The following is a 121,896-nucleotide window of genomic DNA, read 5'->3' as shown; positions in this document are numbered from 1 at the left end:
GAGTCAGGTTTTTCTGCTAGGCTCAGGGCCGGTGCAGACCTGAGGTCGCCCTGCTTATGACGTATGTCCAAAATGGCGCCTGCTCTTTGTCTTGCTCGCCTTTGAGGGGTGAGTGGAGAGAGAGAAACTCGTGTCCGTATCGGTCACTTTTTTTTTTTTTCCCCCTCTCTCTCTTCTAGTTAGCCTGGTGAACTTTTCCCCACGGAGTTTCAAGCCTCGTTCCCTCTAGTCTCCTCTTTCCGCTTTCCTGCTGGTGTCTCGGGCTATTGAGGTTTGGCTCACCTCGCGTTCCAGCGCTGGTGCGTTGAGTCTGCCGCTGCTGTCCCGAACTTGGGCTCCCACGCTCTCCAGGCAGGTCCACTGTGAATCACTAGTTCCGGAAGAGTTTCCTCTGCTGTTTCTTCCCCTACTCTTCCTTGACCCTGCAGTATCTCCACTTTTATTAACCTGTGTGTCTTGCTGAACTATCAATGTGCTCCCTTCCTATTCCGCCATCTTGCCGCCAGCTAATTGTCTGTGTTTCGTTATCAATCCCAGGGCAATTGTTTATTAAATTCTTATAAAATACGTTATGTTTTGTGTCTCATTTTTCTCATTAGATACTGTTAGTTATCACAGTAAATTAACACAGTTCATTCAATCTAGTCATAAATAGATGGTTTCTTTTCCTTAATATCTGCCTGAACACCACTGCTGTTAGGTAATAGAGCAGTGATGGAGTTTTCTAGGAGAAGCATCAAAGAATTATAACTTCAGTTACACCTGCACGAGGTACTCTGAACAAGTGATGTTGAACTGAGTAGATTCATGAGTCAAGGCTTTTGTGGTAGCTGTCACTGTCACCAGAAGCACATGGCCACACTGTGGGACTGCGCATTGCCAGCATTTTTTATTTAGTCCTAAAGTAGATGACTTTGTGATGTTAAATGGCTAATTAAATCGAGGTTAGAAAACAAGAAATAGGAGCAGGTGTTTGGTCCAGTGGTTAAATCGCTGACTGGGACAGCTGCTTCCCATATCAAAGGGTCTAGGTTCAGGTCCTGGCTACCGTACTTCCCAGTCCAGCTTCCCGCTAATGCACACCTTGAGAGGTAGCAGGTAACGGCTCAAGTAGTTGGGTCCCTGACTGCCATCCACATGGGAGACACAGACGGAGTTGTGGGCTTCTAGCTTTAGTCTCTCACTCTGCCTTTCAAATAAATAATGAAAATAAATATATAAAAATTTTAGAATTAATGACATAGGACAGAAAAAATGAAGATAAAATTTATTTGTGGTTTAACTTTTATATTCTATTGGGTAAATTAGAACTCCTTTTAAAAATTATTTTAGAAGGAGACAGAGAGGGGGAGGGAGAGAAGGGGGGGAGAGAGAGAGAGAGAGAGAGAGAGAGAGAGAGATCTGCTATTCACTGGTTTTCTCTGCAAATGCCTGCAATCGTTGGAACTGGGCAGAGGTGAAGCCAAGAGCCAGGAGCAACTCAGTCTCCAAAGAGGGTAGCAGGAGCCCAATTACTTGAACCATCACCACTGCTTCCCAGAGTGTGTATTGGCAGGAAGCTGGGTCAGAAGCCAAAACCAATCCCAGGTATTCCTATGTGAGATGTGAGCATCATCACCATGAGACTCAACACCTACTCCACTTCTTTTCTTTCTTCCTGATCTATCACTAATTTTTAATGTAATAAACTAATCCTGTACAAAATGGAGCAAGAAACTCTTTAAGTGGTTTCTCAACTAAAACTGATTTTTCAATTCAGATATAGGATATAGCTTATAAATTAACAAATTAAGAGGAAAACCTAGGGCCAGTGCTGTGGTGTAGAGGGTTGGGCCTTCACCTGCAGGGCCAACATCCCATATGGGCACGGTTTGAGTCCTGGCTGCTCCATTTCTGATACAGTTCCCTCCTGGTGTGCCTGGGAAGGCAGGGGAGGGTAGCTCAAGTGCTTGGGCCCCTGCACCTTCATGGGAGGCCCTGATGAAGCTCCTGGATCCTGGCTTCTGTCTGGCCCAGCTCTGGCCATTGTAGCTATTTGGGGAGTGAACCAGCAGATGGAAGATTCTCTCTCTTTCTTTCTCCTTTTTCTCTGTATTTCTGCCTTTCAAATGAATAAATAAAATCTTAAAAAAGAGGAAAGTCTAAGAAAAGAGTGATATACTGATAGATTGTCTGCAAAGTACATATCACAAGATTATTATTAATGTACCATTTATTGCTTCTATTTACACAAGCAATAAATGAACTCTGAAAGTTCATGGGAAATGGAGTTAAAACATCAAGTTCAATTTGAGGAGTCTTCAAAAAGTTCATGGGAAATACACCAAAATAAACATCTTTTAATTCCATTTCCCCACAAACTTTTTGAAATGCCTTGTACTTTTTTAATGACAATGTCATTATTTACCTAGGTTCAGCACAGATTTGCTTTCATTCTTATTGGGACATGATTGGATAAAGAAAGTTCGTGACAGCAACTATACCAGAAATTTCACAAAAAAATCAAATCTAGTCCTGAACCAAGATGGCAGCTGAGTAAGTGGCTGACACACCAAGTCACCTTCCCCAGCGCTGTGGAAGCCAGGTAAGTGAGCACACTGCCTTATCTCATTGTAGTCTTAAGAAAAGTGGCAGAGCTGGCACTATGGCATAGTAGGTTAAGCCTCCTGCTGCAGCGCTGGCATCCCACATGGGCATGATTCAAGTCTTGCCTGCCCCACTTCAGATCTAGCTCTCTACTAATGCACCTGGGAAAGCAGTGGAAGATGGACCAAGTCCCTGGGTCCCTACACCCATGTGGGAGACCAGGAAGAAGCACCTGGCTCCTGGCTTCAGCCTGGCACAGGGTTAGCCATTGAGGCCATTTGGGGAGTGAACCAGTGGATGGAAGAGCTCTCTGTATCCCACCCCCCTTAACTCTACCTTTCAATTAAATAAATAAATTATTCACCGTGACCAGATAGGAGTCCTCCCCAGAACTTGGCCCATCCTCTGCTGCTATCTCAGGGGTACAAACAAATCAATGTATATGATATACCACATTGACAGAATGAAGGACAAAAATCTTATGATCACCTTAATACATGCAGAAAAGGCATCCCTTCATGATATAAACTTTGACAAAATTAGGAATAGAAGCAGCATACCTCAGCATAATCAAGACCATATATGACAGGCCAATAGCTAATATCACACTGAATGGGGAAAAAGTGAAGGCTTTCTCGACAATCTGGAACAAGACAAGGTTGCTCTCTTTCACCACTTTTATGCAACATAGTTCTAGAAGCCCCAGCTATAGTAATTGGACAAGAGAAAGTAAAGCCCATCCAAACTGAAAAGGGTGTCAAATTGTCACTATTTGCAGATGACATGATCTTATATATAAAAAATCCCAACGACTCCAAGAAAAAGCTGTTAGAACTAGTATGTGAATTCAGCAAAGTTTCAGGATACCAGGCCAATGTACAAAAATCAGTAGCATTATTATATGTCCAATCGTGAATAACCTGAAAAGGAAATCAAGAAAGCAATCCCACTTCTAACAGCTACAAAAATAGGATAAAATAACTGGGAATAAATTTACCCACAGAAGTGAAAGAGCTCTCTAATTAAAACTGTAAGTCATTGATGAAAGAAATTAAAGAGGGCGCAAAGAAATGGAAAGATATCCCATGTTCATGAATTAGAAGAATCAATATCATTAAAATGTAAATTAATACAGTTGTTGTGGAAAACGGGATGAAGTTTCCTCAAAAAACTAAAAGTGGGTCTACCATGTGAACCAGCAATCCCATTATTGAGTATATATCCAAGGGGCATGCAATCTATCTGTTGAACAGACGTCTGCACTCCCGTGGTTGTTTCAGCACTATTCACAATAGCCAAGAAATGGAAACAACCTAAATGTTTATCCACCAATGAATGGAAAAAGAAAATGTGGTACAGGCACACATTAGACTATTACTCAGTGATGAAAAGGATGAAATTTTTGTCATTTGCAATAATATGGATAGAACTGGAAGTCATATTAAGTGAGAGGAGCCAAATGCAGAAAGACAAATATCACATGATTTCACTTATATGTGGAGTCTAAAAATTAGGTGCTCTCACAGAAGTTAAAAATATAATGGTTACCAGAGGCTGGAAAGGGAGATAGGGAGGGAAGGATGGAGAAAGGTTGATTGATAGGTGTTCAGTTACAGTTGGAGAGGAGTAAGAAATTCTGAGGCTCTGTTGCATAGCTGGGTGACTATAGAGGATGTTAATGTACTGTATATTTCTCTATTTTTTTAAAAAGAAAAACCTAAAAGAATTTTTGGATGCTTTCACTAGAAAGAAATGTTAAGTGCTTGAAAGGATAAGTATAACTATCCTGATTGGATATTATGTAATGTATACTTGTAATGAAATTCAATCACATCATACCCCATAAATATGCCCAATTTTTATTAGAGATAAATACAGTAAATAAGATCAGGGCTCACTTAACTAGACAGGGACTGCATTTCATATTCAGAAAAGATGTCCACAGAATTCTCCCAGGAAACTTGCCTTGTATTGGCTCTATATTGCTTGTGAAATCTCTGTAGGAATGCCGTTTGCTGACAGTGGGAACCTGAGAGACCTGAGGATCTTTGGAGAAGGAAGGACACCCAATTGTGTAGTCACTGAATAAAAGCTTGCAGGAGGAAAACTTTATTCTTTTCCCCTCAGAGTTAGAAAGGATCAGCTGGTTGATAATAGTGATTCAAATGCCTCTGTGCTATGGGTATGATCAAAGCTTTACGCAGGCTCCAGACAGAAGTTAACTCTCCAAGCTTTAGTATTATATAGCCTTCATGCTTTAACCACACAGCAAGGAAATCATTGGGCATTAATCAACATTTGTGTCGCAGCTATGTAAATAAAACTGGCCAAATATGAGATGTAATGATAGGAATCAGACAATTTCTGAACAAATCTCTATGGTGAAATCCATACATGGGAGGGAGTACTGGCCAGAAGGAAGAGCTAGAAAAGCAGGAATGCTCCTTTGCCTTGTTGCCATTTTGATTTGCATGTTACATAGCACAGTCACAAAAAGCACAACAAATGAAAAGCCAAAACCCAAACACCTGTCATTCTTAAAAATAATAGAAGGAGCTGGCACTGTGGCATAGTGGGTAAAGCCGCTTCCTGCAGTGCTAGCATCCCTTATGGGCTGCTCCACTTCTCATCCAGCCCTCTGCTATGGTCTGGGAAAGCAGTGGAAGATGGCCCAAGTCCTTGGGCCCCAGCACCCATGTGGGAGACCTGGCTCCTGGCTTCGGATCGGCCCTGCTCCAGCAGTTGCTGCCATCTGGGGGGAGTGAACCATGGATGGAAGACACGTCTCTCTCCCCCTCTCCCTCTCTCTCTCTCTCTCTCTTCCCCTTTCCCTCTCCCTTTCTGTAACTCTGCCTTTCAAATAAAATAAACAAATCTAAAAAAAAAAATAAAAAAACCCAGCAACATCCTGTCTATCATAAGTCTGTAAATAAAGATCCTACACCCTTCTGGTAAGCTGCTAACAACCTAATGCAAACAAATTTATTCCTGATTTTAAAAATATGCTTATTTTCTCTCTCTTTTTTTTTTTTTTTGACAGGCAGAGTGGATAGTGAGAGAGAGAGATAGAGAGAAAGGTCTTCCTTTTGCCGTTGGTTCACCCTCCAATGGCCGACGCGGTAGGTGCGCTGCGGCCGGCGCACCGCGCTGATCCGATGGCAGGAGCCAGGTGCTTATCCTGGTCTCCCATGGGGTGCAGGGCCCAAGCACTTGGGCCATCCTCCACTGCACTCCCTGGCCACAGCAGAGAGCTGGCCTGGAAGAGGGGCAACCGGGAAAGGATCGGTGCCCCGACCGGGACTAGAACCCAGTGTGCCGGCGCCGCAAGGCGGAGGATTAGCCTAGTGAGCTGTGGCGCCGGCTTATTTTCTCTTTATTTGAAAGACAGAAAGAGAAAGGTCTTCTATCTACTGGTTCACTCCACAAATGCCTTCAATAGCCAGGGCTAGGCCAGACAGAAGCCAGGAGCCCAGAACTCAATGGAGGTCTCTCTCGTGGGTGGCAGGGACCCAAGTATTTGAGCCATCATCTGCTGTCTTCTAAGTTGCACATTAGCAGGAAGCTGTATCAGAAGCAGAGTAGCTGGGACTTGACCTAGGCACTCTGATATGAGATGCAAGCATCTCAAGATGTGAATTAACTGTAGCACCCACCATCTGTCTCTGTTCCTGGTTTTTAACTTTCACAGATATGCTAATCATGCAAGGGATGAAGTGACTGTAGTTTTGGTGGTGTTTCATATTTTTCTCAAAAATCCTACAGCATTCTTTGTGTGGCGAGCTCAGTTGTTCTGAAACGTAGTCTCCCTTTGCAAAATAGTGAAAATAAAAATTTTTTTTTTACTAGTTTTCTTTCTTTTTTTTTTTAACTTTTATTTAATGAATATAAATTTCCAGTGTACAGCTTATGGATTACAATGGCTTCCCCCCCCCCCATAACTTCCCTCCCACCCGCAACCCTCCCCTCTCCCGCTCCCTTTCCCCTTCCATTTGCATCAAGATTCATTTTCAATTCTCTTTATATACAGAAGATCAATTTAGTATAAAGATTTCAACAGTTTGCACCCACATACAAACACAAAGTGAAACATACTGTTTGAGTACTAGTTATAGCATTAAATCACAATGGACAGCACATTAAGGACAGAGATCCCACATGAGGAGCAAGTGCACAGTGGCTCCTGTTGTTGACCCAACAAATTGACACTCTAGTTTATGGCACCAGTAACCACCCTAGGCTGTCGTCATGAGTTGCCAAGGCTATGGAAGCCTTCCAAGTTTGCTGACTCTGATCATATTTAGACAAAGTCATAAAAGACAGAGTGAGGATAGTAACCAATGATCCTAAGAGTGGCATTTACCAGGTTTGAACAATTATACAGCATTAAGTGGGGAAGAGGACCATCAGTACACACATGTTGGGAGTAGAGCCATTGGTGGTAGAGTAGAGGTTATGATTACAAAGGAATGAGGCCCAAGTGCACTAGACAGGGCCTAGAACAAAGGACAGAGTCATTATTAGAGGAGCTAAGAAAGGTGTTGTCTAAGCTACAATGAAGTTTTCTGATTGAGAGGCAAATAGAACCTGATAGAAGGGGCTTGATAATAATCTGTTGGGCTTTAGGCCTTGTAAGTTAAGAGGCCCAGACCTATCTATCTCTTCACATGGGGTATATCCTAAGGGAGGTGTGAACCTCCTAGGGGAAGGCACTCTGTTGACTTTCATGACTTGGCTGGCCTGGGAGGAGAGCTGGCCAGGTAAAGGCAGGGGGCATCTCTAACAAGAAATTTACAGTTCTGCCTGCAATGTTGCTGACCCTACTTGACCATCCCCTCAGCTGCAGTGGTCACTTTGGAAGTTGGGCTGAGTGAAGGGCTTTTCAGCTTAGTGCCAATAAGATCTGTGGCTCTGACCTGGGCATCCTTTTCGACTCCAGGGCAGGTCCATTTCCAGTGATCCAACTCTTGGCAGAGCTGCCAGGGCTCTTCATAAGCTGACTTCTGCTGAAGCCCAGGCTTACCACATTGAAAGCCACTGCAGTGGACTGGCCTGTTGGGTCTCCTTGAGGGCAGATCACTGTACAGATCAGCCATTAATAGGCTTGCCACCCATTGCTTCTGATGCCGAGCTTTCTTTTCCTCCTGTTTTGTGTTATAGCAGACCAGAGGATGCAAGTCAAGGGAGTGCCCGTTTCCCATCTCTAATCTTCGGTGGCCTGAACTACAAGTCTATAGTCACAGGCATGTTCTGTAGTAGTTTTTCTAAGGTAGACAATGCCCATGAGGAAAATTATATTCTCACTTTAAAACTTTCTTTCCCTTTGGTCTGAAAGGGAGGTTTTTTCTACTTACTGTATACTTCGCTGATGGCGAAGTGAATCTAGCTATGAGATTATTATTTAAATTCTTATTTTGGCTATGCTATTACAGAAAATTGTTAGCCATCTCTTTTATAAGGTCTAAAGATTAAATTGTGCGTCCTACAGATTCCTTCATAATAGAATTAGTTTCCTACCTTGAAGAGAATAGAGAAATGAAAGAACAAGTTGGGCTTAGAATAGAGAAATGAGGGAGCAAGTCCTAGATCGCTTGCTGACAATAGCAATATCACATGAATACTTAGCAAACCGTTTCAACCATTAGATAACAACTTAAGAAAACATTTACCAGAAGATCCAATGCCTTCTATAAATTTTAAGAATCATGTATTTGAAAACACCTCTTAAATATCTAACATGGTGTAGTTTGTTTAGCCAGTAAACTTAAGCACAACCATCTAAAATGTTTTTAGTTTCTTTCTACCAACAAGTCTAAAACATATGATACACAGATTCAGGTCCCACAAATTAAAATGTATCTCTGATTGATTTTAGCAGCTTAAATTTATGGACAATCTTATCTATAAGCCATTTAAAATAAAACTCTTAATAAAATTTCCCCATGTGGACATACAATATGTACACACATATAATATAGCATAATAGACCAATATAGCAATTTTAATAATAGCTTTTAAAATCTTTAACTCTTTTTGTAGATTGCCAATTGATTTGAATTGCTTTTTCTTTTTAGTAACCTCAGTTAACCATACTTTCTCTCAGTTGGTACTGTTAATACATTATTGGCTTCATCTGTTTACAGAGCCATCCCAAAGTACTGAATACAATAAAAGTGGCTGGAAAAAGTCCATAGGAACCTATAGGAGGACAGCTAAACACAGAACCAACAACGCTTTAGTTTTATGAGCAGCAGATCATATATAACTGTGGATGACAAAAGACTTTAAGTCGCCATGTTTAAAATGATAAACTCATCAACCAACAAGAGGCACTTGCTTACTTCACAGTATTTTTGAAAGCACCTGTAGGATTTTACAAGTATTTAACCCTTTAAGCCTCTGGGGCTTTCTCATTAAGATAACTATCATGTCTAGTAACACAAGATCATTAGACTTTTTAATTCTCAAACATTTGTATTAATAGCATTTTCCATTATAGAAACTTAAAGTCTGGTACCACATCACATCTTGACAGTCCTTCTAATATACTCCAAATAGACTGATTAGTAGGTATCTCTATAAGATGAGAGACATAGGTCCTTCGATTTTTTCAGTTGGGCCCAAACTGGAAAAACCAAAGTCCAGGATTTACTGGAAATTTTAGAGACCAGATTGTTTGAAACTTTGATTTTTTGAATGCCTGTCAAGAATGCCAAGAAGGCTCAAAATCCAAAATATCTGGTTGAAATAAGATTTCTTAAAATCATGACATAACATAGACCAAATTTGATCATTGTTACAAGGTGATTATTCAAATCTTTGAAAAAAGCACATATTTAAATAACCCATAGCTCTTAATAAAAATTCAGCTGTTTTTGAACAATTAGAATTTAACAGACATCAAGAGAACATAATAGATTACTTTAACACATTGCTTTAACAGAACATCAGAGTTTAATTCTATGTCAAAGAGAAATTGAGCTTCCTGTGATCTTTTGCTGTGAGGTTTCCTTCCTTTACCTTCTTTCATATTGGTGACCATGTTTCTGTGTTTCTGTGTGTAAGACATCTTTAAGCATCTTTTGCAGGGCAGGATGAGTGGCAACAAATTCTTTCAGTTTCTGTTTGCTATGAAAAGTCTTAATTTCACCTTCATTCACAAATGAGAGCTTTGCAGGATATAGTATTCTGGGCTGGCAGTTTTTCTCTCTTAGTACCTGGGCTATATGTCTCGCCATTCCCTTCTAGCTTGTAGGGTTTCTGATGAGAAGTCTGCTGTGAGTCTAATTGGAGATCCTCTAAGAATGATCTGACGTTTCTCTCTTGCACCTTTTAGGATCTTTTCTTTATGTTTCACTGTGGTGAGTTTGATTACAACATGTCGTGGTGAGGATCTCTTTTGGTCATGTTTATTAGGGGTTCTATAAGCTTCCTGTACTAAGATGCCTCTGTCCTTCTCCAAACCTGGGAAATTTTCTGCTAGTATCTCACTGAAAATGCCTTCTAATCCTTTCTCCCTCTCCATGCCTTCAGGAACTCCTAGAACCCGAATGTTGGGTTTTTTAATAGTATCCTGTAGATTCCCGACAATATTTTTTAGATTTCTAATTTCTTCTTCTTTTCTTTGGTTTGCCTGTTTCCTTTCCTGTTCTCTGTCTTCTAAGTCTGATATTCTCTCTTCTGCTTCGCCCATTCTGTTTTTAAGGCTCTCTAATGTGTTTGTCATTTGATCTATTGAACTCTTCATTTCATTATGATTTCTAGTCACTATCAGAGTTTCTTGTTCCACTAGTTGTTTCATTTCATTTTGATTCCTCCTTAATATTTCACTTTCACGAGAGAGATTTTCTATCTTGTCCATGAAGGATTTCTGTAGTTCAAGAATTTGTTTTTGAGAACTTCTTAATGTTCTTATCAATTTTTTGAGATCCGCTTCTTGCATTTCTTCGATCTCATCATCTTCATAATCTTGAATTGGGGTGTCTTTTTCATTTGGGGGTGTCATAGTGTCTTCCTTGTTCTTGTTAGCTTGGTTTTTGCGTTTGTTGTTTGGCATGTTGGAGATATTTGGTTTCTTCACTGTGGTGTTTTTTCTTGTTACACTATGGCTCTATATTAAGTGGACTGTCTGCTTTCAGTGGAGCCTTAGAGGCTTGAGATGAGTGTGGACTGAGAGCTGTGTTTGGTTCCTCAGGGTTGAGGGTGTGTCAAAGATGACACTCCCAGGTTAGGTGTGGTAAATCTCTCTTTCTTTTTTTGATTTAAAAGGGAAGTAATTCCGCACAGCTGAACGTAATTGGAGGTAGTTAGCAGGCAAATGATATACCCACAGGAGCCAGAGATCGGAAGCTCTTTCCCAAGGACCACACAGGGAATCTCTGCTGCCCTCAGTGTGGGCTCCAATTCTCCTGCAGTCTCCCACTGGGTTGCCAAGTTAGATGCTAATCTCCTGTTATTTCACCCCTCCCCACAGAGTCAGGTTTTTCTGCTAGGCTCAGGGCCGGTGCAGACCTGAGGTCGCCCTGCTTATGACGTATGTCCAAAATGGCGCCTGCTCTTTGTCTTGCTCGCCTTTGAGAGGTGAGCGGAGAGAGAGAAACTTGTGTCCGTATCAGTCACTTTTTTTATTTTTTTTCTCTCTCTTCTAGTTAGCCTGGTGAACTTTTCCCCACGGAGTTTCAAGCCTCGTTCCCTCTAGCCTCCTCTTTCCGGTTGCCTGCTGGTATCTCGGGCTATGGAGGTTCAGCTCACCTCGCGTTCCAGCGCTGGTGCGTTGAGTCTGCCGCTGGTGTCCCGAACTTGGGCTCCCACGCTCTCCACGCAGGTCCACTGTGAATCACTAGTTCCGGAAGAGTTTCCTCTGCTGTTTCATCCCCTACTCTTCCTTGACCCTGCAGTATCTCCACTTATATTAAACTTTCTCTCTCCCCGGACTAAGTGTGCTCCCTGCCTATTCCGCCATCTTGCCGCCTCTCGAAAATAAAAATTAAAAAAAAATTTTTTTTTATTTTTTGACAGGCCGAGTGGATAGTGAGAGAGAGAGGGAGACAGAGAGAAAGGTCTTCCTTTTTGCCATTGGTTCTCCCTCTAATGGCCTCCGCAGCCAGCGTGCTGCGGCCGGCGCATCGAGCTGATACAAAGCCAGGAGCCAAGTGCTTCTCCTGGTCTCCCATGCGGGTGCAGGGCCCAAGTCCTTGGGCCATCCTCCACTGCCTTCCCGGGCCATAGCAGAGAGCTGGCCTGGAAGTGGGGCAACCGGGACAGAATCTGGCGCCCCCACCGGGACTAGAACCCGGGGTGCCGGTGCCGCAGGCGGAGGATTAGCCTATTGAGCTGCAGCGCTGGCTGAAAATAAAAATTCCTAATTTTTTTTTCATGTTTGATCTCTACCTTTCACATCTGATAATTGTTGAAGCTGAGCGAAAGGTACTTTGGGTCCTTTTAATCTTTCTGTAATTTTGTGTGTGTTCTTAAATTCCATACTAAAAAACTAAAATCATATATGAGAGCTTCCTGAATCATCAAGGAGATATGGTCAGTACTTTGCTACAAAGACACAGAACATAGGCTAGGTTTAACAAGGAGTATCAAGGCTGTCCTGAGGCTGACTGATTTGAAAGCTCGTGCATCTCGTAGAAATGAGAAGCCATCACCAAGACAGTATTGCAGCTGGCAGCGTAGGTCTGAGGAGTTACCTTTTGTGATGATGAGGCTGGTCTTTTCTGACTTCACCAGTGAACTCAGAATCTTCAGTGTCACACAGCACTGAAGGGAGCCAGAGTTTCCATCTTACTTGCTACATTCAGTGTGATGTCAAAAATAGATACAAAAGCTATGGCAACTGAAAAATATTTGTTTTAATCAGTGTTTGGGAAACAAATGCTGGTGTTTGGCTTCAGCACTGGATTCTTCAGGATTGATATTGGCAGATCCACTTCACGATGAAGTTCTACAGCAGTCGTGTTGTTTTTAAAATCTCATATGGACTTACTCTGTAAAACTTCTTGGCACATTTGCACGTTTTTGTTTTCTGGGAGATCCCTTTGAGTTTCTTTGGCTTTGGCATCTTATTGGCTTATTTCATCTTATAAAATAATACAACTTGTTACATTTTATCATTTATATATTTTTAAAATATTTCTTGATCTGTGTGCAAAGGTATTATGTTAGGCATTTTGGAAACAAAATGAGTAAGACTTTTTAAATTAAATTTTAAATTGACACATAATAATTTTACATAGTTATAGGCTACAGTGTGACATTTCAATACATGCATACAGCATGTATAATCAGCTAGGTATTGTGATCTTAGTTTACTGTACTTTCAATCCAGTAAGGAAGATAAGCTGTGGGCTTAGCATTGAGCTGGGCATGCTGAGGTCAACAAAGGTGACTTCACATTGCCCCACTTAATTAAGACAGATAAACACAGGGATTAGAGAAGGCCTTACAGAGAGAATAAACTGGAAGCTGAATTATAAAGGGTAAAATGGAATTAGCCAGACAAAGTGGAATGAGGTAGAAGGTATACTTTAACAGAGCGAACAGCACATATGTCTAGAGGTCCTGGGATGGCAAAGATCTCCTATTCAGTGTCTTTGCAGATTCAGAAACCTGATCCTTCCGGGATTTCAGAGTGGACTGTACTCTGCAGATCAATTTACTGGAACCAAATTCATGGTAGTGCTCTATATAAACCAGACTAACAGTTTGTTAATCTATAATGAAATAAAGGGCATGCAAACCAGAGCACCTGTGATCTGAGAAGTTCCTTCCTTGTTTGATCCATGTGAGACACTTGTTTATGCTCATGAGATTACTTTGCAATACTGGCATCAAGGGAGGATTGCATGATTCAGAGGTTCCAGTCTATGATTGCTGATGCATGCATTGCCACAATACAGAGGGATCTACCATTGGTATTGGATGAGTGAACTTTGAAGGCCTTGTACCTTAAGTGCTCTTGGAGATACGCATTGATCATCTTTCTTTCTTTTTTCTTTCCTATGACTCTTCTATTAAAAAAAGTTTCTTTTGTTTGTTTGTTGGAATCTACTTTTAATATATCCAATCTATTTTCAATCTTTTTAATTAACATCTCTTGAATCTATCTACTTTTAATTTCACTGTCCCCATAATCTCTTGTTTGTACTGAAACAACCTCCTCACTGGTCATTTTCTCCCACAATTTTGCCCTCCTCCAATCTCCTCTCCATACTGTGGACATAGTGAGCTTTCTAAATCACAGATGTGATTATGTGATGCCTCTCTTCAAAGCCTTCAATGTGTTCTTATGTTAGGATCTTGACAGGAAACAATTTATTGCAGGTGGTTCAAAGGAAGAGATATTAATGAAAGTACTAGTGCAGATACATGGATAGGGTAAATGAAGCATATTATGAATGGGAAGGAGCCTAGAGATCACCAGCAACTGGAAACTGTTACTACCCCAGAGCTGAGGGGACAAGGAGAAGAAACAGTTACTAGATCACAGTGAGAACAGAAAGAGTGGCCAGTTGAGGGAGTTGAATTGCAAAGGGTGTAACTACTGCTATTTCATATGAAGGGAGTGGGAAAGAAATACCAAGACCGTTCCTTCTTCCTGCTCAGAAGTGACCTGCTGGAGCTTCTTATTACCTATATCCCATGGAGAAACCAGCTGGAAAGGGCACTGGGAGATGTGGTCTATGGGGGGCATCCTGCTGGGGCCCCGTGCTGGGCAGAATAGGGTAGAAAATAAATCTGGGTGGAGACTTGGTAAGATATTATCAATAAGAAATAATCAGCATGGGCTTAAAGTCCCAATTATTTGGCAAAGTTTATGATTTCATTTATGATCTCTTTCTAGCCCATTCAATCTTGTACCACAAACCTCTACCAAGTATCTTGAGCTCAGTCACACTAAACTATTTGAAATCCTGTATTTGCACCACGTTCTCTCCTGCTTCCTCTAAGAAGTATTATTTGCATTCTGGTCTCACCCATAGCTCTATCATAAGAGTTTTCATAGCACCAGTGTATCAATCTGTCAGTCTGTCCTTTTATTGTACTGTGACTGCCCAGGAGTAGAAATTGTATCTTATTCACCATTGCACATCCTAGTGTCAAGCACAGTAACTGTCACATAGCTGGTGCTCAATATATATTTGTTGATCCACTGAAAAAAACCTACTGGTGCCATTCACAGCACCTGCAGACCTATAGCCAGACTTCACCTGGAGGTCATACCCTTCTGTCTTGGGGAAACTTTTCACTTACAAGTCATTGCCTTTGTATTGGTTGGCTTGAATAGTTAAATTCTCAAATGGCCCTTTGATTTCTAGGCCCTAGGGGAACACTCTGCTGCTGTATCATGAACAGCATTATAGGCAAAAAGACTGAGACCTGTGAGAAAGGCAGATACTGGTAAAGATCTGAAGGACTTTGGAAGAAGAGCCGGACGTGGCACTTGATTTGAGTCTTGATGGATGAGGAGCATTTGTCACTGAAAATGTAGGGAAAGGACATTCCTGGCTGAGGGAAGAGGTCCAGGTGGGTTTTCAGGGGAGCAAGAAGTCTTAGCAAGTGTTGGGGGAGTTCAGGAGTAAGGACAGGGAGTTGGGCCAGATCATGGAGTCCACTGGATGCTGGTGTAAGGAATTTGGACTGGATTCTGTGGGTAGCAAGGAGTCATTGATGATTCTAGATCAGAAGGGAGATTCCGGGACACCTGTCCATGTAGAAGATGCACTGTGACCTTACAGATGTCCCCCTTGTGCCCATTACTAAAGTGATTGGCCTACAAATCCGCAGGGAGGCCGGACTGGCTTCATATCTCATGCTGTCTCCTCCCTCCACTTTCCCTGCTCATATCCTGGGACAGCACCTAACTGATGACACATCTCCCTGTCCAGGAGCACAGCCTTAAAACTTGTTAGGTAATGGAGACTTGTTGTTTTTGTGGGCATATATCCATGGAAGAAACATTCACCATTATATTCAGAAGAATGGCAGAAAAGTGTGATGCTAGCTGAAAAAACATACTGGTGCCATTCACAGCATCTGCAGACCTACAGACAGACTTCATCTGGAGGTCCTACCCTTCTGTCTTGGGGAGGACACAGAGGGAAGGACAAAGTAGTAGAAGAAAATAAATAGCTGATCCCAGAATGTTAGGAGCATATCAGTTGTTAAAAGGCTCGAAGACCTTAAAAAGGCCATTTCTAGAAAAAGGGAGAAAGAAAAAGTGATGTCTTCCAAAAGGAAGGAGACTAGTTCCCTTCTTGAAGCAAAATAATCTTTCAAAAACATAAGCTGGTCTGTTGTTTTTCTTGAGCAGAGCAGCTTCTTAGAATGTCTCTGTTTAGACTGGATGTCTTTGTCAGAGAAATACTGCTTCATAGAAAAGGTCTCAGCCTTTGTGTTTTTCTTTACTTCTGATCATTTGTGGATATTCAAAAATCACTGATGTATGTTAAGACATGCTAGATTGAATAGTCTGGTAGCAAAATAAGGAGAAGAAACATCAGAAGGGGTGTTGGAAGCGTGGAAAAATTGTGCTGGTTGCACTTGCCAGGGAAAGGTTTTTATTTCATGTGACTCATTGATTGATGGCCAGTGAAGTGGACAGCACTGCTCTAACAGTTGGTGGTCTTGGGATGGATTCTGCAGTCTGGTGGCCCATAGGAATGACAGTGAATTCTAGGGGAGTAAATCTGTGAAGCACGTTGTGGTAAGATGCATGTCGAGGGCTTCTTTCTTTGCTGCATCTTCTGCAAGATTGAAGACCATTGTTAGCAATCAGACTGTTGACATTCCAGAAAATGGCAACATCGACCTGAAGGGGCACAGAGATACTGTGAAGGGTCCCAGAGGAATCCTGTGGAGGGACTTTAGTCACATCAGTGTAGACCTCAGCATCCTTGGAAAGAAAAACAAAAAGGCCTCCAGGTTGACAAACAGTGGGGAAACAGAGAGGAACTGGCAACTGTTTGCACTGTCTGTACTCATGGGCAGACTATGCTCAAGTGGGTTACGCTGGCCTTCTGTGACAAGATGAGATCTGTGTATGCCCACTCCCCATCAACGTGGTTATTCAGGAGAATTCCAAAATGTCTTGGGTGAAAAGTATATTCCAAGGGTTTGTATGAGACCAGGTATTGCTTGTTCAGTATCTCAGATCCAGAAAGATCAATTAATCCTTGAAGGAAATGACATTGAACTTGTTTCTTTTTTTTTTTTAAGATTTTTATTTATTTATTTGACAGGTAGAGTTATAGACAGCAAGAGAGCGACAGAGAGAAAGGTCTTTCCTCCACTGGTCCACTCTCCAAATGGTGGCAATGACCAGAGCTGCGCCGATCTGAAGCCAGGAGCTAGGAGCTTCTTCCTGGTCTCCCATGTGGATGCAGGGGCCCAAGGACTTGGGCCATCTTCTACTGCTTTCCCAGGCCATAGCAGAGAGCTGGGTCGGAAGAGGAGCAGCCAGGACTATAACTGACGCCCATATGGGATGCCAGTGTTTCAGGCCAGGGCTTTAACCCGCTGTGCCACAGTGCCGGCCCCTGAAATTGTTTCAGATTCAGCCACTTTGATTCCTCAGGCAACAACACTTAAAAAGAAGGATATCACAAAAATTTTGGATGGTATCTGTGTCTGAAAAAGGAACAGCTCAGCAGGCTGATGAATAAGATCTAAAAGTTGTCTGGCCACAGAAACAAGAACCAGGACTACAAGTCTAATCTGTGGTATTTTAGTAATGCAATAAAAGATAGATTGATTTGAGGGAAAAAAAAATGTGTGTTGAGGGCTGTTAGAAAATGAGAGTGGGTTAGTTTGCCCAGGGGCTTGGGGAAGCTTCCATGAGCAGGTGGGACTTTGGAAAGACTCTTGGGGAGGCACAGAAGAGGAAGTAGGATGTATCAGCTTCCTCCTCTGTAGGCTACAGTTACCTCTATGGTAGCATGTGTCACAGGGTTCCAGGTGTGCTTCCCCAGTGGGACTGTGAGCAACTTGAGGGTGGGACCTTGTTTATCTTTGTGTGCAATGTTGAAAACACAGAAGGGACTTAAGAAAGCTACATCAGTGAAAAAATGACAGGATCCTTTTGGGAATTTCCACATATGCTTATATAAATATAAAAACAAAATGATAGAGAGCTAAAGAGGCAATTTCATCTCAGTTGCATCCACTTTGGGATCCATAGCTTGGCTGTTTGTGGAATAATTTGTGCAATGTGCAACAAGGCCAAAAGTCTCTCCACTCCTCCCCTTACTGGTTGGGTGATCTTGTTGTCTCCTACATAAAAGTGATCTCTACTTTGCTGGGCAACATTATAATGAGGATTAAAACATAGGATATGTTTGTGAAAGTGCTTGACACAGGTGGATGTGCAGTGAATGTAGAACTTTTCTTGTTTATCGGTCGTATCCCAGCACCTGGCAGAAAGTAGGTATTAGGTGAAGTTTGATAAACTAGTTCTGGCGTTCTGTCCATGGCACATTATTGTCATTTCTTGAGAGGAGAAACTACAGGCCCTTCTCTCTTACTCCTCAACAGAACTCCCTTCCTCAGCAGGAGGACGACCTGCGATGCTTTCCCTCTTCTTATTGTTTTTATTTCTTATTTCTAATGAAACTTTCAAACATACATAAAAATACGAGGAATAATACAATGAACCTCTATGTGTCTTTCACTCATTTTAAGATATTGTAGCTAGTTTGCTGGGCTTGTTTCATTTGCCCTCCCTACCCTTTCCTTGTTAGTATATTTTAAAACAAAGTCTAGAAATTAGGTCATTTTACTGTATACATCGTTAGCCAGTAAGGCCTTGTATCTTTTACAAAACCATTATGTCATTATCACTCCTAATAAAAGCAATGAGAAATCTTTAATTTTATCTAGCAGTCCATGTTTAAATTTCCCAGTTGTCTCAAGATACCTTTAATCTAATCGGTTTGTTCAATTCAGGATCCAAACAAGGCCCCTGCATATATAATTCTCTTTAGTTAAAATTGCAACCCAACGTAAAGCTGTGTCTGCCTTGGAGGTAGCTTATGGCATCAACCTAGGGGTGGGGCATTGGGGCCACTCTGGCAAGTAACATTCCCTCCCGATTTATTTCAAACATATACACAAACGAGGCAGCTTCGAATCCTGTACTTGTTGACAGCATCCAGTTACCCAACAGGGTTGACTCTCTTTCTGAGACCACAGAGGGGAAGATTGGGGGTAGGTTGTCTGCCATGTGTGGCAGCTTGCAGTGTTGCTTGTGCCAGCTCAGCTTATTCAACTCTTATTCACTGCCTTGTGGATTATGGCTGAGAGTGAGATGGTGAGAAGGTATGTGGCACAGGTTAGGGGACTTAGGGATAGCTCGTCAGCCTTAATCCTACCTACCACATCTCTTTAATGGAACTAGCTGTTTGAACTTTTAGACCTTGGCAAAGAAAGAGACTGCTACCTACCTGCTCTGTTCCCTTTCTGTTTCCAGCTTCTGTATATTCAAAGGAAAAATGGCTGAAATGTGGGAACTGAGATGAGACGGGAGAGTCTTACAGTTTATCACATCCAGTCTTCCAACCAGCAGATGGAATAAGAGCCCTCTGGTACTAAGAAGTAAGAGCTGTATTGCTCCTTACAGCGTGTGGTTGAGTGGTTCCAAGTCCTACCCACCTCCAAAGAGCCATGTGGTCTCTTCAGGAGCCTTTGGAAGGTTGAGAACTTATAGTGTTCCTTGTTTTGTGGCTCCTTGCTGTGTTTCATGGAAATCCTCTCTGTAATTTTCATATCTATCTCCTACTTTTGCCCTCTGGTCCTATTTATTTATTTATTTATTTTTGGAGACTGGAGCAGAGTGTGAGGGGCTGGAGGTATAAATCCATGATATCTGGAAAATGAGCTTTAATTCACACCAAAAACTGTTGGCTTAATGCAATTTAAGTGTATAGGGCTAATGCCAGCTAATATTTAGTGAAAATTGATTTATTTTATTTATTTGAAAGACAGAGTTGCAGGGAGAAGTACAGACAGAGGCAGAGAGAGAGTCTTCCATCCCCTGGTTCACTCCCCAGATGGCCTCAATGGCCGGAGCTGAGCCAATCTGAAGCCAGGAGCCAGGAGCTTCTTCCGGGTCTCCCATGTGGGTGCAGGGGCCCAAGGGCTTGGGCCATCTTCTGCTGCTTTCCCAGGTACATTAGCAGGGACAGGATAGGAAGTAGAGCAGCTGGGACTCAAGCCAGTACCCATATGGGATGCTGGTGCTGCAGGTCAGGGCTTTAACCTGCTGTGCCACAGCACTGGCCCCATGTGTTGTGTTAGTTCTTATGGCTGCCATAACAAAGTGTCACAGACAGGGCTTCTTAAACAACAGAAATCTATTTTTGCACAATTCTGGAGGCTAGAAGTCCAAGCTCATGGAGCTGGCAGAGTTGGCTGCTTCTGAGGGCTGTGTGAGAGAATCTCTTCCACACCTCTTGCCTAGTTTCTGGTGGTTTGCCAGCACTCTTTGGTGTTCCTTGACTTACATAAGCATCTGTTTGATCTCTACCTTCATCTTCATGTGTGCACATCTGTGTCCAAACTTTGACTTTTTATAGGGACGCCAGTCACTGGAGCAGATTACCCTCATGACCTCTTATCTGATTATATCTAAAGGGACTCCATTTCCAAAAAAGGTCACATTTTGAGATATTGACAATTAGGACCTTAACATGAACTTTTAGGGGGATAGAGGTGGATGCAATCCAATCCATAACATATACCAAGTGCTTTACATGTATTTTGTTGTTTTTATTCTCACTTCTAGGTAGGTAATGTTATTCTCATTTTAGAAATGAGAATGCTGAAGTAGTTCCAGACTGCACAGCATAAAGGGCAGAAACAGCATTTAGAACCTAGACACCCTGATTCTGGAACCTCAGATTCTAACTACTTCATTGTATTGTCTTATTTCTTTATCTCCCCTTCTCTTTGTAGTTTCAGGAAATTGCTTGCCAGAAACTGATGGACATTAGAATTAGAAAAATTTCTATAGCAGCTTAACACTGCCACCTGGTGGTAAGAACAATTGCACAGCTTCCAATTTAGTGGCAAAGTTGTGTTACGTGAGATGAACATAGGCCTTGTCCCCTAATACAACAACAGCATCTAGCAATTCTGCTTGATCTTGCTGTAAACCAAGCACAGGGTACATGAGAACAGAGCAGAACAAAGCACAACCTTTGAGTCCCTGAAGGCTTATATATTTTGCTGATGAAAATATGTAACATCAAGCGCTTATTCCATGATACTTTTAACAGATTTATATTTTTAAAATCTTACACCTCGTCTTATTGTATTTTGAAAAAGCAGTTTCTCCTAGTGCCTTTATACTGATGACTCCATCTAGTCACTATTTCTGTTGTTCAACTTCAGAATTCAGAAATAACTTAAGATTACTTAGCAATTAGTAACCATTTAGTGTGCTTTGAAAGGAAGAAAGAAGGGGCTATGTGGAATAACTGGATTTGTTGCTTCTGCATTTCTGGGTGTTCAGTTTCCTAGGCTTTTATTTGGAACCTCTGTCTTGAGTTTGCTATTTAACATTAGTTATGTTTTACTATAAGTTTGGAAATAATGTGGACATAACATACTCAGAAATTAGCTAGTGGAATGGGCATTTGGCACAGTGGTTAAGATGCCATTTGGGATGCCTGCATTCCATGTCAGAGTACCTGGGTTCAAGTCCCAGCTCTGCTTTTGAGTCTTCTTGCTAACACACACTCTGGGAAGCAGGAGGTGATGGCTCAGGTACTTGGGTCCCTGCCACCCACGTGGGACATCCAGATTGAGTTTCAGCTTCCTGGCCACAGTCTGGCCCAACCCTGGCTGTTGTGGATGTTTGGGGAGTGAACCAGCAGATGGAACATCTCTCCCTGTCTGTCTCTGGCTCTTTACCTTTCAAATGGATAAGAAATAAAATCAGATAAGAAAAACAAGCGAGAAAAAAAATCATATTGAAATAAAATAATTTTAGAGCTGGAAGATACCTTAAAACTTAGGATAGATCACACAGTGTATTTACATTTTCACAGGGGATAGATGGGAAATCTTGGGCAAGAGGAGTCTGTGAATTCACTTTGTATGGGAGGCTCATTACGTCTTCCTGTAGCCTGCAAGTGCATGGCAAAGGGGGCTTGGGGTCACACCTGAACCTCGGGTGAGGGTGCTGATTGATAGCTTTATCGATGACTCATTTTAATCTTGCATCAGAGATTCTCGGACACCCTAAGCCACAACATCCTGGCCAACTGGTATGTTGAGCTTAGTTGCAATGTATAGCGCAAGTATTGTGTTATCAGTAATTATAATGCCAGTGTTTGAATGTGTTTCCTTAAAGAATTTCCAGCTACAGGAAAAGTTGCAAGCACAGACTTTTTTCCCACCCAGAGGTATCTGAGAATGACGTCCTAAATGGATATTCCATCACTTCTTAATACTCTAATGTTTATTTCCTGCAAGCAAGGATGTTCTCTTAGGTCACCTCAACACAGCCATCAAAATCAGGAACTCAACACTGCTGCATTACTACATGTAATGCTCAGCCCCACTCAGGTTTTGGCAAATGTTCCAACAGTTTCCTTTATAGAAAAAGTATGTGGTGCAGAATCAAGCTGCACCTTTAATTGTCATCTCTCTGCACTCTCCTTTACGCTAGGGGGGGTCCTCCATCTTCTGTGACTTTGAGTATTTTGAGACTTAACATTTGGGGGCAGTTATTTTGCAGAAGGTCTGTCAATTTGTTTTTGTATGGTGCTTCCTCATGATTAGATTCAGGTTATGCACTTAGGCAGAAATGTCACGACGTGATGCTGTGTTCCTGCTGCTGCACCCCACTGCTTGGTTATAATTCGTCTGCTCCGTTGCTGATCAGCACATTAATCATTCGATTAAGGTGGTATCTGCCTGCAGTGTTGTCTTTGTAATGAGTGAGCATTTTGTGCAGGGAGATACTTTGAAATTCTGTAAATAATCCCATCCCCATGGAAATTTCACTTCATTCTTTTTTTTTAAGATTTTATTTTTTTATCTGAAGCAAAGTTATAGAGAGGAAGAGGCAGAGAGAAAGGTCTTCTATCTGATGGTTCACTCCCCAAATGGCTGCAACAGTCAGAGCGTTGCCTATCCAAAGCCAGGAGCTTCTTCCGAGTCTCCCACGTGGGTGCAGGGACCCAAGGACTTGGGCCATCTTCTACTGCTTTCCCAGGCCATAGCAGAGAGCTGGATCAGAAGAAGAGCAGCTGGGATATGAACCAGCGCCCATATGGGATGCCAGTGCTGCAGGGAGAGGCTTAGCCTATTATGCCACAGCATCCGCCCCTCCTTAATCGCTTTATATCAGTAGGATTTTTGGTTTCCTTCATTATAACCTAGTAGTTGTAACCCATCACCATAATTATTTATTTTTATGCTCAAATCACCTCACATTGATCAATGTGGGCCACTCAAAGATAGTTTTTGTGCTTCATTGACGTAGCCCCATCATGCTTGCATACTTTCTTGCTTTCTGGCATGAAAATATCTTCCAAGCTAATCTTGTATTTTCTCCGCTCCAGCCTTGGAATCAACTGTTTTCAAGGAGCCCAGGTTAATTTTAGTGGAGAGTAGCATTTAGCAGCCAAGGACTGAGTACCAGCAACAGGATAAATGTATGCATACAGGTGCATGTGGTATGTGTATAGACACTCATTGGAAACCAGGAGGTGACACTGATGTTTCTAATTTCAGTCTAACTCCACAGGGTCCATTCCAATGTTCTCCCTTTCCATGTCGGTCACTGCCTTCCCTGACAGTGAGATGCCTGGCTCTCCCAGGTTTAGCATGCTCATTTATTTCACCCATCCCCCTGTATGCAGCCAGTCTCTCACTGCTGCTGCTGCTCCATCCTCTGAGCTGATGCCCTCCTCACTCACCCCAGCCACACCTGCCCCAGCTCTCCCCTTCACAGACATCTCCTCCCCCTGCTAAGGCCTGACACCCCTCTCTGAGCGAACACGTCCCACCTTCCCCAACCCCTGCACGAAGCTGCCTTCCTTCCTCCGACTTTAGGACCCCAGTGTTAGGAACAGAAGGGAAGGAAGAGGGGAGAGAGAATAGGAAGAGCTGCATCTAATTTTAAAAAGAAGCCGGCGCCTTGGCTCAACAGGCTAATCCTCCGCCTTGCGGTGCCGGCACACCGGGTTCTAGTCCCGGTCGGGGCACCTGATTCTGTCCCGGTTGCTCCTCTTCCACGCCAGCTCTCTGCTATGGCCCGGGAGTGAAGTGGAGGATGGCCCAAGTGCTTGGGCCCTGCACCCCATGGGAGACCAGGAGAAGCACCTGGCTCCTGCCTTCGGACCAGCGCGGTGTGCCGGCCGCAGCGCGGCGGCCATTGGAGGGTGAACCAATGGCAAAGGAAGACCTTTCTCTCTGTCTCTCTCTCTCACTGTCCACTCTGCCTGTCAAAAAACAAAAAAACAAACAAAAACACAAAAAACAAAAACAAAAAAACAGCATATTAAAGTTCTCTTCTACTCTCTCATGCTGTGATCAGTCTTTTCCCTACTGGGATCTTAGTTCTGTGATATGGAGCCTGTGTCTGTCTTATCTACCATTATATGCCTGACACTAGTGTAGTTCCTGACATAAAGTAGGTGTGCTTAAAACTTTTTGAGTAAGTGAGTGAATGAATAGCAATGAGCAAACAAAGAGACTTGCAGCTATAAGTCAGCAAATACACAAAACCTGCAATCCAGCTTATCCAGGCCTCCGCCTAAAATCTGCCTGTGGGCCACATCTAGCATGGTGTGTAGTACCAGGTATTTTAGAAATGCCTGGTGATTAGACCCAAACATTTATCACATACTTACATGTCATCTGTCATGTGTGTCACAGTGGGAAAAAGGCTTGGGAACTAAGTTTTCAAATGATGAACAACCTTACTAAATTTCTAAAGGATACCAGCTCAATGAATATGCTCAGTGTTCATTTTGGCCATAGCACACACTATTTGCAGATTTGTTTAATATGTGAAGTGCAATTATTAGAGAGAGGAATGGAGTTGGGTAAACTCAGGATAGTATAGCTAAGGAACAAAAAAGAAATTGAGTTACTAAAATATGGGTTAAGACTGGCTGTGTACAGACATATATGAATAGGATCTGTGGGTTGTGGAGTACATAACACATTCTTGACAAAGGTAAGAGACTGAAAATCGAAGAGTCCACTATGCTTATAATCTTACTCTCCTATGGATTAAGAGTGGCTCCTCACTTTGTTTAGTAATGTAGCCCAAGTAAATTGCTAACACAATGCATCAGTTTCTGTTGACTTGTCACTATGCAATCCTTTCTAAGCAGTAGGAGTGCTTTTCAAACTCAGATTACTCAACTGCTTCCTCCACCCAGGGGAGTGTGTGAAACAGGTCCTGCAGACCTTTCAGCTGGAACATTTAGGCTGTTTTCCATCAATCTGAAAGCTGCATTGTTCACCCATTCCACAAATACTGATTACTATGCTGTCATGGGTTGCAGGAGGTACAGTGCCAAGGGGCAGATAGGATTCCTACCCATGGAGCTTGCAAGGGAGGCCAGAGTTGTGGGATAGAAGGACAGAGTACAGAGCCAGGATGTCTGAAACAAAATGGGAACCAGTCCTTGCAACTAAGTGTTCACTATTTTTGCTGGAAACGTTTTCATGCCACAGAACACACTCTCTGAGCCAGCAGAAATGATGTTTCTGTTACTCACCCCGTTGTCTGTCCCAGGAGGGCAGAGAATTGGGCAGTGATTACATTCCACTGCATTCAGTACTGCACTGACCCAGCCTAGTTAACTCTGACTAGTTTGTGTTCCATAAGTGAAGCCAAGTTGCTAAGTTATTGAAGAATGAGATGCATGAGCAAAAGTTAATAAGATTAAAAAATAATAAAATAATAAGATTATTTAGATGAGAGAGAGGTTGCTGGTGATTTAAGTAATGGCTTTCAGACCTTCTAAATGTACATAATTGATGCAAGGCTAAGAAACTTTTCTCTGGGTCTGACACTAAAGGTATTTTAAAAGTCTGTTTCTTCAGACAAGACATAGGATTATTATCATTACTAGGAATATTGTCATTGCTGCTGTAAAACACGAACAGAGCAATGCATAGTATCAGGGCTGGGAGAACAAGTAAGCCTAGAATATTTCTAGTTTCTAAAGTATTTCCAAGTTGTATATTTCCAAGTTTGGATGTCAGGAATAAAGGTCCCTCGAGGCCACATGCAGAGGACAGGCTGCAGACAGAGACCGAGCAACATTCTGCTTTCTGCTTTTTTTTTTTTTTTAAACTTTATTCTTTGAAAAAGAAAAAAAGAAAAAAAAAAAACGGATATGAGAATCAGTGTTGTGCAGGCCAGCCTGGGGCTACCATACATGGGCTTTGAAAAGATGCTGTAGTTTCGTCTCTTTGGTATAAAGTGTGTGCTGCAGATCAGGGCAAGGAAAATGCATCTTTAAGACGCGATTTCCAAACCCCAAAGTCACACACTTATCCCTGCCAGTTAAGGGACAATGATGATCAGCTGCCACTCACCGAGACTCTCCTAGGTGCCGGGCTTTGGGCAGGTGCTTCCTCACAAGATTGAGCGAGGTGAGAGGCTGGGGTAAAGGATTCAGCCCGAACTTGGGCTACTGGGGATCACATGCTGATCTGAGCATTTTCATAGACCTTCTGAATATTTTCCTCATAGAAAATAGGAGAAAAAGCCGGCGCCGTGGCTCAACAGGCTAATCCTCCGCCTTGTGGCGCCGGCACACCGGGTTCTAGTCCCGGTCGGGGCACCGATCCTGTCCCGGTCGCCCCTCTTCCAGGCCAGCTCTCTGCTGTGGCCAGGGAGTACAGTGGAGGATGGCCCAAGTGTTTGGGCTCTGCACCCCATGGGAGACCAGGAGAAGCACCTGGCTCCTGCCATCGGATCAGCGCGGTGCGCCGGCCGCAACGCGCTACCGCGGCGGCCATTGGAGGGTGAACCAATGGCAAAAAGGAAGACCTTTCTCTCTGTCTCTCTCTCACTGTCCACTCTGCCTGTCAAAAAAAAAAAAAAAAAAAGGAGAATTTTGTTTCTTATTTCTTTCTCATTCTTGAAAGTTCTTTTCTTTTTTTTCCCCATGCATCCTAATATCCGTATATGTCATTTTCCACCCATCCAGACTCCTTGCTCCTCCCCATTCTGTCCGGGGAGAACTCATAAATGTCGTTAGTCACAAATCCACTCTCCACGCTCGCCAGAGTCATGAACCCGCTTTCTGATGGGTTCACAGCCATGTTGTCATAGTCACAAGACACATCGTCAGGAGTGGCTTCTCCGGAACATACCCGGAATGAAATATTCTTCAGGTCTGGCCGGGTCTCAGCTAAGTCGGCTTCACTTTGTTTTCTGATGACGTTGTAGACCTCTAGGTCTGGGCTGTTCTCCTGGTGAGGAGCGGGCCACATGGTGCGGTGTTCCTTGGTGCTAGGTTCTGGCTGCTCCCGTTTTCTAGGAGGAAAGAAAATCATGGCTGAACATTTGAGACCAGGCCACTGTGAGTATCCCTGTGCTTTCTGTGCAGGCAGGAGGAAGTGACCCTGGCAGTCATACGTACAGGTATAATATACAGGCCAGGGCATTGGGGACGGGAACAAAACAGGGAAGTATTATGTTCTAATGCATTGTGTATCTCTCACTCACTGCTGCCAGACTGTAGGACAGGAGTTATTAACTTGGGGCTCCTGAAATTTTCAGAGGATCCGCGGATAGAGCTAAATGCCTGGGGTGGACTTCAGGTGCAGCAGTTAAGCAACCACTTGGGATGCGTGCATCCCATATCAGAGTGCCTGGGATTGATTCCCAACTCTGTTCTTCTTCCAAGCTTCCTGCTAATGCACATCCTGGGAAGCAGCAGCGATGGCTCAAGTACTTGGGTCCCTGCAATCCACATGGGAGACCCCGGTTGAGTTCTAGGATCCTGGCTTTGGCCTGGCCCAGCTGGGGCTATTTGCAGGCATGTGGGGAGTCATTCAGCAGATAGGAGATCTCTTTGTCTTTCTGCCTTTCAAACAAACAAGCAAACACAAAGGAACTAGATGCACAAACAATCACATCTTAAAAACTCATCTCTAGGCCAGCGCCACAGCTCACTAGGCTAATCTTCTGCCTGCGGCACCGGCACACTGGGTTCTAGTCCCTGTTGGGGCGCCGGATCCTGTCCCGGTTGCTCCTCTTCCAGTCCAGCTCTCTGCTGTGGCCCAGGAGTGCAGTGGAGGATGGCCCAAGTGCTTGGGCCCTGCACCCTTGTGGGAGACCAAGAGGAAGCACCTTGTTCCTGGCTTCGGATCGGAGCAGCGCACCAGCCGTAGCAGCCATTTGGGGGTGAACCAACGGAAAAAGGAAGACCTTTCTTTCTGTCTCTCTCTCACTGTCTAACTCTGCCTGTCAAAAAAAAAATTAATTGAAAAAACCTCATCTCTAAGTGAAATTTATTGCAGCCTTCCATTATGAACAGAGGTAATAAACCAGAGTAAATGAATAATATCTTGATCACCAACAGAAATCATAGATGTTTTAATTTTGCTTCACAGCTATAGATGTCTTAAAATATTGTATGAATATTGTATGCTTGTCTCCATTTCTTTTTTTTTTTTAAGATTTTATTTATTTATTTGAGAGGTAGAGTTATAGACAGTGAGAGGGAGAGACAGAGAGAAAGGTCTTCCGTCCATTAGTTCACTTCCCAGATGGCCGCAACAGCCAGAGCTGTGCCGATCTGAAGCCAGGAGCCAGGGCTTCCTCCCGGTCTCCCATGTGGGTGCAGTAGCCCAAGGACTTGGGCCATCTTCTACTGCTTTCCCAGGCCACGGCAGAGAGCTGGATCGGAAGAGGAGCAGCTGGGACTAGAACCAGTGCCCATATGGGATGCTGGCGCCACAGGCGGAGGATTAACCTACTGTGCCATAGTGCTGGCCCCTCTATTTTAAAATCATAATTATACCTACCATTAAATGAAGAAGCATTAATAGAAAATATGTATTACTGTATTGCATTCTCATTTTTGTAAATATTTTTCTCAACTATTACAATAGAATTATGTCCTTTGCAACCAAATGTATGCTATTTTATGCATTAAAAAATATTGGAGGACTGGGACTTTGGAAGGCAGGTTAAGCCTCTGCCTGTTGTGCCGGCATCCCATAAAGGGGCTGGTTCAAGTCCCAGATGCTTCACTTCTGATCCAGCTCCCTTCTAATGGCCTGGGAAAGCAGTAGAAGATGGCCCAAGTGCATGGGCCCCTACACCCATATGGGAGACCTGGAAGAAGATCCTGGCTCCTGGTTTCAGATCGGCCCAGCTCCAGCTGCTGCAGCCATTTGGGGAGTGAACCAGTGGATAGAAGACCTCTCTCTCTGTAACTCTGCCTCTCAAATAAATCAATATATTGAGTTTTGGAAGGAGTCTATAGGCTTCACCAGACTGCTATAGCAGACTGTGGCACAAAAGCAGGTTAAAAATACTTGGGATGGACAAATCTTTACTTTAGAATCACAATTCTCAAATTGCAGTAAGGAGCTAGAGTAAGGAAGGGAAATCAAGAGCCAACTGCAGAATAAGCAGCTGGAAAATGTATTTGAAATTTTTACAACTATACAGTGAGTAACCTGGTTTCACCCTTCTAGTAACTGTAATTTTAGATTCAAAGGAAATAACTAATAAAAATTATCATAATAGCCAACATTTTTGAGTGCTTAGCTCATTTTTTCAGCGCTTACAACATTTTTGAGTGCCTGCACTGCATGTATTCACTGATTGAATCCTTATAATAATTCTATAAAAAGGTTTATTATTAAATGAAATAGATTATACATTGGAATCTTACTAATTCATCTCTACTGGTCATCAAAAAGAGGCAATTCTTAAATAGGGCCTTAGTTTTCCTGCTGTAAAATGGGAATTCTAGCTTTCTTCCATGCATGCTATGATGATGAGGAACGAAAAGAAACGGAGAAGAGCTCTGAGAACCTAGAGGTTGTCTAGGCTGCACAGTATAGCTGTTTTGTAGCAACCTACAGCCATGTATTCAGCTAAAAGAAAAGTCAATGAAAAGGAGCTTGGCTCTCTAATTTGAATTAAGTGGTTTAGTGTCAAATGTTTCTAGAATGATTTGGAATGGTCCTTTTTCGATATGACTCCCTGTTTACTCCTTCATTCACTCAATGTTTGCAGAGGGTCTACCCATGGGTACTGAAAGGGTGAATAACACGGTTTCACCCTTCAAGTTGTTTAAGGCCTTCCACACATCCACGGAATAAATACAAGATTACTGTATAATCATCGCTAAGTACAAATGCTTGGTCTTTCTGAATACCCTGAGCCCATCAGAGGATTTGTGTCTGCAACAGTGATTGTCCTAACGCTGCCTGTGCTTTTAATGCAGTGAACAGGGCAATGTCCAAATCTCAGCTTGCAGAAGACATAAAAGGTTACGTAAGGAAAGTTTTACTTGCCTCCTTCTACAGATCCAAACCCAACATACAACTGTGGTGACCACAAGGAGAAGGAGGAGGGGAACGCTGGGGATTAGGACATAGGCAAGATTCAAGGCAGCTTCTGGAAATAAAAAAGCGCATTGTCAGAATGGATGATTTCTCTGTGTGTGTGTGATGTACATATATTTCAAAACAGGCTTTAGAAGGCATAATCAACAGAGTATTCCAAAGAGCACATTCCTAGCGGGAAACAGACACACAGTAATGAGTTAGCAAGAGTCCACTGACCCAAAGATTCTCTACCATCCAGATATTGCTTTTTTTTTTTTTTTTAATTCTGTGAGGCTGCAAACCTGGCAACCATCAAAAACCAACTACAAACATCACCATAATAACAATGAGCAGCAGAAATGCCAGCCACATTCACCCAGCACTTTTTACGTTGCTCAAGGCATTTTCATACATTGTATGTGCTGTACAGTAAATAATTTTACTAGCCTTTGTCCCTGATTCCTGGGAGGCAGGCTCTAAGTTTTTGGAACTTACTTGGGGGGAAGTAGGGGTGACTTATGAGTTTCTCAGTCCATATCAGTCTTTATTGTAAGATGTCTCAGGATGAGGGCTGGTCATATCTAAATGTGTGATGATGTAATTATAGGAGAAGAGGAGCTTGGAGCCAGGTGACAGCAGCCTGCCTTTGGAGATTGAATTCCATCACATGGCCAATGAGCAATTAGTCCTCCAAAGGAAATGAAACCTCTGGACATTGAAGCTCAGTAGGGCTTCCTGGCTGATAAACACATTGGTGTGCCAGGAGGATGATGATGCCTCTGGATTCCATTGGGACAGGACACAGAAGCTCCCCATTTGGAGACCTAGCCCTGTGTGTCTCTTCATCTGGCTGTTCCTGATTTGTATCGTGCATAATGTAGATACAACTATAATGTTTTCCTGGGATCTGTGAGTTGTTCTAGTGAATGATCAAAACCGAGGGGGGGAGGGGGTAGTGGGCACCCTTGGATTTGTAGCCAGTTGATCAGAAGTGTGAGTTGACTGACACTCCCACCCCAACTTGTGTCTGATGCCTGAAGTGGGGCATTCTTGTTATGAACTGTGCCCGTAAGCTATGGACTTTCTGCTAACTCCACTGGCTCATGTCACAATTCAATGTGGTATTCTAACACTCTATTACACTTCACAGTCACAGTAATGCTCTCAGCTAGTAAAGAAAATATTTCTTCCATTATGCAAATGGTGAACTTGGAGCATAGAGAAGTTAAGTGGTTTTAAAAAGTTACCCAATGACCAGAATCCAGATTCCCTTTTGGAAGTCAGGGCAAGAGTGAGTTTAAGATCCATTAGCACCTGGTTTATCATTGCATTTTCTTTGATCTTTTGTGATCTTCACTTTTAAATGTTTCTGTCCATTTCCTCTGTTTCACAGAAGAATATTAATCATGGATGTTACGTATTATGGCTTGGGTCCTTCTGGTCTTGTTTCTCTTTACATCTACTCTCTCAGCCCCACTCCTCTCCACCCCACCTTTTGACTCCCTGGTTCTGTCTTCATTTTCTGTCCCGTGTAATCTCAGCTGTCTTGGGATAATTCCCTTTGCCTATTTCACTGGTGAAACCTAACTTTTCAGATGATTTTTGCAAAGTCGCAGTTGCCCTATATAGTTCCAATTGCAAATAGCCATGGGAGAGAACAAAGTAGGGAATGTAACCATGGGTTATTTGTGATCAAGGGAGTCTCATTATCTGTTTCTCCCAGGTGTGTGTGCTGTACATACCTTTACTTTCTTTAAATGTTTCTTTGGTATCTTCTTTTTGTGCTTCTTCTGGAAGTATGGGCGTAGCTGGCTCTGTTGCTGCACCTGGAGAGACACATGAACTTAAGAACTTATAGAAGGGCATCATAATCCAGGTGTTCTCCAAGGTCCCATCATGTTCAAATTGGGATGCCACTAAGCAGTAGCAATTCAACCAGTGCCATTTATATATATATATAAAAAAAAAAGCAAAGGGTGGAATTCGCTGCCCTAGAGGTTTAGTTGCTTACCTGCTGAGGATCAGGGCCAAAGTAATTAATAAACAGATGGCATTGATGAACATAAAGCACTGAAGTGCCAAGAAGAACAGCCAATGGCTCACTTCTGGAATCATCAATAATCAGTTTGGCTCATTTCTTGTCTCATTAGATTAAATCATTCCCTTCATGTTGTCAGTAGTAACAAGTAACATCCCAAACTAAACTTTCAACAGTTGCTTTTCAGTTTTGAGAGAAATAGACAATACCAGAGATTGAGACTAGTGAACTGGTTGCCATGGCTAGGTGTGGCGTATGCTGGTCCAAACTGTCTGGCCTAACACTAGCGGCCTTTCTGTTGAATAATATGGTCTAAAGGACATGTAGTTCTAACCTATTAAGAAAAGCTATGGAAAAGCCCAAAATAACCCATAATTCAAATGACAGGCTTACCTCCTGGCCTTGTAGAAGGAGCTGTTGGTTTCTCTATAGTAGAAGAAAACAAAAATGAAAATAATAACTATATAATTTTCATGCCATCTGAATGAAATGAGCTACAGCATGGCGTCCTCTAATTTGCTTGTTCAGTCATCCAATAAACTTTATTTATTGTTACTAGATACCAGGAACTAGGTTAGTATGTCAAAAGAATGACTTTCACACAAAGGCTAGCTTTCCCCCAACTTTACTTTCATATTTTTTAAAAAAGTATTTTAAAACTTTTAAGCATGAGAATGTTCATATATGCACAAAAGTAGAAAGACTGGCATAATAAACCCCATTGTGCCATCATACAGCTTCAACTCCTATCAAAGTAAAGCTAACCTAGTTTTAACAAAAATCTCTATTCCTTCCCCACTACACTGCCAGCCTGCATTCTTTTTTTAAAGCAACCCCAGGCATTTTATTAGTTCATGCAGGGGATGTTTTAGCCGGAAACTAATCTCCAAGTAGTAGAAGTGGTTGAGGGGCTGAGTAGATTACTGGCCAGCCCTGAGACTATCTCAGGAAAGTCAAGGTGAAATGTTTTTGCTTTTGACTGAAAGTGCATCCACCTCTTATATTGGCAGTGAGTCTGTTATGCTAACCAGATGCTCTGGGGTTCATAGGGACAGGCTTTTTAAGGGCAAGATTTTAGAAATCTAAGGCGAGGTTTATCCTATTCAAAGTTTCCTTTAGAAAAGACAGAAACTTTTAATCATCTTCTCATAAGTCTATGTGTCTCAAATACAAAGCCATTCATTTATTAAAATAAAACAGCACACTGCACTTACATGGAAACTATTTTAAGAGTTTTACATAAATGAAATCAATCCTAATAGCAGTCTCATGAGGTAGTCTTATTATTATTTTTTTTAATATGAGGAAATCACAATATAGGGTGATTCAGTAATTTGCACAAATCTCACAGGTAATAAGTAAATGAACTAGGATTTCAACCAAATAAATTCAAATGAAAATTAAAATAGAAAGGAGACATAACTGCATGAGGTAGTGGAGATACAATAGCAAACTAAATAATCTCTGCCCTCTAAGGAGTTTATATTCTACAGGATGGCCATAAAATCTGGAAGTACAGGAGAATATTAGATAACATTAATGTTGTGATATTTCATTGGAATACACAGTATATTCAGTGATAACTGCATAATCTACTCATATTATCATCCCCCTGTAGTTCAGTCCATGGTGCAAAACTGCAGTCAACATGGCCCATCAGTGCAGCATTTCTTTGATCCCTTACACGTATCTGTGAGACGTCTGATTTCTCTGAATATGCCTATGCCTTTTGCATACTACAGAAGTAATCAAGGGTTTAGTCTGGCCAGCATGTGACTAACTCTGTGTGGTCATGTTCTCACATCTAGCTATAGAAACTCCCATTCACCAATCTCTTGATGGGATGTTGTGCTATCTTGTGGAAACCACATGAGTGATCATCTCGTAGCCCATGAAGTGGTTAAACATATGTTTCCAGGCTTTATGTCAACCAGGTAGTGAAGTGGACAAACTCATCACAAGGCAGTTAAGGTACACTGTGTGTGAGGTGATCTGATCTTCCAAGCAGGAATGCCTAACCTAGTTTTGAAGGGTCCTGGAAGACTTTTCAGAGGAAGTTTTTTTTTTTTTAACTTCTTATTTTGAAATTATTTCAGATTTATGAAAATTTGCAAAAATGATTCAAATAATTCTCTTTATACTTTACCTTATCATTTCACCACATTGCATTTACTTAATTATTTTGTCTCTGTATCAATTTATCCTATGCCTTAAAAATTTCTTAACGTTGAATTGTCAACTTATTTGAAAGGCAGAGACAGACTGACAGATACACACAGATTCCATTCACTGGTTTGCTCCCCAGATATCCACAACAGCTAGGAGCCCTGTATGCCAGGCCAAAGCCTGGAGCCCAGAACTCAGTCTGGGTTTCTCCTGTGGATGGCAGGGGCCTAACTACTTGAGCCATCACCTGCTGCCTCCTTGGGTGTGCATTAGCAGGAAGCTGGAATTGGAAGCAGAGTGAGGACTTGAACTCAGATACTCTGATGTGGGATGGGAGCATTCCAAGCAGTGTCTTAAAATGCTGTGCCAGGTGCCTCGCCCATCTCTGTGTCTTTCTGTGTACGCACACACACACACAGAAGCACATGTGTGTGTATACACATGTCTGTATATACACACATACACAATTTTTTCCCGGAGAATAATTTGAAGATATAGTATCCCTTTACTCCTAAAGACTTCATTCTGTGTTTAAAGGTGGGGTGGGATGGGGGAGCTGGTGTTATGGCACAGCAAGTTAAGCTGATGCTCATGATGCCAGAATCCCATACCAGAGTGCTGGTTTGAGTCTATGCTGCTTTGCTTCAAATACAGCTCCCTGCTAATGGCCTGGGAAGGCAGCAGAAGGTGGCTCAAGTACGTGGAGGACCAAGGATATGGGAGAACTGGATGGATTTCCAGGCTCCTGACTCCGACCTGACCCAGGCCTAGCTTTTGCTGCCATTTGAGAAATCACCCAGCAAAAGGAAGATTGTCTTTCTGTGTCACTCGCTGTCTCTCTCTTGCTCTGCCTTTAAAATGAATAAATGAATGAATGAATGAATCTTGAAAAGGAAGGGGACTATTCTCTTACAAAACCACAGTACAATGGCAAAAATCAAGAAATTGACATTGAAGAAATATTATGTAATCCACAAACCTTACTCAAGTTCTGACAATTGTCCTAATAATGTCCTTCATAGAAAATCATCATCATTGTCACTGTCACCACCACCACTACCATCATCATCAACATGGTCCAGGAGCCAATCCAGGGTCACCTGTTGCAGTTGGGTGTTAGGAGAGAAGGTGATGTTTAACCTGAACCTGAAGGATGAGAATAAGTTGGCTGGGAAAGGGTGAGGGTGTTCCAAGCACAGGAATTTAAGAGCTCTTGGGGAACTGCATTAAGTGCAATGGTATTGGAATATGTGGGAGAGGAGGAGTTAAAAGTGGTGAGAATTGAGGCCGGAGATGCAGGTAAGGTCTGGTCATGCTGAGCCTTTGTTGGCATGCTAAGGTGGATTTTTCCTGAGGATGGCTGGCCACATGGAGGCAAGACATTAGCTTTTTTCCCCTCCATGTGCACACTTTCCTCTGTTGGATCCATTCTCTTTCCTCTGTGCCGTAGGAAGCCAATCTTTATGGCCTGTTTCATTGGAACTCACTGGTCCTTTGTTTCTGATTAGACTTGACCAATGAGAAGTAAAGGCAGGAGATCAGAGGGTAGGAGGAGAGAGAGATTACAATATCTATTCCCCAGGCCCCCTTCCTACGTCAGCAGGGTTTGAGAGGTGCATTCTGTGGTTACAGCTCTCGTTGGATGGGTTCTCCTCCAAGACCCTTAGCCTTCCCTGGGTTCTTCTGAAACCACTCCCCACTTTGTTCCTTTAGGTCAAGGGGTGCTAACAGCTTCCCACTGTGATTGGTCCCTGGGTACTTGACCATCTCTTGCCCTTTGTCTACACCTCTGCAAATATCTTTTAAGATAGTTGCCGTAATGAATCTTTTGGTTATGCCATCATCTTTTTCCTGCCAGGACTTAGTCTAATATAGGCAATGGCAAAATTACTGAACAATGTCATTTCTGCTTTGAAAGGCACCAAAGGTTAAAAAATAAAAAGGATGTTAAGGCAAATTTCAAAACCTTACATTTAGAAATGTTAAATAAGTGGAAAAACTTGAATCATGGTGCTGTAACAATGAATAAAAGTGATAGAAAGCCAGTTTGTGACAAGTACTTTGCTTTCATTGCTCTAAGAAAAGTACCTGATAAGCAGTCTAGATTTTTGCAGTCTCCCTGCCTGTGGCATATGGCAGGGAGAGCCAGGTCATTGGAGAGAAGAATTCATCAGAGGAAAAACATCTTTTAACAACAAAAATTTCCTACAGTACATAGTCCAATTCAAACAGCATTAAACTGGCAGAGTTATTTAGCCCCAACTAGATATAACTAACAAGTCACTCTATTCCTAACAGGAAAGAATGCAGAATTTGGGCCAAACAGTTGTCTTTTGGGGAGGTGAGAAACTTCAGAGACAGATCAAAAACCAGTTCAAGTTTAAATCTAAGTCAGTTCCAATGGAAGAATCTGGGAAACATCAGCAGAGGGAGGACCATGGGCTTGCAGCCAATACAAAAGTCTTATAGATCTGGCAGCAAATACAACTGGAATTGGTAAGGCATACACAAGGGTGGTCTGGGGAGTTTAAACCTGATCATCAAAGTGCCTGCTGTCTTGCCCAATGCCAGTGAAACTGGTGTACTTTATCATCTACTTCTGCGGGTCATTGTTGTGTCTCCTTCATGCCACAGTAAACAATCTCACACGATCGTTGGCCTTGTAGGAGCAACGGCTAGCTTATTCCAAGCTCCTACAGCCAACCTCACATGTGGAAAGAATAAGACTTTGGAGAGGGCTTTAAGCCTGGAGAGGGCTTTTTATTTCTTGGAGTTTTCAGAAGTCTTGCTTTATCACACGTAAATCAGACTTTTTTTTTTCTAGCCCTTTTCTTAGCATCTGATAATCTTTCCTTTGCTAGATAATCCTAGATGGGGAAATGTCATGACATCTTCCCCTTTCAGGAATTCCCAAAGTTTAACACTGTTGGCACTTGCAAGAAGCTTTCTCAGAGATCACATAACAAATTCTTGGTACTAGTAACTGCTTGTGAAATGAGAGAGGAGGTTGAGAATGTAGCCACGTCACTTGGGAGAGGATTCATTACCATCAGAATATTTGCAAATGAAATTGTTCTTCATGTTGCACCGGTCATCATTCCACTGGAACATGTAGGGACCCCCGATGCCAGCAGGTGCCGATGGCTGATGGTACATGACCACACAGACCTCGCTGCCACAGGAAGGCTCGTCCACGTACCAGTTCCTGTAGGAAATGAATCAACAACAGGGGCAACCTGGGGACCAAGATTCTAACACATGAAACTTTAAGGACACACTTAAATCATATGCAAGCCATGTCCAAACTTTGGGGTAGCGGATATCCCAAGACTTCAAAGCCTTTGTTTTCTCCTCAAATTCCACTGAGCCTTAAACATACAATTCTGCTGCAGAACACAGTACAGAGAGGGAGGGAATAAACAGAACCATATGCTTTGTTATATGGCCATCACAGTCCATCATCTGACATGTGCCACAACCTCGTAGCAAGGATGGAATTCCGCATGATGGCTGCAAAGTAATGAGAAGAACAAGCAGCTAGCAGGGCTAGTCTGGGAGATCTTATTTCTTTTTTACTTTTGGCCAATTGGATTTTGTTTCTTATTTAGATGTCAGATGCACTGAGAAGAGGCATGGCTGATCGCATCCAGAGCCTGGCCTGCTCCCATCTCCCCAGCTTTTCTACAGCCACAACTGCCTTTCCTAGTCCAGGGAAGTAGGTGGGAAGAGCAAGCATCTGAGCAAGACTTTCCAAAGTATAGAAGCCGGCAAAGCAGGTGAGGGATGGGAATAAGAGTAGGAGGACCTTTGGTCTTTTTCAGTTTTTAAGTTGTTTCCACTTGATAAAGCTGATGATGAAGCCCTCAGCCTCCACTGTCAGATGTGTGGTCTTTGTCTCCCTACCTCTGAAGGGATGCATTAGCAGCCTTAGCTCTACTACATGGTGGCTCTTAGAATTAAATGGTGCTGCTATCCAGTTAGATATGTAGGTGTCAAATTAAAGCCTTGGATCCTATGGAGAATTTTAATCTGCAAGCACCCATCCCATGTGTTGATACTGGGTTGGGCTTTGTAGTCTGTCTGGTTACCTAAGTTGTTTCCTTCTGGGGTCAGATCTTACCCTGAAGCTCAGATCTTTGAGCTGTGCACTGCTGCTCAGAGGCCCGCCTCCAGAAAGAAACAGTCAAGAGACAGGTCTCCTGGTGGCAACACAATATGGCTCTGCTTGGGTCTTATGTTGCTATCCACCAAAAAGAAGATTCTTTGTTGCACCCAATGAGTGTTTTCCTGGAAAACAGCTGAGCTTGCAGTACACACTCCTTGGACACTACCTAGACAGCTGGGAACCCAGATGGGTGCTGGGTTCTACACCACATGACTACCTCCAGTCCATTTTCCAACCCCATTGGGCCCACTACCCTGATGTGCCTTGTTCCCCTCCCTAGCAGCCTTATAGCTTTATGCTAGTTCTTCTCATAGCCAGGTGGAATATTATGCCTGGTGCATGATTTCTGGACCTGAGCCAGTATTACTCCAGAACTTGCTGGTGGAGGGGTGAGCCAGGTTCCCAGGAATAAGGACCGGCAACACCACGACAAGTGCATGTGGTAATAACTTCCTGTTCTCCCAAGGAGACCTATGGGCATTTACTCAAGTAATAACACACTGAGGAAGGGAAGAATATCCAAATATTATAAGGACTGTCAAACACAGGGTGCAAGTTGACATTGATATTCAAGCTTGAAGTATCAAAGCCACCCATTAGAATGGGAACATACTGGGGCCAGGTGTTAAGTAGAAGTCTGGCTAAGGACCAGCTCACAGTGAAACCGAGGCAGTGCTCATTCCCAAGTCCCCAAATATTTGAGCTGAATAAACACTTTTGGTGGTTAGTGTAGTTCCACATGGTTCCTTAGTCAATGGGGCAGAGCTATAGACATGGAGAAGGCAAGAAGAAGGCTCTGGAACCACACTCTCCCCATCCCTACCAAGACAGTAAATCAGAAACAGTGTTTTATCCCAGGGAAAATGGCAGAAAGTTGAGATATCCTTAAAGACCTAGGGAATACAGGGGTGGTCTTTCCCATTAGTGCTGTCAGACATACCTGATCTCAGAAGAGTGAACCTAGAATCTATTTATTATAATACAGAAGAAGTATACCCAAGACTAAAGGGCACTGTATGAGCAGGTAGAGCAGACTTCTATCACTGTTGTACCAGAGCCTCTCCCATAGCTCATAGCTATTTTTGTCTGACAGAATCCCTTATAGATGGCCAATAGAGGCAGCCTGAGCCTGGCTTGTGGATAGGTCAGCTAAGTGTGGGAACACAAACCAAAATGGACAGCAGCTGCATTGCAGCTGCACTGAGGTCCCACTCAGAAGTAGCCTTGAAAGATAGTGGTAAGGTCAGAGCTTTGGTTGTTGCATCACTACAGCTAGTTCATCTGGTTAACTTCTCTGTATGGGAAGAGAAGTCATCAGAGATTAGAATATATAAGCACTCAGGGGTAGGGCAAACAGCATGGCAACCGATGAGCATCCTAAACAGAGAAAGACTAAAAGATTGGGGACTGGGAGGTCTTGGATAAATGGGAACAGATGTATGGGAGTGGTCATAAAGTAGGACAATCTTTTTATCATGGATTAAAACCCACCACGAAGCATTTACTCTGGAAGAGACACTAACCATCAGGTGATGCTGGTGAGCCCATTGGCAGCCACCACAGTCCTGGCAGCCAAGATGGAGGCTATGTACAGACACAACAGATTGGCTCCCACTGATCTAACTACCACTGACCTAACCAGGCTGATCTCACTACTGCTGAAGCTGATGTCCAGCCTCCCAGCAGCAGAGACCACTGCTGAGTCTCTTGGGCAGCACCACACTTGAGACCAACCTGGCACCCACTGGGCCCCTGAAAGGGACAGTGATTCATTTCGACAGGAATGGCATACAACCTGAGTGTGGATTTTCCTGTCCAGGATCAGGGGCTTAGTCAGCAGCTCTCCTAAAGGTGTACCCGCTATTTAATCTACCAGAACAGGAGCCAAAATAACATCTCATAAAACAGTGGGAACTACTTTATAGCAAAGAAGGGGTGAGAGTAGGCACCTGGTCATGGGATGGACTAGTCATATCATGTACTGCATCATCCTGAAGCTGCCAGCAGACAGAGTGATAGAACAGCTTGTTGAAAACAGTGGAAGCATCATCTTAGAGGCATTGCTTTTCAGGACCAGGGCATTAGCCTGCATGATGCGCTATGCACATCAATGATGTATACAGTCCCATGTCTCCAAGCGTAGAATACATGATTCTGGGGGCCAAGAAGAGGAAAAAGGAGTAGACCTGTTTGGCACCACTACTAAGGAATTTGTGCTTATTATTCTTGCAATGCTGGGCTCTAGAAAATTCGAGGCTTTGGTTTGCAAAGGGAAATACTTCTACCAGAAGATACAGCAAGAGTTTTATGTAACTATGAGTTAGGGGTATATTTGGATATGTTGGGATCCTTGTGGACAGAGGCCAGCCTCCAAGAAGAGAAGTCACTGTCTTGGCAGGAGATGACTGGCACTAATCCTCAAGGGAGGGAGGTCTGCTGTTCTAAATTATGAGCCCAAGTAGGTAACCTGGGTACCTCTTGCTGTACTCACTTGTCCAACTTAATGGTCAACAGAAAAGTACATTAACTCTAGCCTGAGACGTACAGGTGACTAGGGCCTTAGACTCTTCAGAAATGAGGGTATGGGCCATGTCACAAGGCTGATGTCACCAGCAGAGGGTTAGGGAACCTGGGCTGAATAGAGAGCAGGGAGGTCAGCTGCACAGGTGGGAAGTAGTCATCGTACTAAGCTTCCTTTGTTTTCCCCAGGCATAGAGGCCCATGAGGGTCCTGGAGGAGCTGCTCCCAGGACTTATTTGAAGAGATGGATTTGGTCAGCACGATGGGTAGATTGTAATAGATACAACATGCTGCCTTAAACACAACAGGTAAAAAAGGTTTTAATCTGAATTCTTTTGATTGAAGTGAGTTTAGACTTTTTTCCCCATATGATTGTTAGATATTCTTACGTGAACTGTGCTCAGATCTTTTGTCTTTATATTTTGGGGTCTCAGTGTCTTGTTGTCTTATATAAATACTTTATTACAAGAAGATATTATTAACTCTGTGTTAGAATTGTTACAAGCATTTTCTCAGTCTTATGTCCATCTCACGATTTAACTTTTGTCCATGTCACTGCATTTTTTACGGACGGATGATGGCAGCGTCATGATGCCAGGCTGGGACGTGAGTTAGTCTTGATGCTGTGGGTTTAGGAGGGTTGACAGACACTTTCTGAAGTCCCCACACTTGGCCAATCTATAGACTTAGATCTTGCGTGGGTTCCTTGCTCATTTTCCTAATTCCCTATGTCTGGAGTCCTATCTTAAGTCTCACCCTCAAGGACCCAATGAGGTTCTAGTCCAAAAGACCAGACTGCCAGAACCGCCGAATTCAAGCACAGTGGGCTGTTGAAACAGTGCCACGCGAACAGAGCTCTGGGACCTCTGCTGGACCCGGAGCAGGGCTGAGTTCACTGCTCCACCACTGCTGTGGTTCGAGCCTGCTCTGCTGCTGCCACCTTCACAGGGCTCTGCCTGGCTGAGGCTTCTCCTCCTCACTGATCGAGCACCTGGATCCGGCCTGCTGCTTTTTTCAGTGGTGTCAGGGTCCCACACACTTACCTAAATTTTGATGAGCTGCCATCAGTCCAAGAATAAAGGTCTTGGCAGGCTGTGCTGTTGTTTTGTTTCTCTTCATGCCTCCTGAGTCCAATCCAGAAATCACCATCAGATGCCAAGAGGTTTTCAATGAACTTTTCTATCAGTCTCTGTTCATCTTCAGACTCGATGCTGACCAGCTGGCCGCTGTCCCTCCTGCAGGCTTCTTTAGCTTCCTCAAAGTTCAGTCTTCGAGAAGCATCATGGAAGTAAATGACTTTATAACAAGGCCTCTGTGTCCCTCCCCGGCACACCAACTGTCCTAGAGAAAAAAAGAAACCAACTTGTTTCTGTGTATACAAAGTATACCAGGGCAGGGGTGCCTGCACACATCTGATTGAGGCTATACCTAGGCAGGAATTCTGATTACTCATCAGTAGACTGCTATCATGTCAGTTAGGGCTCCCAGAGCAAATTAGCACCTCTTCCAGCATGAAGAGGCAGTCATTTAAACTCTGAGGCCCACATCATGTAGGGACACCATGTTTTGTTGTTCCATTACAGATTCTTGAGAAAGCAGACATTTTTGACTGTCCCTTAAAAGAGAAGTAGATAAAGATTTATGGATGCACTTCAAAGCACACGAATAGCGTGCCATCAGCGAGTCTCAGGGACAGTGTGGCTTAAAGTGAGTATCCGTTCAGTGGTTCCTTCGGGTAAGAGAGGCGTTCTGAAGTCTGGCTCTATCTTGGAACCCCATGTCTACACAGGAGGACTGAGAATTCAGTCAGTCTCTGGAGCAAGCAGAAGCAAAGAGCATCAGATGCACGGGGGTTTCTGCTCGAGAAGTCTCTTGACAACAGCTCTGTTTGTGGAACACTTACTATGTGCCATGAACTAGGGTAAGGATTTTATATTTACATATGTACTTTATCTTGTTTAACCTTCATAACAATCCCAGGATGTAGCTGATTATGCTCCATGTTACAGATGAGAAAACTGAGGTTTAGAGCAATTAAGGAATTTGGATCAGCAGCATCACCTGAGCCAGAACCCATACTAAAGGCATGTTAGTATCACTAAATTATACACCTGAATCCCCACTCAACCCCAGGCTTACATTGCACTGGGAGCCCATGTAATGTGTCTCATTTAACTGACACTCCAAGAACCAAAGTCCGTCCCAGACAAATGGTTGGGATTCCACTGCAGAGTGATTAAGAAGTCATCCAGTACATGCTGCCCCAGCTTGTGTCTGGGTGATTGAAGCCCTTTTTGTAACTGTAATATGAGTGTCATTACTCTTGGGCTTAATATTTCCTGAGTGCCCACTCTGTGCCTGTTGCTGTGCTAGGTGCTGGGATTACAGAAACAAATGCCCATTTCTATCCCACAGGAACTCACAGCCTATGCCTCTGAGTCCAAATGTACAAAGCAAAAACCACCTTTCAACAGGGGAGTTGTCCCGTGCAAGGAGAGAACCAAAATGTGGGCTGTGGGTGCGGACTGATGCCACAGGGGAAGGGGAAAGGATTTTGATGTGGGAACCTCTTCGCACACCTTCTGGAATATTCCAACTTTCCTAATTTGGTTTGTACCTTTGTAGGGAGCCAGACAGCTTTTATTATTCCCAGTATTGTCCAGAATACAGGGCAAAAGGCCAGACAGCTAAGTGCATTGTTGACACTACATGGGGAAGAGGACTTACAGATGACCTAGAGAGCTCTTTATTTTCTATTTCTCTCATCACTTTTATAACAGTTTTCTCCAGGAGCAACAAGTGATAGGAGTTTTGCATCTTCTCCCTTTTCCTTTCATTCTCTGGCTGTTGCTGCCAAACAGAGCAACTCTAACTGGACTGGTCCAGCAGCAAATCAGGAGAGCTCAAAGAGGGGACATTTTCACCAGGGAGGTGTTCCAGAGAGGCTGCGGCTGAATGTTGCCTGGGGAGGAGGCTGGGCCAGCCAAGCTCCTGTGATTCCTTAAAGTTGGCGCCAAATCAGACAGCAAAGGAGAGGCAAATGAGCCCCCAAGCCCAGCAGCAACCAAGCAGCCAGGGCAACATCAGCTGGAGCTGAATTTACGGATGCCTCCACTTTTCTAAGCCTAACACCTTGTAAGAGTTTCCAGCGTGGCCACACATCCCAGGTCTGTGGCTGAGTGACAAACCAGAGCTGGAAACAGGCCCGAGGGCCCATCTGGTTCCTCTGCCTTCAGGAAGCGTCTGTCTTCTGACTCGCAGGAAGGGGAAAGGCGGAAAGACCTCTGTCAGCCACCATCCCCGCCCCCCACCCCACCCCGACCCACTGCGGAGCCCATGCAGCCCAAGCAATTTCATTTCCCTTCGCTTTTGCTGCCCTGTTCCCCATCCCCGTCCCGAAACAACTTCAGCTCCGCTAGCGGGGATACCCGAGTGGAGGAGGCTCTTCCTCTCCTCTCTCCATCTGTCGGAGCCCGCAAAGCAGAGAGGTTATGGCGATGCTCCCTCTGACATGCAGAACAACTGGAAAAGGCAAGAAACCAGAGCACTGTACCTCCTCTGGGGTCCAAGTCCGAGGCTGCAGTGACACGACAGAAGGAAGGAAGCACACAGAGTCATTCCCTGGCGTCAGCGGGGCTCGGGCCGCGCTAACTCCGCTGCTTTCCGGATCTCTAAGCGCTCTCGTGTCAGGCGCTGGTTCCAGCTGCGCCTCCCTCGCCCCACCCCAGAAGAGAACCGGGGTAGCAGAGGGTTCCCATCGCACCCAGAGTCCCTACCTTGCCTCTGTGGCTTCGTCCCCGAGAAGGCGGTAGATGTGGGGGCCAGATGGTGAGCCTGCTCCGCGTGGGGGTCCCCAGGCGACCGTGCCCCGCTTAGTGGAGTGGACCCCGGGGCACCCACGGATGCAGGTTTGCCCATGCCCCACCCAGCCTGTGTCCTCCGACCCACCTGGGTAACCCTGGTCGAGGGACGGATTTTTAGGGTTCCAGGATACGCAGGGAACTGAGCGGCCGCGGGAAACCGTCTGCTTCCAGACGGGGGCCGATTGTTCCCTGGACCCGGGGACTCCGCGAAATGCAGGAGTGGGGCTGGGGGCGCCCGCTCCCACCCCTACCGCACAGGGCCAGGGAAGAAGCTTGGCGGCTTCGAAGCTGGTCGACAGCAGCGCCCGGCAGGCACCAGCCCCCTCCGCCGCGCGCGCACTCACCGCTCAGCAGGCGCCCAGGGGCGCCTCGCGGACCCGCCAGCAGCACGGTTAGCAGCACGGCCTGCAACGCCGCCTCAGGCTGCATGGCCCGTTTCGGGTGCGCCCTCCGACAGCCGGGCGCTAAGACTGTGCAGCGGCCGGACCCGCGGAGGCGTGCGCAACTGCAGCGGCATCTCCCGAGGACCGACGGACAGGGCACCCGCAGGAGGCGGGGAGAACCGCAGAGTCCGGCGGGCGCCCCTCCGCCCCCTGGGACGTCACTGCGGCGAGGGCAGCCCCGCCGGCTGGCCCGCCCCCGACGTCCTCCTCCAGCACTGGGCTGGTCGGAGGAGGGGAGCGAGCCTTGTTTGGACCGGCTCCCCGCCCCTCCCCGCCCTTCCCAGAGAGATCCAGCGCCAGCCTTCAGTGAAAACCCAAACCTTCCCTGAAATCGGCTGGAGAGCGCTAACTACAAAACAGCACCACGTCACGCCTGTATTCCCCGGGCTGTAGCCAGGTTCACCCAGCTTTGCGGGTGTGGGCTAAAGAGAGAGGCTGGGCGTGCGGACCTACCTACGCTTCCAGTGCTCAGGGCTACCCCTGGGAAGCAACGGTGGGCTCAAAGAACAGATGCTCAGGCGGGTGCCCACCGGCCAGGAAGACTATGGGGCACAGCGTGGATAGCGTCAAGAGAAAGTGGCTGAGTACGCGTTCCCCTGGCTGCCAGGAGAGCAGCTAACACTGGCTTTCCAGAAGCTAAACATGTGCAGAATGTCAGCAGGGAAATGATTAGTTTTGCAGGGCATGTGTTGGGGCTGGGATTGAAGATCAGGAAGTTCAGCTTTGGACTTGTGGTAGAAGGGAGGCGACCTCCTCCCCATCACCGGGAAAGAATGACCCTGCTTTCCTAAACCAATCCAGCCTTCGGTGTGTGTGCTCACTCTTCCAAACTCCCACAGCCATTGTGTGGGTTTCTTATGGTACACTTGATGTATTCAAATAATGAAGTGAGTCTCCTGAAAACCAAGGCGGGGGCTGGCGCCGTGGCACAGTAGGTTAATCCTCCGCCTGCAGTACCGGTTGGAGTCCCAGCTGCTTTACTTCCGATCCAGCTCTCTGCTATGGCCTGAGAAAGCAGTAGAAGGTGGCCCAAGTCCTTGGGCCCCTGCACCGAGTGGGAGACCTGGAAGACACCCCTGGTTCTTGGCTTCTGATCGGCACAGCTCCGGTCATTGCGGCCAATTGGGGAGTGAACCAGTGGATGGAAGAACTCTCTCTCTCTCTCTCTCTCTCTCTCTCTCTCTCTCTGCCTCTCCCTCTCTTTCTGTGTAACTCTGACTTTCAAATAAATAAATACTGGGGCTAGCGCTGTGGCGCAGTGGGTTAAAGCCCTGGCCTGAAGTGCTGGCATCCCAAATGGGCGTCGGTTCTAGTGCTGGTTGCTCCTCTTCTGATCCAGCTCTCTGCTATGGCCTAGGATAGCAGTAGAAGATGGCCCAAGTCCTTGGGTCCCTGCACCCTCGTGGGAGACCTGGAAGAAGCTTCTGGCTCCTGGCTTCGGATCTGCGCAGCTCCAGCCATTGTGGCCATCTGGGGAGTGAACCAACAAATGGAAGACCCCTCTCTCTGCCTCTCTCTGCCTCTCCTCCCTCTGTGTAACTCTGACTTTCAAATAAATAAAATAAATCTTTAATAAATAAATAAATACTTAAAAAACCCAGGGCACCAGGCGGGAACTGGTATGGCTTAAGGGAGCATTTGATATTTTCCTTCAAATCCTGCTTTTCTTCATTTAGTGTCTGTATGGCCTTTAGCAAGTCCTTTTGCATCTCTATGGTTAGTGTAACTCTTGTTTAACAGTAGTTGCTTAAGCGTTTTCATGAGGGTTTGATAAAGCAAATATACATGTAAGTACACAGATGGACACTTACTGTTCTGTAAAAAGGATTTATTTCTAATATTGCAGTTTAAAGAAGCTGTTGTTTTGGTCCAAATAATTAAATTTTATCCCAAGTTCTTTTAATATCCTGGATCCGGATCAACTTAGGGTATTCAGTCAACCAAGTGTGGTGTCTTGGGATACTGACCCCAGTTCTTCATAGCTCCCTTCACACCCTTTGCGAGTGACTTTGTACTTCTCCGTACTGAAGAGACAGACCATATGTCCCATCCTTTGTCTTTCTGTTTGACCATGTGACGGGCTGACCAACAGAATGAACCACAAGTTTCTGAGCCTAGACCAGAAAAGACCTCACCTATTTTCTTTGTTCTTTTGCTTCTCTGCCATTCTCTGAGTGGAACATACCTCAGACATCCCACTGGCACACGCATCTCCCCAAGAGGACAATACAGAGCAAAGGTGCCTTAGTCAGTGGACAGGCTAGCAGCAAGAACACAGCTGCCCTAGCTGCTGTAGCCTGAAGTAGAGCGGCTAGCCAAGCCTAGATCAGCCAGACCCTCAGCTGACCGTCAGATGTCTGGGCAAAATGAAAAATTATTTTAGAGCCCTTGGTAATGCAGTATTTGCATCAGCCTGTAGAGCCCTTCCCTCCCAAGGGCAAGAAAAGATTTCTCTGTGAGCATGGAACAGAACAAAGGGAAGTAGTTATACGACCTAGAAGTTTAGACTAGCTACTGTGTTGGTATTCACAATAGAGAGATCTATCTGTCTCACAGATACATCAACCTGGCAGGGTACCTTTTATTCTTGATGGTGCTGGGATGAGATTCTGAATTTATATTTCAAAATTTCCCTTTTCTAGGCTTGATTACTTTCCTTTGGTTCCAAACATTTTTCTTTGTGGTAGAAACTTGTAGTTGTCACATAACATACATTCTATATTTTTAGTGATAGATTTTTGAATTTTTAACTAGGCAGATATCTCCTCAAATTCCCCCATCTAGAAACTATTTCCAGCCTCCTTTGCAGCTTTGTATGTCCCTGTGATTAAGTGCTGGCCAACAGGTCACCCACTCCTCTGCTAGCTCTGTAGACGAGAGCAGCATCTGGGGGAGGTCGTGTCCAGGAGTCCTTGGTGGAGGCCCATATTGGAGTGAACGGTAGTCCAAAGTAGCACTGCAAACACTGGAGAAGAGTATATAACCCTAAGAGGATTGCCATTTGGATAATGCAGAAGGGAAAAATCCTTACCCTTCTGTTTTCCTACAAATACCAAAGGGAATGATCCTTGAAAGTGAAGTAGGTTGGTTGGGATTTTGTTGGTGTAAAACTCAGACATGCTTAGCTAGTTATTCACAGAATTAGAATAAATTAATTTCTGACTTTAGACATGTTCCAGACACAGAATAAACCAAATTTTGAAAAATGCTTTTTTTTTTTTTTTTAAAGCAAGAGCAATTTACTTTTTCAGAATTGCTCTTTCATCTCTATTTTCTTACCATCTTTAACAATGCCCTACAAGGTTGGCCGGCACCGCGGCTCAATAGGCTAATCCTCCGCCTGCGGCGCTGGCACCCTGGGTTCTAGTCCCAGTCAGGGCGCCAGATTCTGTCCCGGTTGCTCCTCTTCCAGGCCTGCTCTCTGCTATGGCCCGGGAGTGCAGTGGAGGATGTCCCAGGTGCTTGGGCCCTGCACCCGCATGGGAGACCAGGAGAAGCACCTGGCTCCTGGCTTCGGATCAGCGTGGTGCGCTGGCTGGCCGCGGTGCATCAGCTGTGGTGGCCATTGAGGGGTGAACCAACGGCAAAGGAAGACCTTTCTCTCTGTCTCTCTCACAGTCCACTCTGCCTGTCAAAAAAAAAAAAAAAAAAGTGAGGCATGCAAAGCCTCTCTTTCTTGTTTATCTGATATTTATAATATAGACCAAGTATAGAAATTTCATAATTGCCCTTCAAATAAAAACAAGATACACAGGAGTTTGAAGATGTACAAAATGAGAGATGACTGGGGTGTGGCATCTAACAAGTAAAACAGAGACAAGTAGTCAATAATTGGTAACATTCATAGATGTTTGCATATCTAATTTTTATTTTTTGTCTATTTTAACTTGGCAGTGATCTCAGTGATTCTGATGCAGGAGTAGGTTGTTTCCAAGATGAAGATATAGGCAAGTCAGCCGTTACTATGTGTCAAATTAGTCCAAGGATTTGACTGCTTCTTGGTCCTCCTTGTCTGACTCTGAAATCACTGTCCTGTTGGTAGTAACATGAATCAGTTCCAATATACAGAATTCAGTTATGAACACAACACAGCATGAAAATAACTTTTGAAAATTTCCTCAACAAAAATTTACTATTGTGGATTATGAATATGCATTAGGTTTTACAACCAACTATATGCTTATCTGTAGAAATGGTTGCTAAACTGTAAAGTTTGATCTGAAGGGCAGGGGAGAAGACCTCCTACCTTAAAGATATTTTGCTAACCCAAGCATCAAATCCATGAGATTTCATCATTGGTAATTGATTCCCCAGGATTACCCATTGTGGATTCTCTTTGGATTTCTTTTAAAAGGCAAATTGTCCTCAGGTAGATCATAAATAAATTGCCACTAAAGCCTTTCTGTGAACCCATTTTCCAGTTCTTAGGAAGATCTTGTGATGGAGGGATAGTAAGGTTGCATCTTTTTGTAGGGGAGGTTTGGGCAGAGAGGACAGGATGGAGGGAGAAGAAGAGGCCAAAAGCTAAGTGTTTTACACAATTGCATCTAAAATGTTTACAAAATTTAAAAATGTTTATAAATTAATATATAGTATAAGCACATCACTTTCTAAATTAGCTAATAGTGAGTTATATGATAGTTTTGAACTAAAGTGTTCGTTACAAATATTTTTGGAATTTTAACATGTTGGCAGTGTGTCAGGCAATTTGGGTGACCCAATTCCTCATGGAGCTTATACTATACCTACAGACAAGACAAACATATGTGAAAAATTATATAACTTAAGAGATAGTAAGAATTAAATAATTAGAAAATATGGGCAGAGCAATGCATGATCATTGCCAAAAAACTTGTACAGAAAATAATTATCAGAAGTTCAGAGGAGGATGATGTCACAGTGAGATGGAATAAAATTCAGGGCTTCAGGATGGAGGAGAGAGTTTATGTAAAAAAGGAATTAAGCAATGAAGCATTTAAGTTATTATGAGAATTACCCATTAAGCTGTGAAATCCTATTTTACTCTTAGATAAATCATTATCTCTTGATTGGGTTAGTTTTGCTCCACCCTTGCATGCTAAGTCTGGCTAAAAAAAGCAGGAAATTAAGAAAGGTATTAATTCATCACTGAGAATCTAAAACCATTGCCAGCATGGACTGTTTTAATAACCCTGAGCATGCCACTAGTGTAATCAGAGCTGGGGATCTCTTAGACCTAAAACTAAGTGTGGGTAGGCGAAGGCATAGCCAGGAAGGCATGGTGGTCCCTGATTCTAGTACCTCAGGATGAGAAGGGAGGGAAGAGAATGTGTACAGAGATTCAAGGCTGATTTGCTCTCCAGGTTATGCCAATTTATGCTTGCAAGTTCTACTGATATACAAGTGGGTACACAGGCTTTAATATATATGAGGAGGTTTATTTGACTTAAGAAATCCTAATAGGGGCTGGTGTTGTGGTATATCCTGTTAAGCCACCTCCTGCAACACCAACATTCTGGCTGTTCCACTTCCAATCCAGCTTCCTGCTAATGCACCTAGGAAGACAGCAAGACAGCAAAAGATGGTCCAAGTGCTTGGGCTCCTGCCACCCACATGGGAGACCTGCATGGAGTTCCTGGCTCCTGGCTTCAGCCTGGCTCAGCCTTGACTGTTGTGGACATTTGGGAAATAAACCAGCAAATGGAAGATAAATAATAAATAAGTACATGATTTTTAAAAGAAATCCCCAATAGAGTGAAGTGGGTCTTTAGAAGGTTAAAAGGTAAGAGGCAAAATGAGTAAGAACAAAGAAGTACTTCTCTACATGGCATCTAGAAGAGATGAGACTATGTTGTTTTAAAGATTTATTTTATTTATTTGGAAGACAGAGTTACAGAGAGAGAGATGGAGAGGTCTTCCATCCTCTGGTTCACTCCCAAATGTCCACAACAGTCAAAGCTGAGCCAGGCTGAAGCCTGGAGCCAGGAACTCCATCCAGGTCTGCCACCTCTGTGGCAGGAGCCCAAGCAATTGGACTATCTTTTGCTGTTTTGCTGTCTTCCCAGGTACATTAGCAGGGAGCTGGATTACAAGTGGAGCAGCTGGGACTTGAACCAGTGCCCATATGGGATGCCAGTGTTGCAAGCAGCAGCTCAACCCATTATGCCACAATGTCAGCCCTGAGATGAGACTATTTTTGCTAGAATTAAACTTACTTTGGTTTTTGTACCTTGACCTTCGGTTTATAAGGCAGGGAAATCAGTTCTTTCTAAAAAACAAAACCAAACCAAAATCAAAATGGAAAAATTTTACTTCTGCACTGACATTTACTGAGATAAAAAAAAAAACTGAGATAAAGACATTAGAGTTTATAAAAACTAGCTTCTTAAATCTGGCAACTAGGGGATCAGAATTTTTCAGATTAGAAAACTTGGGTTTCATTTAGAAATGTGTTTATGTAGCCATAAGTGTACAGGGAGCTAGTATTATATTTGTAAGGTTTGTTTCTCTTCATTTAGCATTTATTTTTATGTGATCTAGGCAAGATAATTATAAAGCAAATATTAGCACAGCAGTAGCCTACATTAATAACCTATGGCTTTATAGTATGTAAACAATAAAGCCTACTGACAATAAAACCTCATTTCTTATGTCAGAAGAGCTGCAAATTCTAGATGTATATTCAGGTTAGCAAAACTGCTGAACTATCTGTTATCTGTACTCTACTCCCTTCCAGTATGTAGAAGGCTCTAGATTTAAGGGATCCATCTTTAAAACTTCTGAGAATTTGCCACAGTTCATCTCTCCAGATACTTATTTGAAAACCACTATATCCGTCTCACCGTGATCCTTTCTTCTCTTTGTTTTCGTAAGAGTTGGAGAATCTCATCTCTCTTCTTAGCCTGTGTGAAGGGAAAAAAATTGTGGGTGATTTTTTGACTCAATAAAAAAGGTTTGTGTCTATCGGAAGATGGAATTCTTCATATTTTCTTGTATTTACAGGACTAAATATTTTTTCATGATTTATACTTTTTTCATTTATAACACGACTCAGAAGATGCATTTGGTTTTGGGCCTAAATGTGATTTGTTCTCATCTGATAATAACTTTTTTTTAAAGATTTTATTTACTTATTTGAAAGGTAGAGTTACAGACAGAGAAAGGGAGAGACAGAAAGGTCTTCTATCTGTTAGTTCATTCCCCAAATGGCTGCAACAGTCAGAACTGAGCCAATCTGAAGCCAGGAGCTAGGAGCTGCTTCCGGGTCTCCCATGTGGGTGCAGGGGCCCAAGCATTTGGGCCATCTTCCATTGCTTTCCCAGGCCATTAGTAGTGAGCTGGATTGGAATTGGAGCAGCTGGGACATGAACTGGCACACACATGGGATGCTGGCGCCACAGGCCGAGGCCTAGCCTACCACACCACAGCACTGGCCCCTTACCTTTTATTAAGACCTTATCACACAAACTGCACTTAGCACTTTATAGACATTGTGTCATGAGTTTGATATTACTATTACTCCATTTCACAAATGAGGAAACTGAAGCTTAAATACTTAACAAAAGCAGAACTAAATTTGATTCCAGCTGCATTTGACAATACAGTCAAACTACTGACCAGCACTAAATTGCCACTAAACTATGGCAAGATACAGGAACAGTAAGCTCACAGCATGCCACTGCCTACGTCCAAGTTGAAGAGGGCTTTCCTTAGTTTCTTGCCTATGGGAGCAAACCCTTATTCGGTTATCTCTTCTTTCCCTGTTTTAGATATTGAGATGTGTCATTCTCAGCTAATTATTCTTAAATGCAAAAATGTCATCTTACATTAAAATGTGAGTTAGTGCAGACATAAAGATTTATTAAAATATAGACCATAAAATAGGTAAATATAGATATAATTCTGTTTTTCCATAGAATCCCACTAATTTCAGTTCAGGAGATAGCCACACAGAAAATATCATATTTAAAGTAGGAAAAAATGAAAAACTCAAGAATCTAACAAAACTTGTAGCTTCAAATGACCAAGTCTAATGAAAGAAATTTGGTTTAGATCAAGGCCAGAAGAATTAAGAATTGAGAATAAGGGGCTGGTGTTGTGGTGCATCAGGGTAAGCTGCTGCTTGTGATGGTGGTATCCCATATCAGAGTGTTAATGAGAATCCTAGCTGCTCTGATTCTGATCCAGCTCCCCAGTCATGTGCCTAGGAAAGTGGTAGATGATGGATGGCCCAAGTACTTGGGTTCCTGCCACCCACACAGGAGACCTGGATGGAGTTCCAGGCTCCTGGCTTTGGCCTGATCCATACAGGGCTGTTGTGGCCATTTGAGGAGTGAACCAGTGGATAGAAGATCTCTCTTTCTCTCTCCTCTCTCTCTCTCTCTCCCTCTCTCTCTCTCTCTCTCTCCCTCTCCCTCTCCCTCTCCCTCTCCCTCTCCCTCTCCCTCTCCCTCTTTGCCTCTCCCTTCACACAGCCTTTCAAATAATAAATAAATAAACTTTAAAAAAGAAAGAAGTGAAAATAAGAGATTTTCCATAGCCAGGTAATCTAAATTTACTGAGTACTACCCCATTTTCTTAGAGCTTCTCTAACACAGTACCACAAACTGGGTGGCTTAAGACAACCCTCTTGGGAGACAGCACTGTAGCACAGTGGGTTAAGCTGCTGCTTGCAGTGCTGGCATCCCATATGGACACCAGTTCAAGTCCCAGCTGCTCCACTTTTGATCCAGTTCCTTGCTGATGTGCTTGGGAAAGCAGTGGATGGCTTAAGTACTTGGAACCCTGCATGCACGCTGGACACCCATATGGAGTTCCAGCCTCCTGGCTGCATTCTGGCCCAACCATGGCCATTTGGGGAGTGACTCAACGGATGGAAGATCTCTCTCTCTCTTTCTCTGTCCCTGTCTCTGTAATTCTGCCTTTCAAGTAAATAAAAAAAAATGTTTAAAGACCATGATATGTATTATCCCACAGTACTGGAAGTCAGAAGTCTGAAATGCAGGTGTTGGTAGGGCCATGTTCTGTCTGAAGTTGATAGGGTGTCTTTGCCTCCGTGTAGTTTCTGGTGGTTTGCTGGGAACCTGTGACATTCCTTCACTAGCAGAACTCCAGTTCTGCCCTTGTCACATGGCACGCTTCCTGGCTGTCTCTGTCTTCACTTGGCCATCTCCTTATGAGGCTCCAGACATTGGGATTAGGGGCCCTCCCTACTTCATGACCGCATCCTAACTAATTGCATCAGCAAAGACCCTATTCCCAAATAAAGGTCTGATTCTAAGGTACTGAGGGTTAGGACTTCAATATATCTTTTTGGGGGATTTATTTTAACCCATAATAAGCATCTGTGCTATAATGTTGCTGTGCAAGTGGCCGAAAAAAACACAATTCCTGCATGTAAGTTGTCCATGGATTTTATGGGAAAAAAGCCAAGTAAATTATTTCAAATGCTTTCTGGTGGGGTTAGAATAGGATGCAATGGAAGAACAGAAGGTCAGGGACTCTTAATTCATTCTAGGGGCTGGGGGAGTCAGAGAAGATGTTCCAGAGGAGGTGATGTCCTGCGTGGACCTGAAAGTGGTAGTCACCAGATCATGATGGAGACAGGATAGGGGAGAAAGCTTCTGAAGCCGAGGAAATCAGGTGTGCAGGGCTGCTGTACTGTTAAGTAGTTCCTCAGGGTGATTCTCCAGTCCTGATACCTCAGCTGCAAAAGAAGCTGAAAATTTCAGGCGTGATCCACCAAGACACACGGGAGGACACTCATGGTGGGCAACTGTGGTCAGCAGCCGGGGTGGGGCACACTGCATGCTTGGTTATGCATCATTCTCTTCAAGTCCTAGGGATCTTGCTTTTTCTCAGCCTACAGTTTTTATTTATTTATTGACAGGATGTCGGCCTTTTACTTGAATTTTAGCCATCATATGTCACAGTTCTTAAAAGAAAAAAAAATTCTGGGTACTTGGGAAACTCAAGCTAAATTTTACAGTATCTGTCAATTTATTATAGAGGGTATAAAATAATATCTGTTGATAAAGACGTGGGCTATCTTCATTGTAGGTTTTCAATGTTAGTCTTTTTTTCCATTACATATGTACTCAATTGGGATACATTCCTCCTTTACTGTGATTACATAGCCTTTATACCTTTATTTTGATACTGATCTCATTCTCCCTGCTTTGTTTCTTAGTTGCCACCAGGTCTCTTTCAGAATCTTACTCATCTTTTTATCTTTCCTTAGAGCTTGTTGGTGACTTCCATATGAAACTCAATGAGTTTCTGCTGGATTGAATTGATTGAATCATGATGTTATGAAAGGAATCTTTGTACTCTCTAATGCACAATTATTAGCCTAAGCAACAACAAAAACTTCTAGAAAGGGAAATTCAACAATGAATAAGTTTAGTTCTTAAAATCCCCAGTGAATAAAGCTATATAATTTTCTGTGTAACTACTGACAAGCCATAGGTAAACGCTTCTAATATAAACTTTAAATAGTTAGCTACAAGATTCAAAAAACAGAGTAAAAATATATTCATTTTTCCCTTTAACTTCAGGTCCTCTTTAAAAATTGCAATGGACTTTAGTACATAATTCATTTTATATTATAATATGATATACTAGAAACAAAGATTTCAAATGTGATTTGATTTCTGCTTCCTGGACATGCTTCCTGAGAATGAATAACAAAACTATTGTAAACATCTGAGTCATCTGAACAAAAACGTTGTGGACTATTCTAAGAAATCTCTGCCAGGAAAGCTAAACACAGTTCCCTGGGTAGACAAAATCCTCACAACTCACGCTATTAGTGGAGAAGAGTAATTTACGTGTTTGTCTCATAACAACAAAAGAATCCTTGTTTTTAATCATAGTGTTTTGGTGAGATTCATTAATGGAATTTTATGTTTGCAAGAACTTTTTATCATTTAATTCCTAAAATAACATTAAAACAGGATCAGGATTATTTATAATTCCTTAATACTGGATATTTACTTGTATCTATACATTTTATTTATACTATTCATAAGAGGGAGCTTAAAAACTAATGGAAAATTCACATTGTCATTTATTTTTGTGAACTTTTTGAGGCCCTCTTGTATTCACTGTACTTGTAAAAAATTAATTATGTAATAAAAATTTGCTCCAGAAAATTAGGCCACAATAATACACAAATGTATTGCCTCATAGGTGGCTAGTGAATTTTGGTGTCACTTTGAGAATTAAATTGCTTAATTTTCTCTTTTGAACCTTTGAGAAGCAAACAACTTTGGTGGTTACACAGATTAACAAAGTCAACCACATGTGGGCTTGAGAGCCAGTGATTAATGGTAAGTACCGAGCCCGGTGCTGTGGCTCAGTAGGTTGATCCTCCACCTGCTGTGCCAGCATCCCAAATGGGTGCTGGTTCCTCCTCCTCCTTCTCCACCCCCCCCCCCCACCCTGCCTCCTCTTCCTTCTTCTTCCTCCTCTTCAAGATTTATTTATTTGAAAGTCAGAGTTATATATATAGAGAAGGAAAGGCAGAGAGAGAGAGAGAGAGAGAGAGAGAGAGAGGGGTCTTCCATCTGCTGGTACACTCCCCAATAGGCCGTACGGCCAGAGCTCCGCCGATCCGAAGCCAGGAGCCAGAGCTTTTTCTGAGTCTCCCACATGGGTGCAGGGGCCCAAGGACCCAGACCATCTTCTACTGCTTTCCCAAGCCATAGCAGAGAACTGGATCAGAAGTGGAGCATCCGGGACTTGAACTGGACCCCATATGGGATGCTGGCACTGCAGGCGGCAGCTTTACCCGCTATGCCACAGCGCTGGCCCCTGCTCCTCTTCTGATCCAGCTCTCTGCTATGGCCTGGGAAAGCAGTAGAAGATGGTGCAGACACTTGGGCCCCTGCACCCAAGTGGAAGACTTGAAAGAAACTCGTGGCTCCTGGCCTTTGTGGCCATTTGGGGAGTGGACCTGCCAATGGAAGACCTTTTTCTCTGTTTCCCCCTCTCATGTCTGTGGCTCTCTCAAATAAATAAATAAGATCCTTTTTATAAAATGGTAAGTACTATAAGACCACTGGTTGAACTCTGTAATCAATGCACAATCATTCTTAGGCATTTAAAATTAACAGAAAAGTGATCTCTGTTAAACATAGGAGTGGGAATAAGAGAGGGAGGAGATATATAGGTTGGCACATGCTCACTCGGACTTACCTCCAATGGTGGAACTAGAAATGTGCCAGGGAATTTCAACTCAATCTTACCAAGGAGGCAGGTACCAATGCCAGCACACTTGGTAAAGTGATAAGTATCGAAGAGATTTCACAAATAAGACCAGTGTAAGCAAATAATGAAGGATATAATTAAAAGGGAGAGTATGATCCTGCGGGGGAAGCAGGACACACAGCAGACTCATAGAATGGCAAATGCCCAAAACAGCACTTCTGCCTCAGAATCAACCCTTGGGACATTCGGATCTGGCTAAAAGGTCCATGAGAGTCTCACAGGCATGGAAAGCCATGACACGGTGGCAAAAAACAATCTAAATGAAAGATCCTGGTGAACAAGACCCCAGCAGAAGGAACAGGCCATCAAGGAGAGAGGCGCCTTTCTCTGAAGGGAGGAAGGAACCTCCACTGTGATATGGCCTTGACTAAACAAGTTCAGAGTCGGTGAACTCAAGGGGCTTCCATAGCCTAGACAGCTCATAGCAAGAGTCTCGGGTGATTGCTGACGTCATAAATAAGAGTGCCAATTGTTAAATCAACAATGGGAGTCACTGGGTACATGCTCCCCATGTAGGATCTCTGTCCTTAATGTGTTTTACTATGAAACTTAGAAACATTACTAGTGGAACAATACCCTATACCTTGTGCGGTTGTGTGAGTGCAGCCTGTTGAAATCCTTGCTTAGTATATACTAAGTTGATCTTCAGTATATGAAGGTAATTGAAAATGAAACTCGATAAAGGGCGGGATGGGAGAGGGAGAGGGAGAGGGGAGGGCCACGGGAGGGAGGGAGGTTGGGGGGGAAGCCACAACAATACAAAAGTTGCACTTTGTAAATTCACATTTATGAAATAAAAAATAAAAAATAAAATGGTAAGTACTGTTTTAACTATACCTACTTTCTCTTCTCCAACTGTAATCAGTAATCCGAAGGTTGGAGGTTTGTGATCTTGGGTAAATCAAAGGACCACACCTCTGAGCCTTGGATTGTTCATCTCTAAGGATTGTTGTAAAAATTGGAGATAATATAAAAACTGCTTAATGTAATGTATGACATATGGTGGTCATGTAATAAATGGTAGCTGTTATAACATTATTTATTTATTATTATGAGAGAAGATTTTTATTTTAATGCTTTCAAAATGTTGAAAAGAGTGGTGGAAAAGAGGAAGGATGGATAGTTTGTCTTCTGTGCACAGGCATGGAAGAATTCTGCTGGTTCGACTTCTGATCACTGGATTGGAAAGGAGAAACAGGACGGGTGTCTGAGACACTATTTGCTATTAAATACGTACGGCAAATTTCTCTGTCCACAAGTTCTCTTGTGTGTTGTAAACTTTCTTCAGGTAATCTTCAGTCTATACAAATTCTTAATAAACATTAGACTTTACAAGAAAGGCCTTTTCTTCTCAAGACCTGGCTCTCATGTGAAACTTGCATTTCTTCCTTGGATTAAGATGGAAATTTTTTGAGTTAAAGGTTCACCAGAAATAACATGAGGTAGCACTTATTTCTTGATTAATATTACAATAGCCAAAGAAATTTTCTCTTGACTATCATAGTATGAAAGCTGGCTTGCTGAATTTAATTTAAGAATGTCTTAGAAGAGTATTGAAATGATTCCAAAGTCAGCTCTTTGCTCAGTTACCTGGCAATCATTCAACAGAGAATCAAGAAACTCTTGAAATCAGTAGGGGATAGAAGTGAACCACCATGGCTTCATTTTCAGATGGACCCAAATTTAAACCCTAGTTACTCTATTTTAGCTGAAATTTTAGCTATTTTAGTTAAGAAGTACTGGAGGAAATATATTAATTCAATTAAAAGTTAAAAGAAGTATTCTTTCTTTTTTTAAGATTTATTAAATTTATTTGAAAGTCAGAGTTACACAGAGAAAAGGAGAGGCTGAGAGAGAGAGAGAGAGAGGTCTTCCATCCACTGGTTCACTCCCCAGATGTAACTCTGCCTTTCAAAATAAATTTTTTAATGAAAAAAAAAAAAAAAACCCTTGGTGTTAAATTGGAAATTACATAGAAAAGTAATCAATCTTTTAAAAAAAATATCATGCAGGATCTCTGTCATTAATGTGATGTACGCTGTTATATAATGCTATAACTAGTAATCCAACAGTATTTTTTCACTTTGTGTTGCTATGTGAAGGCAAACTGTTGAAATCTTTATATATACTAAACTGATTTTCTGTATATAAAGAGACTTGAAAATGAATCTTGATGGGAATGGAAGGGGAGAGCGAGTGGGAAAGGGGAGGGTGGCGGGTGGGGGGAAGTTGTGGGGGGGGGAAGCCTTTGTAATTCATAAGCTGTACTTTGGAAATTTATATTCATTAAATAAATAAATTTTTAAAAAAGTGATTAAAAAAAGCAGTTCAGTTAAAAACTGGAAGTAAGAATGAGCTTAAAGATGCTTAAATGGCAGTAAATTGCACTTGAATGGAACAAGATGAGGCAGAGAGAGAGAGAGAGAGAGAGAGAGAGAGAGAGTCTTCTATCTGCTGGTTCACTTCCCTTATTGGCCACAATAGTCAGAACTAAGCTGATCTGAAGCCAAGAGCCAGGAGCTTCTTCCGGGTTTCCCATGTGCACGTAGGGGCCCAAAGACTTGGGCCACCTTCCATTGCTTTCCCAGACCATAGCAGAGAGCTGGATCCGAAGTGGAGCAGCCGGGACTTTAACCAGTGCCCATATGGGATGCCAACACTGCAGGCTGCGTCTTTGCCCACGTGCTATGCCACAGCACAGGCCCCAGTTATGTCTTTTAATTAGGATAGTATACTTGGATGACAATGCCATTGGTAATCTCTTCATCATCCTTTGAGATTTACCACTTTAGTCAAAGCATTTCCATTTAATACTAAAGCTTATTTTGTACCTGATAAAATTCTATTTTTCAGTCATGAGTTGAAGAAAATGAGGGATAGCAAAGAAGAACAGATGCTCACTGGTATCAGGCCTTGTCTGAGTTTCTTACAGGTTATCTCATTTAATCTTTATTGTACAATGAGGTCGGCATTGTTACTACCTCTTTACACACAAAAACGAACACTTTTTCTTAGGGTTTTCTAATTAACTGTTAACTAGAAGGTCCAAGAATTCAAACATATTTCCAGTTCTGTTTGATTTCGTAGCCTACTTTTGCTATACTTCTTCAAACACATATGGAGATTTTGGAGTTCATCTCCCCTCCCACTACACACAAACCACAATGATAACAACAGAATGGTTTCTTCACTTAATTTTCATTTCAAATATAAAGAATTAACTAAGATTAACTATGGTGAAGAAGACAAATACAGTCTCTGATGTCATAGAAAAAAAATTATATTCGAGTAGAAAATGTGTGCTGTGGAAATAAGTATACAGCAGGGGGAGCTAATCCAGCCTGGGGTCAGCCTTGATCAAAGTTAATTCAGGTGTTCAGCTGTATCATGGGCACTTTGTAAAAAGTGGGTATAGAGTAAAGAATAGTTGAATTACAGTGATACTCATCAACTGATGAGTTTTCTATGCTCTTCTTCAGTGTAAGCTAAATATTTATGATAGGATTTTTGATTTTAAGTTCTTATAAAATGGGAATAACATTCCAAATTTAGAAATTAAGTAGAACCAGTAGATTAAAAACATCAGACTTTTATCTTCTTGAGGCTCCAGAATTTAAACATTTTAAAAACTTCTATTTATTTTCATTTTATTTGAAAGGCGGAGAAAGACACAGGCAGAGAGAGATCTTCCATTTGGTGGTTCACTCCCCAAATGCCCACAACAACAAGGGCTGGACCAGACTGAAGCCAGGATCCAAAACTCAATGCAGGTCTCCCATGTGAGTGTTAGGGACCCAAGTCTTTGAGCTATGACCTGCTGTCTCACAGGGTGTGCCTTAGCAGGAAGCTGGGATTGGAAGTGGAGGAGTGGGGACTTGAAGTAAGCATTCTAATATGGCATGTGGGCATCCCAAGCAGTGTATTAAACATTAAGCCAAATGCCTGCCCCAGAATATAATTTTTAATTTTATTCCAATGATTGGCAGTTAAATATCCTATAGGGACACTAGAGAATTTCATTTCTTATTCTACAGAGAATCTTAATCTTCAATAGGTTCCATTTTACATCTGTGTTACAAATGCAATCATGAGGAAGGTGGGAATTATGATTGACTTAAAATAAATCCATCATATGAAATCTTACACTTGGGCTTGATTTCAAAGACCTGTGTGCACCTCTTGCCTTGTCGAGTTTGATAACTATGAATTTACTGCTATTCCCTGTGAAATCTGAAATCTGCTATGTAGATTCTGAAATTAACTGAAATTGCTATGTAGAGTCTATAACTGCCACATAGTAAATTTATATCTACTATAATAAGATACAGAACTGTTGGACTTCAAATAATCTACTATGCACTTTAAAAGATAGGCTGAATAATCAGTGAAAAGGCTTTCTCCATTACTCATACGCAGTTAGAAAGTAGACTCCACTATACTAATCTATGAGAGTGAATGGAAGATGTTATAGGATTATTAATTGGAAACAGGAAGAGTGCTGACTTTTAAGAAAAATATGCAGTTCTAAGCACCTTCCTTTCCATACCTCCTGAAAAATGCTTGGCCCTGGCTCACTTCCCAGTTCTGTTTTATATATATATGTAATTTTCATTTAAAAATAACAGCTTACTTAAATGAGAAAAACATAGCATTCATTCTGTAAGAGGCAAAATGTATTTTTTAAAAAAACTGTCTTGACATTATTTTAAAGGGCACTGTTTTCTTAAAAAGCAGTAAACGAGGTTTGAATTTTAATGTTGAGAAATATGGTCATAAAATGAACATTACATTTTAAAAGTCACTGACGTATATGTATAGTAGGGATACCTCTCTATTACTGAATTGTATCTTGACAATTCAGTCTGCGGTAATTATCAAAACTTGTCGTTTAGAAGACAAAAGTCTATTGAGTTTTTAGGAGTTTCATCATGTTGACAGTTATAGAGATGTGATGAATGGGTGAATGGGACTGACCTCATCTTTCAGATATGTCTTTCCTGTCCAGCCCATAAGGACTTAAGAAGGAGGGGTAGGGGATTCTCCACACAGAGGACTCTCAAACATTATCTCTGGCCCATACTTCTCCTAGCTTCTAACCTATATATTCACAGCTTGACAGCTCTATCTGCTTATCTCAAACTCAGTAAGACTAAACTAAACTTATAACCCTTTCCTGCAAGAAAATTCAACATCTGACCTTCCTCTAATGTTCTTTGTTTCGGAGAATGGCTCCATCCATTCTGTTATGCAAGCCAGAAAATTCAGTTATCTTTAATGCTTTGCTATGCCTTACCTTCCATATCCAATTTTATAACCCAAGTACTAGTTATTTTACTTCTTAAATATCTCTGAAATCTCCTTTTTCCTACCCTACCCACATCATCTTAATCCAAGCTACTGTCATCTCCAGTGATGCAAGGGCTTCCAGTCTGGTTTCCCCATTTCTGCTCTGGCCACTTTCAATCCATTCTCCATATGATAGTCTTCTGATTTTTTTCCAAGAAAATTTGATATTATAATCCACAACAGAAAAACCCTTTAGTGCTTACTGTTCCTGGTGTGGCTTAATCTTCCTCTCACATTACTGCATTGGCCATTCAATTTCTTAAGTGCACTATGCCTTCAGGAGGGTCTTTGTACATGCTGTTTCTGTGACCTGGAATGCCCTTCCAGTGCTCCCTCAGCACTGTATAGACAATATAATTTGCATAAGGATTTTTTCATTTGCCTTTGACAGAAGCAAAGGACAAAGGCAGATTACAATGTGTCATGATTATTCTTTGAGTTACTTGATTCACAGAATGTTTTAGTTACTTCATTTTGCACTCAATAGTTTCATTTAGGGGCCAGGGCTATGACATAGCATATTAAGTCTCTGCCTGTAACTCTGGCATCCCAAATAGGTGTCAGTTTGATTCTTGGTTGCTCCACTTCCAATCCAGCTCCCTGCTAATGTGCCTGGGAGAGCAGCAGAGGAAGGCCCAAGTGCTTGGGCCTCTGAACCCACATGGGAAACCTGGATGAAGCTCCTGGCTCCTGGCTTCAATCTGGCCCAGCACTAGATGCTGTGGCCATTGCGTTACTCAGCAGCTAGAAGCATGCGCTCTCTCTCTCTGTAACTCTGCCTTTCAAATAAAATAAACATTTTTTATAAAAAGTTTCATTTAATTATGTTTTATGAGCAAATAATTAATGTGGGTACATTTCCAATAGTTTATTTAGTACTTATCAAATGTTTTGTTCTTGAGGTGCAATGAATAGAAGACATAGTATACAGATCTTTGGAAAGAAGAAGAGATACATTTATGGTATGACTATCTAACCCTGGGGCTGGGTCTATATGGGGCAAATGAATTCAGCTTTTTAATCTAAAATCTCATTCTTTTCCCACTTAGGTTTCCAGGAACTGTAGATATCACTAAAGAAAATTTATTTATTTATTAAAGATTTATTTACTTCAATAGGCAGAGTTACAGAGAGAGAGGTCTTCCATCTGCTGGTTCACTCCCCAAATGGCCACAATGGCTGGAGCCAGGCCAGGCCAGAGCCAGGAGCTGAGAGCCAGGAGCTAGCTGCTTCTGTATCTGTATCTGGGTACAGGGGCCCAAGCACTTGGGCCATCTTCCACTGCTTTCCCAAGTGCATTAGCAGGGAGCTGGATTGGAAGTGGAGCAGCTGGGACCTGAACTGGCGCCCATATGGGATGCCAGCACCACAACAACATGGGCCCCACTAAAGAAGATTTAGAGGGGAATGTTGTCTGTCAAGGGAAAATGTTTTCCAAGATTAAATAGTTTTTAAAAACAAACTGGCACAACAGGTAATGTAGAAGAGTAAAACACACTTACATGGTCCTTAAATTATCATTTGCGACTAAAATATTTGCTTGTTACTATAAATGCACAATCTGGTTTTATGACTCTTCCACGTGAATTTTTGATGAATTAGGAGCAACAAGAATTTAAATGACTAAGTATCTGTTGTTGGTGAAGAGAAACTCACCTCTTCCTGGTGGTATTTTGTTTATGGGAGTAAAGGAATTTTGTAAATATTACATTAGGGTCAGGTAGCAACTAAAAGCTGGGTTAATACTGTTACTGGGAAAAATTGTCTAGGTCGATTTCCATCATTTAGACACGAAAGAGGGTTTTCTTTTCTCTCGCCAACTCCCTACAGCTTCACTTTGGCTCTGTGTGGCTGACTGAAGGCTCTGAGGAGGACCCCTTTCACAACTTGGAAGTGTATGGGCAATGGACGATCACGCTAAAGGCTTCCTACTTTCATGAGTCAGTGTCTAAAAATACACTTTTGTGAAGCTTCTGAGAGTCCTCTTCTAAGGATAATGTCATCACTGCATGAGTTGTTTTCTGGTTCAAGGAAGTTCTACATAGCAGACTTTGGAGGGAGACTTACTCTATGGGCAGTACTGGTTGTATGGGATGTGTAACAGAACAGATTAAAACCTCATGCCCCAAAAAGAGCCGATCAGAGATATTTTTCTGAAGAGTATATATTTTCCTTGTAAAAAACCTTTATTTCACATTCACTCAAATTAAAGCTTTGATTCCAAATATGTCATCTATATATGCCTTAAAATAGTTCTCTGATCTCTTCTTCCTTCTCCCATGAATTATTTATAATTCTTTTCATAATGAGATAATCAGCTAAAGAGCTTTCTCAAAGGTGGCAAAACTAGAAAGCAAATTAGTTTTATGATTTCAAAGAATTAGCTGACTATTCATTTATTATAATGTTTTCAGATTACTTTAGAACTCTCAAAGGAAGAATAATGGTCCAGTATAGTGCTTTAAGGTTTCCTTTATGGACATAGTAAGCCATTTAAACTTGACAGACTCAATTGTTTTTGATTTCCTGCCATGGATATCCATCACAGAAATAGTGGTTGTGATTAATAGCATTTTGTCCACTAACCCAAAGCATTTATAATGTATACCTGGAAAACATTCCAAAATGGAGAATAACATTAAAGTTTAAAAAAACTGTAACAACTTAAAAATCAATATCCATTGGGTGAACGGGGTTATAAAGACACTTTCAGAAAAAAAATGGAAAATAAATTTTTAGATTCTCAATAATTTTAAGAAGAAAGTGAAGAAATAAAACTTCAACAGAATTTATGGGGAAAAGTTTTCCCATTTTAAGATGAAAAATTATACTTGAAATTTACTTATCAATGTATATGTTTAAAATGTGAAAGGTTATCTTAAGTAGATAATTATAAATATCTTACTAGTTAAAAAGATATCCTCCCCTCAACTTACTTTCCACCATCAGGCTAAAAATTCTAGAATAGTGGTGGCAGAAATGTACAGTACTACAGACTTAGGAAAACAATGGTATTCAAAAACTAATTCTATTTCAATAATTAGAGTGAGTCACATTTCCTCCCATCACATCCAGATCCATGAGATAAAGCAAAACTGAGAAGAGAAGTGATGTGCTAAGAAACTAAATTTTGGTGATATTCTTGCAAAAACAATCAGCCTAAAAAATCTGCCAGAAAGATAGATGTGAATAAGACTAAACAAAATCTAAATTTCACACCATTCATTCACTCATTAATTAGTTCAATTATGCATTCATTTATTCAACCAATAAATATTCATTGATTTTTGATAACCAGAAAGGCATTAGGTTAAGCAAATGAGACATGACCTCTGCCTTTAGAGTGGACATTTGTTGAGTGCAAACTATGGCTAGGTGTTTTACATATTTTTTAATAGAAAGCTTTTATTTAGTAAATATAACTTTCAAAAGTACAACTTTTGGATTATAGTGGTTCTTCCCCCCATACTTGTTCTCCTACCCCCAAACCATCCTACCTCTTACTCCCTCTCCCATCTCATTCTTCATTAAGATTCATTTTTAATTATCTTTATATACAGAAGATCAACTCTATAGTAAAGATTTCAACAGTTTGCACCCACATAGACACACAAAGTATAAGGTACTGTTTGAAGACTATTTTTACAGTTAATTCTCATAGTACAACACATTAAGGACAGAGGTCCTACATGGGGAGCAAATGCACAGTGACTTCTATTGATTTAACAATTGACACTCTTATTTATGACGTCACTGATCTGTGTCATGAGCTGCCAAGGCTACGGAAGCCTCTTGAATCCACCAACTCTGCCATTATTTAGACCAGGCCATAATCAAAGTGGAAGTTCTCTCCTCCCTTCAGAGAAAGGTACCTCCTTCTTTGATGGCCCCTTCTTTCCACCGGGATCTCACTCACAGAGATCTTTCATTTAGCTCATTTTTTGTCACAATGTCTTGGCTTTCCATGCCTGAAATGTTCTCATGGGCTTTTTAGCCTGATCCAAGTGCCTTAAGGGCTGACGTGTTTTACATATCTTACATCAACTCTATGAGATGATTTTTGTCTTATCACTTCTCCTATTGGATTCAAATTGCTGACTCAAAGTCACACAAATGGTAAATGGAAGAGTTAGGCTTCCAAATCCACCATGTTGTCTCCGAAGTCCACAACATTATAGTGCCCACAATATAGCATGAAGCAGAGAGACATACAGTTACTGACACTAAAGACCAGAGACAGCAAGAAATACAGAGAGAAGATACGTCATTGGCCATGCACACAGAAGGGAGCTGTTCATTCTGTTGGTCTCTAGATAACCTCTTGGAAGGCTTCACATCAGCTGAAATTTAAGTTGGTCCTTGAAGGTAGCTGGGTTAATGCATTTTGGGTAGAGACATGAAATTGCATGTTATGTTAGAGAAACCGCTTAGTCCCACAGATGGAAACAGTCTCTCCTTACTCCTGCTGTGTTCATACAACAGCAGTTCTGAATTTTAGAATATTCCTGTTTGTCAGCACACCTGAACAATGCCATGGTCAGAAATCATTGCAATACAATGCGCCTACTATGGAGTCAATTTCATGGGCTGTGGAGTTGGGATGCTGGCCCTTGTATCTACACTCTGTCACTGACTGGTAGTGGGACCTTTGGAAAAGTATTTAAGCTTTGGTCAGACTGTGATAATATCAGGGTCTATTTTAGGAAGTGCTTGTAAACTGCTTAGCTTAGTGTAAAGCACATAATGTGCACTCAATATATTGGTTGTTATATCACAGCATCTCAGGAAATCTATGCGTATTCAATTATTGCAAGAATCTCTTGGCTGTCTTTTTTTTTTTAAAGAGATGTATTTTATTTATTTGAAAGGCAGAGAGAGAGAGAGAGAGAGAAAGTGATCTTACATCTGCTGGTTCACTCCCCAGAAAGCCGCAGTGGCTAGGGCAGGGCCAGCCTGAAGCCAGGAGCTGAGAACTCCATTTGGGTCTTTAATGTGGGTAGCAGGGGCCCAAGTACTTGGACCAGCTTCCACTGCTTTCCCAGGCACATTAGCAGGGTGCTAGATCAGAAGCAAAGCAGTCAGGACTAACCTGCACTCTAATATGGGATGCCAGTGTCGTAGACAGAAGCTTAACCTGCTATGCCACAGCCCTGGCTCCTTGGTTGTCCTTTCATACTGTGGCACTGTTTGAGTAGAACTATACCACACAGTATTGAATTGTCCTATGTGCTCAAATAGCACAGTTTTAGAAATATTCTTTGCTTCACCTGTTGGCTTATTGTTCTGACCTCATCTTCTACTCTCAAGAAATACAGAATCATCTTCTGTACTGCACTGCAAGACTCATTTGGTTTAATGTACAAGTGTGGCAGATAGTGTGCATGTTTCAGTAGAGAAAAAATGTTTTTTACCTATCATCACTTGTGTGTCTTGACCTAAGTGGTTAAGAATCAAATATACGGAGTGTGTGTGGTGGGGGTGGGGCAGGAAGCAAGGGAAGGGGGAGTAATAGAAGAAATCAGGTTATGGTCAGATTGGAAAGGAACTTTAATATGCTGCGGCAAGTTTAGTCTTGATCCTGTAGGAAATGGGGAGCCATGAGAGGAAAGACCAAGGTAGGAGAGCAGCATAATCATAGTTGGATTTAAGGAGGATAACTATTACATCCTAGAGGTTTGCTTTGCGTATTGTCTGACAAACTCTACATCTTGAAAAGCTCAGCACCTTTGGGGAGGTTTCTTGATTCCCTAAGCTTGGTTTTGATGTCTTCCAATGCATCCTCACAGTATTGTGTTCATGTTTCTATCATAGCAATATAATTATTGACTTTAATTGGTTGTCTGTCTCCCTCACCAGATTGTAAAGTCTTTGAGATAAGGGACCACAGCTTATCTTTGCATTCCCACCATCTAGTACAGTGCAGCCAATCTGTAGGGGACTGGTTCAGGACCCCTGTGGATACTGAACTCCATGGATGGTCAAGTCTCTTGTATGAAATGTATTTACATATAACCTACAGACATCCTCCTGCACACTTTAAGTAACCCTGGGTTCTTTATAATGCCTAATATAATGTAAATACTTGTTATACTGTATATTTTAGGGAATGGCATGTTCAATACAGAGACAAATTTTTAAAAATACACTTTTGCTCTGCAATAGGTTTGTTTGTGAGATACAGAAAACTGATTATACTTGCACACAGCAGGTTCTAAATAAATACCTTAGTTTAATTGATAACTGAGTAGAAGGACCTCAGACAAGGAAATTAGTTCTGAGATTATTAATTTAACAGTCCATTTGTATTACATCCACCTGTAACTTGTAACAGATTGTCCTATTGAAAAAAGCTGATAAAGGGCAGCGCCGTGGCTCAACAGGCTAATCCTCTGCCTTGCGGCGCCGGCACACCGGGTTCTAGTCCCTGTCGGGGCACTGGATTCTGTCCGGTTGCCCCTCTTCCAGGCCTGCTCTCTGCTATGGCCCGGGAGTGAAGTGGAGGATGGCCCAAGTGCTTGGGCCCTGCACCCCATAGGAAACCAGGATAAGCACCTGGCTCCTGCCTTCGGATCAGCGCGATGTGCCGGCCACAGCGGCCATTGGAGGGTGAACCAATGGCAAAGGAAGACCTTTCTCTCTCTCTCTCTCACTGTCCACTCTGCCTGTCAAAAATAAAAAAAGAAAAAAGCTGATAAAAACATAATCTTTTTTATCTTTAACTTTTTATTTACAATCCTTCCCTAAAATGAAATAAGATGAAAATTAAATCACAAAGGTACCAAAGACATTGACTTTTAATTCACTGAAATTAGGCTTTTTTCTCTTAGAAAGTCCTGATAGAAATATACAGTACCTGATACCCTAAAAAGAGAATAAAATGCTAGCTAATTATTTCTAATCACTTAATTTGAAGGAATCACCAGCAGTCCACAAGGTAAATTAATGTGATCAGCAAACTCCAAAGTATCATTCTGTAATTTATGTGGAATTCCCGATAAGTCTTCAGAGTTTGCCAATATGTCCAATGATTAAAGATGTTAGGCCAAAACAAATTCTCTATCTTTGCTTTTATATTGCAGGAACAGTTACAGGAATAGAATTTATCCATTAACTAAATGAAATGTTTCTATAAATCACTGTTTTAATTGCTGAGTTAAAGGCTGCGCTGGTATCATGAAAAGTAAAGTAAGGAGGTTGCCGAAAAGAGATGTGCGCTTTGTTGTTTTGACTACAGTGTGTTTAATTCCAGCTGTTGGTCAAAACAGGTCTGGATGACACTCATTCCTCTTTGATCATTTAATTTCGAGCTATTAGGACAACTAATTCTATTTAATTTTCCCTGTTCTGGCAATATTTCTTTTTTTTTTTTTTTTTACATTGTATATGGTTGGTGCCTTATTGGATGGAAAGTGTGTGAATCAATCTTTCTCCATTCCTCCCTGATCCTGCTGTTCTTGTATATCTTGGGACTACAGAGACTGAAAACAGTCAGAGGTAAATGGAATTTTGTAATCCTCAACTAAAAATTTAATGAAGTTATCTCCATTTACCCAAGCTGACACACCGGAAGTAGCACATTTTTATATACAAGTTGTTATAAAAGAATAGTGAGGAGGCTGGTGTTGTGGCATAGTGGGTTAAGCTATTGTCTGCAATGCCGGCATCCCAAATCAGAGCATCAGTTCGATTCCCAGCTGCTCTGCTTATAATCCAGCTCCCTGCTAACGTGCTTAGGAAAGCAGTGGAAGATGGCCCAAGCGTCCGGGACTTTGCCATCCACATGTGAGACCTGGATGGAGTTCCTGGCTCTTGGCTTCAGCCTGGCCCAGACCTGGCTGTTGCAGCCATTTAGGGAGTGAACCAGCAGATGGAAAGCCTTTATCTCTCTGCCTTTCTCTTTCTCTCTGCCCCCCCACCACCATTGCTCTGCCTTTCAAATAAATAAATTTTTTTAAAAAAAGAAAAGAATAAGCAGGATTATTCAGACATTTAATGGAAATCAGATGACTTACTGAAATATCGACCTACCTTTTGGAGATAATTCATTTTCTCCTCAGATTCTTGCATCTTTAGGGCTTCAGCAATGATGTCTGGATTCTCTAGAGGGCAATAAGGCCAAACTCAATCTTCAGCAATTTTGTAAAGATTTTACAATATCAGTGACATAAAAATGGATAATGGTTCAAAGATCATGTATAGAACAGAAAAGCAAACACAAATACATACTGCATGTTGAGGCTTTACATAAACCAAATTCATAAATAATTAGAGACTGAATTAATTAGCTGTGGCTCCAGGAAACTTCTAATCTCTTTAGAGGATGAGTAAGCCCGATAAGAAAAGATCTCTAAGGAGGACTTATCTGTAGGACCAGAGACTCCAATTTCCAGATTCCTCTTTAACCAGCTACGGGAGTGTAGACGTTTGTCCTCTGCATGTAGATACTGTGTGTGCAGAGGTTTGGGACCCTGAGGCAGGAACTTGGGTGTGCAATTCAGAAAGTTATGTCAAAGGTAAAGTTGTACCTATGTACTTACTACCTGTTCTCTGAAGAATACAAGAGTCAGGATGTGGAACAGGCACAAAACTTGGTACTTACTGTTCCTCTCAAGGGGAGAAGGCTGGGAGTGACTTTTCTCTAAACAAGACAAAAGAGAAGTGAAGAAATTATCAGAACAGACCACAGCATTGCAGGTATTTGAATTTTCTATACCTGCAAACGTTGCACAGTAACTGTTTCCGTACCCCAGGCCTCAGCAAGCACTTACAATTCAAGGAGCTTGATTCCTAACTGGAGTTCGCCTTCAAAGTTCTCTAAGGCTTTCCACTTCGAACTCATGAACACTACTGTCCCTAATCTCCTTTTAGCCAACATATAGCATTTCCTGAGAATATTCTATGCTGAGACTCATACCATTTCCAAGTAGATGCTCGCTACTTTAAGCCGGAACAAAGATATCAGGGATCGTGTTGATGGTGGGGGCCGGAGAGGACTGCTGTTGCGTATTTGTATATACCCTTCAGACATTTGCAGTGAGAGATTCTCATTTGCGCGGTTCCTCGGGCAGGCTCTGCGCGAAGGGAATCTGGTATCCTCTCGGACGCTCACGGTGGACGGGAGGCAGCTACTTCACTCACCGTGCGCGACTCTCTGGGAGGCCCGCGCCACCGGCAGACGCTGACTGCTACCCTGGCGCAGCACCAGCTGGGATTCACTCGGGGGATACAGGGAAGCCCGGAGCCAGAACTGCTTAGCCAAGCTGGCATCCAGTTCCGAAGAGCCGGCGAACACCAGTAATCCCGGAGGGCAGATTTCCGGGGACTCCTTTCGACCGCTGCGACCCTCGCGGGCTCCCGTTTCCATGGCAACTGAGGACGCTTCTTCGGGCTCCTTCACCCCACCCCCAACCCCGCCCCCTGGGAAAACCGCCAAGTTCGTAACAGCCGCTGCCGGAAGCCTTCAGTTGGCTGCGCAGGTGTGGGTGGCAGGCCCGCGCGCAGTTGCGGGGCTATCGAAGGCCACTTCTGGGGTGATCGCAGCCCTCGGGACCAGTCCGCGCCTTGGATCGAGATGAGGAGTCAAAACATCAACGTTGGGCCGTGTCCTGTCCTGTCGGAGTCAGTGGGGAAGCACTTTAGCCTCTTACATCCTTAGCCTTCCGCACCGTCTCCCACCACCCCCATCAGCCCCAACGCCCCATCTCCCCCTCCTCTTTCTAGACCAGACTGCCACGGCTCAGCGCCCGCGGCCACGGAAGTTCTGGGCCTGCGCTGGAGAATTCAATAGGGCGGCTGAAGTCCCAGCCTATGAAGTCAGAGAGCTGAACTGGGCCAGTAGGTACCCATATGTATAGAGTTGTTGTGACTTCCCCCCTCTATCAGGACAAATCTTAGGAAACCAGCTAGATTTAAATCGTAACTGCATTTACCAATTCCCATTAAAAGTTGCCTACAGTGCAACAATAGTTTATAGAAGGGATGTTCCTGAGTGGACTGAATCATGAAAAATTATTCTTATAAAAGTATTAACAAGTTGTGAGAGCACACTCCCAGGAGATTGTTGTGCTGATCAGGAACAATTTAACCGTTTCCCTGATGGTAGGAAAGCAAATGGACTCATGGTGATAACCGCAATTTGTTTTCACGGCACTTTATTTTCCCAAAATATTACTAACAATAGAGTCTCACAGAAAGTTCAAGATTTGGCAATCACAAGTCAGGATGATAACAGATCAATCGGCTAAGGTAAAACTGATCCTGTTTCCCAGTATATCTTAAATCCTGAAGGAGTACTGAAAGATACATAGTACATTTTACCAGCTAAACTCTTTTCCTCGTGGCTGAGATATTGATAGGCAATGGACAATATTCCAAAACCCCTCCTTCCTGAAACGCGCTCATGTTGCCCAGGCAACGCATCTGGATGAACTCTCAAATCTTTTTACCTGGCCGTGTGGTTAGTGATTGGTACTATCAGCAATCAGCTAACTACACTGCCTAGTAACTAGACTCACGGGAACACTCTGGTCTCAAGTTCGTGCCACCATTCCTTGTGATGAGCAAATCGTTGCTGAAGCCGCAGCTCACTTTTAGGTGCCCGGGTTGGTGAGAACCCTACTAAATAACGAAACCCGGGCACCGTGAATCCTCAGCATTCAGCATATTAGTTGCGACGGGGTCCAAGCGGTTCAAATGTCTTCTTAGCTTCCAATGAACGCCATCCAACCTCCACGGGCTTCGCTTTCCTCGCCGGAACCCGGGCCGCCGTGCGGTTACTGCTACCGCAGACCCACGACGGCCCCGGGTCTCGAGCGGGCAGCCGCCGGCCTTCCCGGGGCCTCTCCGGCGCGCTGACAGGGCGTGGGCTCCCCGACGCTAGCGCAGCACGTCTCCAGGGAGGCGCAGAGCCGGCGTCGTCCTCCGGCGGCGCGGCGGTGATGCTGTGCCTTGTTTTGATGGCAGTGGAGTTAGTGATTGTAAGCACCACAGTACAATCAGCTAATCACACTGCCTACAAACCGAGCACCGGGCGCCCCGCGGCTGCAGCTCCCGGACGGTCCGCAGCACCGACGTCGTGTCCCCGAGCGGCCTCGCCTCCCCGTTTCATCAGGGGCGGACACCCGACGGCGTCTCGGGCCCACCGGGCACCCACGCCCGGCCAGCGCCCGGCTGCACCCGGCCCCTCTGGGCTCGCCGCGCACACCAAGCATAGCTCGGCCAGCGGGCGGCGCTGCCCGGGGGCCCTGGGTCCGCCGGCGCCGCGGCCCCCGACCCCAGGTGACCCCCGGGAGCGCCTCCTGCCCGCCGTCTCCCGCACCTCTCGGGACCCTCCAACTCACGTCCCCCTCACCCCCCCTTTTTTTTTTTCCCCTCTTCGCCTCTTCGGGCCGTTTCCTCACGCCCGGTCGGGCCCGCTTCAGGAAACTTCTCTGAAGTTCCTAGCCCAAACCTCCCAGAGAGCTCTCGCAACCCCTTAGCGTCCCGCAGCTCCGAGGGACCGAGTGACCGTGGCCGAGGTCTGCCAACCGCCCTTGGAACCCGGCGGGCAGAGGGGGCGGGGCGGGCGCGAGGTGGGAGGAGGGGCGACTCGGGAGGAGGGGAGGAGGCTGAGGGAAGGGGCCGTGGGCGATGGAGGCGCCGAGTCTGGAGAAGTTTCTCTTCCTGAGGTAGTAGGAGGGGCAAAGAGCTGCTCTTCTCCCCAGCTCCCAAGAAGCCCTTCGGAGCCCACCCAATTGTCATGCCCTTTCCTCCGGGACAGCGGATTTCCAGGTACCTCGTTGCTGTAGGCTTGCTTTTCCACATGGATGTAGGCCTGGTTGGCCTCTGTCAAGCCGGAGGACGGCCTCTGTGAGTCCCATCTGCACCCTTGCTGTTGCTGGGGACTTGACCCTATAGAGCCACGCAATGAGGGAGGACAGGATGTTCTAGTCACATAGCCCGCCCGCTTGTTAATTAAGTCAAGGTGTGGTCCTCTTGAGATCAAAGCCTCCGTTTTGTAGTCTCAAGGTCAACCTTAGAACTATTTCTACTTGTAGCATGTAGAAATACCTGCTGTTTGTTCAGCACCTAAGGCCATAGTACAATCCAGGTGGTGACACAAAGTGGACACACATTACCACTCACGACGGTATAAAATACATTACTGAACTGGGTAGACTTTACTAATAGAAGTAGAGGGAAGGGAGCCTCAGTGAGAGCTGTAACAGTTCAGAGACGGTTTAAGCAGGTCCTTTAAGCAAGAGAAAATTTGGGTGTTGAGGACGAAGGACAGGGGGCAGCCAGAGAAGCAATGACTTGTGGCAATTACATTTTCCTGTTCTTTCCACATCAGCTAATGTAGAAGTATGTATTTGGAGTAAGTTGGGTAAAGGCACAGTTACAGATTTCTGGAGGATCTCTGCTAATAATTCTTTCCTTTTCTTTGAATAAATGAATTAGGAAAGGATCATTCAACACAACTTCCAACCTCAGACTACTTCCTAAGGATGAGTTTGAGTAAGTCATTTTTGCCAAATGCAGTTTATTCTGTGAGGAGTAAGAAATCAGATCAAAGTATAAAATGTTAACTGTAAAAAAATAACTTACATAATTAAAATGTAGATTATATACCACCTACTATAGTTTGTATTCATTCAACTTATAGGAGAGGAACAATATTGTGCCATACGTTAGATAGATCCTACACTCATTCAAATTTATGTATACAAAGAAAAAGAGGAATGAAATAGACTCCATTCTACCAATATGTAGACCTCAAAATCTTCATTAGGACAATTATAAAAACCATTCTGTCATTTTTGCCCAACACGATATTTAAAACGTCTTCCTAATTCATGTTTTATAATTGTTAGTTGTATCTTACCTGAATTGACTTGCTGCCATCCAAGGCAGTAGGTGCGTTAGATGCCTTGAAAATTAGATTTTTAAGAGCTTTTCTTTGAAGGTAATAAAAAATAAAACTCATATAAAAAGTCATATATAATACAGAAAGATGTATTGCGATTGAAATAATGTTTTAAAATGTGGTTCATTTTGTATGCAATACAACTTAAAAAAATAAAATAGTGACAAAAACCATGTGTTCTGTTTGGAAAAAAAAAAAGAATGCTTGTTCTTAGGGTTGCTGTTGATTTGGCTTGCAGTTACTAGAGAAACTCCAAGGATCTCATTCCCTTTATGGTTCATGTCTAGGCATGCCTGAGACCAGGGAGACCCATGATTTAATCTAAGTAAGAATGCTTGTGTGATGTTTTAAATGCCCCAACAGAAGACTGCGTTTGTTTTAGACAGCACCAGGAAAGCACCTTTCATGGGGATTGTTTACTGTTTTAATTTCTGGGCTTATGTTGATCAGGGAGATGGGGAAGGAGTTCTAGCTGGATGAGGTGTGGTTGGTGGTTAGGTGGAAACCAAGAAGAGTATAGAAAATAAATATCTTCTGTTTTAGCTTTAGCAAGCTTGTATTGGCTTCATTTACCACTCCTAGGTGAAAGACTAAAGTGATGGGAACTGAGAATTATAAAATGTGGAGACGAGGTACTCCATACAAGAAAAACTCACCATCTAAACATTAGCTGTCTTCTGCAGCTTTTGAAGGATGTTGTTAGGGGAGGAAAGGGTGAAGCATCAGACTGATTAGAAAGTACTGGATTTTAGCAGCTTCTTTCTAAACCTTTTCTTAAATGCATCTTAGCAAATATAAACCCATGTTTTGGTTTCTATATAGATGGATAAAGGTCAGATGAACTTACTAATATTCATGATGATATACTTAGAAAGTAGTTTATTTGTAGAAGCAGGACTAACCTGAAGCACTTAGCACCTTTTAAGAGCTAAAAAAAAATCAATGAATCTGTTTAATCAGGAGAGAAGATTTTCCTTCGAGCTCTAATGAACTGCCAGCAGTTTTTCTAATTCCATACTTTGGGTTCGATTTCATTGTGCTCTCATTACTAAGAGTGCACTCGATTCTTAATTAGTTACTTGTTTATATTTATTGGTTAATCAGTATTGATGCTTTTGGTGTAAAAATGCTAGGTTAATTTATCTTTTAGGTAAATAAAAAATAATCTAATAAAATAGACTTCATAATTAAAGTTTCTGGGGCTCTGTTGTATGTTTTCCATCTTTAGAGAGAACAGTCTCTAGGGATTTGTGGTCTAGTTGGAGAGAGGCAATTTGTATACATCAATAAAGATAGTTATGGTAAACATTATGACATAGTATTAATATAAAAATATTCATAGAATATATTATCAATGTATTAATACATGTATTGTATTTATGTAATCTATACTTATATTAAGTACCAAGATGGTTAGATTAATAAGTACTTCAGGAACCCTGAACACTAAACTTCATTATTTCCAACATTTAGAAGAAAAAGAAAATCACCAAAGGTTGGGACACAGAGAAGAAGGCTCTGTAGAAAAGATGGGATTGAGATGAGTCTAAAAAGGAAAAGTATGACATGGATGCTGTTGGTAGCAGGAACAATTTGTGAAGGAAAAACACTAGAAAATTACAAAGAAAGTAATACACATGGCCAATTAGGAAAGCAATGAGTGTGTCTCTATTGGGGAAATATTAGAGGAAAGTAGGAGATGAATCATGGAGGACTTTAAATGTTTACCCAGGAAATTTTTCTGACTGAGAATCTCCTGATGTACACAATGTGTTTTATGAAGATTGATAAAGTAACCTAGATTAGAAGAGGAAGAGACAGAGGAAGCTGAAAACCCAGTTAGGAGATTATTTTCATACATCTAGGAATGAAATATGGAACGAGTGAGAAATTTTGTGAAGGAGACTTTACAGGATTTGATGACTGGCAAAAGTGAAGAAAGAAAATAAAATTAACATCCAGCTTTTGCTGATAAGTAGAGGTGTTGAAGGGAGCAAATCTAGTGAGTTACGATGAGTTTAGGTCCAGGCATGTTTTGTTTCAGGTAGTGGAAGAACATTGTGGTAGAGTTAGACAGGTGGAGCTGGAACTCTGGAGAGAAGCCAGGACTGAAAAGGGAGAGTTAGCAGTTTTCTGAAGCTGTGATAGTTGAAGTTACAAGGCACGTGCTGTGTCACCTTGGGCTGACAGAGTAAGTGACTGACAGCAGTGTGTCATTGTCAAATAGAGAACAGAATGAGGAAAGTAGAAGCCTTGGGAGCAAATTTGAGAGGATCTCTCTTCTATTCAGGGGCTGGCAAGAGGAAGTACATCTTAAGAAGGAGAAGTAGAAGAGAGGACTCTCACAAAAGCCAAGCAGTGTTAAACGGGGTCCTATACGGACGTGTATTAAAGGGAGGCTGCTGCATGAGCACTGCCGCATCATAAGGTTTGGTCAGTGGCATTAGCCGTGGGGCAGCAGATGATCGGGCTGGGTTCATTCACTGGTCAGGGAAGAAGCAATGATCTTCTGTAATCTATAAACAGATGAACTTCCTGCCCACTTCCCACAGCTGACTGGCCTCTATCACCTCTTCAAAACCCCTCTGGGAGATTGTCAGGTTTATAAAGTAATTCTAGGGCTTCAGTAGAGCTAGCTGGCACTCTGAATGCATGGTTGGAGAGAGTTTATTCTCTTTCTTAAGCGCTCTAGCTCTAGCGGATGTTCTGTGATTCAATGAAACCAATCTTCATTGTGGTTATTCTGGTTAATTAATTAACTTATAAGCATGAAAAAATGCCAGTCTCTGAAGAGCTTCCTTCTATGTCTTCTTATTCTTGTTTTTATTCTGCTGTCTTCATTTGGCGCTTGCTTTTTTTTTTTTTTTTTAGTTTTTTTTTCTTTGTGGAACTTATATTTAATTTTTAAAGAAATTACATAACTCTCATTTTTTACCTTTTTGCTCATCCATAGATTGTTTAAATTTCACGCTCAAATCCTATTTCCTGTGTAAAATCTCCCATGGTGCCTTTTAGTTTGTCTTGATTCTTTCCTTTCTTTAAACCCTTTTGTACTCAATGTATTCACTCTACAGTACCTTCCACTAGGAAGAAAGTATTACTGTACTTTGAATTCAGCATTTAATTAGAGTAACAGAGTGCTGATACATATATACACACTTTTATTATTTTAGTATAGAGAAGTATACATAATCTCTTAGAGGCAAATAGTTTTATTTTCAGCAGATTATCCTGCTTTATAATTTGTACAATGCTACTTACACTGCAAGTGGCCCATGATATACAAAGAAAATACAGATTAATGTGCTGTACATTGCTATTTAATGCTATAATTAGTAATCCAATGGTAGTTTTTTCACTTGATGTTGCTATATGGGCAAAAAGTTGAAATCTTTACCTAATATATACTAAACTGATCTTCTGTATACAAAGAGAATTGAAAATGAATCTTTACATGAATGGAAGGGGAAAGGGAGCGGGAAAGGGGAGGGTAGCGGGCGGGAGGGAAGTTATGGGAGGGGGGAAGCCATTGTAACCCATAAGCTATACTTTGGAAATTTATATTCATTAAATAAAAGTTTAATTAAAAAAAAAAAAAAAAAAGAAAATACAGATTAAGTAGGAAAAAGACTGGTGGTAAATAGAACACTTGCATTCAGTATAGTTTCAGTATAGAAACATTCAGTATAGTTTAAGATTCATTTAGGTGAACAGTAAAGGATTTCTATTTAGAGTATTAGGCCATATTAATATCTTTTGGATTAAAATCAACATTGCATGACTTACAGTATTTTATTAGATTACAGTTTATGCAACTTTAATGCATATGAAAAGGCTGATTTATTTGAAAGTCAGAGTTAGAGGGAGGGGACAGAGAGAGGGAGAGATCTTCCATCCACTGTTCACTGCTCAGATGGCAGCAACAGCCAGCATTGGGCCAGGCCAAAGCCAGGAGCCAGGAGCTTCATTCAGGACTCCCACATGGGTGGCAGGGGCACAAACACTTTCGCCATATTCTGCTGCTTTTCTCAGGCCATTAGTAAGGAGCAGGATCAGAAGTGGAGCAGCTGGGACTCCAACCAGAGCCTACATACAATGCCCAGCCTTCCAGGCGGTGGCTTTACCCTCTATGCCATAGTGCTGGCCCCTCAACTTTAAATGTATTTTAAACAACTTCCCTCATATGTGGTTTGAACATAATGGGACTGCATTTATGTGTGAGTTGTGGAATCAGTTCATTGTTTTATGCAATGTTGCTCCTTACCTGCCGTTATCAAAAAATGCACTTTCCATCAGAAGTGGAATTTTGTTAAAGTGTCTATAGTTTCCCCCTCAGCATTGACATGTATGTGCAAGTGGATAGCTGAGCCCAAGAATGTAATTTGTGATTTAAGGAAGTAAGACTAAAGAAATCAAATACAGCTGATTGTAAGATTAGTTATTCTATCACAAGTGTAGCAAATTTAATAGCCAATTTGACATTTTAAACTCAATTTGGTATTTCAAAATTGTTTTAAGTACAGACATTTTCATTCTGTAGGTTGTTTGATGGCAAGCACACAAATATAGAGAGCCAAGTTTTCAATTTTTACCTCTATTGATGAACTTCAGAGCTTGATTATTTTAGTGATTGAGTTCCCTCATTTAAAATGAAGAACTACAGTTCTAGAAACTGTTACTTGTACAAGGTCACTTCAGCCATTTTCATGTCTTATGACATTTGGTTCCCTGATAATAGTCTTATAAGAAGAAGGTAAAATATGTGTGCCACTTCTCCTTTTTGTTCTTCATCCTCCATCCAAATGACCAGAAGCCTCATATTTTCAGTTTTCTGTGGCATCTCCTCCAGGCTTAATACCCTCACTCAAACCATCTCTAGATAGAGCATGTTTTCTTTTGTTCTACCATGGATAACTCATCTGATGTTTTCCAAAAAGAAATCCTTGAAAGACAATGTCTTAAACAACAGAATAAATGCCTTAAAATGGGAACTTGATATATTACATAGTAACACTGGGAGAGAGGTTTTTTGTCTTTTAAGTTTCAGCAGTCATTTTCCCTTTTATTGAAATATGAGATTGACTTAGGCCAGCCCAGTGTGAACCTTTTGCTAAGTTCTAATATCCTTTCACTGGACATTGTTACCGTAATTGCCATTGAAAAGTTGGCACACTCCAATCTGAAATAAAGCCAATCACCATTGGTTTTATAGTGATCTTCCAGTGAGTTCCTTAATTCTTTCAATGGTAACATAGTTCTCTTGGTTACTAATGCTTGAAATGGAGTAATTTTTGAGTATCTCGCTTCCCAAACACTATATCCAAATAGTCACTTGTATACATATCTGATTTCCTTCTCTAGATTTTAAGCCTCCTGAAAGGAAAGTTGAATTTTGTTTTTCTTTTCAGGCCCTTTGACAATACCGGTGTCTAACGTGGTCAGTACATAGTCACTGAGTGAATGAATAGTAATTAAAACAGAAGAGGTGATTATCATTAAGGTAATGGAGGTAACTTAAAGTGTTTAAAGTCACCATAAATAAGTAACTGAAGGAAGTCTTGCATGATGTTTAGTTTCTATTTGATTGTTCTTTCCTGAAATCTAAGTACATTGTTATTCTACTGTTCTATTCATAACTTCCAAGGCCTGCCTGGGCTTGTTGCTGAAAATCATACTAGGAGAGGGTTCAAAACTCACCAGCTAATGTGCTTCCCCGGCTCAAAGTGCAGTGGAGAAGTATGTCATCCGGGAAGGCGAAGTGATGAAAGAATCATTAAACACCTGGTACCATTTTATACTGTATATGCAAACACTAGCCATTGGAAAAGGAAAAATTTGTATATTGTAAGTGCATTTGTTGCCTTCAGTTCAGAAGCAAATTTTATTGTTGGAATATACAATATACTGACTTTTCAGTTTTGTCCCTTCTAATATAAACTTTAAAAATAATTCTTGCAAAACTTACACCAATAAAAGGCTAGAAAAAATCAGAATAAACTATGCAAATTTGTCACAAACTAAAGTTTCCTTGATAGCTAGGCAGTGTCTGTCCTAGTGATCTTTCATCTTTGCTACACATTAGAATCACTTGGGGAGCTTTAAAAGTGCCACACCCAGGCCAGGTTTACGCTATACCAGTTAAATCAGAATGTCTGTGGCAGGAGGCTGGCATCAGAATCTTTTAAAGATCTTCATGTGATTCTGAAGTGTAGCAATTTGGGAACCACTGCCACTGAGTAAGGGGACTAAGACATGTATCACGAACAGTAGAAGTAAATGATACTGTGGAGGACCATTAAGGTCCCAATCTCAGCTTTGTGTTCTATTTTCATATGTTCTAGGTACAAAGTAGACACTTCAATACTTACTGAATTGAACTGACACTAATTTATTTAAGGGATACAAATTTCATGCATTTAATATGTACAATCATGTTGTTCTCGGATATGAAAATGCTCACCCATCCATTTCTCATATTTCAAGCATCAAAGATATTGTAATAGCCTGTGTTATCCCTAATTCCTTTTTATTTATTTATTTTTTTGACAGGCAGAGTGGATAGTGAGAGAGAGAGAGACAGAGAGAAAGGTCTTCCTTTTGCCGTTGGTTCACCCTCCAATGGCCGCCGCGGCCGGCGTGCTGCGGCTGGCGCACTGCGCTGATCTGAAGCCAGGAGCCAGGTGCTTCTCCTGGTCTCCCATGGGGTGCAGGGCCCAAGGACTTGGGCCATCCTCCACTGCCTTCCTGGGCCACAGCAGAGAGCTGGCTTGGAAGAGGGGCATCCGGGACAGAATCTGGCGCCCTGACCGGGACTAGAACCCAGTGTGCCGGCGCCGCAAGGCGGAGGATTAGCCTAGTGAGCCACGGTGCCGGCCTAATTCTTGTATTCCATCTCAGTTCATCAGTGGTGAAGGTTTTAACAGTTAAAGCACTAAAGCATGCCAGGAGCCTTCCACATCCATATTCTACTACTAGGAGTGATGAAGTTTTATCTTAGCTGGCCAGCAGGTGAGTAGTCCAGCTCCGAAATCCAATTCTACAGTGCTTCCATAGAACACTCCTGGTCCAATCTGTCTTAGATTGGTTTCCTTAGACTCAACCTCTGAGATGGGAGTCAAATGTAGAAGGCTTATTGGAGAGTGCTCTTGGGAGATACACCTGCAAGGGAGTGAGGCAGTTAGGATTGGGAGAGGGAGAAGTGATCAGTTGACGGAGTTGCAAGTGAGCCTTTGGCCTGTGTTATCGAGAGCTCTGAAGATGGGCTAGCCCTTCAGAGTTGCTGCAAATTGAGCCAAAGGGGCCAGATTTTTCTGTCCCCACACTCGTTTTTCAGTGACTGTGAGGGTATCCTTGGAAGGAGGACATAACTTAAGTGAAGTAAGCAACTCCCAGGGAGAAATGCAGCTAGAGCCATCAATGTCGGTTACTTACAGTAGCTGGGGATGACTGTGTTGCCCTTCAAGAGGGGGACTGTTTGGAGGACCACAATAACTCCTACAATGTTCAGATCAACTTAATTTGGCTAAAGAGAGTTCTTCATGTTGACTTTTTTGTCTTTTGGCATGACCCACTGTTTTTTTTTAATAACTTTCTTATTTTCTGGCATAATATATTTCAGGTTCATCTAATATATTACCTGAACTAGAACTAGAATCAGACAATTATGCAAATGATTGTATTTTTAAGTACAATATTGTATTTAGATACCCGCAAAATCAGTGCTAAATTTGCTTCTTGCTTGTAGATTCAAGGCCTTTTCAGGTGAACAGAACTAAAATATTATATATACTTTTTGAAAAGAGAAAAATCATAAAGTCACATTAATATTGCCATTTCAAATTAAATACTGCTGGATTTTTGCTTTAATTTTTCTTTGATTTTACACTTTTATCCCTTTCTCTTACATTCTCAGCCCTTTTCCTTACATTGAAAATGTTAGTTCATAGCATTAATATTTGCTAAATTCTAATATTCTTAAAGTATTTAAAGTCACCATAAATAAGTAACTGAAGGAAGTCTTGCATGATGTTTAGTTTCTATTTGATTGTTCTTTCTTGAAATCTGTTCTCTCTCTGCCTATTTCTATATATTCATGTGATAGTTTCAAGTAGTAATACTAATATTACTCAGAATGACTTTAAGAAAAAATCCTGAAATCTATCTTTAGACTATATCCCAATGGCCAGAGTTAGGCCAGATGGAAGCCAGGAGCTTCATCTAGTTCTCCCACTTGAGCAGCAGGGGCCCAAACACTTCAGTGGTCTTCTGCTGCTTTCCCAAGCCATTAACAGGGAACTGGATCAGAAGTGGGCAGCCAGGACCTGAACCAGCACCCATATGGGATGCTGGTATCACAGGTGGTGGCTTAACCTGCTGTGCCACAATGCTGGCCCCAAACACATGGTTTCTGAGTGTTGTGGAACTTGGGGTTACTTGTACTAGTATGGGCTACCAAGAAACAAGGCATATTAAGATTAAACTATCTTTTATGATATGGTTACTCTATTGGTAGATTAAAGGAACATTGCATGCAGATTTCAGCATGGTGAATATTTTCCCATCATTAACTACCTTTATAATATATAATAGAATTAATTGGTTGAAGTGAAATGACTGTACTAAAAGAACACAAATCTGAAGCAAGATCTAAGATTTTTTTCCAAAGCTCCTGCTTTCATCTTATTCAACTTATTTCTACATTATTTGTTGGAGGACAAATACAGGTGGTATTTTTTTAATCAAATTTATAGATGCCAAGAAGCCAAAAAGATGAGAATTTACTGGAGGAAAAAAATCAGGGCTACCAATAATATTGATTCCCTGTATCAATGGTCTAAATTTAACACAATGAAGGATAAGTATAGCTGAAATGTGTAGTTGTTTTATAGTCCACCTAATTCCCTCAGCATTAGAAATTACTTATAATAAAATTATAAATATAAATCATTGACTTAGGCTTATTAGTAAGAAAAATCACTTTTTGAGCACTTACTCCAGGCCAGGCACTCTGTTAAGTTCTTTATATAGTATAATTTTCAGAAAAGGAGAAGGAAATAGAGGGGAGAGAGAGAAAGATCGATCTGCCATCTACTGGTTCACTCCCCATATACCAGCAACAGCCAGAGCTGGGCCAGGCTGAAGTTGGTAGCCAGGAACTCAATCTAGGTCATGGGAGTAGAAGGAACTCAAGTACCTAAGGCCATCACTTGCTGCCTCCCAGGGTGTGCATTAATGGGAAGATGGAATTGGGAGTGGAGCCAGGACTTGGACCTAAGCACTCAAATATGAGATGCAAGTGCCCCAAGTGATGTCTAAACTGCTAGGCCAAATGCCTACTTCTAGTTTTATCAGTTAATATTGATTAAAAAATTCTGTAAGATAATATCAGTAGTGACACTGGTGATGGTAATATCTAACATTGATAGAGTATTTCCTGAGTACCAGGTGTTGTTCTAGGAAAGTCACACAATTCTCTCTCTTTTTTAAAAAAAAAGTTTATTTTTTTAAAAAACTTATTTGAAAGGCATAGTAGCAGAAAGAGAGAGGGAGAGAGACAGGGAGAGATTTCCTATCTGCTGCTTCACTCCCCAAATGGCTGCAAGAGCCAGGGGTAGGCCAGGCTGAAGCGAGGAGCCAGGAGCTTCTGCTGGGTCTCCCATGTGGGTGCTGGGGCCCAAGGACTTCGGCCATTTTCTGCCACTTTCCCAGATGCATTAGCAGGGAGCTGGATTGGAAGTAGAGCATCTGGGACTCGAACCGGCACCGGAATGGGATGCCAGCATTACAGGCAGCAGCTTTACCTGCTACGCCACAATGCCAGTGTCCTCATTGATTCTCGTAACAACTCTACAAAGTGGGCACTGTTACCTCCTTTATATAGCTGAAGAAATTGAGGTACAGAGAAGTTAAATGACAATCAATCAAGTTAGGATGCAATGCCAGCCATCTAATTCCAAAGCCGAGGCTAGCCTTCTGGTGCAATGTTTATGCCACTGCTTGAGATGCTGAGTTATGGCTGCTCTACCTCTGATCCAGCTCCTGCTAATGTGCCTGGAAAGTGGAAGAAGATGGTCCAAGTACTGCAACTCCGCCTGAATATTGCTAGGTAAATCTTTTAAAAAAATCCACAGCCCTCATAGATACATTTCTCATTTTCTCTTCAAAGATGCAAATCTTGAAGATTAGAGAGCTTAAGAAAATTTCCCATTTCTAGTAAGCTGGAGGACTGAGCAGCATCCTTCCTGTTGATTTCATAGCTGATTTCTTAATTATTCTACTGTACTGCCTTCCTATAGGCTCAAGATCAGGTGTTTTAATTATCTATTGTACTCTTGATAAAAACCCTGTGAGGTTGCTATTGTACCTCTGACAGATAGGAAACTGAAAGTTGCAGAGGGAAGCTGAGCAAGTGAATTGTGAAGCCGCAATCCATACCTAGGTCTGTCTGCTTCCAAAGACAATCTTCTTGAATAGTATACTATGCAGGGAAGGAAAGTTGTGACAAAAGAGTACATCAGTGAAAAGAATACTTGCCAGTAAATGCCACCTGAGGATGTGTCCTAAACTACAGCATTCAGAGAGATCGAGGGACTGGACCATGCTTGTCTTTACTGGTGCAGCGCACCGGAAGAATCATGTGCATGTTTGGCCCCATACTTCACAGGGGGATTACTGACACACCTGAAACTCATCTAAACTCTTCTAGTTCCCAGCAGATGAGCTGAGTAACGTGTCCATAGGAAGAATTGGTAGAAAGCTAAGAATATTTAGCCTCCCAAAAGGGAGGACTCAGGGGAGGCTGACTTTCTAGTATTGGAAACATCATCCTATCCTGGAAGATTCAATACAACCAGTATAGTTCCAGAGGGGAAAACAAGGCTCCACACACACAGAGAATGAGAGAGTTGGATTTGGCTCCCCAGTGGATGAAAGGAGTAACTAGTATTTGGAGATTTTTAGAAATGAAATGGCTTTCCTTGGAGGAAAGTGAAATTCTTTTCACTGGCCAAGAAATGGAATGACCAGTAATTGCGGATGTCAAAGCTATAGGTATGGCAGGTATGATGTTTCTTAAATATTAATGGGTGTAAGAATTACCCTGGGGGTGAAAAACCTTCTAAGGAGATGGGATGCTTACTACCATGATTTGATCATTACACATTGTATACATCTATTGAATTATACTACCCTGTATAACTATGTGTAATTATTTCGTGTCAATTAAAAATAAATTATAAAAAACAATTTTGGCATTTCAAATAGTTGTAAAACCTCAAATAATATTAAAATAAAAATATACTCAGTGTAAAAAAAGTCACCTAGGGGAACTTATTAAATACTGACGCCCAGGCCTTACCTTTAAAAGAATCGCTTCAGCAGATATGGGGTAAGGTAGATTCAGTGAATCTAACTAAGTTGGGTATTGACCCTCTCTGTGAGAATCAGTGAGATCAATTCTCAGATCTCTCAGACTGAAACTCATATCTCTTTTGCTTATTCCATAAATAAACATTTTAGTAAAAAGTGTGTAGAGAAACCATTGAAGTAGCACCTTGACAGTAGGGACTCCATTTTGGAGAACCTAAGACTCCATTCTGGGAAGGTACCCCCCCCCCCCCCCCACACACCGTGAGACTACATCACACTTGGCAGAGCATAGAAACCCCCAGCATGATCGCTCAAGCTTGGAAGTGGATAGGCTACACCTGGGTTAATGATAAAAATGTAATTTGTCTATGTCCTACATATGATTAAAACCAATACCTGGATTAATGTCAAGATTATAATTAAAATTGTTAAAATTGTAACTGGTATTGTCAAGATTATAATTAATACTAGTTTCACATAGGTTTTAGGTCAGCTTGACCCCAGTAACCATGTATTCCCCTCCCGATTTTGTGGTTTTTGCCTTTATAAACCTTGTTGCTTTGGGCTTCAGGGTCGAGAGTTCTTTAGGGCATGAGCCCACTCTCCACCGCTGGCAAATAAAGGACCATCAAATTTTATCAATGTGTGGAGCTCCTTTGTTCATACTCGCTCAGGTACAACACCATAATGACTGTTCAAAGGATCCAAGACAAAACTACTTAATATATTGACAGAATTAGAGGTGAAATTACTGGGATGTAGGATATTAGTATATGGATGAAGAAGGCTTCCTTCTCATTCTATGTCATAAAAGATGAGGTTTAGTTAGCAAAATAGAAGTTGTAAATCCAGAGTGAAAAATCTTTAAGCACTTTTTTAGCATTTAACACTACATATCCCAAGGAGCCATCTGATGGAGACCTGGTTAAAGCTGTATGTGATTATCCTAGCAGACAACACCTGTGGCAGGTGACGCCCCCAATCAGCAATTAGGGCCTGTGCTCATATAAACCTCAGCCTAAAAACTCATCAAGCAGGCAGGGTTGAGAGTTAGAAACACAGAGTGTAGTGCAGTTGGTCTTCTCCCTCTGGCCCGTGTTTTGTTGGAGCTGAAGAGCTTTTGCTGGCAAGTATGATATGTGTTTGATAAATCTTAAAGTGTGCAGTTGATAAACCACATTTTAGAGCTGCTGTCTCCTGCAGTGTTTTGCTCTTGTTAAATATGTTCTTAAAAATGGTGCTTGGTGTGGTTTACTCTCTGTATCAAGTTTTTTTTTTTTTTTTTAGCTGCGTAATGTTTAAAGTGTTTTAAGAAACACTTAATGTTTTAAGTGCTTCTAAAGGATTTTTTAGTTTTTGAAAACTTTAAGTTTGGTTACGTAAGGAATTGGTGTTCTTGGCTGTCTCATTTGTTGATGGTGTTGATAGGCTTTTTAGTTCACTAAATACTCTTTCAAGCAAATTACTTCTGTTTTACACTCGAGGCAAATAAAAATTCCAAAGGGCAATAATATATTGACAGTAGATTAAGCCCTTGTTTCTGTGTAATTTCTTCTTTTTCTTTTAATGTTCTCAGGTCTCCTCTTAGAATTTCCTCAAATCATGAGAGATGAAATTGCAACAACAGTTTTCTTTCTCACAAAACTGGTAAAAAAACATGACAAACTGAGTAAGCAACAAATAGAAGACTTTGCAGAAAAGCTGATGACAGTCTTGTTTGAGACCTACAGAGGTCACTGGCACTCCGATCGCCCTGCTAAAGGGCAAGGCTTCAGGTGGGAGTTATTGTGTGGCATGGCGAAGGGAAGTAACCATCAAGCAGTTCCCACCTGTTAGGGATATGCAGTGATCCAGCTGCCTGTCTTTAAGTTAAAGATGTAGGCTTAAAAGGAGGAGAGGTGGAGATGATGTAGTTGAAAACCTGAAGTAACCCCTATGCATGAAGTAGATTAAACAACTTTTAACTTGAATTTACCATAAAAGATGTGCAGTGAGCATTTGGTGACCTGTGATTTAGTGATGCAGCACACATTGATCACCAAGTCAAAATTTTTTTTCCTCTTGTAAGAGTGGCGGGTGAGGGGAAGGTGGGAGCTGGATGTAGTGGAGCAGAATGCCTGCAATGTGATTCTCTTGCAAAAGCACTTGTACTCATGTTTTCATTTCCCTTTGCTCCTCCTCCTCTTTTTCTTTTTAAAGGTGTATCAGGATCAACAATAACCAGAATAAAGATCCCATTTTAGAAAGGGCTTGTGCCGAGAGTAATGTAGACTTTTCTCACCTGGGGCTTCCAAAGGAGATGACCATATGGGTAGATCCCTTTGAAGTGTGCTGCAGGTGAGTGAGCCCATACTTTGTGCTCTGTAACACTTGGAAACTTCCCATGATCTAGTCAGCCCCACCCACCTTTGTGAGGGATGATGCCCAAGGTCTCAGCAGTGAGGACACTGGTTAAGATTTCAGGTGCAAACTCCTGTTAGCGGACTTCTATTACGTGTAGATGGAGGGGGAAGCACAAAGACGTAGCAGAATACTTGAAGTGTGACTTGAATCATTGCATTTTAGTGCAAACTGCAGGCTTCAAAGTAGTAAAGGCATTATCTGGAAGGTGGCACAAAGGCAATTCAGCCCCTTAGTTGAATAAAGAGTGAGTAGCATTTGAGTTTTGCTGAGTGACTGAATAAAACTAGCTCATACAATCCTCACTTAAAATAGTGTTGTAATTGAAGGCAGTAACGCCCTCTTGGCTCAGCTTGGCATAGCACTTGAGGAATGAACCAGTAGGTAGAAGAACTGTCTTTGAAATAAAATGTAAATACTTTGTTAGTATGTTGTTTCCAGGAAAGGTTAAAGATATGCTTAATGGGAAGTTCAATCCTTAATAATTTCTTTTCCTACTTTAGGTATGGTGAGAAAAATCATCCATTCACAATAGCTTCTTTTAAAGGCAGAGGGGAGGAATGGGAACTCTCCCAACAAATCGGTTATGCTGTTAATAAAGCCACATTGGACCACTCCTCCAGCATGTCCTCTGATGAAGAAAATTATTGCAGAGAACCTCAGATCATCCCTAAAGTCAGCAATCCGAAGAGCATTTATCAGGTCAGAGTGTTCCAGTTCTCCTTTATGTCTTTTGCTGTTTTAGTTCTAAAAATGTGCTTACTATAAAATAAACTACAAGGAAGGAGAAACTACAAAGAAAAATTTCTTGGCAAAGTCTTCTGTGTCTCCCCTACACCTATACCCCTCTGTGTATTACCTCTCCTGGGAGGAGTTCTTTAAGACTTAGTTATTTGAAAGGGTTACGGAGAAAGACAAATCTCCCATCCACTGGTTCACTTCCCACATGGTTGCAATGGCCAAAGACTGAAGCCAAGAACCAGGAACTCGATCTAGGTCTCCATGTGGGTGGCAGGGGCCCAAGCACTTGGGCCATCTTCCACTGCTTTTCCAGGAAAAATAACAAGGGAGCTGAATCGGAGGGGGAGCAGCCAAGACTTGAACTAGTGCTCATGCGGGTGCCGGCGTCACAGGTGGCAGGTTAACCACAGTGTGCCACAACACTGGCCTCCTCCTTGGCTGAGTTTTAGGGCCTGTACCACCTTTTGTTGTGCTTGTCCAGACCATATTTGAAGACACACAGGGTTCCTTTCACCTGAACTTCAAATTAAATACCAAGATTAGTAGGTTTTTCTGTATTTGTCAACAAACAAATGTCACTTAGACAAAATTTGGAAGACTCAGAAAAGGTCTCTAATCCTCCCACTAAAGCAGATCTTTCTCAATGTCATGAGATGGCTAAGTGCAGGTTCCCTCTGATGCTGGGTTCTTGTTGTCTCGGGCATGGTATAGTAGGGGCCTCCGGCTGTCCCAAGAGGCTGGGGTGTTACAGTGGTTTCGGGAGATTGCTGGGTGACAGCCTTGTCTGCTTTATCTGCCAGGGCATTTCCTCTGTTACAGCTGTTTCCCTTTGGCATTCCACCTCCACAGGCTCCAAAACTGCATGCAGGAGAGCCAGAATCTCTCCACCATGGGTCATGAGGGGAATTCTTGGAGTCAGTGGGTTTTATTCTGTCCAAGTTACACAGCCTATCTGTGTACAACGAGGAAAGAGTATTTGAAGTATGTATAACTACTGACTCTCTGACCATTCCCTAGTTTTAAGGCTCGAGTCAAGGTGATAAGTTTGGTCTTTTGACACAACTTGGGTAAGATCTTCTATGGTTGGCATATCCTTCCTAAGCCCTTCTCATGAAATGACTGTTAACCATTCAACGTCTGTACTCTCCAGAGGTTCATCTTACAGATCATGTCTACCGGAGGAGATCTGCTCTATGGTCTCTACACAAGAGTAAGCCAGACTTTCAGTATCTTCAGATGGCAGAGGAATAGCTGGATTGAAGAGGTGGCATGCTTTGAAAGTTAAATCTGGTGACTCTGAAAAGAGAGCCTGGTATTTTTGTAGAGAGTCCTCCTGTTAGTCATTGGTGTCCATACTTGGTGTAAAGTTTGAACTTGAAGAGACTGGCTTAAGGTCAGTCCAGCAGTTTGTTCTACTGAAAGTGCCATAGGAGCATTTTTCAAGTATACTGGGCATCTTGTGGTCATTGGGTTCAGCTGTTGAGAAAAGTAGGTCACTGGTTGTAGAAGTAGACCTAATGTTTAGGTGCATACACTCAGGGCTTGCTTGCTATTTTTTTTTTTCTTTTAACCCAGAAACCTTTTTACTTAAGGTATACAAACTTCATGCATTTCCTAAATACAAATTTAGGAACATAATGATTCTTCCCACTCTTTTTCCACCTCCCTCTCCTATTACTTTTTTTTTTCTTTTTACAAAGATCTATTTTCAGTTAACCTTATACACATAATATTAACTCTATACCAAGTAAAGAGTTAAACAAATAGTATGGAAAAAAAAAAACCCTGTTCCTTAACAGTCCAGGACAAAGGCAATTGTATATCAAAGTATTAACTGCACTTCCATAGATAACTAATAGTTCACCTAATCGCAGATCGGGGAGAATATGTAGTATGTCTTTTTTGGACTGGCTTATTTTACTAAGTATGTTTTCTAGTTGCACCCATTTTGTTGCAAATGACATGATTTTTTTCTTACTGCTGTGTAGTATTCCATGGTGTACATATCCCATAATTTATTCAGTCTTCAGGTGATGGACATCTGGGTTGATCCCATATCTTAACTGTTGTGAATTGAGCTGCAATAAACATGGGGGTATAGATAACTCTTTCATATGCCGATTTCATTTCCTTTGGGTAAATTCCCAGGAGCGTTATGGCTGGGTCATATGCTAAGTCTATATTCGGATTTCTGAGCTATCTCCATGCTGTCTTCCACAGTGGCTATAATAATTTAAGTTTCCACCAACAGTGGATTAGGGTACCTTTTCCCCTGCATCTTCACCAGCGTTTGTTCTTTGATTCCTGTATGAAAGTCATTCTAACTGGGGTGAGGTGAAACCTCATTGTGGGTTTTGATTTGCATTGTCCTGATGGCTAGTGATCCTGAGCATTCTTTCCATGTGTCAGAAAATGCCTGTTTAAGTCGTTTGCCTGTTTCTTACCTGGGGGGTTTTGTTGTGGAGTTTCTTGATCTCTTCATATGTTCTGGTTATTAATCCTTTATCAGTTGTGTAGTTTGCAAATGCTTTCTGCCATTCTGTCAGTTGTCACTTAACTTTTGCCGAGCAGAAGTTTCTCTATTTGGTGTAATCCCATTTGTCAGTTTTGGCTTTGATTACCTGTGCCTCTGGGGTCTTTTCCAAGAATTTTTTAGATAGATTATTTATTTGAAAGACAGTTACAGAGAGGCAGAGACAGAGCGGTCTTCCATCCTCTGGTTCACTCCCCAGATGGCCACAATGGCCAGAGCTGCGCTGATCCAAAGCTGGGAGCTTCTTCCGGGTCTCCCACGTGGGCGCCAGGGGCCCAAGGACTTGAGCCATCTTCTGCTTTCCCAGGCCATAGCAGAGAGCTGGATAGGAAGAGGAGCGGTTGGGACTTGAACCGGCACCCATTTGGGATGCCAGAGCTTCAGGCCAGGGCTTTAACCCACTGCACCACAGTGCCGGCTGCTCCAAGAACTCTTTGACTATGCCAATGTCTTGTGGGGTTTCCTCAATGTTCTCTAGTAATTTCATGGTATCAGGTCATAGATTTAGATCGTTGATCCACTTTTGAGTGGATATTTGGGTAAGGTGTAAGGTAGGGGTTTTGGTTCATACTTCTGCATGTGGAGATCCAGTTTTCCCAGCAGCATTTGTTGAAGAGACTGTCCTTGCTCCAGAGATTATTTTTTTTTAGCTCCATTGTCAAAGAAAAGTTGGTTATAGATGCGTGGGTTGATTTCTGGTGTTTCTGATATGTTCCATTGGTCTATCCATCTGTTTGTGTACCAGGCTGTACCAGATTATATCTGCCCTGTAGTATGTCTTGAAATCTGATATTGTGATGCCTCCTGCTTTTTGTTGTGTGAGATTGGTTTATCTATTAAGTATCTCCTGTGTTCCATATGAATTGCAGCATTGTTTTTCTATATCTGAGAAGAATGTCCTTGGTATTCTGACTGAGATCACGTTGAATCTGTAAATTGCTTTTGGTATTATAGATAACTAGGTGGTGTTGATTCTTAGAATCCATGAACATGGAAGACTTCTCCACTTTTTCATGTCTTTTATTTCTTTAATGTCATGTAATTATCACATCCTTGGTTAAATTTATTCCAAGGTATCTTTTTGTCTTCATAGCTATCATAAATGGGATTGATCTTATAAGCTCTCTCTCTGCCATGGCATTGTCTGTGTTTACAAAGGCTCTTGATTTTTTTTTGTGTATTGATTTTTCTATTCTGCCACTTTACCAAACTCTTCTATGAGTTCTAATAGTCTAGTCTTGTTAGTGGAGTTTTTTTTTGTATCCCCTATATATAGAATCATGTCATCTGCAAATAGAGAAAGTTTGACTTCCTCCTTCCCGATTTGTATTCCTTTGATTTCTTTTTCTTGCCTAATGGCTCTGGCTAAAACTTCCAGGACTATATTGATAAAGCAGTGGTGAGAGTGGGCATCCTCATCTGGCTCTGGATCTTAGTGGGAATGCTTCCAGTTTTTCCCATTCAATAGGATGCTGGCAATGAGTTTGTCATAAATTTCTTTGTGTTGAGGAATGTTCCTTCTATACCCAATTTTCTTGGAGTTTTTTTTTTTTTTTATCATGAAAGGCTGTTGTATTATCACATGCTTTCTGCTTGCTCTTTCTTTACTTCTCCCCTTTCTCTCTGTCTCTGTCTCTGTCTTTTTAAGGAAAGTCGGAGAGAGAAGGAGGGATGGATCTTCAATCTGCTGTCTCGCTCCCCAAATGCCTCAAACAGCCAAGGATGAGCCAGGTCAAAGTTAGGAGCTGGGAGCTTGAACTGAGTCTCCCAGATGGGTCTCAGGGGTTCAAACACTTGAACCACAGGCTGCTGCTTTTCCCAAGCCATTTTCAGGGAATTGGGTCATAGATGGAGAAGCTGGAATATGAAGAAGTGCCCACTTGGGACTGTTGTTGCAGGTAGCAGCTTTATCACTCCACTCCAATCCCAGGACTATTTCTTACCTTTCTGCTATCAACAGGGTGAAGGGCTTGCCTAAATTAGGAATCTATGGTTCAGGGGCTGTTGGGAGCAGGTCATTACATTTTGGAAAGGCCTTGTCTTTTCCTGTAGATTCAAGTGGGTCAGCTACTGGGACCTTTTAAGGCCTTAATTAAGGGTATGGCTAACAACCTAAGTCCAGAAATGATCTAGATCCTACAGAAGTTTTCCATTCTCAGCAACGTCCTTTTTTTTGGGGGGGGGGCAGGGGAGGGACTGTGGTAGCCCTACACTTAGCATTGATTCCTTTCACCTAGCTAGAGGGGTGTGGTTTTCCGGGGTCAGGATATGTACCATGTGGTCTACTTCTTGAGAGAGTTGTGCTCTAGTTGGAGAAACTCTTATATCCTCATTCCCTTAAAATTTAAGACCTGAAGGGTGTCTTTATCCAAGCCTTCTTTAAGGGACTGCTGAGAATATCATCTATATAGAGCTCGAGTTAAATACTGAAGCCATCTACACTAACTCTTTAGCAAGAGCTTTGTCAATTTAGGGTTATCCCTTAAACCTTATAGAAGAACTATCCAGGTGTTCAAAGGCAAACAGACATTGGGATTCTGGGTGTAAGTATATAGAGAATACTTCTTCTAGGTGTAGATCCGTGAACCGAGCAGTACAGGAATCCGAACTAGGATAGTATACTGACTTGATACATTTGGATGAAATGACAATCTCCTTATGCCCTGAAGTCCTGAACTGTTTGACTTTAAAATTGGAAGAATAGGGATACTTCAGGGGGACTAACATGGAATTGAGATTCGATGATTTAGAAATATATGAAGGTTGGCATCCATGCTTGGCTTCTCAAGGGCTATTGGTACTGATGAGGAAGCCTTGTCCTGTCTTTCAGGAGGACTGACAGGCTATATATGATGCCCCTATCTGGGTCTGATCCCACACTTGAGGATTAGTTATTTTGGATTTCAACAGGCAGGTTGCCAAAGTTGGATGTTGTCTCAGTACTAATCAGCATTGCAAAAAACTTAGATTTAGGGACAATTAATCAGAAGTGCCCAGGGAGGACAGCATATTGTTGCTGAGTAAAGGAGTTGAACATTTTGGCATCACCAAAAAATGGTGGGAAGTGAGACCATCTTTAATCAGGCAAAGTAGAAGCAAATTGTCAGGGGTAGGACTACCTATCAACTCCCATGATGAGATAACTCTTTGAGGATAGAGTCCCACATGGGAACTGGGAGTAAGTGGCTTCTGTATCAACTAGAAAAATCAATATTGTTACCTCCAACACCCAGGTTTACCTAGGACTTCAGAAGTATGATGATCACTTGGGTTGTGGTAGCCCCCTGAATTCCTGGACCCCTTCAGTCCTTGGATAAAGACATGAGGGAACTGGAAGTCTCCTCCCTTTGGAGATGAGGGCAATCCCATTTCCAGTGCCCCTCTTGTTTACACTGGGAGCAGGAACCAAGGAACTTTCCAGGTGGGCACATTCCTTGCATTAATGTCCCAGCCTCTCACACCCAAAACATTCTTTTGGGCTTTTTCCTTTGGTTGAACACCCCCTGGGTTGGCTCTGAGGTCACAGAGTGCTGATTAAAGTGATTTCTATCATAAGAACTGTTTTCTAGACTGTTGATTCATATGTTGAAATCCCCTTTCCTCCTCAGTTTTGTCCCTATTATCAAATAACCCCAAACTACTATATCTAGCATTGGGTTCATGGGAGTTTGGGGTCCCATTGCCAGTTCATAGGATTTCCTCTGAATATCTGTTGTGAACTAACCAATGAAATGAGTACATATTAAAGCTTGTCATGCATTGATGCTATGGTTTGTTAGCATATCTTTTTTTTTTTTTTTCTTTTTAAGTCCTCTACCATTTGTCCCTGGGATAAGGCTGGGTTATCTTGGTTGTTACCTCCCTGATTTTTATCATGACTCATAGGTTTTATAATACATTTACACAATCACTGGACAGGTCACCATATGACTTCAGTGCCTTGAATAATCATGACCCTGCTGCTAATTCTAGTTGGCGTCCATTTGTGGGATTTCCCTGTTGCCCATGTCATACTTATTAGTCTGCTGAGCTTCTAGGAAGTTGGCATGGGCCTTGGTCTTGACCCAGATTCATTGTTTTTCTTCAGGGATGCAATAAGTAGATAGGCCAATGTAAGGGTAATCACAGGTCAAGTTAAAGACCTGAGTTAGGACCTAAAATTCCTCATTAAACTCGGTATGGTTTGCTGAAAGTCTGTGGCTTTTGTTGACATTAATATAAGTCAGTAATTGTCATCTCTGTTAGCCACCTCTCTGAAGAGAAAAGCATACTTGGACTAGGTAGCAGAAGGCCCCACTGCAAGTGACTGTCTGGTCTATCCTCTGGTGGAGGGAGAGATTGGGTTGTAGAGTGGAGTGCGATGAGGAGACTAGTAAGATTTGAAAGAACTGGGGTTTAAAGGAGAATGGGAGGATGTGTCAACCCTGAGGATGATCCAGGCAATGGGGACAAGCTGGGCTTAAGGTCTTTGCGCCTTGGGTGATAATCTAATATTGAGTGGTCTATCTACCATGTCTATTGCTCTGTTAAATCTGGTATCCCAGGAGGAAATGGACATAATGGAGTCCACAGCTCTCTCTAAGGATGGGGTTTTGAAAGAGTGTTGTGAAGGCCTGGACATAAGCAATTTCTGATACTTTTGCTATCTTAGAGGTCAAATTGGAGGATAATGTTAAACTTGAGGGTCCTACTTGGCAGCCACATTTCCCCATTCTCTTATATTGTGGCCAGACTATGTTGTAGAAGAAAATAACATGTTCTAAAAACTTTATTCGAAGCTTTCCCAGGTTAAAAGGCGGCAACCCAGGAGTGTCCCCATGGGAATGGAAAGAGAACTACATTTCAAACATGGGTATCTTCATGGCCTAAAGAGAAAAAGGAAAATAGGGAATAGAGTGAGATAAGAATTTGAAAGCCCCATCAGTAGACCAGGTCAGATCTGGCATCCCAGGATTTTGAGCATATCCTTGGGTACTCTCTGGGCTCCCTTGTGAACCAATCTGGACTTGGTGTCCCATGATCTTGAATATGATCTGTGGTGTTCTTGGGAGGCCCGCTCTTCTCGCACAGGCTCAGAGGCCCTTGGGGCATTCTGGTGGGGAAGGGACTATTCATACAGGATTGGTCATGACAGACCTTTGGTTTCATTATTAGCATTTTAGCAAGGTGACAACTTGATTGGCACTTCAGGTCCAACCTGTAGTAATTTGATGTGACTGTAAAAAATAATACTGAAAGTTGTCAATTGAGGGTAGAAGGCCCCTCTTCAAAACAATATGGAGAAACTGTTGTATGGAATATTCTTTTTCTTAAAGATTTTAATTGAAAGGCAGAGTCAAAAGAAAGACAGGGGCTGGCACCATGCCTCACATGGTTAATCCTCCACCTGTGGCGCTGGCATCCCATATGGGTTCTGGGTTCTAGTCCTGGAAGACCTGTCTGTCTGTCTGTCTGTCTCTCTCTCTATCTCTCTCTTTCTCTTTCTAACTCTGTCAAATAAATTAAAAAAAGAGAAAGAGGAGAAAAAGGGAGAGATCTATCATTGGTTCACTCCCCAGATGGCTGGAACTGGGCCAGTCTGAAACCAGGAGATTTTTCTGGGTCTTCCACATGAGTTACAGGGGCCCAAAGACTTGAGCCACCTTCTGTTGCCTTCCTGGGAACAACTTCAGGGAGCTGCATTGGAAGTAAAACAGCTTGGATGCAAATGGGCACCCATAACCTCAAGGGTGGAGGCTTTACCTGCTATGCTTGCCCCTGAAATGGCTTCTTTAGCCCCAGGAGATAATGCATTAACCCACTAATCACATGAATGGATTTATCCTAATCACCTCTCTTAAGGTCTTATTTAGTCCCATCTCAGTACTTTACAAGAGAAGAGACAGATAGCACTACCTTATACTCAGTATAAAAATCTGTGTGCTGGGTTTGCTAGCACTGTGGCTTAGTAGGCTAAGCCTCTGTGTGCATTGCAGGCATCCCATATGGGCACAGGTTTGTATCCTAGCTGCTCCCCCTCTGATCCAGCTCTCTGCTTGTGGCCTGGGAAAGCAGTGGAAGATGGCCCAAGTGCATGGGCCCCTGCACCCGTGTGGGAGAATCTAGAATATTCTTTAGAGCACCCATGAGTCATGTTTTTGACATTGCCATGGATATGGAAGATGACAACACTAATGAAAGATGGAAAGCAGTTACCCAAGGGATGTGGAGGGGAGTGGTTTGGGGATAGTAGGTGCATGTTGATGTCTTCTAGGTGTCAGAGCCAAGAATGTGAGAATAGCCATATGTTAAAGGGCTTCCTAGAGACAACAGGGGACCTAGGGGGTCAGGGAACAACTGAATTGGTCTTCCATATACAAGCGGAGGCTTACTGTTAGGTAACCAAACACTGCATTGGTCAGGGTGGTAGTATATGTGATGGGGCACTCATCTTGAAGGAGCAAAAATGTTGGCAGTTCAGAAGGCATAAGCAAGAGAGAAAATGGACAATAAAGAATGTCCATGGCCAGATGACCATATGTTTTAGAACCAAATGTTTTAGATGCAAATATTTAACAATTTTATTTACCCATTTAAAGTCCTAATACATATTATAAGCCCTTCATAAATCAGATATATCTTAACCCCTTGCCATATTTCTGACAGGTATCTCCTCAGTTTTCTAAAGACTTGCGTCTATATAGAGCTCATCTAAAATGTTAAGCACAATTATATATAACATAACTATACTGAAAACTATAAAACTGTATACTGAGGTATTACTTGTTTCCTTCAATGGAAGACTTTTTATTTAGTAATTGACCTAGAGTCAGCTGAATTCCATTGCAGTAGTGTTCTCAAAATGTGCCGTGTGGAACGTCTGTATGAGTCATCTGGGATGTTTAACAATGGGTATTTCTAGACCATGGCCTCAGACCATGATGAGGCAGTTTTGACATGGGCTGGCAAGGGTCAGGAGGCCATAGGGTGAATATACAGAATTTGGAATAAATGTTTCTAAATTCCAGTCCAATTGAAGAATTTTTTTAAAAGGTATAAAATGATTTTTATATGCCCTAAACGCCGGCAAGTCTTCCGAAGATGCTCTTAGGTTTTTATTCATTTTGTACTTCCTATACTTCTGAAAGGCTTGAACTTCTAAGTTATGGGTTCATATTTAGTTCCATAGAGCTAGTTCTAATAGGTTTATTGGAGATCTTCATACTCTGTTTTTTTTTTTTTTTTTCTCTCCCTCAGGTTGAAAACTTGAAACAGAACTTTCAATCTTGGTTCCAAATGTCCCGCAGAAAGCACATGGCAGATGGCCACGTGGGCCTCCTGGGAAGTGCCTGTCACACTGTATATAAGAACCCCAGGTGTTACAGGCCTGCTATGCACCGGGTGGACCGGTACCACTGGGTCAACACAAACCGATAAGACAGTGACTAGGCATGCAGCAGGAAAAGGCTACAGGAGTGGCTTCATTTTACCAAAATGAAAATGAATCTGAGGCTGAGAGGCCTGTGGAACAAAATGTTCAGGTTAGGGACTAAGGTGTATGTTTACAAATCTTATCAGATGATGACTCTGTTCTTAAAAGTACTTTTAATTCTTAATGTGAAGTTTTAATTCTTTATGTGAAGTTTTATGTAATACTAGTAAATGTACCCAGTGAAGTAATAGAATGAAGATGCTGACCTATAAGATTCAATGAATTATGAAAAGTAAGCTTAAATAAACATACCATGTTTTTAATTCCATTCTGATTCCGTTTGTTGCAAGAAAGTTTTTTTTTTTTTTTTAAATTATTACTTAAGAGATAGGGAGAGACAGAGAGAAAGGCTTTCCATCAGCTGGTTCACTTCCTAAATGGCTGCAATGGCAGATCTGAAGCCAGAAGCTTCCTGTGGGTCTCCCACATAGGTGCAGGGCCCCAGCACTTGGGCCTTTCTCTATTACTTTCCCGAGCTATGGCAGAGAGCTGGATCAGAAGAAGAGCATCCAGGATATGAACCTATATGGTATGCTAGTGCTGCAGGTGGAGTCTTAGCCTACTATGCCATAGCACTGGCCCCAAGTTTGTGTTTTCTCTTTAGCCTTCTTGAATTTTAATGCAGATACTGGCTCATGGAAGAGTGTTGTTGATTGGCTTGTACTTTATTACCTGTCATGACTGTTTTATTTCGCAAGTCCAGTAAGAACCTTTGGAAAATTACTCGTAAGAATATGAGACTGTCTTCTGTGGCTTTCAAAAGATTTGGCTTAATTCTAAGACTCTGAATAGATCTAATAATTATGATATTTTATATAAAAATTCATTTTTTTATTCATCCTTATGTAACATTTTATTATGAGAATTAAAACTAAGCAGAAAAACCTAGCACCAAGGAAATAAAGTCCCTACCACACAGCCAGAAATGATTATTACTACCATTAACTGATGACCATCATTTTAATTGTCCTAGGTGTATATATACAGAATAATTTTTTGGTAATAATTTGATGGTGTTGGGTCATAGAATTAGATCTTTAACCCATCTTGAGGATTTGTGTATAAGGTAGGGGTTTTGCTTCATACTTCTGTATGTGGAAATCCAGTTTTCCCCAGCACCCTTTGTTGAAGAGACTGTCCTTGCTCCAAGGATTGGTTTTAGCTCCTTGGTCAAATATAAGTTGGTTGTAAAAGCTTGGATTGATTTCTCATGTTTCTATTCTGTTCCATTGGTCTATCCATCTGTTTTTGTACCAGTACCAGGCTGTTTTGATTATAACTGCCTTGTAGTATGTCTTGAAATCTGGTATTGTGATGCCTTCAGCTTTATTTTTGTTGTATAAGATTGCTTTAGTTATCAGAGGTCCCCTGTGTTTCCATATGAATTTTAGCACCATTTTTCTAGACCTGAGGAGAATGTCTTTGGTATTCTGATTTGGTATAGCATTGAATCTGTAAATTGCTTTTGGGAGAATAGACATTTTGATGATAATGATTCTTCTAATCCATGAACATGGAAGATCTTTCAATCTTTTTGTGTCTTCTATTTCTTTAAAGTTTTGTAATTTTCATCATATAGATCTTTGTCCTTGGTTAAATTTGTTCCAAGATATTTAATTTTTTGGCAGTTACTACAAATGCTATTGATTTTTGTGTGTTGATTTTCTATCCTGCCACTTTACCAAACTGTTTTATGAGTTCCAATAGCCTTTTAGTAGAGTGTTTTGGATCCCCTATATATAGAATCATGTCATCTGCAAATAGGGATAGTTTGAGTTCTTCCTTCCAAATTTGTATCCCTTTGATTTTTCTTTTTCTTGCCTAATGGCTCTGGCTACAATGTCAAGGATTATATTGAATAGCAGTGATGAGAATGGGCATTCTTGTCTGGTACCGGATCTCAGTGGGAATGCTTCCAACTTGTCACCATTCAATAGGACACTGGCTGTGAGTTTGTCATAAACTGCCTTGATTGTGTTGAGGAATGCTCCTTCTATACCCAATTTGCTTAGTTTTCATCATGAAAGGGTGTTGTGTTTTATCAAATGCTCTCTGCATCTATTGATGACCATATGGTTTTTGTTCTTCAGTTCCTTAATGTGGTGTATCACATTGATTTGTGAATGTTGAACCATCTCTGCATACCAGGGATAAATCCCACTTGGTCCAGATTGATCTTTCTGATGTGGTGTTGGATTTGATTGACTAGAATTTTGATGAGGATTTTTGCATTGTTCATCAGGGAAATTGGTCTGTAGTTCTTTCTCTCTTGCGTCTTTTCCATGTTGAAGAATTAAGGTGTTACTGGCTTCATAAAAAGAATTTGGGAGGATTCCCTCCCTTTCAATTGTTTTTGAATAACTTGAATTGGAGTTCTTTAAATGTCTGGTAGAATTGAGCAGTGAAGCCATCTGGTCCTGGGCTTGACTTTGTTGGGAGAGTCTTTATTACTGCTTTAGTTTCATCTTGGTAATGGGTCTGTTTAGGTTTGCTATGTCTTCATGGCTCAATTTTGGTAGGTTTTATATGTTCAGGAATCTATTCATTTCTGCTAGATTTCTCAGTTAATTGGCTTGCAACTCTTGATAGTTTCTGATTTTTTTTTTTTTAATTTCTGTGGTGTCTGTTACATTACCTTTTTCATCTCTGATTTTATTGATTTGGCTCTTGTCCCTCTTTGTTTTGTCTTGTTGTTCTTGGGTCAATGGTGTGTCAATTTTGTTTTTCAAAAACCAGCTCTTCATTTTGCTGATATTTTGTATTTTCAGTTTTGCTGATTTCCTCTCAAATTTTAATTATTTCCTTTCTCCTACTAGTTTTGGGTTTGGTTTGCTGTTTTCCTAGATCCTTGAGACGCATCAATAACTCATTTACTTGGTGCTTTCCAATTTCTTGAGTTAGGCACCAATTGCTGTAAACTTTCCTAGTTTTTTTTCTTTACTTGACTTGACAAGAGTTAGACAGAGAGAGAGAGAGAGAGAGAGACAGAACAGTCTTCCTTCCGTTGGTTCACTCCCCCAAATGGCCGGTAAGGCTGGCGCTGTGCTGATCTGAAGCCGGGAGCCAGGTGCTTCCTCCTGGTCTCATGTGGGTGCAGGGGCCCAAGAACTTGGGCCATCCTCCACTGCCCTCCTGGGCCACAGCAGAGAGCTGGACTGGAAGAGGAGCAACTGGGACTAGAACCTAGCCACCCATATGGGATGCTGGCACCGCAGGCAGAGGATTAACCAAGTGAGCCACGGGGCTGGCCTAAACTTTCCTCTTAATACTGCTTTTGCTGAATCCCATAAGTTTTGATATGCTGCATTGTTATGTTCATTTGTTTCCAGAAACTTTTTGATTTCCCTTTTGATTTCTTACGATCCACTGTTCATTCAGGAGCATGTTGATCAGTCTCTGTGTTTGCATATGGTCTAGAGATGCCCGAGTTGCTGATTTCCAGCTTCATTGCATTGTAGTCTGAGAAGATAAATGGTATGATTTCTACTTTTTTAATTTGCTGAGACTTGGTTTATGGCCTAGCACATCCTTAAGCATCTGTAGGGCTGGATGGGTGGTGATAAATTCTTTCAATTTCTGTTTGTCATGGAAGGTCTTCATTTTACCTTTGTTCATAAATCAGCTTTATAGGGTATAATATTCTGGGTTGACAGTTCTTTTATCTTAAGATTTGGAATTTATCTCACCATTCTCTCCTAGCCTATAGGGTTTCTGATGAGACATCAACTGTGAGTCTTATTGGAGATCCTCTGAAAGTAATCTGGTGTTTCTCTTGTATATATTTTGGAATCTTTTCTCTGTTTCACTGTGGAGTTTGATTACAGTGTGTCATGGTGGAGTTATTTTCTTGTCCTATTAGGATTTCTAAGTGCTTCATGTACTTAGATGTCCCTTTCTTCAAATTAGGGAAATTTTCTGTTACTTCACCAAAAATACCTTCTAATCCTTTCTCTATTCCACACCTTCAGGAAATCATGGTACCTGTATGTTGGGTCGTTTGATAGTATCCTGTAGATTCCCAACAGTATTCTTTTAGTTTTCTAATTTCCTCTTTTTTTTTTTTTTTCTGACCGCATAATTTCTTGTGATTTGTCTTCTAAGTCAGATGTTCTTTCTCTGTTTCACCAATTCTGTTAAAGCTTTCCACTGTATTTTTTTCTGTTGAATTTTTCATTTCCAAGATTTCAATTTCTCCTCAAGATTTGTTTCATGAGAGAAATTCTTGCATGTCATGGATTTCATTAGTTTAGGCATTTGCTTCTGATTACTTACTTGTTTTTATTTGAAAGAATTAGACAGTGAGAGTAACAGAGAAAGGTCTTCCCTCCGTTGGTTCACCCCACAAATGGCAGCTACAGCTGGAGCTATGCCGATCTGAAGCCAGGAGCCAGGAGCCACGTGCTGCCTCATGGTTTCCCATGTGGGTGCAGTGGCCCGAGCACTTGGGCCATCCTCCACTGCCCTCCCGGGCCACAGCAGAGAGCTGGACTGGAAGAGGAGCAACTGGGACCAGAACCTGGCGCCAGCATGGGATGCTGGTGCCTCAGGTGGAGGATTAACCAAATGAGCCACGGTGTTGGTCCCTGCTTCTGATTACTTCTAAGTAATCCTATGATCAATTTTTTGTATTCAGTTTCTGGCGTTTCTTCAATCTTATCATATTCCAATCTAGTATTGAAGTGTTGTGTTCTTTTGGGAACATTTTTGTTTTATTTCTTGAATTGATATGTAATTGAACATTCGTGGAGATACTAGTCTTTTTCTTTTTTGCTGTGGCAGCTTTTATATTTGGATTGTGTCTGTAGATTAGTAGAATGTCTGCTTTCAGGGAATACCTAGCAGTGTGTGGTGGGTGTGGGCAAGGAGCTCTGTTTAGTGTCCAGGGTGAAGGGCATGTCTGAGGTAACACACTCAGGTTTGGTGTAGTAATTTTTTTTTTTTTTTAAATCAGGGTGGGGGTGGTTTGTTCTTGTCTGTTGGCATAGACTCGGCTGAGCTCGTCTCCTCAAAGGAGACCAGTGCCTGGGTGCTAGCTCTAGTGGATATATTTGTCTGCTTTGCCACAAGGACCACACAAAGGATCTGTACAGTCCTCGATATAAGCTCATATTGCCCAGCAAAATGTCCCTCATTAGGGGACCAGGGAACCCTGACTGTGTTGAGCCTCCCACCGTGACTGCCCAAAGTCACAGCCACACCCTGTGACTGCCCATGCAGCCTCAGTGTTTTCACATTCCTAGCACATAAGCTTTCCAGTTACGAGCACCCAGCCCCCTGTCTGTTCTCTCCACTGGAGTTGGAATTCTCCCCTTGGCTGGTTGCTGGGCGTAGACATGAGCTGGCATAGCTATTACATATGTCCAAAATGGCACCTGCTCTCCATCAGCTTGTAACAGGAGGCAGTTGCAGGGTTACTGGGGAGAGAAAACATGCACCCCTCTTTGTGTGTTCTCATCTAGTTTGGCAGATACACATATCCCCCACAGGGCTGCAAGCCAAATTCCCTCTAGGCTCTTCGTGCAGATTTTCTGCCTATGGGTTGGGCTGCTGCAGTCTGGTCCTGCCTCAGTCTCCAACGCTGGTGTGGAAGCTGTCAGCTGCTAGGGTCCTGAGTTGTGCATGTCCTCACCCTCCATGTATGTCCACTGTGTCCCTCCAATTTAGAGTTTCCTCTGGTGTTTTCCCCTAACTCTTTGAGAATGCACTCTTTGTACTTTCTTTAAACTATCTTCTCCTAGACTAGAGCAGCAAGCTCCCTCCCTACTCCACCATCTTAATCCTCTCTGGCCTTTTTTGCCATTTAATTTTTAGCTTGTCTTTTTTTCATTGTCTCTGAGTTACTTGATCCCTGCTTTTTTTTTTTTTTTTAATCCATTTTGGATTATTTTTTTTAAGATTTATTTGAAAGTCAGAGTTACACAGAGAGAGGTCCCCCATCTGCCGGCCCACTCCCCAACTGGCTACAATGGCCAGAGATGAGCTGATCTGAAGCCAGGAGCCTCCTCTAGGTCCCCAATGTGGGTGCAGGGGCCCAAGGTCTTGGGCCATCTTCCACTGCCCTCCCAGGCCACAAACAGAGAGCTGGATTGGAAGTGGAGCAGCTGGGACCTGAACTGGCCCCCATATGGAATGCCAGTACTGCAAAGAGGTGGCTTTATCCACCATGCCACAGTGCCGGCCCCTTATTGTGTTCTTAAGTACATCTCTTTGTACAACTTTTGATAGTGGCTGTTCTAGGTATTTGATACATATGTAAACAGTCATAGTCTACCAGTGTTAGCACTTTTTTAAAAGATTTTTTATTTGAAAGACAGAGTACAGAGAGAGGTAGAAACAGAAAGGTCTCCCATCCACTGGTTCACTCCCCAAATGGCTACAACAGCCGGAGCTGAGCTGCTCCAAAGCCAGGAGCTTCCTCCAGGTCTCCCACATGGGTATAGGGGCCCAAGAACTTAGGCCATCTTTTACTGCTTTCCCAGGGCAGGGAGCTGGATCAGAAGTGGAACAGCCAGGACTGGAACCGGCATCCACTTGGATGCTGGTGCTGCAGGCCAGGGCTTTAACCACAATGCCACCCCACTCACCCAGTGTTTTATCAGTTTGAACCACAGAAACTTTACTTAACATCTTAATATCTACCCATTTACAATATAGTTGTATTAAATATTCCCTGTAAATACAGGAACAACACCAGACAATTTTCAAACTTCAACTGTAAAATAGTTTAGACTAGAGGGTAGTTTCTGTTCTATCTAAAAGAAAAAACAAAACAAAACAAAACAAAAAAACCAAACTTCTCTCCTTTCCATTTCACTGTTGAGCCTGTCCACTGAGCTTTTCATCTTGTCTTATAACTTTCAGTTAGAAAACTTCTATTTGGTTCTTTGTGACTTATATGCTTCAAGAATTTTTGTGATTTCTTTATTTTAAGGTTAATGAAGATTTGGTCATGGATTTCATACATACAGATATAGGAATATAGTGATCCTTCTCGCCCGATGCTCCCACCCTTCCTCCTCATTCCCTCTTATTTTTTTTTCAAGGATTTGCATTCAGTTTACTTTATATTCATCTAAATGTATATATTTATATATGCTCATAAAATTAACCCTATATTAAGTAAATAATTCAGCAAATAGAAGAAGAAAAAACACTGTTCCTCAGCAGTAGAGACAAGGGATATAAACAATCACTGAAGCTCAAAATGTCAATTCTATATATTGAATTTTCTGGTACTCTACTAGTTATCACAGATCAGGGAAAACATGGTATCTGTTTTTTGGGGACTGGCTTATTTCATTGAGTATAATGGTTTCCAGTTGGATCCATTTTGTTGGAAAAGAAAGGATTTCATTCTCTATAGCTGAGTTGCTGAGTAATATCCTATACCATAATATATATATAAATACATATGTTAACACCACATTTGTTTATCCAGTCATCAGTTGATGGACAAATGGGTTGATTCCACATCTTAGCTATTGTGAATTGAATGCAATTAACATGTGGAGGTGCAGATCACTTTTTCATATGCTGATTTCTTTTCCTTTGGGTAAGTTCCCCAGGAGTGAGATTGCTGGGTCATATGGTGTAACTATTTTCAAATTTCTGAGGTGTCTCCATACTGTCTTCCACAGTGGCTGTACTAGTTTACATTCCCACCAACAGATTAGGGTACCCTTTTACCCTACATCCTCCAGCATGTTTGTTGACTTCTGTATGAGAGCCTTTCTAACAGAGGTGAGATGAGATCTCATTGTGGTTTTGATTTGCATTTCCCTGATGGCTAGTGATCCTGAGCATTTTTTTTCATGTGTCTGTTGGTCATTTGAATTTCTTTTGGAAAAATGCCTGTTTGGGGTGGCACTGTTATGTAGTAGTCGAAGCCTCTGCCTACGGTGCTGGCATCCCATGTGGGCACTGGTTTGTATCCTGGTGACTCCTCCTCTGATCCAGCTCTCTGCTAATGACCTGGGAAAGCAGTAGAAGATGGCCCAAGTGTTTGGGCCCCTGCACCCATGTGGGAAACCCTGAAGATCTTGGCTTTGGAATGGCCAACCTCTGGCCGTTGTGGCCATTTGGTGAATGAACTAGCAAATGGAAGATCTCTCTCTCCCTCCCCGTCTGTAACACTGCCTCTTAAATGAACAGGCATTAAAGTTTTTAAGTCCTTTGCCCATTTCTTAGCTGGATTGTTTATTTTGTTGAGTTTGAGTTCTCTATAGATTCTGGATATTGACCTATCAGTTGCATAGTTTGCAAATATCTTCTCCCGTTCTGTCAGTTGCCTCTTCACTTTGCCAAGCATTTCTCCTGTGCAGAAACTTTTCACCTTGACGTAATCCCATTAGTCTATTTGGGCTTTGATTGTCTGTGCCTCTGGGGTCTTTTCCAAGAACTCTTTGCCTATGCCAATGTCTTGCAGGGTTTCTCAAAAATGTTCTCTAGAAATTTGGTATTAGGTCATAGATTTAGATGGTCGATCTGTTTTGAGTTGATTTTTGTGTGAGGTGCAGGGGTCTTGTTTCATGCTGCTTCATGTGGAGTCCACTTTTCCCAGCGGCACTTGTTGAAGAGACTTTGCTTACTCCAGATTTTTTTTTTTAAACTCCTTTGTCAAAGATAGTTGGTTGTAGATGTGTGGATGTCTGAAATTTCTCTTCTGTTGGTCTACATGTCTATTTTTGTGCCAATACCACACTGTTTTGATTATATCTTCCCTGTATTATGTCTTGAAATTTGGTATTGTGATGCCTCTGGCTTTGTTTTTGTTGTATAAGGTTGTTTTAGCTATTTGGGGTCTCTGTTTTCATATGTTTCTTAGCAATTTCTTTCTGTAAATGAGAAGAATGTTGTTAGTATTTTGATTGGGATCACATTGAATATGTAAATTGCTTTGGGTATCTGGTTATTCTTTGAATCCATGAATGTGGAAGATTTCTCTACTTTTTTTTTTTTTGTGCCTTCTATTCAGTGTTTCATAATTTTCATCAGAATTTTGTTCTTGGTTAAATACCCAGGGAGAGGCTGTGGTACATCCTTATAGCCTGTAAGTTTAGACCCTATTTAACTTTTGCTTATGGGGTGAGGCCAATCCATTCTATAACTATCTTGTTGAAGTGCAGTTATTGTCTAAAACTTTTCTGTCTGGTTAGGCTGGCCCTTGTGTGGCCATTTGGTCAGGGAGATCATGATTTTTTTTTTGATCTGTATTTATTGGTGTCCATAGCTTACTGATTGCTTCATGTCTAAGCCTGAAGTATTGAAGGAAAATCAATACATGGAGCTCACCACTATAACCATCCTTGGGTTCTGAGGTATCTGGCCAGTTGCCTTCTTCTGTCTTTCAGAGTCTTCTTATATCTGTTTTACATGATGAGTCTTTAAAAAGGTCATGGAAAATTCATGTTATGAAAATATATACAGACTTCAAATTATTTTTCACCAAAATTTCTTTGTGTGAACTTTCTGAAGACCCCTGTATAAATACTCAAGGATTTTAATTGTACTTTGAAGGAGAGTAGGGAAGACTGCGCCTACTCGTGGAAGTAGAGTCTGGTACCACTTTGCAAATAAAACTTTTCCTAAAACAATAAGTATTGTATACTTGGGAAAGGTGGTTCTTGCTAACAACTGGTAAGATATGGATGGTTGTGGCCAACAATGTGGCATAGCAAGTTAAGTCACCACCTGCAGTGCTGGCATCCCATATGGGCAATGGTTCAGGCCCTGGCTACTTCATTTCAGTTCATACTCCCTGCTAATGAGCCTGGGAAAGCAGCGGAAGATGGTCCAAGTGCTTGAGCTCCTGCACCCGTGAGGGAGATCTGGAAGAAGCTCCTGGCTTGGGTCTGGCCCAGCCCTGTCTGCTGTGGCCATTGGGGAAGTAAACCAGCAGATGGAGGATGTCTGTCTCTGTTTCTGTCTCTGCCTCTGTGTGTGTCTTTGTAACTTTGCCTTTCAAAAGAAGATACATCATAAAGATGGCCTCTACATTTATTTAGCTCTTCTTATCCTTCTGGTTAGTGGGCTGTGTGTGTGTGTGTTATGTGGGTTTGTACACAAGCTAATTCATTAAGTACAATCAACATCTCAGAGCTTTTGAAGAGAGATTTGCTATTGATTTGATTCAGCAGTAAATATACTTAATGCAGTGGGAAGGAGAACATGATCCTTGCCTTGAAATCTTTGGCATTTCCATTAAGAAGCATGTGCTTACTAAAAGTCTGCAGCTAATGGAAATCAGATGGAGGGGCCAAGAAGTCAGCCAGCAAATTAATAGGGTAGTGTTCGGGTAGGTGCCTTGTTTAGCCAAGAATGAAGAATATAGAAGATCTGTAATTTCAGCACTACTTTTCCATTGTCTCCTCTCCCAGAGGCTCTAGACTCCTGGCCTATCTTGGAGTCTGCGTGTCTGGCTTAATTAATCTTCACCCTATCTTCTGGGAAATACATTTCATAATTTTTGTGTTAGCTAAATAAAGTTCTTGAGGACACAATCCCAATACTAATAAAATCAAAGACTTACTTTCTTTAAAGTACTTGAATCTTTACTCTTGCAAACGAGTATACTAAAACTTTGTGCATGTACTTGAAGGATCCTGGTTCATGCAAGAGACGGGAGAAGTTTACTCACAGCCCACGCTTCTGGGAAACTTTTTTTTTTAAAGTTAGTTTCTGGGCTATGAAAATAGCAGACAATTCTAATTGAGATGAGACAACTTTAAGGCTGACAAATTTGGTACTTTTTCTTATGGCTAATGTACCTAAGTAACAAATCTCTAATGAAAGAAAGAATTCAAGTAGAAGTGAGTTGATTTCTGAGTATATGTTCTGAGTATATGGGTTGATTTAAAAATCTTCCTTTGAAACCTGAATTGTAAGTCTTTTCATACTGTTTCATTATGTTTTCAGTTTATTTTTTTTTTAAAGATTTATTTATTTGAAAGTCAGACTTACACAGAGAGAGAGAGGCAGAGAGTTCTTCCATTCGATGTTTCACTCCCTGGTTGATTGCAATGGCCAGAGCTGTGCCAATCCGAAGCCAGGAGCTTCTTCTGGGTCTCCCACGTGGGTGCAGGGGCCCAAGGACTTGGGCCGTCTTCTACTGCTTTCCCAGGCCATAGCAGAGAGCTGGATTGGAAGAGGAGCAGCTGGGACTAGAACCGGCGCCCATATGGGATGCTGGTGCTTCAGGCCAGGGCGTTAACCCCCTGTGCCACAGAGCTGGCCCCAAGTTTATCTTCTAAAATTCATGATTGACTAGATTTAGAGTCAAATCCTTGTTCATGTATGGACGCATCTTAATTATGAACTAAGATCTGCAGAGTTACAAATGTTGAATATGTGATGGATACTGAATTTACTAGTGTTCATTATCCATACAAACAATAGTGTGAAATTTTAATTCTTTATTAGCCTTTGTATTGCTTAGGAGACTAACAGTTAATGATGATTCGCGGCTGGCGCTGTGGCTCACTAGGCTAATCTGTGCCTGTGGTGCCGGCACCCCGGATTCTAGTCCTGGTCTGGGTGCCGGAGTCTGTCCCGGTTGCCCCTCTTCCAGGCCAGCTCTCTGCTGTGGCCCGGGAAGGCAGTGGAGGATGGCCCAAGTGCTTGGGCCCCTGCACCCGCATGGGAGACCAAGAAGAAGCACCTGGTTCCTGGCTTTGGATCCGCGCAGCGTGCCGGCCGCAGCAACCATGGGGGGGGGGGGGAGGTGAACCAACGGAAAAGGAAGACCTTTCTCTCTGTCTCTCTCTCACTGTCTAACTCTGCCTGTCCAAAAAAAAAAAAAAAAAAAAAATCGCAAGGAGTTTTTTAAGATTGATTGTATTTGAAAGAGGTAGAGACAGAAAGGTCTTCATCCGCTGCTTCATTCCCCAAATGGCCACAATGGTCAGAGCTGCGCCAATCTGAAGCCAGGAGCTTCTTCTGGGTCTCCCGCATGTGTGCAGGGGCCCAAGGACTTGGGCCATCTTCTACTGCTTTCCAAGGCCATAGCAGAAAGCTGGATTGGAAGAGGAGCAGCCAGGATTAGAACTGGCCCCCATATGGGATGCCAGGGCTTTAACCCACTGTGCCACAGCACTGACCCCAAGGAGGAGTTTAACTACAATACAGAGTTATCCATCCTTCTTGCTATTCATCTTTAACTACAATAGACGATTAACCATGTAAGAAGTGGTTTGAATTGTAGGCACTGTATTTGTAATCCAAGCAGGCTTTTGATTTAGGGTTTATATTTGAATTTTTTCTTAAATCGGGTACTTGTGACATATCTGTCAGCACTAGAATGCTAAAAACTACAGTTTTAGAAGACTGCTTATCCCTTGATGCTCTTATACTTCCAAAGAGACTTGTCTGTGCCACATGACCTATATTTTAATTACTGATTTTGACCCTCATACTGTGCAAATATACCCATTAATTCATGTGGTTCAGTAACAAAACTTAGCCAAATTAAATGATATATACAAATTACATTTCTAGAAAAAGGTTCAGTCAATATCTTTAATCAATAATTTAGTAAGATGTGGTCTACTCATTTTTTAGTCATAGTGAAAACATTAGCAGATTTCTGTGGCATGCATGAGACCCTGTTATATTCTACATACATATCCAAAACTATAATATGGATTTATGTGATTGCTACATGAATTTTTCATATATTTTGAAATTCTCTTAGCTTCACCAGATGTTTTATATATTTGACACTTTAATCATACAGACTAAAGTGAGATCACTATTTTCTTCTGTTCTACAAAATTGACTGTTTCTAGATCTAAAAATAAAACAGTTCATAAGATGAAGAAAATATCTGCAGAATTAAGAGTTCCTACAAATAAACAGAAAGCAATTCAAAAGAAAATTGGAAAAAGGCTTGAATAGACAAGTTATAAAAAATTCAAGTGGTACCTAAATGTGACAAAGGCTCACTTTGGTCATCAGGGAAATGCAGACTAAAACTATGAGATTCTGCACACCCAGGAGAGGATGAGATGAGATAGTAAATTCTAATAAAGATGGAAAGCAACCTGAACCTTTAGCCAGTGCTGGTGGTGGAGTACAGTCCTAATAGCTTTGGAACTCCAGCTTTAGTAGATAGCATATGGATGTCGTTGTTTGGTTGGTACTAAGACTCAGGATTTCTATTAAGAACCTACTTGATTTAGTCACCAGAAGGTATGTAAGTCTCTCTGTCATAATCCCCAGAGAAGAAAATACCCACGTATATATCAGCAGTAGAATAATTGAATTATATGTCCACATAATATATAAACATGTCTATACAATACACCTTACAGCAAAGAGCCCACAATTACATGCAACAGTATGGGTGGATCTCACAAAGCAGAACAAAAGAAGCAATAAAGGAACTCATTTTATGATGCTTCTTCATGAACTTGATAAAAATAGAACAATTTATGTTTGAAGTCAGGACAGTAGTTACTTTTTTTTTTCCTTTAAATTTTGTTTGTTTGAAAGGGAAAGTTACACAGAGGAAGAGGAGTGAGGGGGAGAGGGAGTCTTCTGTCTGCTGGCTCACTCCCATATAGCCACAATGGCCAGACTGAAGCCAGGACCTCCATTCAGGTATCCCACATAGGTACAGAGGCTCAAGACCTTGGGTCATCCTCTGCTGCTTTCCCAGGCACATATAGCAGGGAGCTGGATTGAAGTGGAGCAGCTGGGACTTGAACCAGTGCCCATGTGGGTTGCTGGTGTTGGAGCTGGCAGCTTTACCTGTCATGCCACAACGCTGGCCCACAGGATAGTGATTATTTTTTAAGATTTTATTTTGGAGGCAGAGTTAGGGAGAAAGCAAAGGTCTTCTATCCACTGGCTCACTCCCCATATGGCTGCAACATCTGGAGCTGGGCCAATCTGAAGACAGGAGCCAGGAGTTCCTCTGGATCTCCCACACAGGTGCAGGGACCCAAGCACTTGAGCCATCTTCTACTGATTTCCCAGGCTATAGCAGAGAGCTGGATCAGAAGAGGAGCTGCTGGGAAATGAACTGGTGCGGCAGGTGGTGGCTTAGCCCACTTTGCCATGGTGCTGGCCCCAACATGGTTACTCTTAAGGCTGGTGACTAGGAGGAGGTACATAGTACATCTGGGAGGCTGGAAGTGTTCTATTTTTTGATCTGGATGTGTGTTCTGAAGGAGTGTTCACATTGTACAACTCATTTATGATTTCAATTTTTAAGTTGTTATACTTTAATAAAGGTTTAAAAGTATTTTCATCTCAGACATTGGTGATAATTTTGAAGTAATTCGGGGGCCAGGGCTGGAGTCATCAGTGCACAGTCACTTTTCTGGGTTGCTAGTTGCTGATTTTGACCTCCACAGCACTCTATATGAAGAACATAAAAACTTTGGTGCACAATATTGGAAAAGGAAATCCCCAGTCTTAGAACAAAGACATCAGTTCTTAAGATACAACATTTTAAATGCTTATAGTTAGAACCCTATGTAAACAGAATTGGATATTATCATGATGTAGTAGAAGAAAGTCTGAATGAGGAGGCCAATGACCTATGTTCTAACTCTTAATTCTCTTCCACTTGGGTGAATGAGGGACAAGTCTAAGTCTCAGTTCTTCCTTTTGAGACTAACACTTCAGGAACTCTGATCTCTTAGGTGCTCTTTGAGATCTAGGGTCTACCATATATTGAGAAATCTTAGATTTAGAGATCTTTCATCTGCTGGTTCACTCAAATTACTGCAATGGCTTAGAGCTGGGCAGGCCTGAAACCCAGAGCTTCATCCGGGTCTCTCACGTGGGTGCAGGGGTCCAAACACTTGAGCCATCCTCCTCTGCTTTCCCCATGTGCATTAGCAGGAGGCTGGGTCAGAAGTGGAGCAGCCAGGATTCCAGCAGGACTGGGAAATGTCTTAAATAAGGTAAAAGATGATATGACTTATTCATACCCGGGTGGGTCCTAATTCTTGGTTCTGATGACTTATTCAGTCATAAGTATGGACCCAAACACATAACTTCCAAGGTATATTGCAGACTATGCCCTTAATGCTGTTGATCATAAGGACACCTGACCTTATCTTCACTTTCAAATTGATCTCTTGTCTCTCTTAGCATTCGTTGCTCCGTGGTGAGGATGCTTTTCAGAAAGTGTTCCATGTTGATGAAGAGGAGAAGATCTTTGTTTTTCTTAATGTACTGTAGAGAATGTGGAGAACAGAATTAATACCTTGGTTCCCATTTCTTTTAAATACTCTCAGGTTTTCTTAGAACATGGATCTGAGTGTATTCTACACCATTTTTCTTTCTTTCTTTCTTTTTTTTTTTCTTTTTTTTTTTTTTTTACTTTTTTTATTCTATATTTGACAGGCAGAGTGGCTAGTGAGAGAGAGAGAGACAGAGAGAAAGGTCTCCCTTTGCTGTTGGTTCACCCTCCAATGGCCGCTGCAGCCGGCGCACCATGCTGATCCGAAGCCAGGAGCCAGGTGCTTCTCCTGGTCTCCCATGCGGGTGCAGGGCCCAAGCACTTGGGCCATCCTCCACTGCACTCCTGGGCCATAGCAGAGAGCTGGCCTGGAAGAGGGGCAACCGGGATAGAATCCGGCGCCCCAACCAGGACTAGAACCCGGTGTGCCGGCACCGCAAGGCGGATAATTAGCCTGTTAAGCCACGGCGCCGGCCACCATTCTTCTTACAATAAAATGAGGCCTGTGTGTACTGATGGTCCTCTTCCCCACTTAATGCTGTATAATTGTTCAAACCTGGTAAATGGCACTCTTAGGATCATTGGTTACTATCCTCACTCTGTCTTTTATGACCTTGTCTAAATATGATCAGAGTCGGCAAACTTGGAAGGCTTCCATAGCCTTGGCAACTCATGACGGGAGCCTAGGGTGGTTACTGGTGCCATAAACTAGAGTGTCAATTTGTTGGGTCAACAACAGGAGCCACTGTGCACTTGCTCCTCATGTGGGATCTCTGTCCTTAATGTGCTGTACATTGTGATTTAATGCTATAACTAGTACTCAAACAGTATGTTTCACTTTGTGTTTCTATGTGGGTGCAAACTGTTGAAATCTTTATACTAAATTGATCTTTGGTATATAAAGAGAATTGAAAATGAATCTTGATGCAAATGGAAGGGGAGAGGGAGCGGGAGAGGAGAGGGTTGTGGGTGGGAGGGAAGTTATGGGAGGGGGAAGCCATTGTAATCCATAAGCTGTACACTAGAAATTTATATTCATTAAATAAAAGTTAAAAAAACAAACAAAAAAACAAACAAAAAAACAATAAAATGAGGCCTTTCCATAGACAGTGATTGGCAGAGGTTCTAATCACTGTTTCAGTCTCACAACTATCCGTGTGCCTATGGAATACTGTCATTAACACTTAGAAGGCATAGTTTCCTCAACTGTAAGTTAGGAATAAAAGTAGCTGCTGCTTTATGAGGGCAATGGGGGAAGATTAAATGAGGTATTGCTCGTAACTTTTTAAATCCACATGCTGAATGATGCCTTCTGGTTAGTTCTGGTAGGTTGTGATGCTTCAGTATATAGTATCAAGACCCATATCAATCTGATAACACAATGTATTTCAAACTATTCTGAGCCTGGCACACAGGTTACACCAGGAAGCAAGACATACACACCTCTGCCTTCATGGAGCTTAAGTTCTAGTGGGCGAAGAAAAGTAATAAACAACACACATTAGTAAGTAAATCATACACGATGTTAGAAAGTGATATAGGATGAAAAGTAAAGCATAGTAAGGTAAAGCTGACGAGTAAGGGAAAAGAGAGTTACAAATTGACTTGGAATAGGAAGAGCTTACTGGGAAGGTGACAGTTGAACAGACTTGAGTGAGGTAAGGCAATTGGGTATACTCTAACTCTTAGGCTAGCTCTTCTCAACTAGGCATTATTGGCATTTCGTGATGAACAATTCTTTGCTTTGGAGATGACCTTATGCATCACAGGCTGTTCAGCCTCCATGGCATCTACCCACCAGTTATCAGTAGCTGCCACTAGCATCACCTCTCCCCTGAATCACAGCAATCACAAATGTCACCAGATATTGCCTAATGTCTTGTGGGAAGAAAACTTGTTCCTGGTTGAGAATCACCACCTTAGAGGAAGAGGAGAGTTCCAGGCAGAGGAAACGCTTCCAAGGGGAGTGTACCTATGTGTCTGAAGAAGAGTGAGAAGGAAAGTGCAGTTGGAGTTGAATGAATTAGGGAAAGGTACATCTGGGACATTTACTTAGGAGTCGCGAGATTGAGACTCTAGTCTGATCCACCACTACAAATAGCTCCACAAATCTGGGCACAGTTCCAATTCGCTCCTTAAAATGTATGATACTGTTGAAAATAGGTATGCTACCTACTTTCCTGGGTTGCTGAGCAGATAAAATGAGATAATACATGCATAAAAGAGGACTTGAAACTTTATAAAGTTTGGTATAAATGAGCATATTTTTTATTTGGAACTCAAGAATGGATTTTTGCAGAAAGACAATCCTTTCAAGATCATTGACTTAAGTTTTATGATTTTTAAGTAGTTAAAAGGCTGAGATTTTCATAAAAGTACTTTAACATAGTATAGGAAGAAGACCAGTGTCAAGTCTGCACAGAAAACAATGTAAGTTTGGGTAGACACGATAGCACTTGGGTGTCTAAATCTAGTTTTTGAGTTGCAGTGGGTTTCACAGATGGGATTCTGCTTACTTATTGATAATGTTAGTGAAACATGAAGGTAACTATGGACCCACATAAATGGTCTCTCCCTATGACTCAAAGAGCTGTGTGACCACTGTCTGCTTTATGCAACATAGGATTTTTACAGATACTGTCCTATGCAGTTTGAGAATCAGATCGTCAAGGCAGTAGTGCAGCCCATGGAGGCCAGGTGTATCTGAGTAGGTTGCACACTGAGGTATTTACCATGTGCAGAGGTCGGTTTCGATCAAGACCACATGGCACACAACACAGTTACCTCTTCTGACGACTCTGGCTCCAAGTGAGACTCGTGCTTCACCTCTATGAGTTTAGACAGAAGATCTCTTTCTTGTTCAGAGGTTGGCTGCTCTCCCAGCAGAACAGCACTTAAACTTCGGTCAGACTTGCTGTCCCAGCAAAGTGCTGACATTTGCAGTGTGGTGGAGAATGCTTCCCTGAGACAGGCCTTCAGTCCCTGCTCAAGAAAGAGAAGGTAAGGGGGACAAATCAGTAGACCTTCTAGGCAACCGCTATTAAAACTTTAAAAACGATAGTTGAAAGAAAAATGGGGCTTGAGATCTATCATCCTCCATAGTACTGACATTGGATTGCTATGTCATTAGCAGTTTTGGTGATGTTTCTAGATTGGTAAACACAGTAAGTTGTGATGCTGTTCTTATTGGAAGGTCACTTTTCTTAGCAAGCGGTGTATGCAGTTTGTCATTTGCCACCACAGTGAATTTTTTGGAAATATTTGTTTGAAGGTGGAGTTACAGGGAATCAAAGAGAGAGAGGTCTTCCATCTGCTGGTTCACTCCCCAGATGGCCACACAGCTGGACTTGGGCCAATCTGAAGCCAGGAGCTTCTTCAGGTCTCCCATGGGGGTGCAGGGCCCCAAGCATTTGGGACATCTGCTTTTCCAGGCCATAGAAGAGAGCTGGATGGGAAGTGGAGCAGCTGGGACTCGAACGGGCGCCCATGTGGGATGCTGGCACTGCAGGTGGTGGCTTTTCCTGCTGTGCCACAGTGCCAGTCCCCACATTGAATTTAATGAGGAAATCCTTTTCCTGGACCAGCAGTAGGGACCAAAGGCCACCAAAGGGACTTAAAGGATTTGAAATGGTAAAGATTACAGCATTTATTTTTCCAGGGAGTACGGTATGAGTCACAGAGAAAGAAAAGCAAAAAGTCCTGTGCGTGTTATAAATACCTCATAAAATGACCTCTGAAAGGCGGGATTAGAGTCCTCCTGCAGGTCCCCGGCTGTGATGTGGGCCAGGCAGTGGATCAAGAGTAAAACGAAGCTTCCCACGGACGCCAAGCACTCTCTCCCAACAGACAGGATGCTTTCAGCACTCTGAGTGGAGAAGATGTCAACCTCAGAGAACAATTTTACTGTCACTTGCTTTCTCTGCTTTTATATAAGTACGGTCTAAAGCAGGACTCCTTGAGACTAATGGAAATTTGCTGAAAAGAAGACCAGGGGAAAATCGTTCAACTCTGAGTAAGTCATTTTCTCTACCATTTCTCATTGTTTCTCGCTTCTTCCATCTTACAGAATATAGACTATTAGACATTAAAGGCAAAAGTTCTTCATGTATTTTTGTCTTTTTCCAATGTCATCCAATCACTGTTTCCTCAGGCTCCAGGTTATAAAATTTTGGTATAATAAGAATCACAAAGGAGTGATTCTAATTTTGGGGGTCAGTCCTAGCATTTCTAGTTCTATGGGCTTCGAGTAAGACCGAGGCATTTCGTTTTTTCCAAGCTGCTGAGAGTTGATGCAGAAGATCCACAACCACAGTTGAAGAATCCCTGCCTTAGGGGCTCTTGAGCTTTGTCTTCATGCCTTTAGAGTATTCAAATCACCTGTCTTGCCACAGATTTGAAATACCTCCCTTATTTGTTCTCTTAAAAGGCCACAGGTTGGCATGGAAAAGCCTTAGGTGACTGGAATCAATCGGAGGTCTGTCCCTTGAGTCAGCTTTGGGTTGAGAGAATGAATTTGCTGTCAAACACACCCGGACTTGAGTCACAATTCTGGGTCTTGATTCTCTGATTTGTAAAATGGAGATAAGAGGCCCTTTGCTATAGGGCTGCTCCAAGTTGTAAATGAGTAAGTGCATGCAAGGCACTTTGCACTCGGAGTTCTGTGTGTGTTTTCCCCTCAGTAAAACTGGATTAAATTCTTGCCTAGTTCATAGAGATTCATTCAGGATCCAATGAAAGATCCAATGAAGAATACATCGTATATGAGCAATTTTTGCTCTTAGTCAACTCCCTAACAATCTCCTGGTCAAGTGTAAACCACTTCTTGTCCTCTGACATTGATTAGCAGTTCCTCAGAATTGTTGATTACCAGTGGCCTGTCATTAGTATTTAAGGTCTACAGACACCAGCTTAGAGTTACCCGCAAGGCTCCTCCAACTGACAAATTGGAAAGGCTAGCAGAATTGGAACAGCTTAGATCTTCTTCTGTAGAAAGATGCTGATTATGCAAGATTTCCTGAAGCTGGAACCATGAGTCTTTCGGGAAACACCAGTCTGGAACCACTGGCTTTGATAATGACAGATCCATTAACGGGCACAAAGTCATTATGCTTCTCTGGGCATGAGCCAGGACGTACTCATTTCACTGATTAGAGAAGGCTGTTACACAGTGACATTTATTATGCTTTAGCTAGATGACTTATTTCCAAAGGGGGAAAATATGACATGAAATATATCAAGATTTGAGAGAGAAAAATGTTTTATAAAATGTGTTCTTTATGCATCTATTTCTTTGCTAGACCCTAAAATTTTATAACTAGCATCTGGCAATGAATTTGCTGCACCTGATAGAAGAAGGAACCTTGGAAGGCATTGCCTGAGACTTCCATGGCAGGAAGATGAGAAGCAATCTGCAGAGTGATTTCTGGAGCCTGGAAAAAATGAAAAAACAAGCTTAAATGAAAAGCTCATCTGTTTACTTAAAAGGTTCTCTTGCAACTCGGCTATATAATGTCAGCCAAATTAATGGGAAGTAAATGCATTTGATCATCAATCTAAATTATAAGGAGGTAAGTAGATTCACTATACAGTACAGGAAAATGGAAAGAGTATCTACTTAAAGTTTATGTTAACTATGACAACTTGCTGCTTTTCTAAGCCAAGGTGGACTAAACCAGTAGTCAGGCATAAGGGCTTGTAAGCTTTGACACCCAAGATGCTTGCCCTGGCTCTACCTTTTTGGCTCTGTGATTGTAGGCAAGTTTACTCAATTACTCTGTATCTTTTTCCTCTAATCTTAATATGAGAAAAATAACACCAACTGAGTTAGTCATGCAAATTCTGAGAACACTTTCTTGCATGTAGAAAGTAGGTAATTCATTCTACGTATGATGAGTACCATTTGAATGGTTAGACTTTGGTAAAACAACACTTATGAGTCCTGTTAGGGGATGACTGGAAAGTTCACTGTTCCAGGTGCTTAATCTCAGGGAATATCTTCTTCAAAGACTCCTTCCTGGCCACCCTGCCTTTCCAGGGTCCAGGGGTGCCTGCCCCATGGGCAGCTGCTCCACAAAGAGCCCACAAGCCAGACTTACATGCAGCTGGGGGATGAGGAGGTGCAGGATGGAGAGACCATACTGGTAAACCACAAACTCCCTGGCTGAGAGGTCTGTTGGTTGCACAGTTATCAGCTCTTCCTTCTGCATTGTCTGAGGCTTAAGGAGATCCTGCAAAAAGCCTTTTGGGGAGACAGAGATTAACTAGTAACAGTTTCACTGACTTCACCGTGTAGTAATGATACACTGGCAGCAACACCACCCAGTTTAGAAAAAGCCTTAGGTGCGTCCATTCAACATCATCCCTCC

At 42.1% G+C, this 121,896-nt stretch overlaps 3 protein-coding genes and 1 pseudogene across 4 annotated transcripts; 2 read left to right on the top strand and 2 right to left on the bottom strand.

Annotated features, from left to right (window-relative positions):
- Positions 1 to 16,303: 16,303 nt before the first annotated feature.
- Positions 16,304 to 17,252, top strand: LOC133763910 (large ribosomal subunit protein uL6-like; annotated as a pseudogene).
- An 8,675-nt stretch (positions 17,253 to 25,927) lies between these two features.
- Positions 25,928 to 45,414, bottom strand: LAYN (layilin). 2 transcript variants are annotated; one of them, XM_062196984.1, is made up of 8 exons: positions 45,232 to 45,414; positions 44,578 to 44,601; positions 42,068 to 42,365; positions 37,387 to 37,544; positions 32,567 to 32,599; positions 31,878 to 31,961; positions 30,103 to 30,205; positions 25,928 to 27,100 (listed from the first exon to the last, which is right to left on the bottom strand). In XM_062196984.1, the coding sequence occupies exons 1-8, from the start codon at positions 45,314 to 45,316 to the stop codon at positions 26,737 to 26,739; spliced, it is 1,149 nt and encodes a 382-aa protein (XP_062052968.1). In that variant the 5' UTR covers positions 45,317 to 45,414; the 3' UTR covers positions 25,928 to 26,736. The 2 variants fall into 2 exon arrangements, with proteins under 2 accessions (XP_062052968.1, XP_062052969.1); XM_062196985.1 differs by lacking the exon at positions 44,578 to 44,601.
- A 390-nt stretch (positions 45,415 to 45,804) lies between these two features.
- On the bottom strand, positions 45,805 to 72,289 carry HOATZ (HOATZ cilia and flagella associated protein). The gene is made up of 6 exons (XM_062197604.1): positions 72,064 to 72,289; positions 71,525 to 71,563; positions 70,954 to 71,024; positions 52,152 to 52,211; positions 50,327 to 50,417; positions 45,805 to 45,872 (listed from the first exon to the last, which is right to left on the bottom strand). The coding sequence occupies exons 1-6, from the start codon at positions 72,287 to 72,289 to the stop codon at positions 45,805 to 45,807; spliced, it is 555 nt and encodes a 184-aa protein (XP_062053588.1).
- Positions 72,290 to 88,798: 16,509 nt separating this feature from the next.
- On the top strand, positions 88,799 to 100,286 carry BTG4 (BTG anti-proliferation factor 4). The gene is made up of 4 exons (XM_062198357.1): positions 88,799 to 88,971; positions 89,396 to 89,533; positions 90,100 to 90,298; positions 100,107 to 100,286. The coding sequence occupies exons 1-4, from the start codon at positions 88,799 to 88,801 to the stop codon at positions 100,284 to 100,286; spliced, it is 690 nt and encodes a 229-aa protein (XP_062054341.1).
- Positions 100,287 to 121,896: the final 21,610 nt, after the last annotated feature.

The sequence above is a fragment of the Lepus europaeus genome, chromosome 7, assembly GCF_033115175.1.
Source record: "Lepus europaeus isolate LE1 chromosome 7, mLepTim1.pri, whole genome shotgun sequence".
Lineage (NCBI taxonomy): Eukaryota > Metazoa > Chordata > Mammalia > Lagomorpha > Leporidae > Lepus > Lepus europaeus.
Note: the sequence above shows the minus strand (reverse complement) of the source record. Positions and strands in the feature narration are given on the sequence as shown.

Coding starts and splice junctions, on each gene's coding strand:
- BTG4 (XM_062198357.1), top strand. CDS start 88,799: ATGAGAGATGAAATTGCAACAACAGTTTTCTTTCTCACAAAACTGGTA. Junction 88,972..89,395: donor GCTAAAGGGCAAGGCTTCAG/GTGGGAGTTATT, acceptor TTCTTTTTAAAG/GTGTATCAGGATCAACAATA. Junction 90,299..100,106: donor ATCCGAAGAGCATTTATCAG/GTCAGAGTGTTC, acceptor TCTCTCCCTCAG/GTTGAAAACTTGAAACAGAA.
- HOATZ (XM_062197604.1), bottom strand. CDS start 72,289: ATGGAAACGGGAGCCCGCGAGGGTCGCAGCGGTCGAAAGGAGTCCCCG. Junction 71,564..72,063: donor CTCCCAGAGAGTCGCGCACG/GTGAGTGAAGTA, acceptor TGTCTTGTTTAG/AGAAAAGTCACTCCCAGCCT. Junction 50,418..52,151: donor AAAGAGAAGAAAGGATCACG/GTGAGACGGATA, acceptor TGCTTTTTTTAG/CCAGACTTAGCATGCAAGGG.
- LAYN (XM_062196984.1), bottom strand. CDS start 45,316: ATGCAGCCTGAGGCGGCGTTGCAGGCCGTGCTGCTAACCGTGCTGCTG. Junction 32,600..37,386: donor CATTTGCAAATATTCTGATG/GTAATGAATCCT, acceptor CTTCTACTATAG/AGAAACCAACAGCTCCTTCT. Junction 30,206..31,877: donor AACATTTAAAGAAAGTAAAG/GTATGTACAGCA, acceptor TTTTATTTCCAG/AAGCTGCCTTGAATCTTGCC.